The 144179-nt window shown below is 36.9% G+C and overlaps 6 protein-coding genes and 1 pseudogene across 9 annotated transcripts; 3 read left to right on the top strand and 4 right to left on the bottom strand.

The window, feature by feature from the left end:
* Positions 1-1874: 1874 nt before the first annotated feature.
* LOC149847988 (temperature-induced lipocalin-1-like) lies at positions 1875-3021 on the bottom strand. The gene is made up of 2 exons (XM_090012478.1): positions 2556-3021; positions 1875-2315 (listed from the first exon to the last, which is right to left on the bottom strand). Exons 1-2 carry the CDS (start codon positions 2925-2927, stop codon positions 2136-2138), a joined length of 552 nt encoding a protein of 183 aa, XP_089868604.1. The 5' UTR covers positions 2928-3021; the 3' UTR covers positions 1875-2135.
* Positions 3022-24702: 21681 nt separating this feature from the next.
* Positions 24703-32719, top strand: LOC149847987 (uncharacterized). Its single transcript, XM_090010018.1, has 3 exons — positions 24703-24952; positions 27696-27719; positions 32203-32719. Exons 1-3 carry the CDS (start codon positions 24754-24756, stop codon positions 32502-32504), a joined length of 525 nt encoding a protein of 174 aa, XP_089866144.1. The 5' UTR covers positions 24703-24753; the 3' UTR covers positions 32505-32719.
* A 4824-nt stretch (positions 32720-37543) lies between these two features.
* LOC149847986 (calmodulin-binding protein 60 F-like) lies at positions 37544-52838 on the top strand. Its single transcript, XM_090010007.1, has 7 exons — positions 37544-37658; positions 38381-38444; positions 46374-46444; positions 48658-49151; positions 49255-49415; positions 49553-49753; positions 51986-52838. Exons 1-7 carry the CDS (start codon positions 37573-37575, stop codon positions 52673-52675), a joined length of 1767 nt encoding a protein of 588 aa, XP_089866133.1. The 5' UTR covers positions 37544-37572; the 3' UTR covers positions 52676-52838.
* An 18625-nt stretch (positions 52839-71463) lies between these two features.
* Positions 71464-83624, top strand: LOC149847985 (uncharacterized). 2 transcript variants are annotated; one of them, XM_090012370.1, is made up of 5 exons: positions 71464-71701; positions 81382-81460; positions 82550-82882; positions 82984-83056; positions 83129-83624. In XM_090012370.1, exons 1-5 carry the CDS (start codon positions 71610-71612, stop codon positions 83593-83595), a joined length of 1044 nt encoding a protein of 347 aa, XP_089868496.1. In that variant the 5' UTR covers positions 71464-71609; the 3' UTR covers positions 83596-83624. The 2 variants fall into 2 exon arrangements, with proteins under 2 accessions (XP_089868496.1, XP_089868434.1); XM_090012308.1 differs by lacking the exon at positions 71464-71701 and adding an exon at positions 76451-77337.
* A 13163-nt stretch (positions 83625-96787) lies between these two features.
* Positions 96788-100761, bottom strand: LOC149847984 (brassinosteroid-related acyltransferase 1 pseudogene; annotated as a pseudogene).
* Positions 100762-108673: 7912 nt separating this feature from the next.
* Positions 108674-130660, bottom strand: LOC149847983 (uncharacterized). Of its 3 annotated transcripts, none has more exons than XM_090009982.1 (2): positions 129296-130660; positions 108674-108963 (listed from the first exon to the last, which is right to left on the bottom strand). In XM_090009982.1, the coding sequence occupies exons 1-2, from the start codon at positions 130607-130609 to the stop codon at positions 108880-108882; spliced, it is 1398 nt and encodes a 465-aa protein (XP_089866108.1). In that variant the 5' UTR covers positions 130610-130660; the 3' UTR covers positions 108674-108879. The 3 variants fall into 3 exon arrangements, with proteins under 3 accessions (XP_089866108.1, XP_089866116.1, XP_089866122.1); XM_090009990.1 differs by having other exon boundaries at positions 108674-108951; XM_090009996.1 differs by having other exon boundaries at positions 129317-130660.
* LOC149847982 (two-component response regulator ORR22-like) lies at positions 130632-133162 on the bottom strand. The gene is made up of 5 exons (XM_090002919.1): positions 132594-133162; positions 131981-132133; positions 131024-131437; positions 130783-130923; positions 130632-130663 (listed from the first exon to the last, which is right to left on the bottom strand). The coding sequence occupies exons 1-5, from the start codon at positions 132724-132726 to the stop codon at positions 130632-130634; spliced, it is 873 nt and encodes a 290-aa protein (XP_089859045.1). The 5' UTR covers positions 132727-133162.
* Positions 133163-144179: the final 11017 nt, after the last annotated feature.

Genomic DNA, 144179 nt, shown 5'->3' with positions numbered 1-144179 from the left:
GCTTCCTGCGGCTGTCCACTACGGCGGCAATATGAGGAGGAGAGGAGGGCAGCACTAGAGGTGGAAGTGCACGCAGGTGATGGTGGCTCCGATGCAGAGAGGGAAGAAGCTGCAGAGGTTCGGCGATGGTGGCTCCGAAGCAGTGAGGGACGACGCTGCAGAGGGTGACCCTAAGGTCGGGCGATGGCGGGGCGTAGCTGTAGAGGAGGTCGATGGATGGAGGCTCTGCTTTGGCGAGGGGATGAGTGAGACGATGATCGGGTGAGCTGGAGAGGTTTAGGGAAAGAGTCAGGGAGAGAGAAACGAGGCATCAGGGGGTTCAAAGGGAAACAGTGAGGTAGGAGTCGTCAGGGGAAAGCTAGGAGGTAAGGGGGCTCCGGCGTGCCTCGGCGAGGGAGGGTCGGGGCTCAGGTGAGCGTGCCGGGGCCGGTGTGTTTCAGGGAGACGCGGGGGCTCAGGGTCGGGGTCATCCTAACAGAGAGAGAGAGCAGAGCAAGGTAAGGGGGCTCCGGCGTGCCTCAGGCGAGGGAGGATCGGGGCTCAGGTGAGCGTGCCGGAGCCGGTGAGGATCAGGGAGACACTGGGGCTCAGAGCAAGGTAAGGGGGCTCCGGCGTGCCTCAGGCGAGGGAGGGTTGGGGCTCAGGTTAGCGTGCCGGGGCCGGTGAGGTTCAGGGAGACACGGGGGCTCAGGGTCGGGGTCATCCTAGCAGAGCAAGGTAAGGGGGCTCCGGCGTGCCTCAGGCGAGGGAGGGTCGGGGCTTAGGAGAGCGTGCCGGGGCCCTACCCCGGTGAGGTTCACGGGGGCTCAGGTGAGAGGGAGTCGCGGGGGCTCAGGTGAGAGAGAGCAATGGTAGTCTCGGAGAAATCAGGGAGTAATGCCACAGACGAGCCACTGGAGTTGGATGATCTTGCTCGCTTCCCAGAGAGAGAGAGAGAGAGAGAGAGATATGCTTATGCTTGGGTTCTCAAGTATGAAACTTTGGAGAGTGAAGGTTGGAAACTGCCCTTCTCATACTATGACTACTCGACAAGCAAGAGACCCTCTCTTTTTTTATTGGGTTATTGATGCAAATCAGTTTGCCCAATTCACGAAGAAACAACTAAGTTACACTACTACGAATCTGCACTATCAAAATACAAGAACAATGGGAATTGATAAATTATCTAATGCATAAAATTAAGAAAAAATAACGAGTCTCAATCCAATCAACCTCCCTAAACAACTCCTATAATGAGTATTTATAGGGAAAGAGAGAAATCCAAATACTATTTTGGATCCAAACCAAACTCTAAATTGAAACCTGGATCCGTCAAATCCAAACCCATTTCCATGCAAAATACACATTTTAAATTGGGATGAATAACTAATTTGGTCTGTGTTTGTCGAAATTTTACTTATCCATATCTAAACCTGACAGCAATACATTCTGCTACGCTTGACTTGCATCCATCACATTTACATCAGTTGGGCCTAGTGGCAGTAAGACCAGCATCATCGCAACATCTAAGGTTGCAAATCCATACGAGATCCGACCCGCTTCCAAACTTAATTTGATCCATCTCGTCGGATCTAAGAAATAAATATAGCCAGTCAAGTTGGATCGAAGCTGATATCGGGCAAAAGAGATATAATAAAAATGGGTCATCACTGGGACCAACTAAAATCTTCAGCTTATGTGTCCACAAGGGCTCCGCTCATCTGCTAGGAGCAACTTGTGAATGTCAGCAAGTTGACAAGACGTCACAAGTTCGAAACCCACGGGTGGCATCCATGGCCATTTAGCCAAACCATTTCAAGGCAGTTCGGTATGGGATTTTTGCATTTTCAGGCAAACCATTTGAGAATCTGAGCCCATGAACCTCATCACAAGAGTTTAAACACCAAAAGCTCTTTTTATTTTCACACGCTTCTGCAGTTTTTTGCATGCTTATTCTTAAAAGAAACTAGTACAATCACCACAACAGAAATTTCAAGCAACACAACCCACAAAATTCATAGAGTGCAAACTAAAGAGTTTTAGGGGTTTTAAGGACACACCACACAGGGAAACCACCCATATAAAGGGCTTATGAAAGATCTAGGAACCGGTTTTCAGGGTACCATTTACAAGAAGAGGAAAGGAGCTCACATCTATCATTTGCCCAAAATGGACTTGACCCACCAAAAGCCCTTGGTGTCTACTGGGCCTGATTCAGGAGGTGGATCAGATTGTGTTGTCTTGTGGATGTGCGACACGTCGTATCCCTGCTCTGTGGCCTTCTCAAGCAGCTGATTGTAGATTGTTTCATCAAGATGTGTTTGCCTGCACAATACCTGCAGATTGATGCACAGACTGGACATCAATTTCTTTGCTATGAAAAAAAACACTCCATTTAAAAAATATAAGAAATAGTCCATATTTTGGCCACTAATTCAAAATTAGAAAATTGGTCGTAATGAAAAATGAGCAGTAGATGAAAACCCCAAATGAAAATATGCATCTGGCTAGCACAACCAAACCTTTAAACAAGTGCAAGCAAGAGAGAGAGAGAGAGAGAGAGAGAGAGAGAGTACCCAAAGATATCGCCTCGAGGGCTGACCAATGAGAGCATACTGGTAGTCTTGATCGATGTAGAGAACCCAGTAGTCCCCAACCACAGGAATGATTGGAAGGAAGGGTGGCACATAGAACTTGACCTTCAACTTGGCCTCATCACTATTGGGATCTGCCTTGTATGCAGACCCTTCTATGTACCCTCTCTTCCCATCTGACCACGTCTCGTTCAGCACATGGATGGTGCCATCATCATTGAGGGTGTAGGTGGCCCTGGTGTTGATCCCATTCTTGGGCTGAAACCTTGAAGGAAAACTTGCAATCTCATACCAACGCCCCATGTACCTCTGAAGATCAAGCCCCTTCACAACTTCCATTTCCTTCTTAGCCATCCTCCACCAAAACCCAACTCAGATCTCTAACAAAATCTGTTTCTTGGTTGCCAAGATTATCTGAGGAAAACAGAGATATTCTAGAGAAATATCTAAGAGATATTTTAGAGAGAGAAAGTATGTGGGGAACGGTTGTGTGAAGATAAGAAATCGTGTGTGTCTTCATGAATGTTTGACACGTCTTTTGAGCATCAGCCCCACAGTGTCCTGTCGGAGGATCTAGATCTCTCTAGAGAGAGAGAACGTGGTATGTGGGGGCTGGGGCTTGTGAAATTACCCTTGGTTTTAGTTTCATCTATCAATGGGCCATTTGGGAGGTGCTCGGTTGGTTTTTGGCAAACCAGGTTCAGGATTGCCAAAAATCTGGTTTTTACAAATTTGGAGAGGGTATGAGCGCCTTGTTGTTAAGTGTTTAAGAAAAAAATCGGGTTTTTGGTCCAAACGGGGTTTGTTAAAAATCAGGTTTTGTTCAATGCCATTTCAATCAGGGTCTTGTTTTCTTCATTAAAAGGATAATATTTTCTTCCTTCGTGGGTAAGAAATCTCTTGAAATTCCTAATATTTGCTACCTTGATAGGTAAGAAATCTTATTTGAAATTTACAAGAGGCCGTTTTAACCAAATCTGATCCCATGGATGTGCCCAGCATGGTCAAACAGTAAAAATCTATCTTTAAATCATATTTTTCTGGTGTAAAAATTTGTTTTATTTGGAAGATTGAAAATTTAGTACACTGTAAACCGTAGATTTTTCAGCTCTTAAAAAATCCAATATACATGCTGAAAAACATGATTCAAGGGTTGTTTTCTACTATTTCAGACAGCTAGATTATAGCTAGAGGGTCAAATGTACAAAAAAAAAAAAAGAATTTTTTTAAATTAATGCTTTTGCTTTTACTAAGAAGGAATATCTCGCAAATTTTGCTTAATTTTAAAATGTTAATAAAAGCATTTTTATTAAATAAATATATTTTATTATTTAAATTGATTTAATATATATTTTATATGACGTGATATGGATCCTAATATTGGATCGTGGACTCTTTGGGTTGAGATTTAAGATCCATATGATGTTAGATGGATCCGGATGTGAATCTTGTATTGGTTCAAAATCCAAGATCCATTTATGGTTGGATAGATAAGCTTTAAAAAAAATTATTATAATATTAATAAGATAATATATGTAATATATATTTATTTAAGAGTTTTATCTTGAAAGGGTTTTTAATTCTTATAGAAATAAAAGACCTTGATAAGGACAGCCTTTCTAGCAGTCCTTTTCATACTATCAGACAAGAGAGCTCTCAACATCAATTTTGAGAAAGAGAGAGAGAGAGAGAGCTGATAACACAGAAAACAAATAGAGAGAAAGAGACAAAGCAGGTTATATGTTTTCCCCCGAACAGGGCATCTCATGCTCGGGGGTCCCAAAAAGCACCACGTATTTAAGCATGTGCATCTCGTATCTCCATGTTTGTCAGCATTAATTAGCATTGGAGTTTGATGCTATTGCAAAGACTTAATTACCCTCTCCTCCATTGGTGCCAAAAAAAATAATGATTGTAGAAAAGGAGTGATTGTAAAGACTTAAGTGCCCCGAAGATGATTTTTTAAGACCCAGTCTCTACACTGCATGATTATCCGAGAAAAAAATCACTCCTGGAGGAGGCCATGAACATCAACCCTCTCACACTCTCTCTCCTTTCTCTTTTTGCTTCCGTGCACATCTAGCAAAAGATCCTACATTGCTCCATCAAGCACCGACTGACCTGCACATTGACTGTTGTGGAGCCTGATTCAGAGTTTTTACCCTTACAGGAGGAAGGTTTGGGGGTTCCTCCCAGTGTGGGTAGCATCATTCAACTAAATGAGTTGTAGATCTTGATTCAGAGTTTTTACCCTTACAGGAGGAGGGTTTGGGGGCTCCTCCCAGCGTGAGTAGTATTATTCAACTAGATTCGTTGTGGAGCCTGATTCAGAGTTTTTGCCCTTACAGGAGAGGGGTTTGGGGGCTCCTCTCAACGTGGGTAGCATCAATTTTCAGCAATTTTTATGGTCATTTGTTTTCCCATTTTGATTAAAAGCCAGACCCCTATTATTCTGCATTATTTAAGTTGCACATATTTTTAGTTCATTTTGTAAGAGTCATATCTCCCCAATAAAATATCATTTTCCAAATCTGTAAAAAGGGTTTTCTTTTTTTAGGTATCTAGTTTATATCTGGAAATTTTTATAACTGTTTATACATATTTGATATTTTAAATTTGTTAAAATTCAAGACTGGTTACAAATTAATCTTATTTAACCATGATTAAACAAAATAATTTCAGTTTTTTATATATTTGAAATATCAAATAAATATATAAAGTTATAAAAATTTCTAGATATAAACTAGACAAATGAAGCAAAAAAACATTTTTTACAGATTTGAAAAATGATCTCTCGTTGAAGAGATATCACTCTTGCAAAATGAACTAAAAACATGAGTAACTCAAACGATATAAAGTGTGATAGAGTCTTAGTTTTTGACCAAAAATAGGTATGAAATGACCATAAAAATTGCTGAAAATTGACAGAAATAAACTAGACTCAATAAGAAAAACACCACTTTTTACGGATTTGAAATCTGATCTCTGGTTAGGGAGATACGCCCCGACAAGTTGGTCTTGATTGAAATAGCGATTTATGCGTGACAGCTATAGCGATTTGTAATCAGTCTCAGTTTTTAACAGGTTTGAAATATCAAATCAGCATAGAAAGTTATGAAATTTTCTATATATAAACTAGACACATAGAGGAATAAAACCCTTTTTACGGATTTAGAAAATGATCTTCCGTTAGGGAGATATGACTCTTACAAAATGAACTAAAAACTGTGTCATTCAAATAAGGCAAACTGATAGGGGTCTGGTTTTTTATCCAAATGAAGTACAAATGACCATATAAATCTCTAAAAATTTACAGGAATAAACTAGACTTTATAACAAAGACACCACTTTTTACGGATTTGAAATCCAATCTCTGGTAAGGGAGATATGGCCCTTACAAGTTGGTCCTAATTTTGGTAGCGATATACAGCGATTTGTATCGCAAATCGATACAAATCGCTGTAGTGTTTAGCGGAAAACACTACAAATCGCTATAGCGAGGTCCAACAACACAATAAATCACAGTGGGTCTCGTTAGACACCCGAAAACACTATAAATCGTAGTTAAAAGATCGGACAACACTATAAATCGTTGTAGGGGTCGTTGGAGACCCAAAAATACTATAAATCGTAGTTCATTTTCCAAATCCGTAAAAAGGGTTTTATTCCTCTATGTGTCTAGTTTATATCTGGAAAATTTCATAACTTTCTATGCTTATTTAATATTTCAAACCTGTTAAAAACTGAGACTGGTTACAAATCGCTATAGTCGTCACGCGTAAATCACTATTTGAATCAAGACCAACTTGTCGGGGGGCGTATCTCTCTAACCGAAGATCGGATTTCAAATCCGTAAAAAACGGTGTCTTTCTTATTGAGTCTAGTTTATTCCTGTCAATTTTAGGCAATTTTTATGGTCATTTTATACCTATTTTTGGTCAAAAACCAAGACCCTAGTTACAAATCGCTATAGTCGTCATGCGTAAATCGTTATTTGAATCAAGACCAACTTGTCGGGGGCGTATCTCCCTAACCGAAGATCGGATTTCAAATCCGTAAAAAGCAGTGTCTTTCTTATTGAGTCTAGTTTATTTCTGTCAATTTTCAGCAATTTTTATGGTCATTTCATACCTATTTTTGGTCAAAAACCAAAACTCCAGTTACAAATCGCTATAGTCGTCACGCGTAAATCGCTATTTGAATCAAGATCAACTTGTTGGGAGCGTATCTCCCTAACCGAAGATCGGATTTCAAATACGTAAAAAACAATGTCTTTCTTATTAAGTCTAGTTTATTACTGTCAATTTTCAGCAATTTTTATGGTCATGTAATACCTATTTTTGATAAAAAACCAAGACTCTATCACACTTTATATCGTTTGAGTTACTCATGTTTTTAGTTCATTTCTCAAGAGTCATATCTCCCCAACGAGAGATCATTTTTCAAATCTGTAAAAAGGGTTTTTTTGCTTCATTTGTCTAGTTTATATCTGAAAATTGTGTCAATCAAATAGTGATTTGTTAAAGGAGGGCTACAACAGTCATGATATGGGGGCAAAAATCAGAACATTTACAAAATCTGGATACAAGGTTCTAGTATTAAATTAAAATAAAATAGCAATTGATCATGAAAAATTCTGAAAAATTACAGAGATGAATTAAACACATAAACGAAGAGAACCCGTTTTACAAAATTGAAAAATGATGTCTCATTAGGGAAATAAAATTCTGACAAATTGGATCAAAATCTGAGTCATTAAAAAGATACAGGGTGACAGGGTTGTAGTCTGTGACCCAAAACTGGTATGAAAACACCATAAAAATCGCTGAAATTTGGTATGAACAAACTAGATTCATTTTAGAAAACAACTTTTTTACGGATCGAAAAGATCATCTCTGGTTAGGGAGAAATCACTCCCGCAAGTTGGTCCTGATTCTGCTAAAATCCTAACGGTGCAAAATAACAGGTTCTGAACCTCAATTTTTAAAGTGGGTCAAACAAACTCAGAATGATCTGATTTTTGGTGGAGAGTATGAAGACATATGAATGAATTTGCAGTAAAAAATTCAGATTGAAATGAGCTCTGATTACATACAAATAGATGGATTTAAAATACACCAGAATTGAAAGTACAATCTAAAAAACAACTGAAAATGATAAGAGTCAACTACACATTAAAAAAGAAATAACATGTTCCAATAAATCCGAGAAACATCTTTGTATTCTTCTATACATATCAACTCTTCAAGTTGAACGATGCTACAGTCAGTGTGCAGGTCAGTCGGTGTTTGATGGAGCAATGTAGGATCGTTTGTTGGATGTGCACAGAAGTAGAGAGGGAAGAGAGACAGAGTGTGAGGGTTGATGTTCATGGCCTTCTCCAGGGAGAACTCTTTGCCTCCCTTGATTTCTTCTCTAGAGAGAGAGGGGGGGTTTTACAGTGTTTTACGGAGAAAGAAGAAGAAGACTTTGAAGAGTCAACATCATCCTCGACTTTCTGGATGGAGGACATGTTTGTCCTTTTTTTGAACTATTTGTTTTTTTTTTTTGAATAAAGGGTATTTTTGTCATTTTCTCAAACCATCACTTTATGAGAAGAATAGCAAGAAAGGGTACTTAAGTCTTTGCAACAACACCAGAGTCCGATGCAAAGTTATGTCAACATACACGGGAATACGAGCTCCATGTGCTTGTATACGTGGTGCTCATTCAAAGCCCCGAACACAGACGTGGGATTTAGTGAATCATCGGGGGGGGAACATACACCACCCTCTCAGAAAGAGAGGTTGTAATGTGAAGAGAGAGAGAGAGAGAGCAACGAGTGAGGGCTGCCTCAAAAGGCGGCAGCGTGCTCTCCTCTTCAACGTCCTCTTCTTCGCTAACTTTTTTTTTGCAGCTACACGCAAGGTACAGGTACCTCTTGAGATCTCATCAGTGAGGGGTTAATTATGCATGGGTTGAATTACGCACAGGTTAAGCCAACCCAAAACAGTATAATCCCTGCTTTTTTTCTTTTTTTGGGGGGGTGGGGGGGGGGGGCTAATTGCATGAACAAATCTTTGTTCGACTGTATGAAAATTTGATATTGTTTATGACCTGATCTTATTTTTCCCCATTTTCAGAGTATAGTATTTGATAGTTTGTTCAATTTTTTTTTTGTTATTGAACACGATAGGTCTAACGAGCATGCCCTAGTCAATAAACATGTCATTATTCATAAGTGCGTTGGATTTGCTGATATTATTCTATCTGTAAATTCTAGGCTGAATAAAATAACACTTTCTTAAACTCTAAAATATGAGTATATGTCTCAGTTCAGATCAGATTTGGGTGGAGTTATGTACAAGATATTTATTGCTGCCATGTTTATTTTTTTTTACTGTTAAAGCATGCCAGTTCATCATGAATTTTTTTTTTGCAAAACTAGTCTTGGAAATCTGTGTTTTATGTGATTCACATTGAATATATATATATATATATATATATATATATATATATATATATATGGAATCGGTAGATCTTGTGTCTGTCGGGTATTCGTTTGGATTAACATCCGAACCAGTTTAAGAGCTTGGGTTGGACTGAACCTCAAAACAATTGAGAGGTTTCAGGTCAGCCTGAACAAAAAAATTGTTCGGATTGATTTCAAACAAGAAAAGTAGATTCTTGGATTGAAACCAAGAATTGATCTTGTGGATTAAGACAGATTCTTGGGCTGACAGGTTTAAGACAGTTTTTTGTATCATCCAATATATATTGATCAATGTATACATGTACACTGACTAATATATATTATTGCCAACTGATATATATAACGTCTTCTGAAGCTTTTGGTGTTCAGATTTCTTGACTAATGATATGATTATGCATACATTGTCTATATTCCTATAAATAAAATGATTTAGCCTTATGGTGTTAATTTGATTTCAGTGTATTGATTATCTTGCTTTAGAAATCTGATTATAGTTATGTATAGAATTTGTTTTTTCCAACCTGAGTAAATTGTTTTGTTAAATAATTTAGAAATCAAATTGCTTTTTTGAAAGAGGTTTTGAAAATACTGATAATCTGATTTAATTAAATATGATTCTAGAAGCAAGTTTGACATGTTATAAAAATCTGATTTTCGGTATGCCATAAAATCTGATTTCTGGTATTTAAAAAAATCTAGTTGGAAATCAAATTGGAATATGAATTTTTAGTTGCATGTAACTCTGATTCACATTAAAAAGTATTGATCTGCCTTGGATAGTTAGTCAAATTTAAGGATGATAAATATTGGATTAGAATGATTATAAAAATTTTGGATTTCAGGTTGGCATGGTAAAACATATATGTTTGATTCAATGTGCATTCATTTATTTATTGTGAATATTCATTGATCTTGTATTGTGAACACAAATTTGAACACCTATGTGTGATTTATGTTTATTGTAATTTGCAATGTCATTAAATTATATAGTAGTTATATGTGAACCACTCATGGGTCTTTGGAGGCCAAAAGCCTATGTTGTTCATGAGGTAGTAAACTACAAAAGCATTGCAAAATTATTTTAGTATTATTTTTTATTTAATTTTAGATTGAATTGTTAGGGCAAGAGCTCGAATATGTTATTGCATGATGATTTGCATAATTGTTCTTGTAAAAAAATAAATTTAATTGATTAAATATGGTAAAAGAGATGCAAGAGTATAATAAGTTTCTTTTTTAGTGGCCCTTTGAAAGGGTGAGAATCTTAGATGACAGTCATGGAGGACCGTGAGGATACTAAACAGCGTGTGCATTTGGTTTTTCTTAATAACTTGATATGTGATTTGTATTCCTGACTACGATTGTATAAAACTTTCATCACTTTGCCTAGAGGTGATATTATTAGTCTAAGCTGCCGTTATTGGTATACTAAGAAAGTAATGTCAATAAAATATGATTTCCTTACCGTCTTGACATTAGGTGATGATTCTTAATGTTTTAATTGATGATGATGATTCCTAACATCGATCAAGAAATAAGTGTAAAATCCAGTAATAAAATGTAAATTGTATGTTAAGCTACTACTGAAAAATGCCTTAAACATCAAGAATTTGGCCCATTTTTTAGTACCGTCATGTTTTAAGAAAATGAGAATTAAATTGTGTACATTAAGTAGGGATATGCATGTAAAAAAAATACTAATAATTGTTTAAAAATTTATTCATGCATATTGCATTGATTCATGCATTCTTAAATGTTTAATTTAGCATGAAATTGTTGGTTATTTAAATTGAACTACTTACATTGCAAACATTTTCTAAATGTGTGATGTTTGTTGAACCCTTTTAAACTTATGTTTGATTTAATTTAAGCTAATTTTCTTACTGTTGGATTTTAAGAAGGTGTTGTACGAAAACTTCAGTTCTTATCTGTTTTTAAAAATCTTTTTCAAGTACTAAGGCACAATGATGGAGAGACTGATTTACTAGAAGGAGCGAAGGTTATGATGTGGTAGCCCGGGTTGTGACATGTTCGATAGTTTTTATTTTTAGAAACTATGTGAACTTTTAATTGAGAGTATTGAATTAAATTAAATTCAATTTTAGTTCATGGTTTAATTTTTTCTATGTTTGAAATTATTGTTTGGTAGTGTATGTTAAATCTCTAATGTGCCCCTAGTCCCTGAGATATTTTTTCGCAATGTTTAAAAAAAAAATAACATATTTTTTTAAGGCCAATTTAGGGTCATTGTAGGCTCCTTATTCAGCTATTCATGAAGGTAGCAATTATTATTCCCTCGTTAAAATGCAAATTTGCAGCTTAAAAGAAATAAAGCAATAAACAAGTCATTTAAAATCTTTAGAAAATTAGACTTAGTTCAAGCTACCAAACAACCATCTTAGGACGTTGTTCAAATAAACATCAAATGCAACTTAATAGATGGTGTGATGTAAATCTGTTGCTTGATTGGTGGGGGCCAAGAGTGGCTTCCATCAACAAGGTGGGAATAGGCATGGCAGTGGACCAGGGTGGGGGCAGGAGACAAGGTCTTCACCTCTGCACTGTCTCAAAATTTTGCCCTCCATACTCACACAGGTTTTGATTTTAACTTTCATCCCCGACCCATTCTTTGTTTCATATTCTCAATCCCTGATCCTTCCACCGTTATTGGAGGGAGAGGAATGAGAGTAGAGAAATGGTTCCTCGCATGACTTATTAGGGGAAGGAGAGAAGAGAGATTCAATAAAGTATTATATTAGGGTTAGGAACACACACACACACACACACACACACACACACACATATATATATATATATGATTTTATAATACACATGAGTGTATAATAGTAATTTCTTTGACAGGGATCTAAGACGGGGCGGTGTGGGGAAGGAGGAAGGGTAAGTCCATCCCCACCTCTATCTCTGCACCAGTTTTGATTTTAACCTCTATCCCTAATCCAAACATGCGAGGCGGGGCAGGGCCTCGTTCCCCCCGGTCCACTACCATCCCTAGGTGAGGACCTACCTACTAGCGTCATCTGTCCCCCCGCTGATTGCTAGGCCGTCAGTTGGTGGCTTCGATCTGCAGGGAGAGGTCATGCCAATCAGCATTGGCCGACTATGAATCTTCATGAAAGCCTCTACTAGTGGCAGGCTTCTAGTTAGGTTGGTTGTACTATACAACACGAGAGAAAGGGTGGGCAGCCACAATCAGAGGTCAGGCGACATGTTGTGGCTTAGCTGTGTCAAACAACCAGGAGGCTAACGAGTAGGCTGACTACAAATCTAAATGGGCAACAAATACATAAAAGCCTTGAACTTAATCATGGTGCTCTACTGCAACATACAATGGCCCACATGTTGAGAAAAACAGTCTTTCTCCCAAGTAAAAATCAATGGAAGCAATATATATCAACAGAAGTTAAAGAAACATACAAGATTTATGTGGTTCCCTCGAACTGAGGTACGTACACGGTGATCGATAGATCAGTTTCTTCCACTATCTTCAAACAAAGTTTACAAAGTAGCGAAAAAACATAAGCCTTACAAACACACAAAGGTGTAGAGAAATAACAAGAGGAAAGACCTCACCGAAAAATGAACAAATGTTCTGAAGAACCAGCCACAAAAAGAAGTGAAAAAACCTCCTCTCGCTAGCGCAACCGCCCCTTCCTAAATAGAGAACGAAATTCACATTTAATGTGAAAGTCGAAACGCCATCCACAAATCGCTATGAAGCTGAAGCGCTATCTACAAATCTGGGTGATGGTCACTACATATTAACGTCGTGACAAATCTTGCGACCAAGCATTGTCACTCTTTGGTGGTCATGGTCACCATTGAACCAGTTAGACTTAAGACATAAGAGTTAATGTTGCTTCTCGGATTGCAACTTAAGAAACCAAAAGAACAATCCCTTGAATGGAAGCAAGAGGGTGATCTCTTCTCTTATACCAACTGATGTAAATAGGTTTGGATTTATAAAGAAAGCTATTACACTTTCACTATCTCTATCAAATATTTAAGAAAAGCTAAAAATAAATAAAAAATAAAAAAAATTAAAAATTAAAAGATTAACATAAATTTATCTCTTCTCAAAACTGTATAACCTTCTAGATTTTTTATCCTTTTATAGATGAGAGTTTCCTAATTACAATCAAACTAATTGCCTATCCTGATAACTTTCAAAAAAGACAAAACTTATCCTAAATATATGGATCAGATGTAATAATCTAATATTTAAATATCTAAAGACAATAATCCAAACACAAATATCAAAAAACTAAGATGGATATGAGTGTGAGTGGACCCTTGTGATCCCGGTTCTTCTCCACTCCTGCATCATGGTGCATGCAAACCAACAATGAAAATTTAATCAGGTCATTTGAAATGTTGACAAAGATGTGTTATTATGTTACCTAATACATAAATTTTGCCAAAAAAGGTTTCTAATAGAGTGGTTGTATTCTTCCCCTGCTCAACAATACGCATATAATCAGTTTCCATGGCATTAAAATAATAGTAATGGTATTTTTTTTATAAGATTAAACTCCAATTTTGCATGTGGCAGATCACAAATCGCAGTAATTGGTGCTTTCATTTATAAATCGATCAATCTTCTTTCAGAGCTCATCAAGTCAGAAGGATACCATTCATCTATGTGATGAACAGAATCGAAAACACCATCAAATTAGTTTTTGTTTCAAGTGTTCACTTTTTGCACTATAGATGATGCAAATCTAAAACTTGAATGACTCTTATGCAGTCTTGGTACTCGAGATCTCTAGTGATTGCGAAGAAAATCTAACAAACTAAGAACTAGCCGAAAATAACAGAAAATTCAAGAAAATTGCAGAAAAAAATGCGGATGATATACAGAAGCACAAAGTTGTTGTTCACTTGGCTAAATGACCGTGGATAATCCAACGTCAAATCCGCGGGTAAAGTGTGGTGTTTATCTTGTGCATATTGAATTCTGCTAGATGGATTTGCACTTTCGAGCGTGGGAGACTCAATTGAACTTGTATATATATTTTTCTGTGTGTTCGCGAAGGATAATAAGAAAAGCAAGAAATAATTAAAAATATCTAAAAAATAATAATTTCTAATTTCATCTTAATTCTGCCTAAACTTTTATATCACATATCTATTTATAGACATAAGATGCTAAAGAAAGTTCAATCCTGATTACTTTCTAAATAGGTCAAACTTATCCTAAATGCACAGATCAAACATAATGATCTAATATCCAAATGCAGAAGACCCAATAACAAAGAGTCCAAAATCTAAAATGAATCTGAATAGACCATTGTTAAACCCGGCTCTTCTCCTCCGCTCCTGCATCAAGCTCTTGAAAATTTTTGTGAGACACATCTAAGAAATAACTGATTCAGCCATGGTGTTTTGTCTGTCGTTCATCATTGAATGAACAATCCAAGGCAGCTCCATCATAGCTGAAAATCTGACCTTACGCGCTCTTTTTTTTTCTTTCAGAGCGGTCTCTAAGCAGATGTGCTCTCTTTTTTTACCAACAGGGCTCCGCCTCGATGGGTTTCTGTAAAAAAGCCCCAGTTTTCGTGACACGCAAACGCCTGCCTGGGAACATATTCCCTTCTCCCTTTTCTCTATATGAATCATGGATCAGACCATTGATCATTACCTTTTAAGTTCCAAATGTTTAATCACATGCATCCCATGAAATACCCCAAGTTGTTTAGGCAATCCGATGGTCATGAGTCATGGGTATTTTGATAATTAACCGTTGATGCATATCGATATTAATATTTAGATTATGTGTAATAAATATTGATATGTAACTCTCCATTGATGGGAGCAGTTAGTGCAGGTCACCTTGTGTTGGGTTGGGATGTTGCAAGTTCGAATCCCAATGGTATGGTTGTATAACTGGTAGGAGTCTGCCTAACCCCAGCTTTCTCTGTCTAAAAAAAAAATTTGCATGAGTTTATTGGAGCCCAAATTGCAAAATACAGGCCGAGCCCAATGGCTCATAGCAGACCGGGTATCCGACAGTCCATTTGGGTATCGGGCCAGCTGACCACCTCTAGTTGTGGATGCATGACAGGCATTTATGGACCCACTGCATACGTCACATGCACCCACAATGAATCACGAATTATTTTCACATGCACACCCACATTGAATAATGAATGATGAAAATGAAATGTTGGGGGCACATATTTATTTTGTAGATAGCGTCGATCAGATCCAACAGATTTGAGCAAAAAACTGTTGGATGCCGTCTATTATCAAGATGAATGGCACCCAAAAGTTGTTAAAAAAGACGGTCTCCATCTAGATGGGTTTCACAAAAAAACGTGGATGCCAAATGAATAAACGGCTGAGATTCGTTCGTTCAAAACAAAAAGCTTTTGATGGTTCTTTGATGGCTTTCATTTTGATGATGGGTGGTATCCAAGGAAACTTGGACAGTTTCCTATACAAGGTCCCTTGGACCTTTATGCTCTCAAGAAACATAATAAAAAATACGTCTTGAAGAAGAAAACACGAAACAGGATTTTTTTTAGGCCTGTGAAATGAAAAACACACACACACACACACACATATATATATATATATATATATATATATATATATATATATATATATATATATATATATTTATATATATATATATATAGGTAACATCGAAAAGCAAATGGTGATCGAACGATTGAATGTGCCATCGTACGCTGAGTGTAAGAAAAAACACACTTTAGCGCCGCTAAAGAGTGTCTTTTGTGCACCGTTGATCACATGTGCGATCAGCGGCCCAAAAACGTTTGGCTCACATCAAACTTTTTGGATGTTGGATGATACTCTCTCTCCCTCTCTCTCTCTCTCTTTATATATATCTATCTATATATATATATATATATATATATATATATATATATATATATATATATATATATATATATATATATGAAAAAGCAAAAAGAGAAAATAAAGTTTAGGCTGTCTTCTTCTTCGTCCCATTTTCCCAATAATACATTGCCACCACAATCCTCCGATTTGTCAAACCTCTATGAGAGAGAGAGGTAAACGGCGATGGAGGAGGAAGTCTTTGGACGGTAAGTGTAATAACCGCACTTTTTGTACTTTTTATGATAAAATAAATAAAAAAATCTTCTTAGTTACATTTTATATAAAAATATGTTTAATATGATTTTTATGAAAACCATGTTCTAAGGGCAAAATTCTAAATTGAAAAACCTATTTTATAACTATTAAATATGTGATCGTATTCGTATGGAAAAATCGAGAGAGATTTTTATTTCATTAAAAACAAAGTTGAAACTGATTCAAAACACGCCCAGTAAAATTTAGAGGTAAAATGATAATTTTAAAAAAATCGAGGGCCATTTTCAACCTGAGGGTCTTAACAATCCTAAAGAGGGTTGACCAACTGCGAGTCATACCTATCATTACAATTTGGTTACTTTGGTTAGAAATTAACTAAATCCCAAGTACTAATTGAGACTTAGTTACCTTAATTATATTAGAATCTAGTTAAAATAACTAAATAACATAACTAAATCAAATATTAATTGGATCTGAACTAGGTTACATAGAACTCAGCCTAGACCCAAGACCCATAATAAATAAGATATAACAGGTATGTTTGATCTCACCAAGTGTTGACTTTATTAAATACTTTTTTTTTTTTAAATTCAGGCAAACCCCTACTAAGTATCTTTTAAGCCCCATGTGGCATAGGGATTCAAACCTGGGCCTTCAGCTTGGCACAGGACCTTGGTTACCACATGGGATACCACCTTAGTGGTGACTTTATTAAATACTTGGTGAGTACAAGTCACAAGTGTTGAATGTGTTGAAAGAGACTAACACTTGCACCTCACTTCCTCTACTTCCCCATTAATAAATATCACCCAACCCCATACGAAGACCCTCTTCTCCATCTCCCTCTTTGACTCCCCTTCTCCCTCGTCTACCCTGCCTAACTTCACCACCACCCATCACCAACCCACCACTAAACACCCTGTCCATCCACCTTGCACAAACCCGAGTTTTAGCATGAGCCTCGAGGAAACCGCTCGTTTATGCTTATTTAAGGTATATTTTTATACCGAATGCTTGTAAATTGCATGTTATTTCATTAATTATGTTTTAAATGTATATTTTTGCTAATATATTAAGCTTTGTCTTGCTCAAAGGGTCAACTCATGCCATGCTATGAGTTCGATTCTCTATTTACTGCAAAGATCGACCCTTGTAGACAGGGGTCGACCCATGTTCTTAGTTGTGCTTAGTCTGGTAGGGTCGACCCCTACAGCTAGGGGTGGCAATCGGATCGGGTTGGCGGGTCGGGTTGGCGGGTCAGCATACCTCAACCCGAACCCGACCCGTTTATTAAACGGGTCGGCTGTGGCAAACACGAACCCGACCCGTTTAATAAACGGGTAAACCGACACGACCCGCCAACCCATTTAATAAATGGGTTGGGTCGGGTAAACGGGTTTTCAGGTTCGCGGGTTGACAGATCGGGTTGGCGGGTCGTGTCAGAAATTGCCACCCCTACCTACAGCCCTTACAGAGAAAGTCGACCCCCAGCCTTTGTTAGCTTTTACAAGTGTCGACTCCTGCTATGCAAATGTCGACTCATGATTTGCAGGTATTGACTTCTGCTCTACAGGTATTGACTACTGCTTTGCAGGTGTTGGCCCCTAATCTGCAGGTGTTAACCCTTGCACTTTCTCTACCTTCTCGAAGGTCAACCCCCAACCTATACTTGTTACAACAATGGTTGACCCTTTAAGAAAGGGTCAACCCATGTATATTGAGTTAACTCTTTCATTTATGAATCAACCCCAAAAACTTGATGAGTCAACTCTTGAGTTAGGTGTGTCAACTCTTAAGTTGTTATAGCAACTCTTGTGATGGGTTTATGATGGCTTGAGCCAAGTAAAGGTTAATTAACTTGTAATAAAAAACTCGATGCATTCTCTAGGCTTCAACCTTCGGATCATCGATGAACATACTTTGCAGATCTCAAGATAGGAATTTTTATACACCATTTGCTTGTGATTACATGATGTTAAAAAATATAATTATATTCATAGTTTCGGTTTCAACATCAGTTTAGAGATGGATACACAAATTGTTAATTTGGAGTAGGAGTCGACCCTTATTTCTTAAAGGTCGACCCATGCAGCTTGTTGTATGGTATTGGTTGTGGAGACCCAAGTGGGTTGACCCTTTTTAAGATTGACTCTTCCGAGATTTTGTTTTGATCTTTATAATGGTTTGAGCTGACTCCTCTTAAAAAGAGTGAACTCTTTTGATTAAGAGACAACCCTTCTTCATGATGAGTGAACTTTTCTGACTATGAGTTGACCCTTGTGCTTTAAAAATCAACCTTTCTGCACCTGACTCTGAAATTTGGTGAGTCGAATTGGAGAGTTAACTCCTAAGTTGGAATTGCATCTCCTTTAACTCTAGCTACATGTTTATGATGTTTTGAGCTCAAATAAAAGATAATTATAATAGTACGTGCAGAATATATATATATATATATATATATATATATATATATATATGAGTCTGGACATGTATAATATATAATTCAAATTACGTAAAAATTATGTATGCTTGAGATTTAATCATTGCGTATTATGAGATACACTTGTTCATGTATGCATGCATGGAACTCCATAGTTCAAGGTTTAATTTACAAACATAATGATGTTTATGCAATGTGACATATGGCTATGATTTGATGATATGATTCTATCTTAATATGTCACATGATATGATATATGATATGATATATGTTTTGATATTGTGTGGTTCCTTGCAATTTGGTGTATATTCCTGTTAGGCTTTCATAAGTCTGACCCTATTTTATGAGAAACAAATTTTTTATAGTGGTACATCAGAGTGGATGTAGGATGCTATAGCGTTGTCGATAAGTCAATCATTTTTCTTTCTCGAGCATTGAACTGCCAATATTGTTATCCGCTTTAAATTCAATATAATCGTTGTTGAGTATATTGTAACTTGCTTGAAGTTTCAAACTCGAATTAAAAGATGCTTTTGCTAACGATTTCAAATGATAAAAAAAACTTTTAATTTTTATATATTTTTAACAATTGTTAAAATTTTGGGGTGTTACGGTAGGGGCATGCAAGGAGTGCAGCGACGGGTGTCCAACAAAGAGTGAGTGACAAGTGTTTGACAATGGCGAGGGTAGGGGCACACAAGGAGTGCAGTGGCAGAGGGTGTCCAGTGAGCGAACAAACTCTTATGGAGAGGGCTTCAGATAGTTGCCATATGAAGGTGGGGCAGAAGGACGAAGAGGAGGAGGAAGCAGAAGAGAAACACATCCTTCTTTTGGGATGTGGTCTATATGGCGAAGGAAAAGGGTTTTTAGAAGAGAACAAAAAGAAAAAGTGAGGGAGCACTCCCCCGAAAAGATTAGGGATAATTGTAACATCAATGGCGATATTTATCATGAGTTATTTATTATGGGCGACGATAATTATCGTCGATGATAATTATCATCGTATTAGATTCATATTGATGACGATAATTATCATTGGTTTTATATTTATATTCACGATGATAATTATCATCAATTTTAGATATATTAACGATGATAACCGACGATAATTATCATCATTACTATATTGATCATTTGTAATCTATTGACAGTTTTTTTTTTAATCTAATCCTGTAGATGCATTCACCATGATCTATTTGCTTGAAATCAACTATTGAATCATCATAATTGAATCAAGAAATGTGACTTTTTATGCTTGCATATTTACAAAAATTCTAAGATGTTGAATTTCAAGCCTTAAAAGATCATTTTTATACATCATAATTAGATGACCTAATAGTTTGTTTCTATAAAAGCATGTATCTAGATCACATTCATACAATAAAATTTTAGAAAAAAAAAACTATGAAAGTATTGTTGCATATACCAGTTTACATGTTTGATTGGTTTAAATATTTTAGTTACCTTGGATCAAGAAAAACTTTAACATGTAAACTGGTATGATTCGAGATTTTTGTAGTTTTATTACAAATCTAATCCTATAAATGTATTTGGCATGGTCCATTTGCTTGGAATCAACTATTGGATCATTGTAATTAGATCAAGAAATGTGATTTTTGTGCTTGTATATATATTTACAAAAATTTTGTCATTGATTTTCATGCCTTAAAAGATCCTTCTTATACATCGTAATTGGATGATCCAAGAGTCTGTTTTTATAAAACCATGCATATAGATTGCATTCGTACAGTGAAATTTTAGGAAAAAATAAAAAAAGAAAACTATAAAAATTTCAATTCATACAAGCATATTAACGACGATGATATCATCATCAGTAGATTATAAATAATCAGCATATTGATGATGATGATGATTATTATCGTCAATATGCTAATCATTGAAATCTATTGTCAGCATATTGACGATGATAATTATCATCGTCAACATAATATAAATAATCAACATATTGATGATAATCATTATTGTCGTCAATATGTTGATCATTTGTAATCTATTGACAACATATTGACAATGATAATTATCATCAATTTTAGATTAAACAAGTACACAAATAATTAGCATGTTGAGGATGATAAGTGATCAATTTTATATTAAACTAGTACACAAATAATTAATATATTGATGAGGATTATTATTGTCAATTTTAGATTAAACTCGTACACAAATAATCAACATATTAACAACGATAAATATCATCATAAATATGATCTTGACGATGATAATTATTGTCATATTTAGATTATATTGATGATGATAAATATCATCGGTTTTAAATTAAACTATTACATAAATAATCAGCATATTGACGCTGATAAATATCATCAGAGATATACTATTGACGATGATAATTATCATCGACAATCAACATATTGACGAGGACACATGTTGTCAGAGATATATTTAAATCCGATGATAATTATCATCAGTTTTAGATTAAACAAGTCCACAAATAATCATCATATTGACAACAACGATAAATATTGTCGATGATATAATTTTGATGACGATAATTATTGGTCGATAATTAATTATCATCGTATATTAAAGTCGATGATAATATCATTATTAATATATAGTCACTACCATCTTTTGCGTCTTCCTATTTATATTACTGACAGATAAGAGCAATGATATTTTATCGTCGACTATATATAATTTTACTACGATATTGTATATCATCAGGATTAATTTATTATTAACCATAATAATTTATCATTGCGATCGGTAATGACGTGTTTTCTTGCAGTGAATGGGTTTATCTTTGGTACAAATGGAGGTATAGACTATTGAGCTAAACATCATATGTGCAAGTTGCATCGGCTAAATTTGACCGCATAAATTTGTTCAGCATTTTTAATTTACTATATAAGGTTCACGCGTTGGATTCAACCTTGGTGCCCTTCCATTTAGCCAAAATGGCACAATTACATGGGAAACCTTAATGCGCAATTACAGGGCCAAGAAAATTGGACTGTTTTTAATCAAGCTTGAGGGAGAACCCATGCCTGCTGTTCAACTGATGCAAGTGTAAAATAATAAATTTAAAATATGTGTTGGTACTAAATTTCCCCTTTTCCTACCATGTTAGAACCATATCAAAACCCTTTATGTGTTTACACCTAAGACTTGTCATTTTTCAATTCCTGCTAGGAGTTTCATATGCTACAGTACGAGCTGTGGTTTACACACTACACTGGCCTGGTCACTTAGGTTTTTGTACTCCCTTGGACAAATTATTGAATTGCAATTCTTGCGAACTCTACCCATTTTCTCAGTAATTAAGAGTGTGATCATACCAGCACTAACCGTCAAAACTAAGGCTATGTTTGGGAGCCTTGCATTGGGATGGAAACACTGTTTCAGTGTGTTGCTTGACATTGAGAGTTGGAGTTGCCAAAAGCATCCTCCTGAGAATGGTGTTGAAATGTGGTGTTGGAGCTGCCACCACCATTCCCAATGCATTGTTTCCGTTGCTCCCAAACAATCAAAGAGAATGAGAACAAGGCGGAAACCACAACACAACCTCCAATTCAACGCTCCCAAACATAGCCTAAGGTTTTAGCATGCTTGAGTCAGGGCAGTACTAGGATAAATAACACAATTAGATGGATCAATTGCTTTGGCTCATTTGATATAACTACAAACATGGCCCTAACTTGGATGGAGCACTCATCCAAACTCATGAGGGGACCTAGGTCCACAACAGTATCAACAAGCCCAACCTTAATCTTTAGGGTTTTCAATAAAATGACCAACTTCATGACTTCGAAACTCTTCTTCGTCACATGTCAGACCGGGCCTGACTGAACTCAAAAGTCAAAAAACACACGCCACCCTAATTATACAAGCTAGTAGAGCACTGGATCGAACTTCATGCACCCCTTTCTCTAACATGCCTATTGCCTAACACCACTAACCCACCTACACTTTTACAAACCCAGTGGACCACGCTAGGCCTAAAGTCTGATTCGTTGTATACTTTATGTGACCAACCATATGGGTTGGCGATAGTGAGGTCGACTTGGCAGGAACAAAATAAATAAATAAACAGAACAAACTAGTTTTAGCTACACTTATAACATGTGTAATAAAATAAGACGATAATGGGGATTGTGCTGCCTCCTATTTTTTGTTTAGATACTTACACCCTTTAAAAATCACAGCTTTAGGTGTTTTATACTAGATCTTAACCATTAGATGCATTTATCATTGTTTATTCAATAAAAAACATTGGTTGGGCTCAGATGTGTATTTTAAAGATGTACAAAAATCAATAATTGAAATTATACTAAAATTTAAGGATAAAGTATTCACATTTTTACATCAAATCAATTTGAAACAATGTTTGCTTATTAACAGAGACTGAGCCACATTTGGGCCAGGGTGGGTACATGCCCACCCAGACCCAAAATTCTCCAATAGGGGGTTGGGATCAGGGTGGGTAGCACCCTGACCCGTTCGGGTGGGTAGCTGGTGCTCGCCCTAACTCTTATGTAAGGTTGGGTCAAGGTGGCCATCCTTGGACCCAACCCATGCCCCTCCCCCTCCACATCCCCCACCCAACTCCACTCTCTCTCTCGATTCTCCCCGATGACAAATGTATGCCACTCCGCTTTCAATTCGTTGTCTGATGACACCAGCAACAGTGTGCACACCATCCCGAGGCCCTTTCTCTCTCAACTTTTCCAGATTGGGTCTGGTCGTCCGTCGACCTTTCTGACGCACGGCCCTATCCTAGTGGTTGAGATGTTGAGTCTTCTTTTTCTTATTTTCGAGTTTTTTTTTTCAAAAGGCTTGATAGAGTTTTAATTTCAGTTTTTTTTTTAATTAGCATAATGTTGTTAGGGTTCAGGTTTTTGATGCCTTTTTTATTGGAAATACCATGAATGCTCAGTTAGTGTCTTAGGGTTTTTGTGTGTGTTTGATTTTAGTTAGAATATCAGTTTTTTTTTTTTTTTCAATTAGCTTAAATCTATGATTTTTTTTAGGACTTTGAGTATTGATTTGGGCTTTTCTAAATGACATAAATATGTATGTAACTAGGGGTTTAAGGTCTTTTTATGCAATTTTCTTTTTAATTATCATTAAATATGATTCCTTTAATGAATGCTTAGTTTTGGTTATCAAACCCCTAAATCTTCGATTTTGTTAGAATTTAAGTTTTTTTATTTTGGTTTGTCAGATGACATAAATATTTAATTTAGAGTTTTCCTTTTCTTAATTAGTATATTTATAAGATTCTGGCTCCGGCTTGCTTCTTAATAAATAAGCAATGATAAATGGATATAACGGTTCTTTTTGGAAGGTCTTAACGTGACCTAACTAAAAAATGGGCAGCACAATCCCCATTCTCAAATAAGAGAATAGATAGGATATATATTTGCTACCATCTATGCATAATCCAGAATGATTTGTTTGCTTTGCACTTTGCAAATCTTTTTTACAATGTAGCATATGTTTTTCTGTGTTATAAAATCTTAGTACACAGTGAGTTGTTAATTTTTGAAGCCCTTACAAAACTGAACGTGCTTTATCTTAAAAAGAAATTATGCATATCACATCCATAAAGTTAGTTCTAAAAAAAAAAATCTACTAAAATTGAGTGTACAAACTACAGCAGCAAAATTATATCCCAATAGATATCGCTACATCCGCGCTACTTGAAATAGTAAATTGTCCATATTATTTAGTACAGGTACCGCAGCAAATATACCAATCCCTGAAACTCTTCCGACTTGATGTAATAGAATATAAATATGGTGGTAAACATTATTAATATATGAAAAAATGACACAAAGCACATGTGAATGAAAAATCAACCTTTTGACCACTAATTTAAAGACAAAATATACAACTTTGAAACCGTGTGAAGAAAGTGTGGTACCCACAATCCCACTTGTTTTTCTAGCAAGTCTTTTAGACCAGCTCAATGCAAATCTGAAATGGGATTTGGTAGTGGAATGTTAGGCTGTAATTTTCTCATGGGTTTTGGAGGTCATGCCTAAAAGTCCAATACATGAATGAGAACAGACTTGAGTGCTGCCTTAATTTTCTGGGTTTGATGGAGACATAAATCGTGAGTAAAAAAGGTTTAGGAGGCTGTTGCTGTGATGAAATAAGAGATCAGATCTGAGAGTGAGAGAGAGATGTCTTCGTTGCGGAGGTCAGAGGGGTGGTTGAGGTGCTGCCTGCTGGTGGTGGTTGGAGTGTTGGTGCTCTCAGTGTCTGGGCCTGCCCTCTTCTGGAGGCTTAAGAAGGGCTTAAACCTGGCGAAGCGTGCTGGGGGTTGCCCACCCTGTGCCTGCGACTGCCCACCTCCTCAATCACTTCTCAAGATTGCGCCAGGTTCTCACTCTGCCCTATGCCCTCTCCCCCACCTCTCTCTCTCTCTCTCTCTCTCGTTGGGGTACTTCTTCTTCTTCTTGTTTTTTTTTTATGTGGTTTCTACATTAGGCATTTGATTTTGGAGGGTTCGGTGGTAGAGTATTCGCCACTACGTAGCTTCTTTTTTTTCCTTAACATTTTGTGAATCAATTGTTTCTCTTTTCAAAAAACGAAGTTAGTTTTTAGCTTTATCTGGTGGATAAAAGTTTTCTGATGTGGTGAAGGGTTTTATTGCAATTTGAACTTGGAACTGAACAATGTCAAGTTACGTAACCATTAAAATCATCTAGTTGCTACGTGTTGCAAATTTCCTTCCAAGAGACTGGCTAGTGATGGATCTGTAAATTATGGTATTTAGATGTCGCTTTGGCTAATTTGTTGCTACTGTGTTAGGATTTTCATAGATGAGACTTGCTTTCTTCTTCTTTATTATGTCTTGTTTTGTTCTTATTTAGATTGAATAGAAAAATCGTGATATCTGGCTCTGACTCAGGAGAGGAATTAAGCCTTGAATCTTGAGTTACTTCTTTTATTTACTTCGATTTTTTCTTTATGTAGATGCTGCATTTGGTAAAATTGCAAGAAGGAAACCACCTCCTTCTTCAAATTGATTTAATCTTGATTTTCCTGTGTGAATGCTAGTATGAAATTTCAGATATAGGTTATTTTCTCTATTTTTTTTATTATTCACCCACCTTTTATTTCTTTCCCACAAACTCATGATCTTTTGGAGCTTATCATCAATCATCAACCAGATCACGTTTCCAATTTTCTATATACTCCATTGGCTGAAAGCATGCTCATGAAATGCAACAAACATTTGAAATCCTGATTAGTGTTTCTTTAGTCTGTATAATCAATACCCTTTATACCTTTTGGCACATGCAATGAACTTCTACAGCCCTATCAGAAGATAGCTTATGCCTAAGTTATATGATGCAAAGTCCTAAGGTGAGGTCTTGTAGTCAATATGCTATCTGAATATAGTAAAATATGAAGATTTTGTGGAAAATATTTTAGATGGATATTGATTACACATGCACTGCAGCATGAAAGTATTTGGCAATTCGTGGTGAGCCTCACTCACTTGTAGGGAATATAAAGAACTTTCTATTGTACGTTACTTATTCCTTTTTTAGAACAATATTTTGTTTTAAGATATAAACACGACTTTTAAAAACTTCTAAAGTTCATTGGGAGGGGAACACGTAGTTCTACTATTACTTGATGTATATCGTTTAGTCGCTAATTGATTCAAGCAAGGTCATTTAACTAAAAATCTAACTGAATACTTTTGACTTAATTCAGTTATGTCTGCTAAAATCATTCATGTGCAACATGAAGCAATAAAAAATAGAAGTTAAGACTCTTGGAGATAGCCCATGGACAATTTCAAATGGAAACTAAGTAGTTCTGTTATTGAAAGTAAATGATTGTTCGCAGTTTTCACATTTTTGAGAACTTGATGAATAAATTTGTTATTTTGACTCAATTTGATGGAAAAGAGGGCAACCAACCCATTACAAAAAATGGCAGGCGGAAAAAGATGAGGCTATTGCCACAAATTCAATTGGCTTACTCAATTCTTTGGCTTTAGGAAAATGGGTCAATGATTTCTATTATAGCAGCATCTACTTGGGGCCTTTAATGGTGTACAATTTTTTCACCCCTTTTCTTTGATGCAATCCATACCAGCCAACCATGCAATTGGGAGTAATGTAATAAAGAAAGGACACTTTTTTTTCTCTCAGAAAAGAAAGAAAGAAAAAGAAAAGGGACTTGCACAATGCATGTTGAATTGTCCCACTGTACAACCACATGGAATGTGCATGCTGGCCAACTTACTTTGCCTTTGAAGGTCACTGTGAATTAAAGTCCATGCTATAGTATAGGTAACATTGATCTAAAGCACATTGTGCTAGGTGGCCAATGCACATGTAGCACTTTAGAGTTCAAGTGTTGGCTCAGTAAGTAAAAAATTGTGCGATTTGATGGAGCAGTCTGCTTCTTTGCAGAGAATTACATTTAAAAGCATACATTAGACTTGACATTCTCACAATGGATATCAATTTAACCCCTGTAATGATAATTTATATCCAATGATAGGTTGGAAAAAGGAAATGTATGCAGTGATATTAGTTTTATGAAAAAAATTGGACTGCTCAAATTTTTTTTATCACGTCAACAAAGTGAGGCATGGTGCTTTTCTATTCGGTTATCACAAGCCAATCTTTTAAAGGATTCAGTCGAGTGTTCAAAGTAAGACCACTTGATAAGCTAAATGTTGTTTGCTTATTTGATTTAATGGTGTCATCTTACCTTGGAAATATCATGTATATTAATGTCAATAACATGTATGTAAATTCAAGCCATTGTACTTTTGCTGCTCACTCTCTTGTGGTTTTAAGTGGGTTTGCTACTGTTGATTCTGTTGTGATTTGAAAGAACAATCTACTATTTTCATCTGAATATTTTACTTGATGATCTGATGCAAGATAGCAAAAAAAAAAAACCTAAAAGCAATAAAACTTTCTTCCTGTTTACTTCCAATATGTGCACTCGTTTTCTTTTTCACTTTTCTATTTTCTTTTTGAACTTTTTCAGCCATCTGGAAATTGTCATAAGTTAACTTTGATATGTTCTTGAAACTATCTTTTTTTTGGGACACCTTTTTCTCATGCTTTCTATTTTTAAATTTTTGCAGGGCTGGTCAACCTTTCAATTACAGGTTTGTGATGATCTCATGAAAGCCTTTCTTTTATTGCAAATTGTAATAGAAATTTTGATAGGTTTGCAAATTTATCAAGTTCATAAACAACTCAGTTGCAAGATATGTGAATCCGTGCTAGTTTATTCCTTTCTGGAAATTTAATTGCTTTATTATCAGTCCTTTTCTGCTTCTCATGCTACAATTTATGTTGCCAGTACACTCCATGTTGGAATAACACACTAGCATTAATATTTGCTCAATGCACGTAGGACATAGTGAAAGGTGTGACAATCCCATGCTACAATTCATGTTGCCAGTACACTCCATTTTGGGTTACACACTTGTATTGATACATCATAAGGCATGATTTTCTCCATATACATAGGACATTTTGAAGGTGTGAGTCCAATTTTTGGACACTGCTATCTCCTTTGACAAAATTTAATGCATAAAGTTCAAGACTCTATATGACTGCAGTAGTTTCCTTTTCTTGTTTCACAGGGCTAAACCAAAGAAATTGATTTGATGCTGATGCTGATGATGTTGATACGTTATATTAGATTTATGTTGATAATTGATGATCAGTAAATTGTTTTCTTTTTTACACTATAGTAATATAAATGAATAATAAACAACTGCAGTATTGAGGCACATGTTGCATTTTATCGTGCACATGCATCGAATTTAGGCAGATCCCATTATCATAAAAATCTAGCCATTAGGATTATCAAACACAATTTATTTGCCATGCTCTAAGTCGAGGCAAATACATGGTTAGGGGATGTTTTGTAGGGATGGCATTATTTTTGCAATTCAATCATTGAATTGTTCATTTTAAAAGTTTAGATCTTATAACTAATATGGCTTCGATTAATCCTGCCAATCTAACATATTTAGAAGGGTTGATCTGGCTTTTGATGAGAGAATCTACCTAAACCCAAGGTATGTTGCATGATAAGTTGTGTGTATATATATATATATATATATATATGAGAAGGTGGTAGCTGCTAACCACTTTTCTAGATAACCACCATGCTAACTGGTTTTTCAAAAGGTTTTTCCGTGTTTTCCTTAAATCTGACCGTACAGATGCCTTCTACATGCTTGATTTTATAGGAATCAACTCTTGGATCATCCGATTCCGATATGCAGGTAGGTTTTTATAAGGTTTAAAAAATCAATGGTATAAGATTTTTCTAAATATTGAATGCTTAAAAAATCATGTTTTTCATCGAAAAAACATAATCCAACTGTCATTTCTTAGTAAATTGACTGTGCTGAACACATCTGTATGGTCAGATTTAAGTAATACATGGGGAAAACCCTTTGAAAGCCCGGTTAGCACCGCGGTCAGCTAGAAAAGTGGTTAGCAGCTACCACCTTCTCATATATTATATATATATATATATATATATGAAATTTAAAAAAAAACACCTAAGTTATTAGTGTTAATGAAAAACACACCTAAATTTATGTTATGTTAAACATATCTCTGTTTCTGTTCGTTTAACTTGGGTTAACATTAACCCAAGTTGAGTTTTGGAGATAAATTTACTAATTTAACCCCCACCTGCTCTCTCTCTCTCTCTCTCTGCCACCACTACAGCTGACTAAATCTTCTCCTTTCTACAGTCTCTACCATCACCACCACCTCTGCTCCTCTTTTCCACTACCAACACCACCACTAACCACCCTTTTTTATTTTTCGTTGCTGCCCACCACCACCACCTTATTTTTGTCACCTTTTTTTATCACCAACCATCCCCAATTTCTTCTCCTTCTACAACCATCACCGTTTCTCCCTTCTCTCACGAATTGCTATCCATCCACCACCATGTTTTCATTTCTTCCACCATGCCTCTTTTCTTTCCCTGCTATTGCCTACCACATCTATCTTCTTTCACCCCCATCCACAGTGGACTGCTTTTCCGTATTTTTTTTTTTTGAGTGAATGAAGGAACAAATAGTTGAAGAAAGAAAGGTCCTCATGAAGAGGTAAAGCAATACTGAACAAATTAAATGGTTAAATGGCAAAGTTTACTTCCAAAAATTGGATGGAGATTAACTAAAGCGCCCACTTGGTTATTGAAGGTCAAAATGGTAATTACAGCATACAGTCTAATGGCAACTTTGACAAAAGTAAAGTTTGGGCTTTTTTAATTAACCATAAAAAAGTTTAGGTGTGTTTTTGAAAACTTTTCCACACACACACACACACACACACATATATATATATATATATATATATATATATATATATATATATATATATATATATATATGTGATCTGTGATAAACATGGCACAGTGCTAATTGAAACATTTTATTGGATTTCTGGTGTTTTTTATAAATTCTAACCATACAGATGTGTTCAGCATGATTGATTTACTAGAAATTGACATTTGGATCATGCATTTTGGATGGAAAAGATGATATTTGGGGCCTCAAAAGTTTATGAAAATTGTAGGATGTTGATTTTTGAAACCTTATAAAAATGTATCCATACATCGGAATCAAATCCTCCAAGAACTGATTCCTATAAAAACAAAGATATAGATTACATCTGTACTGTCAGAATTTCAAAAAAAACACTGGAAATCCGATAAAATGTTTCATTTAGCACTTATCCTGAATTATATATATATGAGAAGGGGGATGGCCCACCCCCTTTCCTCCATTTCAAAATTTGTATGTTAGATATGTTTTTGGCAAATCTGACCATATGGATGTGTTCTCTATGATTGAAAACATATGAATAGACTTTTTTTTTATATTTACACAGAGAAACCACCACCATGATCTGAGACCTAGCCGTGTTGGCTTTGCCTGCTGTACTTACGATCATTACTGTGGCAGCGTAAAACTCCGGGGGCTTACCCCTTGCCTCCAGGGAGTCGCCACGCTTTGGCTTGCGCAAGGGTGACGCCCATGGGATTTGAACCTAGACCACCTGCCTAGTGGCCTAGGTCCCCCTTTGGGGCATATTAAGACTCTTAAATCAAGCTTTTTTGATATTAAGATTTTACAAGGATCCAAAAATCAATGGTTTTGAAATTTGGTATGTTATAAAATTTTACTTATCAAAAAACTACAATTCAAGAGTCTAATCATATGTTTTGAACCATGGAGATCACATCATTACTATACAGTCAGATTTGCCAAAAAACATATCTAAGATACAGATTTTGAAGGGGAGGACAAGGGGTGGACCATCCCCCCCCCCCTCTCTCTCTCTCTCTCTCTCTCTCTCTCTCTCTCTCAGCTTTCTACTCCGATACGTGCCTACTGCCAGCCTACCGGGCTTTTGAAGTTTTTTTTTCTCATTTTTTTCTCAAATCTGGCCTTACAGATGTTTTCTACATGCTTGATTTTATTGGAATGGACTCTTGGATCATCCTATTTCGACACGGTTAGGTTTTTATAAGGTTTGAAAATCGATGGTCTACAAATTTTATAAATATTTAAGCTGAAAAATTCACATTTTTTCATATAAAAAACACTATGCAAGTTTCGTTCTCTACCAAATCGTCCATGTTGAATGCGTCTGCGGGTTTAGATTTGTGAAAAACACCCCGAAAACCCATGTTCACGTGCAGTAGGCAGTAGGCTCCTAACTTTGGTAGTATATATATGTGTGTGTGTGACTTCCAATTTTGCATGGATACGAGACACAACTAACAAATAATGAATTTGCAGAAAATAGTTGTAAAGTGTCATCTGCTAGTAAATTCTTGATATCTATCAATCTTAACCCACACACTTGTTGCTTTCAAGTGGAACTAGTCCTGCCTCAGTTCCGAGTCCTGAAGACCATTGGATATTGTTGGTAGAGAACTTACTACTTTTGTACAAGCATGTTCAGTAGAATACTTGTGGCATCTAGAGAGAGATCGCGAACAAAAACTTTTTAATAGGAGCCAGGGATTCAAATGTGTTAGGGCTGTCTGATCTATCCTTGCCCACCTAAGCACATTCATGTTTGGGATGTGTCATCTCCAACTCCGAGATGGAATTTGGCACCGTGCAGCTCTACTGTGTTGATTTTAAATGGATCACTTTTGTCTAGTGGTTTACTTCTGTAACTAAAGGGCTCCATTTTGTCAGCTTTATTTGGTATTCCTGTATAAGTTTGGAAAGTTTTTCTCTAATAAATTGTAGTAGGGAGAGGTCAATGGCTACTTAAGTGGTGTACATTGTACTCACTCTTGTTTGAGATGGAGACTCCATATTACTTCATCTATGGGGTGCCCAACCACAATTTTAGGAGTTGACTGACACTTGATTTTTGAAATACTTCTTGTATGTGCAGCTGCTTTAATCTCTCTGAACACAATTCTTGGTACTGTTTTTTGCTGGTGGCTTTAAGCATGACATTCATCTTTTTTTCTTTACAGAAAATGACTTTTTTTCTTGAAAAAAACTTTTTTTATTAGAGATAAATTCCGTTGACTTCAAACATTAAGGTATGCTTATCAATCACGATACCCACTAACTTCCACAGATTGTGGGAAGCATGATTCGGAGCTGAAAAAGGAGATGGAGAAGCAATTTGTAGATCTCGTGTCAGAGGAATTGAAGCTTCACGCAGCTGTTTCTGAAGAGCATAGGCATCACATGAACCTCGCACTCGTAGGGGCAAAAAGGGTAGCCACTGGATACCAAAGAGAAGCAGAAAAATGCAATGCCGCAACAGAAATCTGTGAGGAAGCCAGAGAACGAGCCGAGAAGTCCTTGATAAACGAAAAGAAGGTAACAGTTTCGTGGGAGAAAAGAGCTCGCCAACTAGGCTGGGAAGGAGAGTAACTAGAAATGTGGTGTTCCTGCAAATTTTCCTTTTCTTTAGAGTTTCCTCCATAAAGGTGGGGGAGGGAATCGAATCTTCATATTGATGTATGATTTAGATGTTGTAAGCCTTCTTGTCTGATGGGTGTGATTAATGCCCCTTCCCATGTTTTGGCATTCCATTTTTTATGCAAAGAATGAAAAAAAAAGGGAGAAGAAGAATTGATGCTGGTAAACTAGGGGATGTTGAGCGTATGTCCTACATAATATGGTGAAAGAAGGATATCACCATAGGCTTTCATTGAAGTTGATGAAGAGACAGACAGCCTTGAGATATTGTTTACTGATTGTCTACTGCTGTTTTCATTCCCTTAAGCTTGTTCTCTGCACAATTCTAGATTAAGAATTTTAATGAGCTTTTGTTATTTAAAAGGTTATAATCAACTAAAACATGATGAAGAATTTTAATGAGCTTATGTTATTTAAAGGGTTAAAATCAACTAAAACATGAATGCTGTTCAACTGGTTCTGCATTTGCGTAGATGTGACCATTCGATTGCCTAGTTGCTTGTGCTCAACCATATCGAATTGAAGAACCCAAAAAGGAGAGTGATGTCTAAGAGTTTAGCTTAAGGTGCCGAGTAAGTGAAATGTCATTGTTTTTACAAGACACGAATACACAGTTTTTTTGAAAACTAAACATGATGACGCATTTTTTCTACTGTTTAATTGATAGAAAATTATATTTTGTCACTTTAAAATGTATAAAACCTATTTCATGTAAAATATTGTTTAAAATTATTTCAAGTCTAAAATATTTTAAATTTATGGAAAACTATTTTAACGTGTCATAGGGTGCCATGTGGCATGCTCAAATGTTTTGTTGTGTCCTCTGAGTAGACAACTCTTACAATACTGCTATTTAGCGATGTAACAATCATCAGTACTAGGATTTTTCGGTTTCGGTAAATCTTGAGAAGAAAAAAAAAATAACAATATTTTGAACATATCAGGATTTTATTATTTTACTTGTTGCCCATCGGGCCCAAGGTAGGCCCTTCTCCATGGTTCAATTTGGATCACATCAAATTAGACCTAATCCATTATGATCAACATGTTAGTAACTTGGATATTCCAGGCACCTGTGAATCATCCATCAAATAGTATAACGCCCATTGGCAAAGGTGATGCTGCACACCCTAGTTCTCAAAAAATACACAGACCAATAAATGGGTTTTGAATATCTAATCTGATCTTTCAGACCAAAACTGAATATCTTATCTGATCTATTTTTGTATGATCCACCTAGTCCAATCAGCCTCTGTTTGGGAGCTGGTGTAGGAAGGGAGATGGAAAGGGCGATGAGAGGTGATAGGTAGGAGACGATAGCGGCTCAATTTTTAATATTTTAAGTATTATTTCAATAAATTTTTTAATATTAAAATATCAAAATTTTGTTTTCTATTGATTAAAAAATTCTGTGTCCCCATGTCTTATTTTTCAAAAAAAAAAATTGAATTTAGTCAAATCCGTGTCATGTGTCCTCATGTCTTTTTGACATAGGTATGAAATACTGTTTGGGGCAGTTTTTTTTTTGTTTTTTGTTTTTTTTTTTTTTTTGGGGGGGGGGGGGGGGGGAGGGTGTTCTTTCTTAATAAAATAACTATTTTTTAGAAGATAAATATTGAAGAAATTTTAATAAATTTGTTTTAGTAAACAGTCCTCAACAGAGTGATTTTATGACTAAGTGTGTAGGGATGGATACCAATGGGTTGGTTGGGTACTGAAACCTGAATGCCCGGATGGGTTTGGGTGCAACCTAATGAATCGGTTATCCAACCCGTTGACAGAATGAGAGCCCTTTAGGTGTTCCAACCTCTGTGACAAATATCATGATATTTATAAAATTATCGCCGATATATAGCGAGAAATTGCCTAAAAGTTTAAAATGATAATTTCTCGTGAGATTTTCAAACCATGACAAATATCGTGATATTTATATTTTTAAAAGATATTTATCGTGAAACCCTCCCAAGATTTTTATTTTTAAATATGATTTATTTATATTTTCTTATAAAATTTATTTTTTATAATTTAAAATTTATTTTTTATTCTCAAGAATTTGCTGAAAAAACATGAGATTTATGAAAAAATTTAAAATCTCCTCAGTTTTTTGCTTGCTGAGATTTTGCCGTTTTTAACTTTTGTCACTATGGGACGAAGGAAAAAGTAGCCAAATGTAATAACTAAAAAAACTGGGTATATTTTGTGATTTGTTGATGAGTTGACGAGGGACTTTGCAACGCACTCGAACAAATAAGAAGGGAAGTCAGATTACTTTTTGTGACATTAAAAATGGAACGTTTCATTTAAGGGCCTATCTTTTATTCATAATTTTGGAAAACTCATTGGGGAGTGGAGAGTGTTATAGAAATCTAAGTAAGTGTCGTGATAATGAGAATTTGGATAAGTATATGATATCAAAGAAGGAAGCTAAAAAAATAGTTTGAAACGCGAGGAATAAAGTATATAAGGAGGTTTATGACAAGTTGGATACCAAAGAGGGCAAAAAGGATATTTATAGCCTTGCAAAGATGAGAGATAGGAAATCGAGGGATCTAGGTATGGTTAGATGTATCAAAGATGAAACGCAAATGGTTTTAGTCAAAGATGAGAAGATTAAGAAGAGATGAAAAGATTATTTTGATAAGCTATTTAATAGAAGTCATGCTCAGGATCTTGGAGACTTCTCCTTTCCTTTTAATGAGATGAATCGTGACTTCATGCGCAAGATTCAAAAGAAAGAAATTGTAGAGGCTTTGAAGAAAATGAAATCAAGAAGGGCAGTTGGCCTAGATGGTATACCTATCGAGGCTTGAAAATGCTTGGATGAGAAAGGTTTAGAATGGTTGACAAATCTTTTTAACAAGATTTGGCGGACAAATAAGATGCCTAATGAGTGGAGGAAGAGTACTTTGGTGCCTCTATATAAGAATAAGGGTGATATACAAGATTGCACAAACTATCGTGGTATAAAACTCATGAGTTATACTATGAAACTTTGAGAGAAGGTCATTGAGTATAAGTTGAGGAAGGTTGTCATGATTACGGATAATCAATTTGGTTTTATGCCTGAAAGATCAACTATGAAAGCTATACATCTTCTTAGACAACTTATTGAGAGATATAGAGAGATGAATAAAGATTTGCATATGGTTTTTCTTGATTTGTAGAAGGCATACAATAGAGTACCTAGGGATGTTCTCTGGTGGACAATGATGAAGAAAAGTATTTCTCTCAAGTACATTAGTATAATTAAAGATATGTACGAAAGAGTAGTAACCAATGTCCGCACTTGTGGAAAGGTGACAACCAATTTTCCTATAACGGTTGAGTTACATCAATGATATGCATTAGGCCCTTTCCTATTTGCTATAGTGATGGATGAGCTTACGAGATCAATTCAAGAAAATGTGTCGTGGTGTATGTTGTTTACTGATGATATTGTTTTGATTGATGAGTCTAGAGCTGGGGTTAATGCTAGGTTAGAATTATGGAGACAGACATTGAAAGCAAGAGGTTTTAAGTTGAGTAAGAGTAAGACAGAATACATGGAATGTCGGTTTAGTAAGCAACGAAGTAGTGATGGGAGTGTATTGAAGCTTGGTGAGCAAAAAATATCGGTGGATGACTGTTTCAAATATTTGAGATCTATCATTCAAAAGTATGGAGAAATTGATGGAGATGTAAATCATAGGATAAAGGTTGGGTGAATGAAATGAAAAAGTGCAACTGGAGTGTTATGCGATCGTAGAATGCCATTGCGGTTGAAGGGAAAGTTTTATAGGACGACAATTAGGCCCGCTTTACTATATGGTATATAATGTTGGACTGCCAAGAGACATCATAATAAAAAAATGAGTGTAGCTGAGATGCATATGCTTAGATGAATGTGTGAAAATACAATAAAAGATAAGATTCGAAATGAGGAGATACATAAGAAGGTAGACATTGCATCCATTGAAAATAAGATGAGAGAGAATAATTTACGGTGGTTTGGACATATTCGGCGAAGGCCTAATGATGCTCCAGTTAGAAGGATTAAGAAATGGGAAAATATATTAGTTAAAAGAAGTCGGGGTAGGCCTAAGAAAACTTGGATGGAAATGATAGGAAATGATATGAATGATTTGAACCTCACTGAGGGACATGGCATTGGATAGAAATAATTGGAGAAGAAAGATTCATGTGGAAGACCAAGAATGATTTTCTTTTTTGGTTCATATCGCCGACCCCAATTGTTTTGGGATGAAGGGGTAGTTGTTGTTGTTGTTTGTTGTTCACTGGGTAGCTGAGACCGAACTTTTTTCTGGTAATTGAAAAGGGTTTAGCATCACGTGAGAATTCAGTTAAATGTTGTTTTGTATTGAGGCTAAATATCCAGTTCCTAAAGAAAGAAAATGCTTATGATTTCAAAAGGAGAAGCTATTTTTTTTTTCAAATAAGCAGAATCACGTTTATTAGATTCAATTCCCCATTTGCTTATGTGCACCCTCGTGTGGCAAAGTACGGACGCCCAGCGAGCTTCCAAATGTGTTTTAGTATGCTTAAAAATAACCAAAGTTTAACCAGAGATTCTTGGGCAATTATCAAGAATGGTCAAGCTTTTAAAAATAATTTTGCAAAACCGAAGTCTGTTATTGGAATAATAAGTAAACACTAAAAATTGATTTCTCAAAAACTTAAATAATTTTCTAAAATCCGCCAAATTTCTAAAATGACAAATGTAATACTTAAAAAAACTATTTTAACCTTTGCATGCATAGTGAACCTCTCGGGCTCGCGATATATCGATCCGCTCGTCGGCTATCGCAAACACTCATGAATATTCACAGCGGCTACAAACGGTCACATGGACGGCTGAGATTCCAACCTGAAGGATGGATCATGAGTCGCCTTCATCCATGCTCCTTTTCTCTGAAGTTTCTGCTTCTGCTTCTGTGCAGCATACAGCATAGAAATAGGACGTTTCTTCTCCATCCTGTAACCCTTTTTCTTCCTCTTCCGTTGTGCGAGAGTCTCGGCGACGATGACGGCAGAGAAGCGTCCGGCCGCAGATGCGGAATACGAGGATCGATCACCACCCAAAAAACGGGGGAATCCGGATCCCGATAGGTATGTCTCCTCTCACTGTTCTGATTTCCGTAAAATCGTTTCGGAATTTTTACTCTTCAAGTGATTGATCTGAAGAGAGCTTGGGGTTCAACGTTGTTTCGTCGTATTTCTTTTCCTTTGGGTCGATTTTCTTTCCAAACACCGATTGCGGCTTCAGAAATTTAGCTGCAAACAAGCAATAAAATAGGGAATTGCGATGTTTTTCTTTAAAGATGCGGTAGAGAAGTTTAGTTTTCCAAGGGCTTAGGGGAAGCCTTTCTCGGAGGCTTGATCATGTCTAGTTCTGTTTTTTTTTTCGGCTCTTATTCAAAGGACAGAAGAATATTGCTTTGGATTTCAAGTTTAATTAAAGAGATACAGGTGAAATTCTAATCGAGATATTAGAAGATGAGTAAATCGGCTGGCTTTTAGGATGCCAGATTTTGTTTCCTTGATGTGATGTAATTACTAGGAACTTATAGTTTGCTTTGTTGTTATTGTTTCTTTTGATGATATACTTCATTGTTATGTTTATATGCCTTAAATGAATTTAAAACTTAGAGTGTATATATATATATATATATATATATATATATATATATATATATATATATATATATATATATATATATATATATATATATATCCTTTTGATTTTCAAATGCCCGGTTACATGTTTCTGTTATTAATATCAATTTGATTAATCTATATATGATTTAACTTTCATCTGTAATAATTTGTAGTGTTCTTATGCAAGATGTACTGGTGGAATTTTGTCGTACTCTGGATCCTATCCTCCGTAACATTGTAAGTTTACTTTTATCTAATAGGTATTATTATATTCAGTTATGGACGATTCGGACTGACATGTTTTTATAGCATGAGATCTTCACCATGAACAAAAAGTTGATTTTATTATCATACATTAATACCATACTTATCCATCCATTAGGCCACAAGGGGTTGATGAAAAAAATAAACTTGCAATGAAAATAAACAATCATATTTTATGCTGCCGGAAGGTCTTGATTATTACCTTAATTTCGGTTTTAAATAAGGAAAATGGGTTTTTAACTTTCAAGTGAATTATATAGTAGGATTTTTTTGTAATATCTACAGTATAAACAAAGATCTATCATGAATGGGTTGATGTGGCTTGATCTGATGGGTTTCTAATTCTATTGCTTCTAAGGTTCAAATCCTCCCAAATTTTACTAAGAGCATGCCTGGTGTTAAGAATGAAGAAAGCTTTTTCTATATGGAGTTTAAGAAGATAGTGTTGTTAAGATTTGGTCATCCCTGGTTGAGGATTTCCATTGAGACAGAAAAGGAAAAGATGTATGGATATAACATCGATGATGAATATGTATGCGATTTCACTCATGGAAAAAAAAATCATACCTATTTCTTGTTTTATTTTTGTTCTCATTTTTCAGTTCATAATCTTACCCAGCATACCAAGGTCCTTGGGCGTTCGTGATCCAGATCTCATGGATCTGGCAACTGTGCTTGAAGTTGATGTTTTTTGTTCTCATTTTTCAGTTCATAATCTTACCCAGCATAATTTTGAAGACCTATTTTATGAGTTTTGAACCTGTGATTGCATTGGTATCGAAAATCCAAGAAAAAACGGTTTTGATTTTGTCAAAATCGGAGTTGTAATGCATTCAGAACATGCCTGACAAGTTCAAAGGCAAATTGGTAATTTCAGTAGTTTTCGAGGTTTGCAGTGACCTGCCGGTCATGGTCGTCCATACCCTGGTTGACCAAGCCCAATCAAATACATATAAACATTTACGACTTGTACAAAATATCATTTTTATAAATAAAATTATTGTTTTGAATTTAATTAGAAATTAACTATGTCACATGGGTGCGGGTGCGGGGATGCAGCACTTCCAAAAAATCCGGGTGCGGGGGTGCGGCAAATATATATATATATATATATATATATATATATATATATATATATATATATATATATATATATATATATATATATATAGTCCAAAAGTTGGACATAAATGACCTTTGGTGCATTGACTGCACCCACGGTCAGGTTGACCGCATCGGGTGCGGGTGCGGGTGCAGCACCTAGTTGGAGAATCCCTGTTACATATATTAAAAAAAAATCTTGGAATTTTTTTTTTAAGTCCGAAAAATTGGAACAAAATGACCCTGGGTGCGTTGACCGCACCCAGGGTCGGGTTGACCGCACCCGGTGCTGCACCCGCACCCGCGTCACGTCGACGCGGGTGGGGCACCCTGCTAGCCGAATCCCTATGACATAGGAAATTAACTAAAATATAAGGACATAGTTTGTAATAACTAGATCCCAACTAGGAGTTGGAATCCAACCAAACCAGAACTAGGTCTGGTTGGATCCCTATATTGGATCAGCCTGGGTCTCACCCCAAGCCCAAATCCCCTTTCCTTGCAACACATGCTTTCTACCCATGGTTTTGTAAAGAATTAACAAGTGTTAAACAATTTAACACTTGTTTGGCTTGGTGTTGCCACTTGGCAACACCAAAGCTCCTCTCCTTCCCTATAAATAGAGGGCATTCACCCTCCCCCCTCCCCTCATTCCATCTTTCTTCCCTCTTTTCCCTCTCTCCTAGCTGCACCACCATTTTGGTTGTTGTCATCCCCTTTAGCCTAACCCGGTTCGGTCCCCTCTAGCCTAATTCAACCTAACCCAGTTCGGTCCCCTCTAGCCTAGCCCGGTTTAGCCCTCTAGTTGACCCATTTAGCTCCGCCTCGGTTCACATAGATTGACTCCACCACCGTCAATGTACTTACGCATATGTAAGGATCGCCAACTATTCACATTTGAAGGAAAATTCTCGTGGGATATTTTGAAATTTTTTCGTATCTTGTCGATACACTCTACAGTGTAGGTTCCTATACCAAATGCCCGTAATTTGACGTTAAATTCATATTCTTGTTGCACTTGTACTCACATATGATTTGTTTATGTTTTGATAACCTCACATGTGTTCGATATGCAATATAAAATAATATATATTTTTGCATGTAAAATACATAGCTTTGGGAGAGGGTGATTGAGTATAGGTTAAGGAAGGTTGTCATGATATGAAATCAGAGAATCAATTTAGTTTTATGCCTGAAAGATCAACTATGGAAGCTATACATCTTCTTAGACAACTTATTGAGAGATATAGAGAGAGGAACAAAGATTTGCATATGGTTTTTATTGATTTGGAGAAGGCATACGATCTATGTCACATGGGTGCGGGTGCGGCACAATTTTAAAAATTTTGGACACGAGGACTCGGCTATATATATATTTTAAAAAATATATATAATAATATATCCAGTGTGTGCATATATGTGGATATTGGTCCTCTAAAGTTTGGCACCAGCATGAGTGTTTTTACAAACTTTGCAAATTGTACTTTTGCCCTTGCAGAAAGGGGGGTCCGGGGGCTCCCCCCCGGCGCGGGTCCCGTTCCGCGGTCAGCGGGTGGGGGTCCAGGGGGGCAGCGCCCCCCAGACCAAATTTTTTCTTGGGCTTATGTTTGAGACTCATGCTATATATATATATATATATATATATATATATCATTTTTTTGCCCTAAAAATGGACGTTTTTGGACTCAATCAACATTGACCGAGTCCAAAACAAGGACGGACTCGGCCTCGACTCGTTAATCGAGTCTGAGCTGAGTCCGTGTCCGCACTCGTGTCGGTGCGTGTCGACTCGGGTGCGGCGCCTCCCTAGCCGAGTTCGTGTGACATAGCATACGATAGAGTACCTAGGGATGTTCTCTGGTGGACAATGATGAAGAAAGGTGTTTCTCTCAAGTACATTAGTATAATTAAAGATATGTACGAAGGAGTAGTAACCAATGTCTGCACTTGTGGAGAGGTGACAACCAATTTTCCTATAACGGTTGGGTTACATCAAGGATCTGCATTAAGCCCTGCTATAGTGATGGATGAGCTTACGAGATCAATTCAAGAAAATGTGTTGTGGTGTATGTTGTTTGCTGATGATATTGTTTTGATTGATGAGTCTAGAGCTGGGGTTAATGCTAAGTTAGAATTATGGAGACAGACATTGGAAGCAAGAGGTTTTAAGTTGAGTAAGAGTAAGACAGAATATATGGAATGTCGGTTTAGTAAGCAACAAAGTAGTGATGAGAGTATAGTGAAGCTTGGTGAGCAAGAAATACCGGTGGATGATTGTTTCAAATATTTGGGATCTATCATTTAAAAGTATGGAGAAATTGATGGAGATGTAAATCATAGGATAAAGGTTGGGTGGATGAAATGGAAAAGTGCAATTGGAGTGTTGTGAGATCGTAAAATGCCATTGCGGTTGAAGAAAAAGGTTTATAGGACGACAATTAGGCCCGCTTTACTATATGGTACGGAATGTTGTGCTGCCAAGAGACATCATATTCAAAAAATGAGTTTAGCTAAGATGCGTATGCTTAGATGGATGTGTGAAAATACAATAAAAGATAAGATTCAGAACGAGGAGATACATAAGAAGGTAGGCGTTGCATCCATTGAAAATAAGATGAGAGAGAATCGATTACGGTTTGGACATATTCGGCGAAGGCCTAATGATGCTCCAGTTAGAAGGATGGAGAAATGAGAAATTATATTAGTTAAAAGAGGTCGAGGTAGGCCTAAGAAGACTTGGATGGAGATGATAGAAAAGGATATGAATGCTTTGAACCTCACCGAGGACATGGCATTGGATAGAAAGGATTGGAGGAGAATGATTCATGTGGAAGACCCAGAATGATTTTCTTTTTTGGTTCATATCGCCGACCCCAATTGTTTTGGGATGAAGGCGTAGTTGTTGTTGTTTGCATGTAAAATACATAATATATATATATATAAGGAAAATATATGTGTATATATATATTTATGGATATATATATATATATTTATGGATATATATATTTATGGATACATATATATATATATGAATTTTATTAGAAAATACCTCGTATGTTCGTATTTCTCAAGAAAATATGCTATCATTCGTTTCTAGAGAAATACGATATAGCTGCGGCGCGGATGCAGGATGTTGCGAGGATGTCGACGAGCATATCATTTTTCTTTCCTAGACACTAAATTCAGACACATGACATTGTATTAGTTTTGTAATATTTTAAATGATACATCGTTCTTTTGAATGAAAGTATTTTATTTGTGTCATGTTATCCCCTTTTGAATTCAGTATACTCGTTTTTTAGTGTAACGTAATCTGCATGAGGTTTCGTACCCTTTTTTAAAATGTTCTGATGATTTTAATAAAGAATGAAAAGTTTTTAATTTTCACGTATTTTTTCAAGGGTTGAAAATCTTGGGGCGTTACACATCTAAATCTTTTTTGGTTTTTACCATATCCAAAAACACACAAGGTATTTCTCTATGTGATAGCTTATCTTTTTTGTTTGTAAGAACAAAACATTTATATCTAAAAGTCTTTAATCTAGAACAATCGGGAATAATCCAGAAAAAAATTATAATTTTTTTCAAAATAAGCGATATTTTGAAGTTTAGTATAAGGGAAGCTTCCGCCCAAAAATTTTTGGAACATGTTTTGAAATAAGTAGGGTTCTAGTGGTTTCTATTATATGTCTATGTTTTCTCTTGGTCAATCCATTTTGTTGAGGGGTATTGGTGCAAGATCTTTAGTGCAAAATACCATTGGTTTCTAAATATTTTTTGAAATTATTTGACGTAAATTTTCTCATTGAATTAGAGCAAAAAATAGATGTATTTGTTTTGAATAAGTTCTTAACGAGGTTGTGAAAAGTTTTGAAAATTTCAAAGACCAAGTATTTGTGCCGAAGAAAGTAAATCCAAGTATATCAGGAGTAATCATCAACGAAAATCACATAATAAACATAGCTACCTTTTGAGACAATAGGTGTCTGACCCCACACATCTGAGTGTACTAATTTAAGTGGTTTAGTAGCAAAAAGGTCATCTCTTTGAAAGAAATAACTTTCATATTTCCAAGAATGCAATCAATGCAAGAAAACTTTCATTACAATTTTTTTTCAAATAAGGTACATTGGACAATTTAGATGTGCTAGGATGTCCTAGCCTTTGATGCCATAAAAATATATCCATATTTTGTATATTATAAAAAAATCTTTTGAAATAATCAACTAATCCATGTAATAGAGATCTCTTTTCCTATAACCTTCCCTAATCTGCTTCCTATATTGGAGATCCTGCACTAAACATTGGTCTGATGAGAAGAAAATACTACAACCATGGTCGACTATTTGTAAAATGGAAAATAGGTTAGATTAAGTTTTGGAACAAATCTAACTTTAAGAATGAAAAAGTTTGAGTTTTTTTTTTAAATTTTCAATTCCATTTATATCAAGTGAGGAACCATTGATGGTAAAAACATTAGTTCCACAATCAGAAAGTAATGAATCATTATGATTCATATGAAAGTGACACTTGAATCCAAGAGCCAAACAATCTAACCAGGAGGTGAGGAATAAGAAACCGCGATGCCCGTGATGGAAGAACACGAGCCTTTGAGAAGCGGTTATAGGGCTTTCACCAATTGGGACAACGTTATGGTTCCAATAGATTTGGAATTTCCATCGGTTCCATTTTTGTCCTCTATAAGTATATACCGTCGCCATCCTCTTCTCATCCCTTCCTTTGAATTTTGGCCAATAGGACTTGATGTGCCTCGATTCCCCACAATTATGACAAACAATCTTTTTTTCCCATCATTATTGTGTGGCCTCTCGAAATTAGGTTTGGTGAAATGATGAGGCTTGTATGTATTTGTACCGAGTCTAGAGACAACCAACACATTATCGTTGGTCGCCTTGGATTTGGACATAGTTTTCATTCTTATTTCCTCCATACATACTTTGGCTAATACTTCATGTAGAGGTGGAATTTTCTTACAATGGATGATTGTGACCAGTAGTTGTTCATACTTAGGTCTAAGACCCTTCATGAATTGAAAATATTGTTTTTCAAGGATTTCATTTTCGTTTCAAGAGTATCGTTGGGTGTCTCCCATATAGGCTCCATTTTGGTCATTTGATATCAAAGTCTTGTGAGAGTACCATAATACTCTCTCACGGTCTTATCCCTTTGTTTACAATTGTGGATGTGGTCACACAAGTCTCGTTTGTATGCGACATCCTTTTGTGTGTATATTTGTTTAGTGAACCCATGCTTGATGTTGGCACATGGTTCTTTGCACATGCTTATCATGAAGAGAGAGAACCTTGGCATGCCAACCTTCCATTCTTTGTAAGCCTTCTTGTAGTCCAAGAGAGCTTTTTCTCTCTCACTCCCTTTAAGAGTTTCTTCCTTTGTCAAATTGTCTTCTTCCACAATGGGTTTGGTGGGAATTGACTGAGGTTCCAGTGTGGAACCATCAACATAATGCCACGAGTCTTTTTCAACCAAAATTCTCTTCACCGCAGTTTCCCACATGTTGTAATTGGTCCAATCAAGCTTGATATTACAACTTTTTCAGCCATGCAGAGAAAAAGAAGAAAGAAGAAAGAAGAAGAAGATGAAGGATAACAATGTTGGTGGTGAGCTTTCCGAAGCAACAAACCCTTGATCTCTCAAACCACCACCATGCGATCCTTGTCTACAAGATCTGCAAACTCAAGAGCTCCAAGGCTCTTATACCATTTAATGAAATACAAGAGTGCACAAATAGATGCCACCAAGGGCTTACACAATTACAAATATGTGCACAAATACAACAAGTCTCTTATGAGCCAATACAAACAAGAATACAAGCCTCTTATGGTCTAATACAATCAAGAACACAAACCACTTATGGGCAAGAACACTTAAGAAAAGCATGAGGATATGTGGGTTCACCGCACATATATATACATGAGAGTGAGTGTGAGAGAGCTTGGACTAGCCCAATGGCTAGTTGGGGCTAGCTCCAACGGCTATAACTCTTTTATATTAGTGCCCCTAAGGGGCACTACGTATTACAAAGTTAGAATAATAAAAATAAAAAATAAACAAAAGGAAAATTATTCCAATACCACTAATATATATACATTACATGTATATACATATTAACATATATATTTACAATGAATACTTCAATTTAACAAAGAAAATGACACTGAGGAAAATCTTATTTACATAATGTGATAGCTATTTGTTATATGCCACCTCAAGAAAGTGAAAGGTTTTCGTCATCATCTTCTCCAATCTTGCCTTGGCTTTCTTGAATCTAAGTGTTCTATAGTCTTGACTGACCCTAGTTGCAGCATAGAAAAAAGACAAAAAAAGAGAAGATGAAGAAAGCTTCTATCATGACCCTTAATGTTTCAAGATAATCAGTGGCAGCACTATCAGATTCCCTGACATACATACATATCTATATCTATACACATCTATATATTTATTTATATATGTTACAATCAACTGTACATACCATCTAGTTAGAAAATCATAGGTTCAAGCTGTATTGACTCAATCTAACCCTATAGATATGTTCAGAATGGTCAACTTGCTAGGGATCTTGTTTTTTCCTACATAATAAAACATGATTTAATTATTGTTGGCATTGTATTAAGGATGTGAGGATGCATGTCGCGGTCATTTTCCTGTATCACATTTGAATTACTTTCAATTATATGCTAATGAATTTATTAGTCTATAAGATTGTGATGAACATGACTCATTGTTTACATATCTTCTTATTACATTTCAATGAATAAACAGGTAAGAGAAGAAGTGAATAAACAGATAAGGGAAGAGGTGCCACAAGTTCTCATGAACCTGCATGATGGCAGGTATTGTTGTGTGCATTAGCAGTTATGTTGCTATTTCACTCTTTCAGTTGTGTAGTTTATGTGTTCTCCAAACTGCTTGGGCATTATACCTACACTTTCTGCCACCATTCTTTTTGAAAAGGAGAAAAAAATAAAAGCAGAAAATCTAAATGTCGAGTTAATGATAAATCATATTTAGCAGTTGTCCAATCATCTCATGAAGTGCATATAGCTACTGTCCAGGAGTCACAGCCATTGTGGTACCGTTCCAAGAACAGGAAACACAATAAACATTAATGTCTTTGAAATCTTGTATACCTTAATGGCCTATCACAGGCTGTGCTTCACAGAAAAATACTGGTGGCTTGACTTGTAACATTCCCCATCTTTAGTGCCAGATCTAGTGAAAAAATTAAGCAATTTGATTTAATAATTCTAGCTTGTCTATACACTTTAAAGTAAAACCACTGTCACAGATATCGGCGATATCTTCAAAATATCGTGATATTATCGGTGTACTTTCAGTGAACGCTAATATAGGTAAAACATCACAATGTTTTGAAAATATCACCGAATTGATAATATTGCGATATTATCATGATAGTCTTGTGATATTACCACAATATTATCAATTATTTTTACTGTTTTTATTTATTTTTTAAATCTTAAATATGTTTTTCTTCTTTATTTTACATTTTTTATTTATTCCTTTTATTATATATGTTTTTTTTGTATAAACATGATATTTCTTTTACTTATTTTGTTACTTTTTATATTTTTAAGCTCCGAGCTTTTTTCGAGATTTATCATCAAACCTATAATATTGCAAGAAATAGCCTTGCCAAGATATAGCTGATACCGATATTTGTGATTATGAGTAAAAACATTGAAAATACTATCTTGAATTGACTAATGCTATATACATAAGGTACACATGCATTATAATGAAACATCTAAATTTTGTAAAGGAGCAGAAGCAAGGTGTAGAATGCAACTTACAGAAGAAATTGATCTTCACCGCAATCTAGGAACATAAGGCAGAGAAATAGTGCCAACCAAGTAGCTGCAATATGCATGACATCCTCATTTCGAAATATTGTTGACTTTAAGAATAACAAAAGCCATATCAAGTGAGAGCTAGCAAAGCCAAGCTATCTGAACGTTTTGATCATTACTTTCCCTCCACCTTGTTAACATGCCAAGAAATCTATAAGAAAAAATTACAAAATTCTGCAGTGGATCTTCGCTAGCCATTGGGCTAATCAAGAACTCGAGTTGCCATATGCTTAAAGATCCAATTGAGAAGCGAATGAGAAAAACAATGAATAGTTCACAATACTAGGAACATAACATATTGTTCAAGTAGCAGTCATTTGCATCGATTTAGAGGCATTTTATGTTGACTAATAACATGAACTAAAAGTATGATATCCACTCTAGAGATGGTCAACACGTCAATCTACCGACTACAAGTGTGATATCCACTCTAGAGATGGTCAACACATGTCAATCTACCGACTAGCTTCTAATATACTGTAGGATACAATGATGCTTAGAAGTATGCATTTCATATTAAGCTCAGTATGTTTATCAAGCTTTCTATAGCAGATACTAGTTATCCCATGAGACAATTTGTTTCATACCCATATAATATCCCATGAGACCATCTGTTTCACACCCATACAAGAGATGCACTGTGAGCATGGGTAATCTATCAAGTCCTGGAAAAGATTAAAAAGTTTTCAGTCTTTCATCTCAAACAACTAGTTCAGTCTTTCTTGGTTCAAATTATAGTCGTGAACCATCCGTTTTGACAGTGTTATCAGTATCGTAATGTATCATACAATAAGATATGGCATATCGCAGTATCGCTGGTCCATGTGATACGATATACCCTCCTGAATCTTTAATGCGATACAATATGATATTCAGTTATTTTAAATTTTATTTTATTTTTGTATCATGCAATTCCTATAATTTGTTTAGTAAAACCCTTTTTCTTTTGTTTGTTATCTAATGTGACTCTTTAATAGTAAATCTCTTGTTTCACATGTTATAGTAGTAGATGTGTATAATTGTTCATAATGCTTAAATTTGATTTCTTTTTTTCTATTTTATTCTATGATTTTTGGATTTTTTATTTTTTGTAATTTTTTAAATTTTTTTTTTGTATCTTTCTATATGGTACAATATTGTACAATACATCCGAACTTTCCATTGCTAAATTTCCACAGGTTATCTGCAAAGCAGCTTCAGGCATCGGATGGAAGAAAGCTACAACTTCATTTCACGACATGTTTACCAGAAAAATTTTTCACATGGAGGAAACTAAAAGGGAAGCAGGGTGAACCTATTCAAATCAAGTTAGTGGATGCAAATAGTGACAATGAGATCTCATCTGGGCCTGAGTCATGTCTTCAGTTAGATATTGTTATTTTAGATGGAGATTTCAATGATTTACCGGATGCTGATTGGACACTAGAACATTTTGAAAGATATCTTGTAAAGGCGCGGGAGGGAAAAGGGCCACTTTTGTTAGGCGAGCTGAAGGTGTCCCTGAAGCATGGAGTGGGCACCCTTGGCGAGCTACACTTTACTGACAACTCTAGATGGACAAGGAGCAATAAATTTAGGCTTGGGGTACGAGTTGCTGCTGGATATTCTGAACATATTCGTGTTCGAGAGGCTAAGTCAGAGACTTTCTTTGTCAGAGAAAATAGAGGAGAACGTATGCCCCTCTCTCTCTTAAAAGCAGACTTATTATAGCACTGCTGTCATTAGATACCTGATACCATCAAAAGCATCAGTATATTAGTTTCATAATTTTGCAGCTTATAAGAAGCATGATCCACCTGATTCAAATGACAAGGTATGGAGATTGAAGGAAATAGCAATGGATGGTCCATATCATAGAGCCCTTGATGAACAGAAAATTGTTACTGTTGAAGATTTCCTACGGTGTCTGGTTATGGATCCACAAAGATTACGCGATGTAAGGATTTACACTATTCCACTTCTTGTTTAAGGATATTTTCATTTCTTTTCCCCCAAATTTAAAGCTTCCTGATGATTGTGTAAGAAATTGTTTATATGTTCATTGATGATATTCTTCTGGTGGTGATTGTATAGATATTTGGAAGCAAGTTGTCAGACGGGAAATGGGATAGCATGACGAAGCATGCCGAGAGATGCAAACCTAGTACGAAGATATATAAATACTATGATGGTGAAGCCATGAAAACTATCATTTTCAACAATATCTACGAAGTCAGAGGCCTTATTATAGATGATCATTACATCCCTGTGGAGTCACTTTCCGATCATGAGAAGGTGCATGTTTCACCCTCCCATATGCTGTCTGCACACCCACCAGGCACGTGCACACACAAGTGGATGAAATTACCAGCACATCTCTTCTTTCCTATTCATTGCCATGAGAATACCACATAGCAGCAAGCAGTACATAGAAGCATTTAAGTAGCTTTGCATGGATAGCTTCTGCCTTGCTTGACTGATCATGACAAAGATTCTTACAGTGGATCTGTAGTCCTGCATGTGCACGTCTTGCAATCTCCCAAGAATAACCATCATCATACTACTCTGCTGAATGGACCAAGAACATTGGTTGCAATGTTCATGAGTGCTTAAGTATGTGTTTAGATTCAGCGGCTTATCCACAAAAGTGAGAAGAGTGGGGATCATTTATCGTGGAGCAAAGGTGCATATCCCACTTATCACACTTTTCTGGGGAAGTGAAGGCATTCAAACAAGTCATTTCTGCATTTCATGATTTTTGGTAGCAATTGTGTGAAGTGTTGAAGGGATTTCTCCAATACTAGTTAGATTATTAGCTATGTAACAGGGATTCAGCTAGCAGGGTGCCGTACCCGCGTCGACGCGACTCGACGTGGGTGCGGCACCGAGTGCGGTCAACCCGACCCTGGGTGCGTTGACCGCTCCCAGGGTCATTTCGGTCTATTTTTTTGGTTTTTTTAAAAAAAATTGCCTGGAATTTAAAAAAAAATTGCCCTATGAAATGGGTTCAGACAAAGAAAGCCCGTACTCGTTCGGTTTCTACTTCAAACGCTCCTCCTATCACCTAAAGAACGACAAAATACAACAACACGCTTCATTTTCTCAAATTTCCGATGCAAATGTCACGAAAAACTCGGGTCCAGACAAAAAAGCCCGCAAACTCGTTCGGTTTCTACTCAAAAAGCTCCTCCCATCACCTAAAGAAAAAAAGAAATACAGCAAAAAAGTTTCATCTCCTCAATTTTCCAAGACAAATGTCACGAAAAACTCGGCTTTTGAAAACTGAAATCCAGAAGCCCAAGTGTTGACTCATAAAAGACGATTTCCACTCAAAAAAATGCACTCGATCACCTCAAGATCCCGCGATTTCCTCCAATTCTTGAAGCTAACCGGCATAAACCACTGAGAAACACAGATTGGGAGCGAAACCTCGGAAAATCGAGCGTGCGATTGGGGAGATTTCCACTGACCTGAAGAAGAGCGAGTGGCGAACACGCGCATCCCAATCCTTCTACGGCAAAAGGGAGGGAGTGTAGGAAGAGGTAGAGAGAGCGAGTTCCTCTCCTTGGTGGAGTGAAGAGAGACGCTTCACTGGTCACTGCTTTCAGATTTGTGTTTTTGGCTTCCGAACCCTCTTTCCCTCTCTCTCTCTCTCTTTGCTTTTCCTTTTTCTTGTTTTTTTTCACAAATTTTCGTGTCAACGATTGACCCACATAGAATAAGAGACTTTGACGCCCTTGCGATGCCCCACGCGTCAGCTTAGCGATGGTTATTTGCATTTCCAAAAATTGTTAAATGCCCCATTCTATCTTTTAATTACGCTAGTGCCATATCTATGACTATCACTGACCACAAACTTAAAAAACGGGGGTTAAATTTACAAAAATTGTTAAAACCCGCGTCGGGGGAACCCCTGGACCCCCCTTATATATATTGACATTTTTGCCCCTGCTGCACCCCCGCACCCGGGGTTTTTGGAAGTGCCGAATCTCCCGCACCCATGTGACATAGATTATTAGTAATATTACTTTTTTGGGAAGCAACCATCCAATAAAGGTGATTTGAATCCGCATTTGTTGATAGAGTCATACTGAGGATTGCCGCCAATGTGACCATTCTGTTTCTATAGAATTGATGTATATTACTTATGGATTATGCTATCAAATTTTACCTTTAGTGGTGAACTTTATGTTGGACCTATCCAATTTTCGAACCAAGATAACATAAACAGCTTATCTGGATCCTTCAAAGGAAAATAAGGAGGCACTTGAATCCAGATATACGATCTCAGATCTGGGTGCATTCAAACACACCCTAAATGAACCGAAGTAAATGTGAAGTATCACCCAGTTGAATGGTTAACTGGGTCAACTTGAAACCAATTTGAATTTAACGGGAAAAGGTAGTCAATTCATGCATTGAACACTGTCTTGAGTGCATTATGCCTGGATAGAATACTTTGTTTGGACTTATTGTTAGCTTGTCCGTTGTAACATTAACTCACTTTAAACTGGTTCACATAAATAGGTTCATCTGAATCTGCATTCTATGAAGAGAAAAGCATACAGAGACTGTAGCAGCTTTAAGGAATTTGATGAGGAAGAGCTGAATCTGGTCCATCAGGGGAGAAACGTTGAAGTTAATCCTGTTTCCATGGAACCATACCTGCCTGTTGTTCATCATGAGAGGCAGGGTGCTGAAGTGCTCTCCAGCCCCATCATGCTCATGAAACAGACTGAAGGAGCCACTGCTCTCGTCCCTCAACAAGAATATTACATGCCTCCAGAGCACACAATGCAAGGCACTCCACCAGGAAAATCACCAGTTGCAACTTCCATCAACCACCCAACCGTATCCATTGCCCATTGTGATCCACATGTTTTTATCGAGTCTGGTTCATGTTCATCATTTCCTGGAGAGGTTCAGCTTGGGAACTCAGGGTCATGGGATAGCATACTGCGATGTTCATTTAGTACGTGCAGTATGGATGAAATATTTGACCTGTTGAATGACAGTCCTCATGAAGCCAATGTGGGTATTGGAGTTTGGCAACCTTTAAACTGGAATTCCAAGAAGGCTAGTACTGGTTGGCTTGAACTTAAACTGGCATTGCGATCAGTCATTTCCATGAGAATCGCAACCAGAAACAGGGTTCGACTTATGGAGCAGTGTTGGGGAACCACTTCATTGGAAAATTACCAAGTACATGCTGTTTAATCACCCATAAGGTCTCGTGTAAATTTTCATCTCTCAATGTTGGTGTTTCACAGTATGTGTGACAAGTTCATTCGTGTGTATATATGTATATGTGTGTATGATAGGTTTAAATCGTTTGAAATATAATTTGACAACACTGCTATATTATAGTATTTGCTTCCAATTGACCCATTCTTGTTTCATAAACTGATCTGATGGTCTTTGAGCTTAATTATGTCAATATTTATGCTTTCTTCAGGAAAAAGGACATATTATGCAAGAGGATGGAATAGGAATTGAAGCTTTCTTTGATTTCTAATCACCCGCATAAGGAATTTGTTGAGGTTGCAAATTCCTGTGTTCGGGTTGTAAAAATGTTTTGAAAGAGGCAATTGTGCACAAAGGCACCAAGTCTTCAATATATAATGTGTGCACAAGGCACAAAATGAGAACGTGAAACAAGTGTGCACAAAGGCACACCACATAAATGAGAACACAAATGCTCAAAGGTATACAAAATAAAAAGAATTTTTATTGAAATTAATAGGAGCTTTTGCTAAAAGCTTAAGGAATACAAAGGAGGGTCACCCCTATATATAATACACAAGGAACAAAAGAGGGGTTTCAAAATAGTCGTTAGAGCCCCTTCAACGGTCAGATTTTTTACCGTTGGAAGGGTCCCAACATCTATTTGTGGAGCCCCTCAAAAATAAAAAAGAAGCAAATAAAAAAAGAAACAAAAAAAAGCAAAAAAATTAAATTACAAACATATTCAAAAAGATAGAATATGCGCAAAAGATAAAATTACCCTTATCGAGTATTACAAAAATAGTATACTTCTTATATATATATATATATATATATATATATATATATATATATATATATATATATATATATATATATATATATATATACTCCCCTTAAGCTTATGGTGCAATGATCGAAAGTTTGCCAAGGAGAAAATGGAAGCGCGATGAACACAACGCTTTAGTAAAAAACTCAGCTAGTTGATATTCTAATGTCATGTAAGGCAGATCAATGACATTCTTTAGATATTCTTCTCTAACATAGTGACAGTTCATCTCGATATGCTTCGTGCTCATAAAAAGTGTGATTCTTTACAATATATATAGCACTCTTGTTGTCGCAGCATAACTTTATAGGCCCTTGAACACTAACCCCCATATTTTTTAGTAACTGTCGAATCCAAACAATTTTCACTGTGGTGGTTGCTATGGCTTGATACTCAGTCTTCGTGAAAGATAAAAACACTTTTTGTTGTTTCTTGCATCTTCACGAAACCAAAGATTTTCCTAAAAAGACACAAAAATCAATTGTCATGTGACGGTTATTTGGGTCACCTCCCCAATCAGAGTCAGTGTAATCTATTAAATTTAACTCAGAGGACGAGGATAAAAATACTCCCTTATTTATGGATCCCTTCACATATCTGATGATCTGAAGCGCTCACATAAACTGTTGTAGGTGCATTGCAACATGCACTGCATGGGAGATATTTAGTATGGTAATACTAAGATACATTAATAAACCAACAAGTTGTCGGTAAGGAATAGGATTTTCTAGAGGAATCTCATTATCAATCTTCATTTTTGTTCCTACTACTTCAGGAATATCACAAGTTTTGTCATTTGAAATGCTTGACCTGTCAATGATTTCACAAGCAAGTTTAGTTTGAGACAAAAAATACCCTCTGTGATAATAGAAAACTTCAATGCCCAAAAAATATGTCAGAAATCCTAAGTCTGACATTTCAAAATTTTTGGTTAGAGTGGATTGATACTTTTGATCCTTATTGCATAATCCTCTGTGATTAACATATCATCAACATATAATAACAAAATTACAATACCTGCATCAGAGTTCTTGACAAATAGAGCAATGTACCATTACACTGGTAAATCGATCATACCAAGCCTTAGGGGCTTGCTTCAATCCATAGAGAGCTTTTTGAAGACAAAAAACTTTACCTTTAGGCACATTCATACCTGAAGGGACATCCATATAAACTTCTTCATGTAAATCTCTATTTAAAAAAACATTTTTAACGTCCATTTGATATATGTTTCATTTTTTAATAAATGCAATTGTGATTAGGTACCTAACAGTAACCATTCGTGCAACTGGGGCAAATGTTTCATCGTAATCAATACCATATTCTTGACTATACCCCTTGGCAACAAGACAGACTTTATATCTCTCATGAGACCCGTCACTTTTGGTTTTAACTTTGAAAACCCATCTATATCCTATGATTTTCTTTTCTTTAAGCAAATCTTGAAATTTCCAAGTTTTGGATTTCCTAAGTGCTCTAAGTTCATTATCCATTGCCTCCCTCCACTCTATCATTTTATTGGATTCTTCAAAAATTTTAGGTTGTATATAAGAATGAATAGCACTAAGGCATGCTCGATATTTAGGCGAGAAGGATTCATAGAAAATAAATTTAGAAATATTTTTTCTAATTCTCTCAGTTCTACGAGAGTTATTTAAAGATGAAGATTCATTAGATTCACTGTATTTTTCAATTGCACTTTTAAAGTTATTTTTACCTCTCTCTATATATAAGTAATTGGCTCACTAGATTTTCTTTCCTCTATGGGAGGATTAGTAGGTTGATAAGAAGGATGATTATTTTTATCTATATTTTCTTTTTCACTAAACTCATTGAGTTCATCATCACTAGAAATATCATCATCTCTAGATAGTAACTCAAACAAGAAAGAGTAGTCCATATTCTCTTTATGGGATTCATCCTTCTCAAAACCACTAACGTTTTCTAATATAGTCACATTCCTAGAAAAACATAATTTGTCGTTCTTAACATCATAGCATCTAAATTCTTTTTGAGTTTCGAAATATCCAAAAAAAGCATAAGGAATGACTTTTGGTGAGACTTTGTCATTTTTGTCGGTAAGGACAAAATATTTACATCCAAATATTCTTAACCTATTGTAGTCCGGTTCCATTTGATATAAAATTTCAAAAGGTGAAGTTTTATTTAGATTTTTTTAAGGAAGACGATTTATAAGATAAACAGATATAAGAGTCACCTCAGCCCAAAATTTTTTTTGGAATGTTTTGAGAAATGAGTAAAGTTTTAGTTGTTTCAATAATATGCCTATGTTTTCTTTCGGCTGGACAATTTTGTTGCGGTATTTTGGGGCAAGATCTTTGATGAACTATTCTATGGTTTTCAAGATAGTTTTTAAAATCATTTGAAATATACTCTCATCCAGAATCGATTCTAAAGTTTTTAAATTTTCATTAAATTGATTTTTGATCATCATATGATATATCTTAAACGGTGCAAAGACTTCATGCTTATGTTTAAAGAAGTATATCTAACAAAATCTTGAATAATCATCAACAAAAATAACATAGTAAGCAAATCCTTTCTTAGATACCACAGGTGCCAGTCCCCATACATCCGAGTGCACAGGTTCAAAAGGTTTGTAAACATAGATCTTTGTTCAAAAGGCAAGCTTCTTATTTTTTCAAGAATGCAATCATTACAATTAAAATTACTTTTACAGAGATCCTTAACAAAATGCAAATAAGAAAGCTTGACGACATTGGGATGTCCAAGTCTTTTATGCCAAACATTTATATCTTTATGTTGGGCAATATTACAAAAAAATTATTTTAAAATTTGTAGAAACTCCATATAGTAGAGATCTTATTTTCTAGAGTCTTCCCCAATCAACTTTTTGGACCGACGATCCTGTACCCAACATTTACTTGATAAAAACTTAAAATCACAGCCATGGTCTAAGAGTTGAGAAACCGAAAGTAAGTTTAAATTCAATTGTGGTATAAATCTAACTTTTGGAATAAAGAAATCTTGTTTTTCAAAATTTTCAACTCCTTTGATTTCAAGAGAAGCACCATTAGTGGTTGAAACAAATGATGAAAAAATATTTTTTGAATATTCAAAAAGTGCACAAAAATTTGGAGTCATATGAAAAGAGGCACTCGAATCTAAGAGCCAAGAGATCTTACCAGAAAGAGAAGACATAGCGGCACCAGAGATGGATCATTTAAGGAAGGGTTGAAGAGCCTCCATGATTTGACTTAAGGACAATGGCCCATTATTGGAAGTAGATGGATTCTCTTCTCTTTGTGGTTGAAATATAGTAGACATAGCTACCTTCTTCTTTCACTTAGGACAAACTGACTTAATGTGTCCCGGTTCTTTACAAAAATGACAAATAATTTTTTCATACTCTCTTCCTTGATTCCATCTTTTACTTTGTCATCCTTCTCTTTGATTTTGATCTTTGTTGAAATGAGGAGGCTTATATGACTTTAAATTGCTCCCGAGTCTAGAGACGACATAAGCACCTTCATTTTCATTTTTGTTTGAAGGTATGACAAGAATACTTGGGTTTGATTTACTCATTCCCAAACGAGTCTCCTCTCCACTTAATTTGGTAAGAACATCTTCGAGAGGAGGAGAAGTAAAAGAGGATAGGAGAGAAGACCTTATTTGTTCGAATTCAAACCTAAGCCCATTCAAAAAGTTAAAGAATCGGTCTTCTTCTAATTGTTTGTGGCGAAGCTCAATGGCTTTTCCACTCCACTTGGGTTCAAGTATAGCAAGCTCATCCCAAATGAAAGATAATTTAGCAAAATATTCTCTAATGGTCATTTTGCCTTGTTGGAGAGTCAAAGCTCTCTTTTGGAGATAATACTTGTGAGATAAATCTCTTGAGGTATACATCCTCTAAAGATATTCCCACACTTGAGATAGTTTTTTGAAATTTAAAATATTTGCATTGATCCTTGTCTCAACAGAAAAAAAGATCCATGATAGGATTTTGTAGTTTTTCATGTTTCACTCTTTATGTTTTTTGCTATATTTCTAAAGTGCTTTTGTTTTTTCTTCTCCATCAAGAATTTTTATTTTTCCTTTTTCAACCATCGCAATCTTTGGTTTCGGTTCTGGTATTGAACCTTAGATATACCCCCAAAGTCCCTTACCTTTGATGTGTGCTTCCATATTTCTGACCCAAACATAATAGTTTGACCCATTGAGCTTAAAGCCAAGAGAAAAGTTAGAATCTTTTTCTGCCATAAAGAAGTTTAAGAGAGAGAAATAAAACTTCAATAATAGAGGCTCTTACCACAAAGGGTCTTTTAAGCTCACTTGAAGAGATGTATTGCACTTAGAAGCGAATTCCAAGAGCTATCCGCGCCAAGAAGAAAAGATTGAGAAAGTGCATGCTTTTCGAGGCAACCACCAAAGTATGGCAAAACACGAGCTATTCTTTTATTGACCTTGTTCTGATACCATATAAAAATGTCTTGAAAGAGGAATTGTGCACAAAGGCACTAAGTCTTCAATATATAATGTGTGCACAAAGGAACAAAATGAGAACTTAAAACAAGTGTGCACAAAGGCACAACACATAAATGAGAACACAAATGCTCAAAGGCATACAAAATAAAAGAAATCTTTATTGAAATGAATAGGAGCTTTTGCTAAAAGCTTAAAGAATACAAAGGGGTGTCACCCCTATATATAATACACAATGAGCAAAGGAGGGGCTCCAAAATAGTCGTTGGAGCCCCTCCAACGGTCAAAAATCTGACTGTTTGAGGAGTCCTAATGCATCTTTTTCAATAGAGTATTTTTGAGATATATTTTTAGTAAAAATGTTTGTGCAAACCGTGCATCAAATCATAAAATTCGGTTCATACTAGTGGTGAAGTCCGGGTCAAACTCAGGGAATAAGATAAGTACTTTTGTACCCCATACAAAACTACTTTTGTTGCCTTGAAAAGAAAAATTAATTAACTAAATAAAAGAATGAGTGTTGCCCTCTGTAGAGGACTTACAAAGAATAATTAAATAGTTTTATTACAGACCCAATGAATTAAATAAATAAAATAAATGATAATCTAAAAATAAATGAAAAGGTTTTCAATGCTTTGAGCTTCTAGTCCCTTCTTTGCATTTGGTTTTTAGTCTTTTGGGGTTGTTTGAGGGGCTCTTTAAGAGCCTGCGGAGACTTTTTTGGGGCCTTAGAGGGCTCTTTGAATGTGCTTTCGAGGGCTCACCGCACGTCCAACTGCTTCCCTACAAAACAAAAACATAAAACGAAAACAAAACACAACAAAATTAAACAAAAATCTAAGGCTAGTTTAAGCAAAAATCATAAAAAATACGAATGCAACTACTAAGCACAAACTAACATGTAACAACTACTACACTAAAAGACAAACAAGCAAAACTAACTATGTAACAAATTTCTAAAAAGAACAACTATGACAATTAAACTAACTAGTGAAATTAACACCCTAAAGAAAACGTGAATCAAGTAAACAATAAAAATTTGAAAGTCTAACTTACTTTTAACTAATTGAGCAGTGAACAAAAGAAAGAATTTATAATCTAATACGAGCACAACATGAACTACGAAAACTAACTAGTTAAATCATATTTAAAGCATACTGAACATGAATCTAGACTAGACTTAGTTTAACAATATGATTGAATCTAACTATTATGCACGAAGCTAAACTAATTTTTACTAAAGAAACTTATGCTAAAAAAAATTAATCTAAAGACAAACCTAAAGCTAAAACGTGCAACTGCTTGATAAGAAATTAATCAACCTAAATCGATCGTGCAGCCACCATGAAATCATGCAACCCTAATTAACGTCTATAAAAAAATATCATGTGATGCAATGGAAATATAAACCAGTCAGGACTGCACTTAAACAAAAACTACCCAAAACTCAGTGTCAATCACGCTGCTTGTGTGCTTGACGTTGAGTGCCCGACGTGAACAACATTTCACGCTGCTCTAATCAATGCGCAAATTGAAAAAGCTATTAAGCTCGATTAACACGGTGTTCAACAACCCGTGATAAACTAAGCTTGATCTGGATGCGTTGGATCTGCACCGAAATGCTTGCGCAAAGACGTAAATTATTGATGTGCTTCACCCAAACTGTGTGATCTGATAAATCACGTTATTTTGTGTCTTTGGCTGCAAACGCGCTATCACAATCATACTGGATCGTGCTAGTGCGTTTTGTGGTTTCCGTTCTGCTGGGATTCCAGCCACAAAATATGTAATACACGATCACGACAGTAGCGTGATCAAAGAAGTCACACAGATTATCTTTGATTGCGGGCAACAAACAATAGCACGCAGCAACTATTCTAACGCTACGACTATTTCTAAAAGAAAACTAAAATCAACTAAACTATCTACGAAGCAATATGTACCTAATCTAGTATGCTGAAAATAAAACAGGTAAACAAAATAAAATCAAGTCATGCGAAGAGAATGACAAAAATAAATTAAATATTAACTACGATGTATGCAATGATCCTAAATACCACAGAGAAGGGGGAGAAGAGGTTTACCTTCGTGGCTTACCTCCGACGGAAGGGTTGAGAAAAAAATGGCTTTTACATTGTGATCCAATGAATCTTCGCTCTCTCTCCGATGATGGGAGAAGAACCAGCGACAACTAGGTTTAGAGGAAAGAATGAATAAGAAAAAGAAGGAAAAATAGGATAGACAACTAGTTGAGAAGAGAACAAGGGAAAGAAGAGGTAGAGAGGAGAGAGGAGAGAGAGGGGGGCGTAGATTACAAGAGGAAAAAATGTCCCTCTCTTCTCAAACCTAACTATTTATAATCTCTAATTAGGTTTTTAGAAATTCTTTAAAAAAAGTTTATAAAATTTTTAATATTTCAAAAGATCTCTCTTTCTAAAAATATTTTTTAAAAACTTAATTAGTTTTTCCAAAATACTTCAGAGGCTCAATTTGCTCAAGTTACACTTTAATGAAAAACTATGAAAACCTTCGCAAACAAACATTTTTAAGCATTTATCGCACATGATCATGCATGAAAATGTATGAAATTATGCATGATCAAGTCCCAACGTCTATTTGTGGGGCCCCTCAAAAATGAAAAAGAAGGAAATAAAAAAGAAAAAAAAATAAATTACAAACATATTCAAAAAAATGAATATGCGCAAAAGAAAGTGAAAAAACAAAATTACCCTTGTCGGGTATTACAAAAGGAATACACTTCTTTTATATATATATATATATATATATATATATATATATATATATATATATATATATATATACATATTTTAACACGGGCTGCAATGGTTCTTGTTAAGATGTGCCTTGAATTCCATGTTATAACCCTAACACGTCACTTGAGGAAAACCATATTGAGGAATTTTTTGGAAGTCTGGGTGGTAGCGGAGGGACGAGTGCCCCCGCGATATGGACTCAATCCGTTTGTAACAAGGACGTATAAATACTCTTTTAGGGTTTTCTTGCTTAGGTAACTTTTGTGAGTTCGAGTGTTTTGTGCGGCTTTAGGTTTTTTGTGACAGAGATCTACATTTGTAATCCTCTTTTTTTTTACGTTGAAAATCTCTGCTCCTCCGCACATAGGCCATTGGCAGAACTATGTAAAATCGTGTCATTGTGTGCTCTCTCTCTCTCTCTCTCTCTCGTGTTTATATCGATGTGCAACTTTCTAACAGTTCTGGATCAGCATTCTCCATGCTGGGAAAACCTGCTGCATCATAGGCTATTCCAAGCATAAGATTTCTTTACCATAATATAAACAACTTCATTTCAGAGTTGATGGTTAAGCATCCGACTAGCCCTGATAATTGGCTTGCCTGCTGACAGCAGATTCTGAAATTGTTAAGTGAACAAAACAGTTTCTGGTAACGGCACGGTAATTAATGGTTCACTTATACATTGGATTATTTCAGAAAATTTAATATTAAGATCATCTAATTGTTTGTGCTGATGGTGACTAATTCGATTCAATCATGTGCTTAATCTACATTGCCTAATGGTAAGGCTGAATGAGAACAAAAGAAAATAATAATGGTCATTGTGATTTATTGTCAATGATAAACTAACAATAGCTGATCAGTTTGGAAAATTTTCCAAGTTAACGTATAGCTGCTATTAACGATAATAATGATTATTTTTCTGCTGCTGCTGTTGTTGTCGACAAGTATAATGTTTTTTCTTTGTTTATGTAGTACAGACAGCTTTGCAGGCTCGTTGGTAGGGATGGTAGTGGATCGGGAGAAAACTGGTCCATTCCGCCTCGCCCCTATTTGGATCGGAAGCAGATCAGGTCATGCTGAACATGAGCGTTTTTTTTCTCATGCTGACATCGTGGCCATCCGATTTGCATTTTAAAAAGCTCAAAAGTCAACAAAACCACGTGGCATTCATCCAAAATGCAAACAGACGGCCACAATGTCCGCATGAGCAAAAACGCTCATGTTCAGCATGACCTGATCTGCTTCCATTTGGATCGGGGATGGAGGACATGAAACGAGGATGGAGGAGGGGATGAAGTTTAAAATTAAAACTCGTGAGGCAGAGATGGACTTACACTTTTTCCCGCCCCGCTCCATCCACGATCCCCGTTAGTAAAATAACTAAAATATCTTTATAGGGATGACAGTGAACCAAGGAGAAACGGGGCCCACCCCACCTCACCTCGTTTGGATTGGGAATGGAGGACATGAAACGGGGATGGAGGCAAGGATGAAGGTTAAAATTAAAACTTGTGCGGGGATGAAGGCGGAGATGGAGGGTAGAATTTTTAGATGGGGTGGGGGTGGAGACCTTGTCCCCCGCCTTCACCCCGGTCCACTGCCATCCCTACCCGTTAGTTGAGTTTGAAGTTTCTTGGCTGACTGGGGTCTTTTTAACTAGTTAAATTCTATCGACTAAATTGGTTTTTACTCATAAAAATCCTATTCATGGATTAACTAAAATGTGCAAAAGCTCTATTGACCTTTGCCATTCTACGAGGCTCTTCCTTTTTGCGTATAGCATCATGGATACAGATGTGCGAGTGGGATGAAATGCTGATACACTTGGTATAATACGATAATTTTAAAAATTAAAGCCATGGAGACAGCCATAAACACATAGATGTATGTATGTGTTATAAAACAACAATTTTGAATCATTGTAATTAGGAACATTAAATAATAAAATTAAGTTGAAATTGAAATCTAATGAAATTGATAACAAAACTTAAGTAAATTATCGTAAATAAATGAGATCATAAATAAAAATAGATAAAGTTAATGAGACAATGTTGATTGTGTATGAAACTGGTTTGACTATATCCATGAAGTGTCATGTCTTATCGACATGGGATATGCATGCTATATAAATGCCCATGTGGCAGGTTGCAAGCAGCCTTACGGGAAATGAACTCTCTCAAGCTATGCTGCAAAACATATAAAGAGCCTTCTCACATGCAAAAGTAGGACGTTTTTTCCCTAGGTGATAAAGATTTTCCATGATTTTGGAAACATGTGATTCATTTTCTCATGGTAAAATGACTCAAAGAGGGCAATTTTTTTCACAAAAGAAAGCCCCTCTTTGGGCAGAAAATGCTTCTCGAACAAGGGTGTGATGTGGTTTTCCTTTGAAACTCGTTGATTTAGTTGAAAACAGGCAGGCCCCACTAGCTCTTTTTCTCGCATTCATTTCAACCCAAGCGGGAAAGTTCTCCACCTACTTTTATGAGAAAGGGACTTTTCACATGAAAGTGGGAGTGAGACAAATGCACCTTCAACACTTGACAAAATCCAACCTGATCAAGTGTAAATGTATATCCTATTAGAGCAATAATCAATCCATATTCTGTATAGGTTCCCTTTAAAGATCTAACCGGATTTTGAATCAAATTAACCTATATCCAACCTATCCTCCAAAAAAAAAAAAAAACTATATCCAACCTAAGTCTGACGCTTTTCCATCCTACTCCCCGCCTGTCGCTGATATTCACTTCTTTTCCTATTCTTAGGCATATCTTTTAGGGTTAATGTTTGGTGCTATTGAGTATAAGTCATCTTTTTTTAATCAGTTTTTAGATTTTTTTTATAGATCAGACTGTAAGGATGTGATCTACAGGATTTGTTTAGTATAAAATGAGTTTCGAATCATGTGATTGTAACATGTATGTAGGTTTTTAAGGGCTTAAAAAATCAACGGCTCACAATGCACTAAAATTTCATGAACCAAAAAACTCATATTTTTAGATTGAAATAATACAATACAAGGTTTGATCATTAGCATACAAACCATGCTGAACGCATTTTATATGGTCAAATTGAGTCGATCAAGCTTGAACCTGTGATTTTCAGCTCAATAGGTCCGTGCCTTCAATAGTAGCAAACGTTAACCTATCTTTTAATATGTAATCTTATTGTCCGAAGTGTTATTCACCTAAACTTGTTCTTGGGATTCTTATTAATCAAATTTGGTTTAAATATGACATCCTCCCTCCTTACTAATCTAGCCATGAAAATTTTTAATCTCTACGTTGGTCATCATCATCTACATGCCAACAACAAAACTGGTTGAACTTGGAGAAGATAGGAAGTCAAACTTTGAAGGAGAGGAGAGAAAAATTAATATTTTTTTTTATAATATATTAGAAACCTTGCTATGAATTTAATGGCAAAGTTGAATGCATCTGTCCATGGTTATTTGATTTACCTGTGCAAATATTAGAGCATTTTTGGAAATGTTCAAAAGGTAGGAATGTAATGCAATTATGCTGAAAATCTTAGGTGGCAATTTGAAATTTATCTTTTCTAAAAATTGCAAAAATATTTTCATTATTTTGAAGAAGAAAAATTTCTAAAATTTTACAGCATATATTCCTTGTTGAAAAACTGTTGAAAAAATTTTACAGCATGAGGTTTGGAACTATATTTTGAATCAGAGCCACAAATCTCAATCTCGGGATTTTCTTGGCAAGGAAAAATCGAATAAAAGATTTGTGTGATTTTCTTGGGAAAAATCTTAGGTATTTAAAATTTAAATATTTGGAAACATTTAAAACACGTAAAAATACTAAAAATAAGAAACTACAAACTGCAATATATTTATGGCACTGTTTGAATGCACTTTTCTGGAATCAAATTTTCTTGGTCTGGGCCAGGACCCAGACTTGGATGGAGAAAAGACTGATCCGAGCCGACCCAAATCCAAACCAAAGTTTGATGAGAGGGAGCACTCACGCATTCCCGAAAAAGGCACAAAATTTCCTATCCTTCTGTTTGAGGATTTGAGTCGGTTCAATTTCGAATTTGGAAGATCAGGAAAAAAAATCCTTTCTCCTAGGGAAAACCCTATTTGTGACACGCCCAAAACACAACCTAGTTCATGATAATAAATATAGCTAGAATATGACATGGGACTAGGGGTGGGCATCGGGCCAGCTGAGCCCATTTAGAGTTCGAACCACTGAACTTTAAGTGCGGCCCAGTTCTTAACGGGCTCAGGTTTGAAGTGCATCCCATGGCCTGACCCATTGGCCCAACGGGCTAATGTGAAGTGGGTCGGGTTCAGTCTAACCAGACCCAAATCCATTTATAAATAGTAATAATTAACAAATTCTCAACTGCCCATATACCCAACTAATTATCTTTTTAGTTTTCATAAAATTAATGCAACTAATTAGGTAAATAGTACTATACAATATTTAAATATAAAAAAATTATATTAATAAATAACTCAGACCCATCATGCCAAACCGGTAGCCCGTGGGCCGGCCACATATATAACGGGCTGGGTTTTGGCCCGATACCTAACAGGCTCGGGTCTAAAATCATGGCCCAAACCCGGCCCATGACGGGCTGGGTCGGCTTGGCCAATCAGGCCGCCCAGCTCGTTGCTCAACCCTACATGGGACAATAACCCGTTTGGGATACTATATGTGTATTTCTTATTATTTTTATATTTGGTTTGTTTTTATTGTTGATGTTTCTGTGTTTCATAATAGTTTTAATTTAATCCTTAATACTTATACGTAGATCCCTAAAAAATGAACATTTTTTATTTATCAAGAAGAAAATCATGTGATCTATTTCATGCCTCAATATAGTTTTATTATACTTCATGTTTTTTCTGGGACCACTGGAATATGAGAACTGAAAATAAAAAGAACAACAATGTGAATCGAGATTTTCTTGATTTTTTCTTATTCTTTTACCATAAATTTGACTGCATAAATGTAACCTATATGCTTGGTTTTACAAGAACCAGCTATTGAATAATCTGATTATGATGTACAAGTGAATTTTTTTAAGACTTAACAATTAACAACTCAGAATTTTTATAAATATTCAAGTATTTATAAATCATATTTTTTCGACCAAAATACAGGATCCATCAATCGATGCATTCCTTTTTTTTTAAATCTTTGCCCTCATGTCCTAATTTTTCATAAAAAAATTATGCGAGTATGTATGGTTACAACTTACAACAGCGAGTATCTGGATCATGTGACAAAGTTCTCATTTTTGTTACAAATATCGTGTTTTTTTTATTTGTAAGCTGGGGTTAACCATAAAGCCGTAGATTGAAAACTCAAGGAATCCAGTCAGATGGTTTATCCTTCTAGATATAATTAATGCATTTTGAAAATATAGCATTTTTGTTGCAAAATTAATGTGATAAAAGTGTGAAATTTGACACAAAGGGAGGAGAAGATAGGGGAAAAACTTTCATATATTCCATACAGCATATATGGGTATTTATACATGTGAAAAACGTAAAACACGTACAAGAAAATAAGATAACTATACACGGTTATCTTGAACTCTTTGATATCTTGAACTCTTTGATATTGCTGACAATTCCATACTCTTTCTATTCAGAACTCTATTCTGACGAGAGTTCTGATAATCTAATATTCTTAACAATGAGAGTTATGATAATTCGATATAATGAGAGTTCTAATAATTCGATATTCTTAACACTCCCCCTCAAACAAGTGCATGGAGATTGCACATACCTAGTTTGTCGAGAAGATGAAGAAAGGCTTCCTTTCCCAATGCCTTGGTGAAGAGGACTGCTACTTGATCTTGACTGCGAAGATAACAGGTCTGAATAATACCTTGCACCAATTTTTCACGCACAGCATGACAATCAATGTCTATGTGTTTGGTGCGCTCATGAAACACCAGATTTGCGGCAATGTGCAAAGCCGCTTGATTATCACCAAATACATTGACCGGCTATATGTGCTCAACACATAAGTCAGCCAATAATAATTTAAGCCATACAACCTCACACACAGTATTTGCCATAGCAGGGTACTCCAACTCCGATGACGAACGAGAAATCATGGCTTATTTCTTTGTTTTTCAAGAGATAGGAGTATGACCCAAAAATATGCAATACCTGGTTACAGAGCATCGCGTTTGGGGACAGACTGCCCAATCTGAGTCACAGAACGCAGTAAGGTGAAGAGGATTGTTGCTTTGCAGCAATATACCTTATCCGGGTTGTAACTTCAAATATCAAACTACTCAAAGGGCAGCTTGAAAATGTGAGAGTCTTAGTTGTTGCATGAATCGACTCAGGACATGTATTGCAAATTAGATGTTCGGTTGTGTGATACTTAAATATATCAATCATCCAACTAGACGATGGTAGTGAAGAGGATTATGTATAAGGTCCCCCTGTTCTGGACTCAGTTCATGTTTTTTGCTCCATGAGAAAAGAGACGGGTTTGGCACCAAGAAGGCCCATCTCGATTATGATATCCAAGACATACTTCTGTTGAGATAAATAGATTCCTTTATTTGAGTGAGCAACCTTAATACCCAAAAAATACTTAAGAAGTCCTAAATTTTTTATGTGAAATAGCCATGAGAGATGTAACCTCAACTTATCAATTTCTCCTGAATTGTTGCCAGCAATGGCTAGATCATCCACGTAGATTAAAATTGTCACAAAGACATGGTGTTTAACATAAGTAAAAAGTGAATGATCTGCATGATACTATTTAAACCTGAAACTTTCAAGAGCATTAGAGAGTTTATAGAACCAATTCCACAATGAATGTTTCAAACCATATAAGGATTTCTGTAGTTTACATACACAGTTCTCTTCCTGTTGGGCATAGCCTGAAGGAATCTCCATATATACATCCTCATGTAAATCTCCATGTAGAAACACATTTTGAACATCCATTTGACAAAGTACTTGATTGCGAGCAGCCGCAACTGCGAGTAAAGTTCTTACCATGACCATCTTTGCAACCTGGGCGAAAGTCTCATTATAGTCAAGGCCCTCTTGTTATGAGTATCCTTTGGTGACCAACTGCGCCTTATATTGTTCAATCGATTCGTCTGATTTATGTTTCACTTTATATACCTACTTACAACCGATGGGTTTTACGTTGTCAGGTAAGGTGGCGATGGTCCAAGTATTATTCTTTTGCAAAGCACATATTTCTGAGTGTATAGCATCCTGTCAAACTTTGTACTGAACCGCTTCTTCAAAAGTGTTGTATTCATGAGTAGAAGTAATAGAGGCTAGAAAGGAATAATGTTTACTTGGAAAAATTTTGAAGGCGACAAACATTGATAATGGAAAACAAGTACTTAGCTTGAACTCTTGTGTTGAAGACGTGTTTGGGCTTGGTGAAGAAATCAATGAGCAGTAGAATTCATTTAACCACGTATTGGGTTTTCTTAGTCGAGATGATCTTCTAAGGCCACTCTCGAAAGAAGATATAGAAGATGCGGGTTCAATGCTATTAAGGTTTTCGTTCACGATTTTTGGTTGAAGCTCAATAGAAGAATATGAAGTTTCATGAGTAGGCACTTTAGGTACTAGATCCTGTAACAGGTGTGATATGGTAACGGTTCCTTGATGTTCGGCATGATCTATAGGCTTAGGCAACACAATTTTATCCTTCTTTTCTTCAATAGATTTATAAGAGAATATGTTTTCATGAAAAATCACATATCTACTACTAAAACTTTGATGGTTTTCTAAATCGTACACCTTATATGCCTTTTGCACTTCTTAATATCCAAGAAATACACAACGTCGGGCTCTCGAGTTAAATTTGCTTTTATTTTGGCCTGTGTCGATTGCATAATATAATGAACCAAAAATGCGAAGATGTTTGTAATTTGGTCTTTTATGAAATATTTTTTCAAAATATATTTTTTCCTCAAGTTTAGGTGTTGGTGTTTGATTGATTAGATAAGTTGTGGCTATAACACACTCACCCAAAAACCGTATAGGTAAGTTTGATTGAAATCGAAGAGCCCGAGCCACTTCAAGAAGATGTCGATGTTTATATTCAACTACCCAATTTTGTTGGGGAGTATAAACACAACTATGTTGATGTACCACACCATTGTTTTTGAAAAAATCTTGAATCTCATGAGAAAAAAAATTCAGACCCATTATCTGAACGAAGAATCTTGATTTGTTTAAGAAATTGGGTCTTGACAAGATTAAAAAAATCTTTTATAAGAGCAAAATTTTTATACTTGTGTCTCATAAGTAAAACCCAGGTTGTTCTTGTAAAATCGTCTACTATGCTTAAAAAAAAGTGTGCACCAGACAAAGTGGACTTCGAATAGGGTCTTCATATATCACAATGAATCATATCAAAAACACTTTTTGTATTAATTTCACTCAAAAAAATTTCAATCTGGTTTGGTTGGCTTTATGACAGGTATCACAATAATGAGATTCATCAAATTCAAAAGCTAAATCCAAATGTGATTTTACTAATTTCATTCTTAAAGATGAGAGATGTCTAAATCATCTATGCCATAGTTTACGATTGGTTCCGGTGGTAAGACAAGCTTGGATATTATTGTTTGGTTGTAGGAAATACAACATGTTTCTTTCTTCACCTTGTCCAATTATCATTTTTCGATTTCATGTCTTGAATAATGCAAGAATTATGATAGAAAGTTATTGAACAATTTAGAGATTTAGTCAATTGACTCACTGGTAGTAAATTCATTTAGAATGAAGTAATACAAAGAACATGATCCATGCTAAACTGAGAAAGAGAAATTGAACCTTGATGTGACACAAGAATATGTTTATGAAACAGGTATATTGCATGGAGCAAGATTATGAAAATAAAAAAAGTTTGGTTCTCATATGTTGACCAGAGTCAATTACCCAAACATGATTAGAAGAAACCGTGAGTGGAAAAGCATTCCAGCAAAGTTAAGCGACATAGGCTGATTTTTTACAAGTGACAAGATTTTATGATATTCGTCCATAGTGAATACAGGAGCAATATTACTTAACCCATCACGCTTACCAGTAACACTATGTGTATCCGTTGAAGTGGCCTGGAGGTCATTGCAAAAAGATGCTGCAGCAATGCTAGGTTTAAAATTTGGGTCATATAGCCGATGACCTAGAGGATAGCCTATTAGCTTGAAACATTTTTCTTTGAAGTGACAGACTCCGTTGCAATAACTACACACGGGTCAGTTTTGCCGGCTATTTTTGAATTTCTAAAATCGGGTTGTCAGTTCTCGTCAGACCCCATTTGATGGTTCATAGCTGGGGGTATTACCATAGGGTACAACTAAGGCTTCACATTGTTTTTCTTCTTGGAGCACCAATGCATATACCTTAGTCACATTGGACAAGGGTTCGAGTAAGAGAATGTGTCATCTTATTGTATTATAGGAATCATTTAACCCCATCAAGAATTGAATAATCCTTTTCCTTTGTATTTGATCAGAAAATATTTTCATTGAGCCACATTTGTACATTGGTACTTAAGAGTACGAACTAAGTTCATCCCATAAAGACTTTATTTTGGTGAAATAAGTATCAACTGACATTGTTTCTTGTTGCAAGCGATAAATAGAACTTTGGATATGATAGATCCGTGATGCAAGACTTTGAGTGTACCTTTTATGTAGATCTCTCAACACCTCATGGGCAGTAGTGAAGTAAATTATACTGTCGGCAATATCCTTACTGAATTCAGAATCCAGGATAATATCATGTTATTACAGCGAACCCAGGACAGGTGATCGATCGTTCCTTTTTCAGGTTCGGTAATAGAGTCGTCAATAAGTTTATTTTTTGCACTAAGAGTCATCATCATGGCTTTACTCCAAGTGTCATAGTTATCTCAGGTCAATTGTTGATAAACCAAAATGTTGTCGGGATTATCAGAGTGATGAATGAAGAAGGGACTAGAAGTATCCTGACCTAATTCTGTCTTGAACGACATATCATTTGAAATTCCTCCTTCTTGCACCATTGACATGATGTGATTAACAAAATCTCAGCCTTTGGGATGTTGCTCTGATACCATGTAAAATTCGACATACAAAAGAAAGAGAAGATAGAGGAAAAACTTTCATATATTCCATACAACATACATGGCTATTTATATATACATGTAAAAAACGTAAAAAACACGTACAAGTAAAACATGCACAAGAAGATAAGATAACTATACATGATTATCTTGAACTCTTTGATATTGCCGACAATTTCATACTCTTTCTATTCAGAACTCTATTTTGACGAGAATTCTGAAAATCTGATATTCTTAACAATGAGAGTTCTGATAATTCGATATAATGAGAGTTCAGATAATTCAATATTCTTAACAAAAAGTAATTTTATATTTTATAATGTTTTTTATACTTTTATACATATTATTATTATATATTTTTCATTTTTCATATACTCCGATTTTTCGCAAGAATTTGTTTGAGAAAGCCGAGAACTTTCGAGATATGGTGAGACTTTTCCAGTAGCCAAGTTTTCCCCTGTGCATATCGGTTCTCGTGAGATGAAAAAGACAAAAATGCCCTCAACCGTGGTGGAATTCGTGGGCGGCATTTGGAGGTTCGCCAGAACATGACCAAATTTATGTTTCATGTGTGGGCCTGCGGAATCCGTGCAAAGCGTGATCTTGGTCACGTTTTCGGGCACGTCCACAACGCGCCCCCCAATCACAATGCTAAAAGGGTTAAAGACGACGACGACCGGTAAGGTCGCCGGAATACGCCGCTGGTAAACGCAGAGATTGCCGGAAACCTCCCCATCTTCTCTCTCTCTCTCTGAGCCGTTGGATCTGCGAGGATGGTAGGCGACAAGCGTCCGATGGACGACGACGACGACGACGACGACGGGCCTCAGGAGACTAAGAGGCAGAGGAGGCCTGGTTCTGGGAGGTCTTCTTCTTCTTCAGTTTTCTTTCTGTGCTTTCCTCCTCTTTTCTTCCTTCAAAATCTGATTTTTAAACCATTTGGCTCTGTTGGGGTTCTACGCTTTTTTTTCTTTCGGATTTTGGTCTCCTTGGGATTTTTAGTTTTCAGGGATGTGTGGTTTTCTTCTGTTCATTTCTTCGTCTTTCGAGGTTTTGGGGAATGTGGCTGGTTTTAGGCTTATATCCAAACTGTAATCAACTGAAACTTAGAGTTCTTTCTTTTTTCTTCCCTGAATTTTGCTTATTCCTTTACCAATTGTGCTCCTAAAAGCTTGTTATATGATAATTGAGGGGAACTACCTAGGCCGTTTGATCCATTTTGCCGTCGTATCCGGCCGCAATCACCTCTTCAGTAATTCTCCTTTTTGTTTTCTTCTTATTGCTCATGTTGGTTTAAGTCATGTTGCTTCGATTCGCATCTCCATGATACCTGTAGATGGAAAATTGCAAACTGAAACTTTGCATTTTCATAACTTGTTCTTAGTTCTGGGGAATCATATAGTCGATGAATTCATCAGGCTGGAGGTAGCCCCAGCTTGTGAGCAATGAGGCCAACTTTTTAGCTAGTGGGGTATGGGTGATTGGGTGTTGGGATAGCTTGAGTGAGCTCCCATGCTGCTAGAGTTGTCTGTTGTTGTCGTTGGTGACGTAGACAAATCACATCGGCCCCTTCGAAGGACCATTTCCTGTTGGAAACTGCTACCTGGTTGTGTGTCGGTTCTTGTTGAGTACTCAATGAAGGAGTTGTCCCTGCTTCTTAATTCCACTATCATTAGTTGTAGTTCCTTTCAGTTCTGCCTGGATTGTACCATAGTTGGTCGAGTGGCCGGTAAAACGGCCTCATAAGTCATAATGTGTAATCTGTTTGGAAATGGAAAGTGATTATGTGCCTGTGTTGTGGGAACTATTTTGTGCAATGCTTGGGTTGGCAAATAGTCTCCAAATTTCTATTAACTACCTGCAATTATCTATGCCTGCAAAACAGTATAATCATGAATAAGAAGTGCAACCTGTAAACTGATTGCTTAGGGAGTTTCAATTTCCTTCTTAACCTCATGTAAACAAATCAAAGGGCAGTGATCTCTGTATTATTTCAATCATCTCTGCCACTTTATCCTTCGTCTCTTGATTATTTTGCATCTTGCTGCTGCAAGGTCATATTCTTGTCTCTAGTGCACTGCCACGTGGAATTTGTGTTCAGAATTTCTGAAACCAGGCTTGCTTGTGCCATCGACCCACTTGTAATTTGATTATCAGAAATATCAGTACTTCTTGCTTTTCGGTTGGCATGCCTATCAAAAATCAAGTTGCTATTCCTTGAAAATTCCTTTTTTGGCATAATCTATCCTAACTTCTATTAGAATCTTCAAATCATGTTGGCTGAACCTACTAGCATACAGAGCCTTTCTAAGTTATTATACATATAGATGGAACTATCAATTGATGCCCTTTGCTGGTTTCTTCTTCTGGAAGAAAAGGAGTCTATTATCACCTTCAGATCTCAGGGCATTTGTTGCTTGTTAAGAAAATCATCCTATTCCATTCCAAAGCTGCAGTTATTGCATGAAAATGGGAAATTTAGAGTTCTTGTTTGGATGGCCTCATGTTTTGGATCCTTCAATTTTTTGTTCACTCATTCTTTCCCCAAAGAAAGGAATCATGATACTCCTCGCTTCCAAAACTTGATGGGAATCTCGATTCTCCCACACTTCTCCTATGCTTTCCACATGCTTCATCTATTCTTCTTATATGTTTTCTTAATGTACTTCTCATGTTTTTTGTGTTTTCTCTCATAATTTTCACTCACTTCCATGTGCTTTCTATAAATTGGCAGTCATCATTTTTAGATTTTGTTGAAAATTTAATTTTTACACTAAAAAATCATAAAATTTAAGAAGTCACTTTTATTTTAGTTTTTATTTGTGTTCCATTTTTATTCTCATCCAATTCTTATAATGCTTTTTTTATTCATCTTTTCCTGCTTCCTATACACTTTAAAATGCATCGCTTCTTGCTTCCTATACATTTTAAAATGCATCGCTTCTTGCTTCCGCTTCCCATATCGTTTTCCGCTTCCACTTCCTTGTCTGGAAACCTTGATCATGGCCACATAGAACATGATGTCTGCATACATCCAAATGCACATGCGCTATCTCATATTCCCATGCACTTTGATAGCTATGTCACATGGGTGCGGGTGCGGGGATGCGGCAAAAAGAAAAATTATATATATATATATATATATATATATATATATGGAAAAGTGCTACTGGAGTGCTGTGCGATCGTAGAATGCCATTGCGGTTGAAGGGAAAGTTTTATAGGACGACTATTAGACCCGCTTTACTATATGGTACGGAATGTTGGGCTGCCAAGAGACATCATATTCAAAAAATGAGTGTAGCTGAGATGCGGATGCTTAGATGGATGTGTGGAAATACAATAAAAGATAAGATTCGGAACGAAGAGATACGTAAGAAGGTAGGTGTTGCACCCATTGAAAATAAGATGCGAGAGAATCGTTTACGGTGGTTTGGACATATTCGGCGAAGGCCTAATGATGCTCCAGTTAGAAGGTTGGAGAAATGGGAAAATATATTAGTTAAAAGAGGTCGGGGTAGGCCTAGGAAGACTTGGATGGAGATGATAGGAAAGGATATGAATGCTTTGAACCTCACCGAGGACATGGCGTTGGATAGAAATGATTGGAGGAAAAGGATTCATGTGGAAGACCCAAAATGAATTTCTTTTTTGGTTCATATCGCTGACCCCTATTGTTTTGGGATGAAGGCGTAGTTGTTGTTGTTGTTGTTGTATATATATATATATATATATATATATATATATATAGATATATCTATATATATATATATAGATATAGATATATATATATATAGAGAGAGAGAGAGAGACTTATAACCAGTTTTTTTTTTGCTGGTGTGTTTGTTTGAAGACTTGTTACCCACGTTCTGCTTGTTGTGTACTTTGGCGCAACGGGACAAAATTGATGAACCGAAAGGATTGACAATCTGATCGACTCAGCCTGTTGCGTTCTGCTGACTGTCATGATTCAATCATGTCTGAAACTCCCTGGTCTTCACGAAAAAAAATATAAGCGAAAGGTTTGATGTGGTTTGTTGGAGAGAGAGTCTTCACGAGGCCTACGGCTCCACCGCCACTGCCACGCCACTGCCTAGGGTTCTTCAAATTTCATTTTATATACAGTTGCACACAGATCTCCGGTCTGGACACTGGATGACAGCTAAAAGAAATTTATTGGATTTGACATGTGGAAAAGAGAGGTCTACACCAGGCTACGGCTAGAGCACCCATCTTGTCAGGAGAAAAGTGAATACTAATAGCCACCAAGGCTACCACCACCATTATCATTTGTTATGGAGAGAGAAAATCCTTGACGAAGAAAGATCTGGATGGTTGAAGGATAAAGACTTCAAAAGGCTCTTGAATTTTGGTTTTAATTTTTGAGGAAGATGGATCATCATTTCCAAGTTTACAGTATGTTTTCCAACGCTGCGAATTCATTGTTTGGAGGCAGGAATAGCATGGGATGCCAACAAAGCTCGTCAGATGTTGTGGACACAAGTGCCCCCTTTATAAAACAAGAGGGGCAGTAGCAAGCATTCGGTCCTTTCATTCTCTCATCACTACCTGCAGGGATCCAGCAAGGGGTGGGGAGAGGTGAAGAATCTGAAAGTCCTCGTCAGGGAACAGGCAACTCTAAAGAGACCGAAGCTATCAAGGCCAAAATCAAAATCAAAATCCAGCAAGGGGTGGGTCCCCCTGCGTGGTCAGCTGTCAGCAGATTTTTTTTTTTAAATTCCGCAGCCCATTTCACAGGGCAAAATTAAAAAAAAAAACAAAAAACAAAAAATTGGACCAAAATGACCCTGGGTGCGGTCAACGCACCCAGGGTCAGGTTGACCGCACGCACACCCACATCGCGTCGACTCGGCTGCGGCACCTGTCTGGCCGAATCTCTGTGACATAGCTTGATAATGACCTCCCCATCTTCCTAGACTAATTTCCCCTTTTCTCAATCTCAACAACCTCAATTAATGTATCAAAGATCCTAAAATCATTTTCTAGACACAGTATCCAGTTGAACATTGTACCACTTAAAGTTCCTAAATTACTAATTTGATCGATCGTACATGTAACCATGGTCAACCAGAAGAATGAAGCTTGAGAGTTTTTCATTTTTATGAAAATTATTAGTGTGCTTGAATATGATCATGGTAACTCTCAGAATTTTCTTCATGTTCAAATAAATTAATTTCCCATTTTAATGTTCCATTGTAAATGGAAAATGGGGATTGATCGCCACGGAAGTGGGAAAATTCAAAAATTCACCAGTGCTATGGTAAACAAAGAAGATCGACATCGGGCACTGAAGGAGCAGAAAATTCCAGATCCTATAAGGTACTATTATCTAAGTGCAGATACATATATGTGTTTACGCATTTTCAAATAATGTTGGATATTCAATAATTTTAGGTACTACATCTTGGTCCTACTCTTTCTTCAGATGCTCATGCCTTCCTTTTACATTTAAGAGCAATCATTGCCCATATATTTTTTCTGGAACTTTGTCAATGTGTTCATCCCAGCTTGAGCTTCTTCAACTATCCACAACTAAATGATTATTTTGTTTTTCTTTTGGGTGGGCAGGATGGGGTTTGGGATAGAATGTCTAAGTACCTTGAATATGGTGTAGTATTTTATTGACTCAGAATTTCTATTATTATGTACTTTTTGTGTTATGTAGAAGTTAGTTATTCTTCCTGTTCAGTTAAAGAATCCTCTTGTTCTTTTCTCTGGAAAAGAGATGGTGACTGTAAGTGTGGGCTAGTCAACTAGTCGACACAAATACAAGTGCTGACATAGGTATGGTGGGCATTTTTAAGTATTTTGTTTATGTGTTTGTGCATGCATGTGTGTGCGTCTTTCTTTTTTGATTGGCAATTATCTTAAACTGTTTTAGGCTTTTAGCCCTTGTTGCTTGTATAATTCTGTCAGGTCATCCTTCTGGGAATTTCCCCCCTTCTTTCCCATATACATTTATTTAGTTCTTGTTTCGTGTTTGTACACTTCTTCATTTTGTTCTCTGGTATTTTAGTTCAGTTTAACTTATTTCTTGCAATTGGGATGTTTGATTGAGTTAATTTCACAGTATCTGAGATAGATTTCCATTTGTGCCACTGTTCTTATTTCTGTATATGTCATAATCTTTGGGAACTGTTAGTATTATTTAGTGAGGGTATGCTGTCTGAGGGAAACTGTTGCAAGGAGAGTCAACCCTGTCGATCGAACGTGATCAACGCTGGAGGAAGGCAGCGACAAGGGGTTCTTCATTGATTGCTCCTCCTCTAGTTTGTCCATTGAGCTGAAAACCCCCTTCCCATTTATTTGAGGATCGTCGGAGGGAACACTAGCCACGCGCGTTGCCATGAGTTTGGGATCTCCGGCCCCACGCCTTTGTCGAACGATCAAACCCTACGGCCTTGCTGCAATGTCAAGGGAGCGGAGGGATCTTAGATTAGTTGTACCATGTGGCCTGTCAAACCGGCATGCCTCTTATTTGTACGTGGTCTTTTGCTATTCTCCAGCACTGTGTTGTGTTTCTGTCATTACATCTTTTCTCTGCCTCTCTTGTAAACCTTTGAACTTTTTGTGCTTTCTTAGTGTAGCAATGTAGCTTACTTTGTAGGTTACTATTTCTGCTGTTGTTTATCTTGGTTCTTTTCTACCGTCCAACCCACTTATAATCATTCTTCTGGGAGGTAACACCCACTAGATGTTTGCCATATTTGTTATGCTTCTGACAGAAAAAAAGGGCTGGTCTTTTTCGTTAAGATCACATTTGGAAGAAAGTGGTGATGGTGACAGAATACACATGATGCCCAATATTCATCATGCTACAAAGACAGGAATCCTTAATAGTGTCTGCTTATAATATTATAATTATCTGGAGAAATATAGGAGTTTTACTTTCAATAAACTAATCTTCATAGCTTCAACTGAAAGAGAAAGGGGTTAAGCCTCATGTCTTTTAAATAAAAAACCTTTTGAAGTTTAATTTTTGAAGAATTATAGTGAATTACAATTTGTTTCCACAAACAAGCTAACATGCATTTCTTTTAGTGCATTGGACTTTTTCTTTTTGATAGGCAAGCTGGGGGATAATCCCCATGGGATTCAAACCTGTGACCCCTTGGTTGTGGTAGTGCAACCTAACCATCCATCTATCTCATTCAACCCAACATTACACTAATTTAGCAACCTCAAGAACTAGTACCTGGAAAACATGAACATTTGGTAGGTGTACAACCAATAAAACTAATGATGACATAATATTATTTATAATCACAGTAGTTCAGATAGCTTCCTTCAAATTCTCTTGAGTAAGATGACAGATTCTTCAGCAGCAGAAGGGCAAAAACAAGGTTATAATGTTAGTAGTGGCACTAACTGTGTCCCACCCCTGGCCACTCGGGGGAGGAGGGGAGAAGTAGCCTCAGAAAGAGGGTTTACAAGCTCAGGACATGGGATTGGCAATTATTCCTCTCTTAGGATGACCCAAGTATCCAATCAAATATACCTCTTACTATAACTTCTGAACAGGTGATTGATCAGGCAGTCATAGCAGTTGGATTGCTTCTTTTACAAAACCTATATACTATTCAATGAGTTAATTCCTTCTAGTTTCAAACTATGATTGATGCCATTGCCAATATAACGTATGGTTATAAGATGCCTTCTTATTGCACATTGAGAAGAAGGATTCTGAATCAAGTTGTTGCTGAAGTAAAGCAGTAGTATGGTGAGTATACAAAGTCTTGAAAGATTACAAGCTGCACTATTATGACAGATGGATAGACAAATAATAATAGGTAAAATCTGGTAAACATTTTTTGGTCTCTTGTCCTAAGAGAGATGTATTTTAAGGTTTATTGATATGTCAAACAAACATAGGATGAGTTGGTCTATATGTTTATAGAGGTGATAGAGGAGGTTGGGTCTTTCAATTTTTTGCAGTTCATTACTAATAATGGAACAAACTTCAAAATTGCTAGGAGGATGGTCCAAAGGCATTAAATGAGTTTTATTTGGCACCTTTGTGTAATACACTGTATTAATCTCATACTTTAAGACACTTAAGAGATGGACAAAATTTTATATGTGATTGAGACCTGCAAAAAGATCACAAGATTTGTGGTGGAATCAATAATTTCAAATGCCATCTCACTCTCCTGACCTTCCAAAGAGTGTTCGGGATGAAAATGAAGGAGAGCTTATGGTTATGTAAACCAATAGTTCAGGTTGCATCACCATTGCAAGAGGCACAACCTACAATGTCATTGCTAGAGGTCATTTCGGATTACAAGGATGAAAATGAAATTATGTCAGTAGCACAACCTGCAGAACCACTACCAAAGATCAGTTTGGATTCCAAGGATGAAAATGAAATGATTGATGAAGGTCCTTTGTCACTCGTTGCAAGAGGATATTCTGCATTCCATAAAGGAATTGATATAGATCTACATTCAAACATTGAAAACGAAGAAGCATTTTAGACTTAAGTTTAGGGTGTTTAGGGTTAAATTGGAAAAACTAAAATATTAGGAATTTAGGATATTAGATGAAATGTTTTTTGTGCCATAAACTATGAAATAAGATTGAAGTAGTTTAATTTTAGAGTTAGGGTGACTAATTATATTGCTTTCTTTGTTTGATATATTAGATGATTTACATTTTTCTTATTAGTCATGAATGCCATATACTGCTTATTATCTTGGTTCTTAGGTGTTTTGATGTTTTATGTGATTGATTGTTATTTGTGATGTGATATCTTGGCCTGGTTTTGTGGTTAAAAGCATTGTTCCTTGCATTTTTTTTTTGAAATTTCCTTTTTCTTTTAATTTTTTAAGAAAATCTTTGCGGCTTGTATGAAACATGTCCTATTTTGGGCTTGACCGATATGGGCATCAGTATGCTTTTTACAACCTTGCTTGGTGGTGCAAATAATATGGCATTCTTGCAATTACAACTTGAACTGATTTAAAATTATAGCCTTTTATTTTAATTTAGTCTAAAAAGTTTTCACTGGGGAACTTATTTCAAGATTTTTTTCAATAGGCATAGAGAAAAATGGTGAAATGCTGGAAGAACATGGAGGTTCATATTAAATTCAATTTTATATATGCCTTGTGAACCCTTTGATAGATCAAATTAGAGCTTGCAGCAAAATTAGAGACCTGCTGAGGACTCTTTCAAACTTGAAAGCTTTCACTCAATAAAATGAAAAAAGAAGTCAAAGTATCTAGAGAAAGGGTCCTTTCCCATTGTTTTTGTCTTGGCATTATTACACCTACTGCATGTACAATGTATTCAAATATTATGAATGAAGGGACATTACCAACTCCGATTCATTCTTTAGCACTGTTTTCTTATTGCGTGCAAACTTTGATCCATAAGGTAAGTGCTTTCATTGTCTAGTGATCACCCTTAAGGCTCTGTTTGGGAGAAGGCACTTGGAGGGATTTGCAAGGAGTTGGGAAAAGTGCAAATACAGGATTTCAATGGAAATGGTTTTCAAGGGAGTTTTGAACTCCTATTGTTTGGAAACATTAGTAAATCCATGAAGGATTCAGGCTTTTAACTCCTAATTCCTTACCATATTTGGAGAGCATTTTAATGTAAAATAGAATTTGATTGGAGTCCCATCAGATCAAATGCATAAAAAAATTTGTATTTGGTTAAAATCTATCAGGTTTTATTGAAGCATTCACCTTCAATAAAAAATAAAATGGCCAAAAAATTAGTACTAAATGCATCAGTGCAATTAAAATTTGAGTTAAAATTTTAATTAAATCCATTGAAATATCAATATCAAGCATCCTAAAATAGTCATCCAAAAAATAAGAATATAATAGAAGTTAACAAAGGACTACCAATGGTGCATTTGGCCACCTATTTAAACAAGAGATAAAACTCATCAACTTGTTGGAAAAAAAGGACATCAAAATATCATGATAAAACACAATGTTTTTGGTTGTTCAAAAAATGGTGATATTTTAAAAAATATTGCTACATTTCACATGTAATACCTTTTTCCACCACTCCACTTGCACAATCACATTTGGTTAGATAAGGTTAATATCGATATTAAAAAAAGCAAAGCACCAAACTTGACAAGCAGTTATTTGGTTTTACACAAACCACCTCAAAACAAAGTCAGGCACCTGCTGGAATGCACCCATCAGATTCCACCTTATTCAGGGAGTTGTAAATACCCCCTCCCCGTAGAGGGAGCCGAAATTGAGGTTTTATGGAATTTGGGTTTGGCGGATTCTTAGCCGAACTTCACGCTTCCATTTGCTTCTCCCAAACATCCTCCAAATTTTCTTGGAGTGGTCTACCTCAGATAACTGTCTCTGACACCATTTCATCTTCTCCAACACCTTCCTCCCAAACACAACCTAATATCTATCTAGGCAGTAATATCTTTCAATAATAATATCATTTAATTTGCTTGATTACTAGGATGATGAGACATTTGTGTTCATGGTAGAGTTTGGTTGCACTTTTTGATCTTTATCTTGTCTTTTCTCTTCTTTCTTCCAGTGGTGCATCTAGAGGAACTTTAACGACCGGTTTCGTGCAAAGGCTTATCTCAGCAATGGAGCCTCTTCTTCATGAAAATGTATGTTTTTTCAATGTCCCATTAGTATGCTTAATTACTAGTGTTCTGCACTGAAATATTTTCAGCTGAGATATTCTTTCTTACATTAGGTTCACTTTCAATCATTATTACACTTTAAAGAAACAGTGTCATGAAAAGCAGACAGAAAAGTATGAAGTTTTCCTATAGTTTACTTGGCAAAGCACACAAGTATACTAGATATTTTGAAGAGCAGCAATGTCCGTTGTTGCCTGCATAACTGTTAACTTTTGTGTCAATGTCCTTACTTATATGGATGCTGTTAGATATGTTCTTTTTATTTGTATATTTTTTGCTAGGCCAAGGGAGAACACCTCCCCTGCCCCCTGCCCCCTCCCCCCTTCCTTTGACTGCACATTGGTAGGCCTCCGGTTGGTAAAACCCTTGAGGTCCCTCCTGCCCACAAGGGAGTACACCCAGCTTCAACCTTGCAGCAAGGGACACACCTCATAGTTTTTGAACTGTGGCCATCCCATATCAAGTGATAAACCATGGTTGCCCCTATGCAAGAAGGCAGATCCCTTGTCGCCGAAACTAGGTCTAGTTGCAATTGCAAAGGTGAAACTAGTGGTGCATCCTAAGAGAAAATAGCATGCTGGAATTTCCAAATCACCCCCTTACATGGAAGAAAGAGAATCTAATGTTTAGCCTGTGTTGCTTCTACAAGTCCTTGCTGGCACAAGATGTACAAATAGGTGGTGAAACCCCAGAACTCAAAAAGAGAAGCTACTCAGGAATCTGTATTTCTCATCCCAACATGATATGCCCCTTTTTCTAACATGTAATCCTAGAGTTGACAAACCCTAGTGCCCTCATAACCCCCTTGGAACTATGCCACTGTTTCTGTAGGGATCTGAGTGCCCCTACACTCAATGCTGACCTGTAGTTCAGATGTTATCGACCAACTACTTTGGAATAGCTTTTTGTTAGAAAAACTGCTCTTAGTGTGTGCATGACAGTCTCAACTAACATACATAAACATGTTCATTATTTTGTCGTCCTTCATGGATACATTTATATATTGCATAGTTGGTATGCTAATGCTATTTATCCGTCGTCCATCAATGTAAGACATCCACAGTTGCGCCTGTTCCCCAAGATGGAGATAGAGCTGGTTGGACAACTAGTCGTGATCAGTTCTTTATTAATTTGTTGCTTGAACAAACTAGTAGAGGCAGAAGAACTAATTCGAGTTTTACAAAGGATGCCTGGAAGTCGATCTTTCTCGCCTTCAACAAAAAATTCAATTTGAATTATACCATTTCTCAATTAAAAAGTCGCTATAGAAGATTAAAAACCCAATATAGGATGATCAAAGTGCTTCGAAGTCTAAATGGATTTGGCTGGGATGACGAATTGAAGGTGGTTACTGCATCTGAGAATGTGTGGGAGCATTATATCTCTGTAAGTTTTTGTTGTTGGAGGTACTTTCTGTCACATGTAACTGACTTTGTCGTAAAAAACTATTTCATTAAAACATTTGTATCATGGTGTTGAATTCACAGGAACACCCAGATGCAAGGAATTACAAGAGCAAATACTTTCCTTTCTATGATCAATGTGCCATTTTGTTTGATGGTAAATACCATATATCTAAAAATCTTTTGCATTTAGTGAAAATATACAAATGAATAAATGAACCATACACAGGAAAAAGAGTTGGACGTGGAACAATGCCTATGGTACATAACGGGCTAATGCAAGAAGACACGTATGCAACAGTCAACACAGTCGCACCGTATTCTACTGATGAAGCAAGCTGTGGCGATGCAATGCCTTGTGAAGTTCCAGAACAGCAAAAGCATGGAGATACCACTTCATCCAGCAGCCATGAGACAAGAGTCTGGTCAAGCCCTCGGCATAGGATCGCTGCAGCATTAGAGAATATAGCATTTGAGTTTGCAGACAGTAGATCAGTTCTAAAGATGGTCTCAGAGGATGATATTTCTTTTCGACAGTGTGTGGTAGAGCTCCAAAACATTGATGGACTAGATCCTGAGGACTGTGTGAAGGCAGTGTCTATTCTCAAAGACCCTCTTAATCGAGTTGCATTTTCCACTTTGAATGACGATCTTCGTCGAATGTGGTTAATTAATGAACTTGATCAATTTAGGTAACCATATATTTCAGAAGTGTTGGGTTTCAACAATTGAGTGGTTTGGGATTGTTTTATTGGGCTAGCTTTAGACTTTTTTGTTAAGGTTTCATTAATTTGTTTTGATAATTGCATGCCTTATTAGTTGATAATTGCATGCCTTATTAAACACTAATTGTACATTATGGTTAAGGGTGTTCATTGGGCCGGGCATGGGTAGAGCCTGTAAAAGCCCGTTTTAGGCCTAGAAATTGGCCTGATCCTGCTATTGACCCGGACTTAGGTCTAGCCTAGTTGAGCTTGAACCTTTAAATTAAAGTGGACCTGGTTTCATAATGGGGTAGGGGCAGCTTGTCCAGTTGGGGGCCTATTATGAAAACTTTGTTATCTGAGCGTAGTGTAGTGGTTATAAGGTTGTATAAAATCTCATTATAACATTATCATTATAAATACAAGGATCGGCCAAGTTGTAGCTGAAAATGGCATCAATGTTCATTTGGTATTATTCTAAGCTTTCTATTGAAGTACAGTTTGTTATACTTTATAAATTTACAGTTCGTCTGATGTTGAAATGTTGATTATACGATGTGCCAGTCTGAGCCTGTCACAAAGACACGAACACAAACTGGGACCTGATACAAATACGAGACAAAAATTTTAAAAATGAGGACACAAGGACACAGATTTTATAATCATTTAATTGATTTTAAAAAATTATAAGATAATACTCGTATGTGTCATAACGTGTCACGTGTCCTCGTGTCTATCTGTGTCAGATCTAAATGGCACGTCCTTGTGACACGGGTATGAGCAAATAGTAGGCTAAACTTACAGTTCATTTTATTCAGACTGTTCCCATGCCGGTTTTTTGTTACATCAGTGTATTTTTATTTTTTCCTCAACTTGATCGTTTTTACTTATGAAAAATTTTAGCAAATAATTGCCTGACTGTACATTAATATTTCAAAACCCTGCTATTCAGCTGACCATGGGAAGGTATACTAATAATTCCATTATTTACATCGTAGAACCTTAACTTTGGTGTATCAGACGTGCCAATACCCAACATTGATTGGTACGAAACTAATTTTGAAAATGATGCTAAATATTTAAGAGCCCTTTTTTCGGTTAGGTCCGAATAAGACCTTATAAAAATCCTACTTTCAAGTATTTTTTGCTCGATATGAGTGGTTAGATATGTTTACCATTGCTTATTTACTAAGAAACAAGCCTTCTTTCAAATTGATTTGACGTGACAATATATGAATAATTTATCATCAAATTTTAATATAATATCAATTATAATCTTTTTACCTCTTTAAAATATACATCTGAGCATAAAAAGATCTTAATTCAAATACCTGTTACATCTATATTGAGTAAACAATGATAACCACATCTGACGGTTCAAATCAAACAAAAAATACTTCAAAGAACGATTTTTGGAGGGTCCCAAGGATACCGGATGAAAAAGGGGTAGGATCATCACCTTATAAAAAGATCAGGTGCAGTATGATTGCACAAATATTTGTGCATTAAGCACCTGATCACCCTCCATTTTGGGTTTAGGTGTGCGACCCAAGACCTGATGGAGGGCGATGAAGTGCTTAATGCACAAAGTTTTGTGCAATCATATTGCACCCAATCCGGACTCTCTTTATAATAAACCTCTGAGAATTTTTGTGCAATAAATTTCACCGGGCAGCCTTGCTAGGGCTATGGCCTACGGTTCTCTCACAAGAATGACCATGCCCGACGGCCAGCAAAAGCAGTGGAGGTTAATTGGCCAAACTCATAGCTAGGTGGAGCCATGTGAGGATCACGTTCTCAAATGAGATGAATGGAGGAAGGCAGGTCTTGGTGGTGCTTCTTCTTACCATGACTCATGAGTTAGGTGGGTGCTCACCAAGAGCCCAATACTTGGCCATCTCAAACAAGGATCCCATAATTTCCTCCCAATTTCTCCAAGTTGGGTTACAGTAGAAGCACACTTTGCCCAGAGAAGAGCTCTCTATTAATTCATGCAATTTCTGCAACGTATAACATCTGTAAGCAATTTCTATCATAAATCCACATTTCATGAATCCAACTTTTTTCTTTTTGCAGGAATTTTCATTTAGAGAACTACCTTTTGTCTGATACTCCAAAAAGATTTCATTTTCTTGAAAACATATTTGAAAACTTAATTTTTCATGAAACTGTCAAATAGGGACCTCAAGTTAATTCCACAAAAGTTGTTTTTAACCTTTGGTTTAAAAGGGTGTGGTTTGCCTATCTTCTATGCCACTTATAAAGGAAGAAATATTGGCATCAGGCTACCAAAATGCTTTACGTTTTTAACAATTTTAAAATGACAATTCTATTCCAGTTGGGTTGCACGTCATTTTTAAATGTGTTTTTAACTTTTTAGTTTTACGAAAAATTATCACGTCAGGAACCTTTTCTTTTTTAATTTTTTCAAGTTTTTGGTCACTTATGTCAAATGCCATTTATTGAGCTCTCTCTCTCTCTCTCTCTCTCTCTCTCTCTCTCTCTCTCTCTATATATATATATATATATATATATATATATATATATATATATATATATATATATATATATATATATATATATATATATATATGCCCGATGAGCCCAGCCGACCCTGCTATCCAAGGCCCGGGTTTGGGGTCAAGTTTTTAGGCCTTGGCTCATTAGCTACAGGGCCAATACCCATCCCGTTATATATATTGAGCGTGCCCGGGTCGACCCACGGGCTACCAGGCCAGCCTGACCAAGCCATTTATTTTTTTTAGTAATATAAAAATTAAAGAAATTAGGTAGTTGCATAGTAACTTGGTAACTATTGCTATTTACTTAATTAGTTACATTAATTTTATGGAAATAAGAAAGACAATTAGTTGGGTACATGGGAAGCTGTTAATTATCAGTATTTACCTAATTAGTTATACTAATTTTATGAAAAATAAAAAGATAATTTTATGAGAACACTGGTTTATTTAAAAATTAGGTTTTCTGACATCACCCCCCCCCCCCCCCACCCACCCACCCACCCCATCTTTTTATCACCTTGATCGTGCAAACTGCAACTCCATCATCAAGTTTGGTTATGGATTCATCAAAAGATTTGGATAATGATACTGATTCAGACTTTTAGTGAAAGATGGTAAATTTGTTGTGATTTGTAATTGTAATTAGAATATCTGTAATTAATTTTAAATATTTTTGCTTTGTTTTTTTTTAGGTTATGCTGCGTAATGGATAAAACCATATAAGTGGATTGAAGAAACCATGCTGTATTGCATTGGATGATTAGAATTCAAGATCATGCTTTATGTTATTTTGAAAATTTGATGTTATTTATTTGTTCGAAGATGAAATATTTAGCTATGAACTTTTCATTTGGATACTTTGAAGATTATTAGATGTGAAACTCTGAATTTTATGTTTTTTATTTAATTTATTTTTTTAGTATTCTAAGAATTAATTTATAAACTTTATTTGAAAATAACCTACAAATGGGTTTGGGCCGAACTAGACTGACCACCTAAACCTTGGCCCATTGGGCTGCACTTCAAACCCGAGCCTGTTAGGAACCGGACTAAAACCAGGTCTGTTAGGGGTAGCTCAAGAGAAGTTGACGCCCTAAATTTTTTTTCATTGTACATAAAAATTATATTATTTATTAAAGGGCTTGTACCTTTTTTTCTTAAATTCTTAATATTCTCCTTATTCACTAATTGTGTTTATATATATATATATTCATCAAAACCACTGCTAAAAGTCCTTTTTTTTAAAAAAAAAAGGCATGCTGTGTTACACCGCACATCCGAACGGTTTGAAGGAAAACCTGTTAGAAGATACGGGTGTATATATGATAGTCTTCTCCATTTTATTGAGAGGCCAGTGGGCACTGGACCGGGCAGCCCCGGGCCTAATGGGTGGGCCATGGGCTAGGTTTTCTTAATGGGCCCACCCCAACAGGGCCTTGGGCCCATCCTGTTAATTGACGTGCCGGGCTTTGACTGGTCCGGGCTGGGCTGGGCCCACCCCTAATTTTGTTCTCTACTTCTTAACGAGATAAAAGTTAATCGGTGGGAGCTGGCCTGGATCTAGTTGGATCCGGGTCCATGTTTTTTGCATCCAACCACGCATGATTTGAAGAGGTCCCAGGGTCCAGGTTTTACATAACAACAAGGCACAACGCTAACGAAAAAAAAAGGTTACATTTAAAATTGTCGAACTTTATTTGGATCTCAGGTCAATCCACACTATGCAAGAAATTTTTGAGTGGGTCATGGTTCGAATCCAATTATCAATTGGACCCTGTATGCACTAACCAACATGTTTATTTCAGCCTTTTTTGGTGGTTTAGATCTAATTAGTAATGGGTCAAAACCTGGTATCCACGTACAACTCGGCCCAAATAGGTGGACATTGCATGGATTCGGTTTGGATATAGGTAATACTGCATTCAATATAGTGGGATGTGACACGTGACACAATCGGGTTAAGGGTCTGCTTAGCTTAAAGTGGCACCTTGGATACACTTCCCACATGGTCGAATTCGGATGTTACCAGATCCGAATTCGAATGTAGAACTGTAAAACTGAAACCGACTTTTTTAACTTGCATTCAGCCGAGAAATAGCATAATAGGTGTCCATTAAATTAAATTTCATCAGATTAGAACCACCCGTGAGAAATTATCAGGAAACTAGCTAGACGAAAATGTCAGAAAATTAAACCTTTTATTGGAATTTTTATAAAATTGAATTCAAAAGAGACCTCTCAAGTCGAATTGCCTTCATCTATTTTTATCTCATCAACGTGTACGTGTACAAAATGTTTAACAAAATTACACTGCTACCCTCTGTGTAATGGGGGCTGTTATTATCATATAACAGAATCATTATGTCATTAAAAATTTGTTATAACTACGTTAAAATTTTATACCGGTTTAGAGGCCGTTCATCTTGAGATCAACGGCATCCAGGTGGGATCTGACGGCACACTCTGACCTGGTCCTATCTTGTTTTTGGGTGCAGTTCATTTTGATGATGAACAGAATCCATGGTTTAAATATTTGTGCATTAAGCACCTGACCACATTTTGTGAGTTACGAGCTCGCCAATCTGTGGCTCATTGAATTCTATTGTGAGCTCTTATAGCCCTCTATTCAATTATTAAGATTCAACATCTTTTATTTTGCCATATTATATGGCAATTGATGCATATGATATCGCAGCATTTCATAACAAAACATGCACCAAATAAACTATGTACAATAGTAAGAATTTTATCAATATCTAAATATGATATTTTTCTTATATGCTCTGAGTTATTTTTTTACATAGATAAGTTGATTTTTTATCATCCATTTTTAAGTATAAGGTTTTCACACATGCTATGAGTTATTTTTTACACACTTATATGAATTTTTTCATTATTTATATTCAAGTATGAGGTTTTTGCACATGTAATAAGTTATTTCTTATATAGCTATGTGTATTTTTTTTCATTTTTAAGCATGATGTTTTTAACACTTGTTATAAGTTATTTTTTTATCATCATATGAACCATGACTATTTTTACATATAGTATGAATTTAATCATAAAATCATTATTTCATGCACTCATTTTCTATAAGTATATAACTTTCTTATTATGTCAAGATTTAAATTATAACCCTTAACGTGTAATATCATATTCATATAAATACAATATTGTGGGTCTTATTTAGTCATGAAGTTCTTATGGTTCTTCCATGATCATACCATCGGACATCGTCATCTCTACATGTACACTAGTAGAGTACTATGAATTTTTATCAACTTATAAATTCAAGATAAAATATGATTTATCAAACATAACAAATACTTTCACTTTTAAAATTTTTACTATAGTCAATAATCCCACTATCCATGTACATCATCATCACATGCAATATGTTTTAACTTTCATCAGGTAAACCACTACTTGATATATTTAGATCCAAATAGACATAAATATAAATACCATTATGTTGTGTAATATGCATAAAACTTCTAAAGCATAAAAAATATTCATTCATGCATTCAAACAAACAAATCAATCATGATTATATATCATCATATAAAAATAAAATATATTCACCTGCATGTGTAAAATTATAATTCAGATTGTACTCTTCTAATGCATTACATTTAAGCAATATATGCATTAAGCTATTACAAACTAGAAGCAACATAAGTTCTCATATCCACATTCAATTTGGATATTTAATATATCCATATCCAATGTGAGTTGTTATTTTTAATCCAATAAACATTTGGATATACCAAACATGATAAAGTCATTCATAAGCAATAAAATCATGTCAATATATAAGTTCAGATCCACACTTATGGATCCATTCAAAAAATCAAAAACTAACTTGAGGTGTTATCATCAAGCCTAACATGATATATAGTAAAAATAGATCTACATGCAAGCTTAAGCAAAACCATAAATCACAAAGGATTTGTTCATAATCCAAATCCATATCCTTATATTCCAAATTTAAATGGATCAATCATACATTCAGTATTATACTTATCTGGACCTATCTGGGTTAAACTAAGATACATACACAATATATTATTAGGTTCAAATATCTAACTTGATACTATCCAGATCTAACATAAAACCTAGATAAAATCTAGACCCATACAATATATCAGTCAATATATTTAATAGATTCGTATATGGTTCAAATCTGGATCCATACAGAATAACTGCCATTATACTAAGTTGGAACCATAATAGATCCATATAATAAAACAAGAGCTATCCAAAAAGCATACTCAAAAAAATATTTTTGAATCTCATGGTGCCAATATGAATCCAACTCGTGTGTATCATGTACAAAATTTACACTATGAGTTTTGAATCATAAAACAATTCCAAAACATAATATATATACTTGATCCATGTTGAGTTATTTGCTCAATATTTAAATAACTTGAAAACTCATAAGATGACATATTCAAGTATAATAATTGGGTAAGCAGGTCCAATTGGTTCAATCGAATCCAATGGTGTCACTTGGATTCAAACTTATTAACTGAATCTATTTAAATCCATTCAAATTCAACCAAATCTAGTATGCATTATTGGATCCAACAAAGTCTATGTCACCTTATATGATCCAAAGATATGGTCCAATGGATTATGATCTAATACAACTTGATTCATTGTAAAAACTGAATCAATAAAAGGCCATATCAAATATATATAAATTAGAACCAAAATAAGATTCACACCACAAAAGCAAAGACTTATCCATAATTAAATTTAAAAATATTTAAGATACTACTATCGAGATCCATCATAAAATTGGCTAAAAAAATGATATTCATACAATTAAAAGATTCAAAGAGGTACTAATCAAAGCACACCTACACGTAATCAATTATACCAATAAATAAATTATAAATCACATCATACTAATCTGTATGTAAACTTACTCTTAATCAGTTTTTGTGTCAAAATAAAGTATAGGGAGGTTTTCAATAAATCAAATTATGTTTCTATAAAATTTAAAAAGTTAGAAGACTGTTATGGGAAAAAACAACAAACTAGAACCTTGAAGCAAAATTTTTAAAACTTGTTGAGTTAAACAATAAAGTTCAAGTTTTTTTTTCTGAAATTTCAGGAAGTTCAAGGGTCTATTTTTAGCATGTTTCTAGAATTTTTAAAAAACAAGGTCCCTACTTCAAAAAATAGAGAGGCATAGGCATAATTAACTAGAAAGAGCACAGGTAATAAAATATTTGTTTATTGAAAGGAAGTAACGAAAAGAGAAAAGGCAATACATAAAATTACTCAAAATAAAATGATTTTGAGGGTTTGCCGACCCTTCTAAAACCCTCTACTTTTTTTTTAACCTTTTTTTTTAACTTTCTACTCATTCTTGCAAAAAGGAGAGCCTTTAGGGTTTTCTTTATGAAAGGGGAAAACGTGAGAGAGAAGAAAGGGAGCGGCTGGCGGCGGGGTCTCCCACCACTTCCTGTCTCTGATGGCGACCATCGCCACTGCCCCTTTCACCGGAGGTTCAGCCGACCGGCGACAGTAGCCGCTCTTCTCAAACAGAGCCACTGGCTACAACCGACAGTTTCTAATTTTTTTGATGGTGCAACCTTTTTTCTCAGGTGGCACCACCAAACTCAGTGGACGATTTTTGGGTTCTTCGGCAGACACCGCCTCCCCCCGGTCTACAACCCCTTCCCTCCAGCATCGGGAACTGTCGTCTGGCGGGGATGGCCTTCCAACAGAGGCCCTCCCTCCTCTGCAGCTTCTTTCATCGCCCACCACCTGATACGACGGACTTATGGTGGCCATGACCCCCTGTGTCTCCGTCGCCCATGGACAGATCGGTGACCCTACGCCCTCTATCGACGCTGAGAGGTGCTAGCTGCGAACTCCAGGCGTCCACTCGTCGCCGTCTAGGATCTTCCGTCTAGAGATCAATTATGCATCAGAATCCGGTAGATTGTTAGTGAAGTTGATGCCTATGCCCATCGATCGATGATCTACAACGGGCAGCGATCTGGCTCGATCCAAATCGGTGATCTCTATACTGAGGAGGAGGGAAAGATCCTTGTGGAGCTAAAGATTCCAGCAGAAAATAACACTGGTCCCTTGAATCTCCTCTTCGTCTGCTGATGGAGTTCGAACATTGACTCTGCCTGTTAATAGTTTAGAAGGGCTGCTGGTGGGGAGGAAGAAGGCATAGAGAAGAAGAAGATCGATGTCTCCGGTGCCACCAATGAACCCACCGATGACCCAGTCTTAGGATAGGCCATCTCTCTCTCTCTCTCAGTTTATCTCCCCTCTGACTGTTTTTTTTTTCGTACCCTAAGAAGCTTGTTTCGATTAACCGGTTTGAGAGGCTGCTCGCGTTTTCCAGTGATCGATTTTTCATTTTACAGACTCTGCGCACACTGATAACCCTCTGATACCATAATTGTTTTTTGAGATCGAGGTGTGCATAGTGTGAGGGAGAGAAAAAGACAAGAGGGGATTCAGGTAAACAACCTGCTATTGCTTGGTCATTGCTTGCAGTGCTTAAGGGCCAGGGATTTATAGTCTTCACTTGGGTAGTTATTTTTTTGCCTTGAACAAGGATTTTAATCTCATCAAGTCTCACATTTTTTGAGTTACCAGCCCACCATTGTGTAGCTCCTTGAATTCCATTATGAGCCCCTATGACCCATTAGATTCAAACATCAAGATCCAACAGAAACCACGGCCTCCAGGATCGGAGACCTAACCACCTTGGCTCTTTCTGCCATACTTAGGATCAGTGTCATAGTAGCGTAAAACTCAGTTGGCATACCCCTTACCCCCATAAGGTGAGATGTTGGAAACTGTGATGCACATGGTGTGAATGTTGGTGAAGTAATAAGTCAGAGGTTGGTGAAATCCTTCACCACTGAAAGGCTAGTGGACCATGAGTGTCAAGTCCGGCAAGTGTACTAGTGGGAGTGACAATGGGCCAGAGGAGATCTAGTTGTGGACGCCAAGTTGGGACACTTAAACTGTGGATGTGCATGGGAAGGCCAGAATGTTGGAGAAGCAAGAGTATGGAGTTTGGGGACTATGGTTGTGATGTTGGAATGGCTCACGTGGGGATGACCAATGGACTGTTAAGTGTCAAATCAAACCCGGTTGTGGTCGGTCAATCTGGACCCCGGTGGACCTGGTTGTAGTTGGGACCTTAAGTCGAGCTACTCTTTAATTTTTTTTTTCTTGTGTGTGTGTGTGTGCTAGATCATAAACCTAAATTGTTTTGCTTTGCATACCCAATCCTTCCTTGGTTTTAGACCAGGATCGTTTATAGACCTGATTAATAAACGCATGAAGTGCCCAATCCACATATCTAAGATTTAGCATCCAATGCTTGCCTAATAAACAATAGTTTTTTTATTAAGATACATCTTACAAAAAGAAAGTGGTAGAGAAGTATTGTAAGATTTACAATGCTTGTTTATTCATTTGCATAGGAGTAAGGCTACTTGAATTATTCATGTTTTTGTTTTGATTTAGAGATTAATCTAATTTAGATTCTTCTCTTTATTAAATCTTTTATTTGAACCATTTGATTTACCACTGATATAGTCGAACTCTACTTATAAGAATAGTTTACGTGGTTCAGTTCTTATGAAACTAAGATGAATCCTCACGCTCTCTTAATCCTTTGAGAGGAGGTTGTGCCCTCTATTAATAATGTTAGTCAAGAGATTACTATCGTGCTTTTTAATCTTATGAGAATCAGTTGCATAATTTTGAAAACATCCTTTGACGGAGAACTTCATGTTTTCGGCTTCTCTTCCTTGATAAAATAAACTGTTGACCTCCTTCATTGGTTTCCTTGTGTTTGAAGTCCCTCATCATGTAAGAAGATTTTCCTTTGCTCTTTAGTTTCCAGATTTTCCTTCTCTTGTCTAATCTTTCCATGATTGCTATCTTGCTCATCAAGATATGAGATGGGAGGATGAGATTCACGCTGCAGGTGGATCCCACATTGTTCTCCAACAATATTTACATCAAAATGGTGTCAGAATAGATCATGATTGTTTGATACTTGCAGAATTTCATTAATGTGGACCTTCTACTTCAGAAAGCCATATGTTTGCACCCTGAATTTTAACTTCAGTGATTTTTAAGAATGTTGGTGTCAAGGCCAGAAAGCAGTGTTTTTCATTTTTAGAGTCTAATCTTCCAGTTAAAATTTTCACATAGAAGAGTTTTCAAGATTTTACAATAGCTAATGGTTTAAAATAGTCACAAATCTAGTTCTCAGGATATTCTCCGCAGAGGAAAATCTTGGGAGATTTCAAAAAATGAATATTTCTAAAAAAAAAAAGGAAAATCTCATATATATATATATATATATATATAGAGAGAGAGAGAGAGAGAGAGATTTGGCTCAAAGTTACCATAAGCTTCTTAGATAGGTGGGAAGAACACTTCGAAAGCATGATACTCTTCGCTTCTGAAACTTGATGGGAATCTTGACTCTCCCACACGTCTTCTATGCCTTCCATATATCTGGTCCATGCTTCTTCTATGTTCTTTTGCACTTCTTTTCATATTTTTATATGTTTTATCTCACACTTCTCACTCACTTTTCATGTGCTTTCTTTAAATTGGTAGTCATGTTTTTTATATTTTAACAAAAAATTAAATTTTAAACTAAAAAAGTCATGAAATTTGAGAATAGTTATTTTTATTTGTGTTCTATTTCGATTCTTCATTCAATTCTCTTATGACTTTCTTTTTTATTCCTCATTTCTCATTTCTTATCAATTTTAAAATCTCATGAGACCTCGTGACAAAGTGAATCTAATAAAAATGAGATTCACTTTCTAAATTTTACTTTTGGGATTATATCAATTCACTTTTTATGAGTTTGGTTTTGGGGTTATGTGATGTTTGATTGTTTTTTTTAGTACTGTTCAAATGAGATTCACTTTGTAAAATGTATTAGAAAGTGAATATGGTGTCATTGAAAGAGATGAGTTGGGATCAGACATGTGATAATTAATATCACCATCAGTGGTGATTTTTAATATCCACCGCACATCCTGTTTCGAAGTCATCTCCGTACCACCAAGATGTCCTACTGGCACGAAATGACTTTTTGAGAGCCCAAAGGAGCTCTCCATCAAGGTGCTATGTAGCACCAAGATGTGTGGTGAATATTGAAAAATCAATATCACCTGATGCTTGGGGTTCCAATGGGTCAGGTTTAAACAGACCCAACCCCTACCAAACCCTATAGGGCCAGGGTTTGGTGATAAATAAGAAGGCCCGATGAGAATCCGGGTCAAATCTGAAGTGTCCGATTAATATATGGAGCTGGGTATGGTTTGTAAAATTTCATACGAGACCCCCACCTGAGTTCTGATTAAGTTTCACAAATTTTCAATGTAAAAATGTTAAAAAAAATATTATTTACTAGGTATGATTTGGGTCTGGTTCATGTAATCCCTATAGGATGTGGGTATGGTTTTTCTTATGATGTGTCTGATTTGACCTGATTCTGGACCTGGTACTATCATCTTAAATGAGGTTAGGGTCTGGTTCTGCCTAGGTCTGAACCAAACCCGACCTTTTGACACCCCTACCTGTCATTCCGTGTTAAAGAGATCATTGGAGCCCCATTGCAAAATAGATTTAGTGTTCTGCCCAACCCACCCACTGGCACCATGGGGCCTCACACCCTCCATTAAAAGGGCCAAACACTTATAACGTATTCACCCCGTGGGGCTTACCTTATGTCTGTCAATCTCAGACCCGAACAGTATTGTCACACTGTCGCTGCATACAGCTACACAAAAGTCCATAGAGGAAAGCTTCCACCTCCACACAGACAGGCATGTTATGCAGTTAAAGATAAGGCACTGTTACTATCTATGCAGAAATGGAGGGCGCTTCCCATACCAAGCTCAGCATAGGTGGTTACTTTTAAAAAATAAGTGAGCTTTTGGGGGCTACTTAAAGTTGGAGAGAATAAGATGGAGCCCATGCATCTCTATTGTCTAAAGGCTTTAGCCAGCAACTGCTACATGCCATAACACAGCAAAGTTGATGTGATGCAACGTGCTGTCTACTGCACATTTGTGCCTCTGGTCCAGGGTCCAACTGAACTGCCTTAATTACCCCCATATAACAAGAATAAGATTGTTCTGCAGGATACCTTTGAAATAAACTGGCTCAACACATGCTTTGGGGCCTACAAGGGCTCCGCACACCTGGCTAGGTGGGTCAGCTTAAGGCAATCAAGTTAAGGATGTTACTAATTCGATACCTAAGATGCGTCTCTTGCCTTAAGGCTGAAACAGCAGGCTCTTTGTAGTAATAGTAGGCGAGGGGGGCGGCCGAGGAGTTCTTAACCGCTTGGTGGTGAACCATATGGCAGAGCATCAATCTTCTCGAGGCCCACCACCTGAACCGGGTTTCCCCATGATAAATATCAAAAAGTATGTTTTTGGAGATCACGCACCAACATATATGCTTTGAATAACAGAAAAGAGTTACAGCAATCATGTATATGTTTTGTTTGGTAATTTAGTACATAATTAAGGCCTTAAGGCTATTAAAACAGAGAAACTTTTAGAGAAGAGATGATCTATCACTGTACGCATGGAAATGACGAGAACCCTTATAAGTGATCAGCTTTCCCAACACTTAGAACAGTTGGCTATGAAAGTAGTAGGTGAAGGCATCCACATGTTGAGGGAGTAGGCCGATAATCACATTGATGCTTGCTTCCTCATTGGAGCCCTGAACAAGGTATGCAGCATGTGGAAGAGCAGAAGCTAGTGGGTATGCACGCATTGGATGCCCTTGACCAAAATCCAGCTTATGAAATGGGCACCTGGTCAAGTCAGAGACCATGGTGAGTTCCATCAATGGAGGAAGTGGCACTTGGGGAGCTTCAAGCGCTTGCAGATACATCCTCACATAGTCGTTAGTGACTGCTTCTTTGGCTGCCCTTATCTTGCTAATTGTCCCCTCCAAGCTCTCCTCTTCTAGGGCCCCTACTGTGCATGACACAGAAGCCAGGACAAATGCATTCCCACTGAACCCTTTTGAAAGGGGTGGCACCAATTTGTTTCTAATGTTCACAGCAAATTGCAAGCATACCATTTTGTCCTTGTGAAAGTTTAATGCCTTGTTTCTTGCCTGTATACACCATTATCACAGTTGAACATAAGCTGTTCAATCAAAAGAATGCATAGCTAGCAAAAAAAGAAAAAAAAAGAGAGTATAATACCATGTCAAAGGATATATTGTCTTTCAAAAAAAAAAAACACGGAAGGATATGTATATATATATCTGCCTATATTCTCGTAGACATATGCACAATGTACATTGATGTATGAATCTATGTTTCATACTCGAAACAATGAGGATGGCATGTAGTCGGCTAAATTATGACTCCATATTTTGCAGGGGCCATTCTAGCTCTTAGGGTATACTGTATTCAGTCATAAATATACATACACATGCACAATATAATGTCCATTAGCACAAGAGGGGAAGTGCTAATCCATGAATATGTATATTTAATGATGACTGATCACTAAGTGTTAAATCTTCCAAAAGATGCACCACATAAAGCTATGCATAACATACACACATGCATGCATGAATGAGCGTGTACACACACACACACGTGCGCATCTATGTCCTTATTCATGCATAATACATAGGTTAGAGCCTAAGAACTTTTTTCTATAACGAGGAAACTTTTCTAGGGGTGTGGGTTACTTCTTCCCGACAAAGTAAACCTCGGGTAGTCCTTGACACCATGCCTTAAGGGAACTGACCAGTGAAAGCCACGCCGGGTGCATCCCGGCCAGAGGCATCCTTCATCTTGAGTGTCTTCATGCACCCCCTGCTGATCACTATTTAGTTCTGCCTTGATAAGTTTTACTATTTGCACTAGCAGTAGGAGTGTCAATGGGTTGGATCTGGTGCAGACCCAGGTGAATCTGAACTCGGATCTGTTTTTAGGTGCTGATAATGGGTCCGTGTAGAGATGGAAGAGGGCAGATCATACCATACCCGGCTCCATGTTCTAATCGGACCCTTTGGGTCCGACTCGGTTTGTAATTGGACCTTCTTTTTCATCACAAAACCCTGACCCTGTAGGGTTTGGTCCGGTCGGGTCTAGGTCAAACCCGCCTCATTGACACACCGCAGATGAGGGCGTTGCTTTCCAGCTTGGGTTTTGATGCAACCCCTGCTGTCTTTGAGATGCTTTGTGCTATTGAGCCAGAGCCCTTAGCTGATCCGGGATAGCAGGTAAGACCTCCGGCCTGGGCTCCACCTGAAAGGCATTAGGTACCATGATAGAGATGCACCTCCAGGGTGTACAAGAAAACCGTTTGGATATTGAACACAATGGCATAAGGTTATTTGCCATAGCATGCAGAGGGCTACATAATTCCTGGACCCATTCCCCATGGAAGAAGACATCTGCATTGATAGTTGGCAAGCATTTATTGCTGGTAGAGTGGTCGTTACAGGAATTTATTTCTCTGAAAAAGGTGATCATTTTGAACGATTTGAAGTCCAAGAGATATATTGTGAATCATACCGATTAGAATGCCTCCTTTGCTTTCCACTCACAAATGCAGCAATTATGCTATATAAAACTTGACCCAAAAGACATTAAGCATCACGAGCTTTAAGTCCAAAGGCAGCGGAATTAGATGATAGTACTGTATGCTCAAATATACCACCACAAAAATTGTGTTCATTTTTTGAACTAATGAAACAAGTATCGTGTTCCATTCCTACATACATGAGCATACATGCATTCAAATGCTTATGTGTGTGCGTGTGAGAGAGAGAGGGAGAGTACCTTCCACAGGTGTGTTGCTACAACCTCAAACGTGGTACACTCACCGATATTCCTCTCATGATTTAATACTCTCTTAAAGCTGTCTATAAAATCTTTGCTGAGAGTATAAGATTTAAACACATAACCACTATAGAGTGTGCTCCCCATCTGGGAGTACTCGCAGCCTCCTGCTGCTGCATCTGACTGAGCCCATTCAGTAGAGGCCATTGCCTGCTGAATCAGTTGGAAAAGATGATAAAAGGGTACGACTAGGCTTTTCATGGGATCGCTGTCATCATTATTACCATCACCGCACTTGGTGGTGTTCTCACTGTTTGGTGTTACCAACAATCGACTTCTGTCGTGCACTGGCTCTACAAGTTCACAACTCACGTCTGATCTTCCTGCTGTTATCAGAGCCCATCCAGTTAAAAAATTGAAAGTTGCTGGGCCGTCAAACAAGGAATGACTTGTGCCCACGCCGACTGTGTACCCTCCGCACCCAAATCTTGTCACCTGCATGCATGACATATGGGGTCATGATTAGTTGCATCACCTTCCTATCAATGGAACCTGTATTTTCGTTTATAACCCGAAGAAACAACAATCAGGCAGGGAGACAATCGCCGTCCCAGCAGCATAAAACTCCGAGGGTAGGACCCTCGCCCACCGAGCCTATTCTGGGCAATGGAACCTATATTTGTTCGTTTCATATAATGGTCTACCGTCTGACCCACTCCCAACAAGTTAAAATCCATCGGCCGCCCCGCTTCCTCGTCAACCAGGAAGCCTGCTAACTCGACTGCGGCAAGGGACATGCATGCAGGTGACAAGATTTGGGTGTGTGGAGCCCTTGTGAGCTTATAGACTCTTGATATCCTTCGGTTTAATGCGTTAACTTGACCTGCCTAGCCAGGTGTGGAGCCGTTGTGAGCTTGGAAACTGTATTTGTTGAGATTCACTAAAATGGCGATGATTTTATGGGGCTAATTAGTTTTATAGGACTACCTCTTTCAAAAAAGAAAAAAAAAAAAGGATTATCATCTATACCAGAATGAATCATGTGCATGTGAAAAAGAAAGATGCTTGAACAGAATAGAATTACGATGAAAAGTTTCAAACAGAGAATAGATACATAAAACAAAATATTGGCTCTGTGAAAGATATCCCTAAAATTAAAAAAGAGAAGAAAAGAGGAAGTTCTTCTTGTCTTTTTCTGAAAACAATCAGAAGTTTTATATAATATGCTAAAGTCCTTAATTTGTTTTCATTGGCTTCTACTCCATTTACTAAGCTAGTACATGATAAAATTGCTTTAGAAGAAATGAAAGTGAGTATTTGTTTAGCAAGTTTTATATTTAAATTTTCTCACCTGAACAGCAACCAGAGGCATGTCAGAATAGGAGCCATTGAAGGGTGGCCTGTGAACAAGCTTCTCATAGAATGGGTTGTACTGTGATATATCTCCAAGTTGCGAGATTTCCACTGGTGTGGAAGCCTCTACTAGGACTGCACCCTTCATGTTGCAAATGAGGTCAAGCTTTCCATTTTCTCGGTTTATGGTGAGCCTTCCAGCTGCTGGGTACCAATAAGACAGTGTTTTCTCAAGACCCAACTTCATCTTCTGGACAACTGATTCAAACCCGTCAGTGGGGGCCTTGTAGAAGAAGATTGAGTACATGAGCGAGGGACACTTCCGGTCAAGATTGGAGAGAGGGAGGAGCTCCCCATTCTCTCCGTTTTGATGGACGTGTAGGGGGTCTGGATAGACAGAAGTGAAACTCTTGATTATCACACTCTCAGACTCCATGGATAATTTTGGAGGTGTGGTAGGCTCAAGAGAGGGAGGGCGAGGGTTGAAATAGGGAGGTGCAATCGTGCAGAGAGAGTGGCTTTATTAATAAACATGCTATGATCTAATGGGAAGTTGCATGTTTGTGCTTTGTGGGACACCACAATCTCTCTCTCTCTCTCTCTCTCTCTCTTATATATATATATATATATATATATATGTGTGTGTGTGTGTGTGTGTGTGTGTATAGCTTTTACATGTTAGATTTTCAAAAATGCTGCTTAGCAAGTGAAAAACAAAAACATTGTTACTGTGTGTGTGTGTGTGTGTGTGTGTGTGTGTGTTGGGGTGGATAACAACGTGAACATGTTGGTGTTGTTGCTCACATTTTGCCATCATGGAAGGTTCAAAAGGCACATCACGGGAGGACACAAACAATAAAGAGAAGGATAGAAGAGAACGGAAGACAAAAACAGAGGTGGGAGGAGAATTAACTGGGCCCAACCAAGAACCAGGTTTGTCTTTTGGGAGACTTCGTCAGCTCTGGAAGAATTTGAACTAATTGTGCCACAGTCTAGCGCCCGAGGGACCTTGGACACTTTTTCTGTAAAAGGCACCTTGGATGCCGTCTATCTAGGAAATGAACAGCACAAAAAACTCATCAAATAGGATGGTCCCCATCTAAGTGGGCCTCTAAAATTTTTTTGATGCCATCCACTTAGGGCTGCACCACAAGCCGAGCTAGCTCGGGCTCGACTCGTTTAAGCCTGGTTAGAACTCATCCTAGCAGGTAAATGAGCTGAGTTTGAACAAGAGCTCAAGCTCATTAGATATCAGAGACGTTGTATAGTTATATCAGCGCTTATTTATGAATATGTAGAATATTTGTTGGCTATGAATCACAAAAAGAAGTTTTACCTAAATGGGTAAGTCGTGTGTATTTAGCATACGAGGGGGAGGGTTTGAATCCCACCTTGCGCGCATCAAGTATCCCTACTTTCTTTAAATGAAATTAGCTGAAGCCCAGATGAGATGAGCTGAGCTGGGTTTGAGCTTGACCCGAGCAGAGTCTGTACAGAAAATGTTCAACCTCAGCTTGAGCTCGAGCTGAGCTTCAACATATATATATATATATATATATATATATATATATATATATATATATATATATATATATATATATATATATATATATATATATTTTTTCTGGACATGCCTTGCTTTTCCAGCTTAAGCTGGGCTCAAACCTGGCTCTTGTGCAACATCCACTTTCTAGATGAACGGCATCAATGGCCAAAAAACAAAAAAAAGATGGCTGAAATTTGTGCAAAACATGAAACCCTCAGTACATTTTTCGATAGGCAACTTTCAGTAAATTTTTGGTATGATCTTCTGTGGCTCGACCCAGCATGTTGGGTGAGCCAATTTACAAGATTGGTCAGTGTCAAATCAAGTTGTTTCAAATCAACATCAAGGTGGTCGTGGGGCCCCACTCGAGGTTTTCGTCACTTCGGCAAGGGTTCATCATCCTAAAAAAGAAAAAGAAAATCAACATCGAGGGACCAACCAACCTGAGGGTTTTGAAGGCCTGCAGAACATGCAGCTGTGCCCCAAACTGTGCTTTCGTGTCTCTTTGCTTGTGAAGAGTGACATGACCTTTTTGGATGCATGTAAGCTTCCAATCTTATTTTTGTGCACAATCTGTAGTTGAAACTTGAAAGGCATTCAGAAGGGCCCTTTCTTCCTTCATTGTAGGAAAAGAACCATAAAACTGACATTGCTATAAAAGACAGGCAGCAGTAAAAACCTTTGTAATCAGACAAGTTTCACATCAATGCATTGTACCAACACCAAAGAAGGTATTTATGGTCCCCTTTTTTCTGCTTCCCTCATCGACATTGATACTAAAATAAAGACTCTGATAAAGTGCAGAGCACATGACATGCCCGTGGGCTGAACGAATTGTCTAAATGATATTGGGGTTGGAGTTCTTACAAGTGGATCCGCATTATATACAGAAAACACACCAAAATGGCTCCTGGATTATCGTTTCCACCTTGGAGAGCTATACATCAGACCCAATTTCCCTTGACCAATTACATAGTCAAGTTGCAGTAGGGATCTATAAAACCTCGGTATGCTAGACCTCAGGAAAGTTGGACATAAGCTCGATCGATTAACAACACTAAGGGGGTGTTAGAGTGTCACAGAAAATCTGGGTTTTTCGCAGAAATCCAACGATGAGTGTGCATTTCCGCAGAACCTAAATGCCAAAACAAACATGGGATCACGGATTTGCATCAACCGGTGTGTCATTTTACACAACGAACCCCTTTTTCTGTGGAAACAGTTCCCGTGGGGAGGGTTTAATTCTGTTTCCACGGAAGGGGTGTTGTGGCACCCCGATTCCATGACAAGCAAACACCCACTAAGTCAAGAGGTTTCCATGATAAAATGTATATATATATAGTGTTTGCTACACATGATTCCAAACCCTCCAATGAAATGCTTTAATTTTTTTTTTCAGAGTACTTTGGTGCCTTTGTATAAAAATAAGGGTGATATACAAGATTGTACAAACTATCATGGTATAAAACTCATGAGTCATACTATGAAACTTTAAGAGAAGGTGATTGAGTCTAGGTTGAGGAATGTTGTCATAATATCGGAGAATCAATTTGGTTTTATGCTTAGAAGATCAGCTATAGAAGCTCTACATCTTTTAGACAACTTATTGAGAGAAATAGAGAGAGGAACAAAGATTTGCATATGTTTTTTATTAATTTGAAGAAGGCATACGATAAAGTACCTAGAGACGTTCTTTGATGGACAATGATGAAGAAAGGCGTTTCTCTCAAGTACATTAGTATAATTAAAGATATGTATGAAGGAGTAATAACCAATGTTCGCACTTGTGGAGGGGTGACAACCAATTTTCCTATAACGGTTGGGTTACATCAAGGATCTGCTTTAAGCCCTTTCCTATTTGCTATAATGATGGATGAGCTTACGAGATCAATTCAAGAAAATGTGACGTGGTGTATGTTGTTTGCTGATGATATTGTTTTGATTGATGAGTCTAGAGCTGGGGTTAATGCTAAGTTAGAATTATGGAGACAGACATTGGAAGCGAGAGGTTTTAAGTTGAGTAAAAGTATGATAAAATATATGGAATGTCGGTTTAGTAAGCAACAAAGTAGTGATGAGAGTGTAGTGAAGCTTGGTGAGCAAGAAATACCGGTGGATGATTGTTTCAAATATTTGGGATCTATCATTCAAAAGTATGGAGAAATTGATGAAGATGTAAATCATAGGATAAAGGTTGGGTGGATGAAATGGAAAAGTGCAACTGGAGTGTTGTGTGATCGAAGAATGTCATTGCGATTGAAGGAAAAGTTTTATAGGATGACTATTAGGCTCACTTTACTATATGGTACGGAATGTTGGGTTGCCAAGAGACATCATATTCAAAAAATGAGTGTAGCTGAGATATGTATGCTTAGATGGATGTATGAAAATATAATAAAAGATGAGATTCGAAACGAGGAGATACGTAAGAAGGTAGGCGTTGCACCCATTGAAAATAAGATGAGAGAGAATCGTTTAGGGTGGTTTGAACATATTTGGCGAAGGTCTAATGATGCTCCAGTTAAAAGGATGGAGAAATAGGAAAATATATTAGTTAAAAGAGGTCGGGGTAGGCCTAGGAAGACTTGGATGGAGATGATAGGAAAGGATATGAATGCTTTGAACCTCACCGAGGATATAGCATTATTGGATAGAAATGATTGAAGGAGACGGATTCATGTGGAAGACCCAGAATGATTTTCTTTTTTGGTTCATATCGTCGACCTCAATTGTTTTGGGATGAAGGTGTAGTTGTTGTTATTGTTGTATGCATCCAAACCTCTAGATATGATCTAGATACTTAATTGAATAAAAACTAACCCTTGGACATTGTTTTTTTTTTTGTGTCACACAATTTATGGGGGTTAAAAATCATTCTTTTACTTAAAAAATGATTCAATGGTCAATTTCCTACTATTTTGGCCATATTGAACACATCCATGAGGTCAGATTTGGTCAAAACATCCTCCTGTAGTTTTCAATCAAAGAATTTGGGACCCACAATATATATATATATATATATATATATATATATATATATATATATATATATATATATATATATATATATATATATATATATATAAAGAGAGAGAGAGAGCTAATTAATTAGCCAGACCCACAAAATGGGTGTCACTAGTATGGACAGGGGGCGGCCCACTGGTGCTTGTGGGTGGCTACCACTGAAAGAACATGGCCACCTGTTATATTTGTGATAGCATGCATGTCTGTGAGTCACAGCTTGTCCTTTTGTCCCCCTCATTCCCATCATCCTCAGCCTCTCGATTCTCTCCTTTGTGTTTTTTGTGCATACTCAAAATCTTGAGCAACCACTTTTCTTTTCCAAGAGCAATCTCCCCACCTCATTTTTCAAGAAGCTCGTTCACCCACCTATTTTACTCTTACATTAGAAAAGAGATTTATACTCTTAGACTATATATATATATATATATATATATATATAGAGAGAGAGAGAGAGAGAGTAATGTGCTCGTTCTATACCGTTAGGTCCCTTCAAAAAGCCTAGTTTTTGGTATTTTTCTCATATCTAACACCGCAGATGTCATCTATAGGTTTTGTTTAGTAGAAACCGGCTTTTGGATCACCGAAATATGACCTGTATACAGGTTTTTTGGTGATTCAAAATCAATGCCTATGAAGGCATCAAATTTTTATTGGCTCATAAAAATGCATTTTTTTTGTCGAAAAAACATGATTCAAGAGTTGATTTCCACTAAATTGAGCATGCTAAACACATCTAACGGTTCAGATCTATCATAAAACACTTCACACTATGGAGCAGAAGGAGAAAAGAAGGCCCTAATATGTTCAGTTCTCATATATATATATATTGTGTTTTTTTGAAAATTTGACCTTATAGATGTGAGCTATGTGTTTGTTTTAATAGAAATCACTTCTCGAAAAAACAAAAAAGAGTTCTTTGGATTATCATTCAAGCATTTGCCCATATTTCAGGCTTGAGAATGAATGGTGCGGTATTGAATGATCCGTCGGGGGAGATGCGAATGTTAGCAACCTCTATTTTTAAATGCAAGACGGGTTGATTACTCATGAAGTACCTAGACTTGCCTCTCCACTTTGATGTCTCTAGAGAGCTTCATTGGTCTCATTTAGAGGATACGGTCACCAAAAAAATTCAAAATTGTGCAAACCGTTTGCTATCAAAGGCCGGGGACATTTTTTTGGTAAAATTCAACATAACTCCCATGCTCTTAGACTATATGCAGATTTTTAAAGTCCCAAAGAAGGTAGACAAAAATGTTTATTAGACTTTCTCAAGTATTTATTTGGTCGGGCAAAGCGGAAGGCTCATATAATTCTTTGGTAAGTTAGCATTTCATCTCTAAACGACTCAGCCTTGGGGGTTTGAGAATTCACAACATACATAAAATCAACAAGGCTCTTTTGGGAAAGTGGCTATGGGTCATTTCTAAGAAAGATAGTAGAATTGCTTCCATCTTCACTAAAAAATATGCTTTACATGAATGGCCCTTTAATTGGTCCAAAAAGCATTTATAGAAGAGGGGTTTGAAAATTTGGAAGGGGTGGGTGGTAGCCCTTGATGAATTTTGCCTCTGGCATTGGCATTCGGGTTCGAAGTGGGGAATGACAACCCAACTCGCTTTTGGCAAGACACTTTGGATCCATGGCCGACTTAGAGACATCTTCCCTACCTTATACGCAGCCACAAAAAGAAAATATGCCAAAGTTGGCGATGTTTGATTACCACCATCACATGATTTTTGGGACTTAACTCTTCATAGGAACCCTTCTGAATTGGTCTTTCATCAATGGTCAGTCCTCAATTCTCAAGTTCTTCACCCGTTGCACATAACATTTGCTATGGATGATACCTTCAACACTAAGACCTTTTACTCGTTCTTGATCAGCCCGGGCATGCATTAATGGCTTCTAATGAAGGCGCTTTGGAGGGGTGGCCTACCACTTTGAGCATCTCTCTTAGCTTGGCAGATTCTACTTGGCCGGGTTAACATTGAATCGAGGATGCAATAGCACGGTGTTCACTTTACTAGTTGATGCATCCATTGCGGTAACTAAGAAAAAACACTCTCATTTATTTTGACCCTGCTCATTTTTCAGGGGCTTGGTGAACCTGGCATGGTGTGACCTTAATCTGCATTGGAATGATTTTAGTTTCGTGTAGTAATTACATCACAACTTGATAATAAATAAAAATTTGTTTGGAGGGTATGGGTATACTAAGCTTGGAAGTTCATCTGGAACGAGAGAAACCATCATCGATTCTGTAATGCAGTCTAGTTTTGCAGCACTCCACGATTAGCTGAGATGGGAGATCTCCTCCAAGGCCCATTATAAATGGCTTGGGACTGCCATTGACTGGATAGGGAGCAGACGCATTTTAGCATAGAGCGTTGGGCTTCTATATCTTCCAATAGACCTTGCTTCTCTATTTGTTTTTTTCTTTTTCTGATGTTCACGCTTCCCTGTTCTTGCTGTTAGTTGGGGATGTGAAACATGCCCTGTTTCTAATTACTGTTTGCGTGAACTGTGGGTGTGATACCTCAACACTTCTCACAATTGGTGCTGTACTTTTGCTAAATGAATTACTTTCTTTTAAAAAAAAGATATGAAATGAATTTAAATTTTAATCAATGAAAAATTGTGTTTTATGCTTTAATATATATAAAATATTTGACATTTAAATATAATAAAAAAAAATTTAAATAATATCCACACATGTCAGCATGTCATAACGTGTCTGTCTCAGGATCACCATTAATCAAAATATAAAAGATATTGCTGCTGCCAATTGTTTCATACGGGAATGGGCAGATTGTTTCATTATGGTTTTGAACTTTCTTCCAAGTTCTAACCCGACTGCACCTTTGGAAAAACATGTGAGAAGACATTTTGTATAATAAATTTACACTGGGAGGAATTAGTGATAGATTAGTAAAAAGTCAGCAACATATCAATAGTAAGGGCAAAAACACATGGAAAGCAAGCTCAAAAACCAAAAGATTCAACCGAAGTCAAGTATCTTCAACTATTGAAATGATGGCCGAGAAAAGTATGCCTCTGTTTGGAAATTAATGAGTCCGAGTGAGTTTCGGAATTTGGAAAAGTGATAGCTATCAAATCCACTCTTTAGTGCAAATATAAAGGGGAGACAAGTCTCACTTCCTCTCCCAAATGCATGAACTCGATCACACATCCCAGCTACCAGTTTCCAAACACGCACCACCAAGGTAATTTGACCATGTATCTACCAAATGCCTCCCATCCCAGCTGCCAGTTTCCAAACAGAGCCTAAATGAAATTGATTCAAGGTAATGGCAAAGGAAGAGTTCAGTACAGGACCTGGATCCATGTTATACACAAGTTACCCAGACTACTGTTGGTTGAAACTGTAGATTGCAGCCCTATAAAAAATACATGAAAATCTTGTGATTTCAGCACATCATCAAAACTTTTCTAGACGAGTTTCAGGCGAGGACCTTCTGTGTGTCGAAGTATCAATTGCCTGTCGGTTGAGCAAACCTGGCTAGCAGGGAGTGTGTGAAGATGCTCAAGATGAAGGATGCCAGATCAAACTCCTTTGATTCCAGGATGTACACCAGTGCTCTCTGGTCAGTCCCTGTAAAGCATGGGGGTCGGTGTACTACCCAGGGTTTACTTCATAGTGAAGCAAGCCCATTAAGTGATCTGTGTCCCTAGGATGGTTCCCCGTCATTAAAAAGAAAAACATCAAGGACATCTTTGTTTGAAGATCATTGTTAATTAAAACAGTGTCTTTGGTAACTTCACTGATAAGACAATTCAGATTATACACCCAGATATTGGGGAAAGCAAATCAAACATGTTAGGTGAAACCTATAAATAAAAAGATGGGGAGTATAAACCAAGGATTGACACAAACATATAGTTACAGAAGCCATTACATGATACAAATGACCTTCAAGCATCACTTGATGAGTGGTGAGATACAAGTAAATGAATCACGTTTCAGTTACACGTTCCAAGAGCATATGCATCATATCCGACTTCTCCGTTGATGAATCCAACTTCCTCCTGGTCCTGCACCGACAACTATGAAATGCAGACACTTGGCACATTATCAAACATAAAAGAGTATCGAAAAGAAAGAAGAATGCTAAGGAAGAACTCATAGACAATAACTAAGATCTGGAAATTCTTAAAATCAATAACTATAGAATGTCTTGCACCAACAAAAATGAGCTAGAGATTAACCTACGACTGCTTTTGAAACAAAAAATAATGGTTCCAGTATGGTATATTGTACTGTGAAGATGACGTAGAGACATAGATGCACAATAAAAGAAATATTGAACACCTAATCTCTCTCTCTCTCTTTCTCTCTCTCTCTCTCTCTCTCTCTCTCTCTCTCTCTCTCTCTCTCTCTAGCACAATCAACACTGTTGCAACATGAGTAACAGCCAACATCAATGCATCCTAGACATTATCCAAACAAATTCCTGAATGGCATCTGATTTTGGAATCAAACATAAAGGAAAATCAAGCAGTAAGTGGCTAGCGATAATAAAACATCAGATTTTTGCCAATATTTCAATTATACAGCCACTTTTCTCCATATTTAAGAGACATAAGTACCTGTTTCTATGGCTATCCAAACTAGTAGTGCTCATGGTGAATATGTCTAAATGATGACAAAAGTTGGGTAGTGTTTTTAGATATGCTGAAAAGTAGACCTTGAACTTGATTATTGAAAAAATATGTTTCTTTCTGTAAATTACCCTTTCAGAGAGACAAAGTGATGTGGAGAACAGGCATATCTTCAACAAACAAAACAGGGCTATTCCACAAAGTTAGTGATATGGAGAACAGGCATATCTTCAACAAAGAAAACAGGGGTATTCCAGCATTCAGCATTTCAAAAGACAATTACCATTTGTATACATTTAAAGAATATCATGTAAGCCCATGTATGGTGGTCAGCCCGACACACGAGAGACAAGCACTCACAGACGAAACTCAGAGAGGCCATCGCTTCGCTAGATCACTCCGAGGTATGAAATTATTTCCTTTCCTTTCCTTTTCTTTTCAGGTGGTGTGGAGACCTTACACCATTGAGGAGGAGCAGTCTTTCGGCATGGCTCTAATGCTGGATTATGCCCTATGCATGCTTCTGTTTGACCGGATTTGTGAGCCATATTACCCGGGTCGAGTGATGTGGTAGCTCTGTTTGCGACAGGGAATTCCAGCGACACCAGAGGGACACAAGCTTTTTACTTGTCCTTGGACTGAGGGGGTGCCAAGAAGATGGTGGAGGCAGACAACATTTGGAGACATCGGGGACCCCGAGTGATCCAGGCAGCACCTTGGGAGCATCCCCAGGGTGACTAAGAGTAGTCGAGCTGGTATTCTACAGTTTACTTGGGTCCACTCCGTTGTCAATTGGGTCAAGATGGAGTAGAGGCGTCGGAGCAGGACAGAGCGGCTGCCAGCAGGATCCCACCAGAGGAGGAGCTGGGGGCGGATGCTGAGCCAACCATTTTCACCTATTCTGAGCTAATGGGTGATTTTTCGAGGCCTTAGCGTACCTGTGTTGAGGATGAACAGGAGAACGAACCATCCCAACACCGTTTGCGCATTGAGTCTACCTCAGATCTACAGCCTAGCCGAGGGCTTGAGGTACTTTACTTTGCTTTCCTTGTTTTGTCACTGTTCACAGGAGGAGGAGAGAGAGATGTATGAGGCCCGGATCTAGAGACTGGAGGATGTGGTGACCGAGTTACAGTCCACCTTGTAGGAGTCCCAAACGACTTGGGATGCTGATGAAGCTTGTGCGGCTTTGGGCCGAGGTTGCATTTGAGCTGTCACATGGGTGGGGGTGAGGCACTTTCAAAAACCTTGGGTGAGGGGGTGGGGCAGGATATATATATATATATATATATATATATATATATATATATATATATATATATATATATATATATATATATATATATATATAATTTTGAAGTGTTAACAGTTAACATTGTCATAATATCATTCATCATGCATGCAATATATCAACCTAAATATCAATCAAATAAGTAAAGCAATTACATAAATCAACCTAAATATCAATCAAATAAGTAAAACAGAAAAAAACTAAATTACATAACAAAAGTATATTCTACAATGTATATGACGATGAAGTAATGGATCTCAATAATTTTCTTCTTCATCATCAAATGCATAATTAGAAGGAATACTGGGCTCAGCTAAATCCATGTTTGTTATGTTAAAATCATGCTCTCCCTCGAAGTCGCACTCTTCTGGGTTTACATCCCAAAATTTGGATGTTCTTTGTCTGCGTTACAAACCCAATTTAAAAATGTTAAATACAATACAAGTATATTTAAATGAAAAACTAAGAAATAATCAAATAACTAAGAAAGCAAATTAGTACCTGTATTCATCATTGGTTCGCGAAAGTAATCGAAGATTTGAATGAACATATACTAAATCCTTTGCACGCTTGATGGTGAGTTTGTTTCTCTTCATGTTGTGGATTTGAGAATATATACTCTAATTTCTTTCACAACAAGATGAACTAACAGGCTGTGATAGCAATCTTAATGCAAGACGTTGGAGAAGAAGTGTTTCTGATCAAAATGTTGACCATCATGTGATAGGATCTATATTATCCTCCTCTCTCGCGAATAATGTTGGTCTATATAATTTCAATAATGAAAAATTTTCAAACTCTTGTGTGACTTGATGTAGAAGATATGCTTCTGAAAAAGTCTTGTCATACACATATTTCTATGTCTTGATAGCTCTGGGTCTAAATTTGGAGGGACACGACCAATACCACCTGCCCGCCACTTATTTGCATAATATTTTGGATTAAGAGAATGTGTCATGCAATGCAAAGAAGTGTTGCTCTTATCTCATCTTCTGACTAAAATTGAATGAATATGGTTAAAAAATTCTAAATCATCCAATGCAGGATTTTTTTCTTCATGCTTGAAAACTATAGCTTATCAATCATATTATCCCACATTTCATAAACTCTGTGAAGCTTGAGCTCATCCTTGTCAATTTCTCTTAACATTTCCCAAATAGGTTGCGTAAATTGAAGGAAGTATACCACTCTGTCCCAAAACTCATCATCAAGAATGATTTTTTTAATTTCTTGAGCCTTGATATTATCATCAACACGATAGAATGTCCAATTTTCATCCAAAGCATTCTTCACTTTTTTAATCATCTTCACCATCACAATGATGGACGCAAAACATGTTTCAACAACCTTAAACAATTTCATGTCAGAATGCCTATTAAATATAGCATTAGCACGATGGTGGTTAATAACAAAATTCCTAATGCTTTTGACATTTCTTTCTAAATCTTCAATCCATGAACATAAAACATATTCTTGTGAATTTTCTTCTTTTTGGGGGTTGCAGATGCACTTTAAAGCCAAATTTAAGTTGTGTGCTACAAGGGAGTCCAAAAAATATGAGGGTACTCACTCTCCAAACTCAACGCTGCACTTTTATAAATTGGAGCATTGTCTGTAATGATTTGTATCACTTTCTGATCACCCACTTCTTTTATAACTTCTATAAACAACCCCTTCAAATACTCTGCATTTTTATATTCCCCAGATGCATCAACTGCTTTCAAGAATATTGGGCCACTAAGTGAACAAGCAATGAAATTGATCAGTGGACGCCTTTGAATATCTGTCCATCCATTAGAAACAAATAGAAACTCCATTTTGCTCCTATGAATATTTTTTAATCTCCAGTAACCTCTCCACATTTGCCCTCTCTTCTGCAAGAAGTGTGGTTCGGATTTTTTCTAAGCTTGGAAGCACATAGCCACTCAGATTACAATTTGCCAAAGATGTTACTAAATCCTTCCAATAAGGATTTCTAATCGCATTAAATAAGAGCGAACTAGAATAAAAATATCTCCCTACTTTTCTATCCATATCCTCCCTTCCATATGTATTGAATGATGCATGTATCATTCCTCTACCTCCAACGTTGACTTTTTTTTTCAGCATCTTCTTGGTGGCTTCCAAATGACACACTAATTGCACAAGAATCACTTATTGTCTTTCTCTTCTCATATTCTTCTTGTATTTTCTTGTATTGTCTTCGCATTGCCTCATCAACTTTTCTGCACCCTGAAATGTTGTGTCCTAGTATCTTCAACAAATGAACCTTCACTCTTGTGTAAGACCCAACAAAATCTCTTTCACAGATCTTGCATCGAAATCTCTTGTTTCCACCACCTCCTTCTCCAGTTTTTGCAAGTTTATCTACATGTACCCATAGTGGCCTTGTTAAATTATGTAATCAACCATGTAATCTAATATATATATATATATATATTTGATATATATAAGGTAATACATATACATATATTAACATATATGTATCTACTTATTATATATATATATATCAAATATATATATTTTTGTATTGTTTAGCTATAGGGGTAGTTTAGTCTTTTTACACATTCTTTTTGAAATATGTTTTGTAATTATTGTTTTTTTTTTATTTATTCTTTTATTTCTTTTTTTAAAAGATAGGATGTACCTTGGAGGGGCCCACTATCTAGTCATTGGGCCCCTTCCAACAGTCACATTTATGACCATTGGAGGGGCTCCAACAACTAGAAGTGGAGCCCCTCCAAGGCCTCCACCTACTCTATTTAAAGGGGATCTCCCCTTGTGTATTCTCAAGGCTTTGGGATTATTGCCCAAGCTTATTTTCTTAATGCTTATGATTCTTGTGCATGCATTTGCGCATTTGTGAGTTAGTATTGTGCTTTTGTGCTCAAGTGTCTCAAGAGTTCTTGTTGTGCTTATGTGCACGTATTTATTTTCAAGAATATTGTAATCTTGATCCTCGTATATTGTTGGAGATACTTTTACATGGTATCAGAGCCTCGTTGAAGGAGGATCGTGTGTATCCTTATTTTCGAGTGCCTTGAAAATCGTGCCCTCAAGATTTTGAAGATTGAAGTAAGTCAGCCTTCTCGGGCAATATTTTAAAAGCCTGTCTTGTCAAGAAAGACGTGAAAAACTTTTGAGGTACGTGTTTTTCCTCATCTTCTATCATCTCTAATGGGCGAAAAAGACTCTCACTTCTCCCTTGGTTTTAAACTTAGTGGGTCGAACTATCATGTTTAGGCCAGTAATATGAAAGCCCATATAAAAGGAAAGGGCCTTTAGGGGTATGTTCAAGGTTCAATACCGGAACCCGAACTCAAACTTACCATCATTGAAAAGGGAGATATTAAGATTCTTGAAGGGGAAGATAGACAAAAAGCCCTAGTAGATTATTCAAAAAAGCATGATGAGTGGGAGACGAAGAACTTCAAGATCTTGTCTTGGATTTTTTCATCCGTAGAAACCAAGATCAACGCCAACATCATTAAGTTCAAAAAGGCCTCCGAAGCTTGGTTGTACCTTAAAAAAATGTATACTTTAAGGGATTTATCACACAAGTATTACCTCCAAAAGAGGGCATTGACCCTTCAACAAAATGATGTCTATTCGGAAATATTTTGCCGAACTATCTTGTATTTGGGATGAGCTAGCTATGCTCGAACCAAAATAGAGCGGAGAAACAATCGAAAGACACAAACAACTAGAGGAATATCGATTCTTCAATTTTTTAAATGGACTTAGACCCGAATTTGAACAAATTTGATCCTCTCCTCTATCCGCCTTCACATCTCCCTCCATTGAAGATGTAATCACTAAGCTAAGTGGTGAGGAAACCCGTATGGGGATTAGTAAGAATAATCCTAGCATTCTTGCTACCTCTTCATCTCAAGATGATTGTGAAAGGGTAAATGTCGTGAATAGACCCGGGAATAATATGAAGGCCGACAAACCTCCTCATTTCAAAAATCAAGGTCAAGGAGAAAATGATCGATATGGCAAAAGAGACTATAGCAAATTAACTTGCCATTTTTGTAAAGAACTCGGGCATATCAAACCCATTTGCCCCAAATAGAAGAAAATACTTGTTGCAGCTATGGCATCCCAACCAGAGGAACGACCATCTTCATCAAATGGGCAGCTATGTCATCCTCTTCACCTCCCAGTAAGACATCTTGGCTCCTAGATTCCGGTGCATCTTTTCACATGACTGTGCTTGTTCTCTTTCCGATTTTTTTAAAAATTCTCTTCCATCTTTTGTCTCAACGGCGAATAGAACACCTCTTGAAATTAAAGGAACATGCAATTTTGAAAAACAAGATTTCTTTGTTCCAAAAATTCATCTTATACCAAAACTAAACTTAAATTTACTTTAGGTCTCTCAACTCTCGGACTATGGTTGCGATATAAAATTCTCTTCTAATAAATGTTGGATACAGAATCGTCAGCCCGAGAAGTTGATTGGGGAAGGTTCTAGGAGAGGAGACCTCTATTATGTTGATTTTCTCTAAATTCCCAAGAACCAGTTTTGTAATGTTGCTCAAAACAAAGATATTCATATATGACATAAGAGACTGGGACATCCCAACATTGTTAAAATCTCGTATTTGCCTTTTATTAAGCATCTTTGTAATGAGAATTTTGTATGTAATGAATGCATTCTTGGGAAAATAAAAAGTCTACCATTTACTCAAAGATACATGTTTACAACAAAGTCTTTTGAAATTGTTCACTCTGATGTATGGGCTCCGGCTCCTGTGATATCTAAAGGAGAATTCTCATACTATTTTATTTTTGTAGACGATTACACTAGATTTTGTTGGATATATTTTTTTAAACATAAACATGAAGCTTTTTCAATTTTTAAAACATTTCATATGATGGTTTTAAATCAATTCAATGGAAGTTTAAAAATTCTTAGAACCGACTCCGATGGCGAATATCTTTCAAATGAATTCAAAAGTTATCTTGAAAGTCATGGTATTCCATCAAAAATCTTGTCCAAAAACCCTATAACAAAATGGGTTGGCTCAGCGAAAGCATAGGCATATCATTGAAACAACTAGAACCTTGCTCATTTCACATAATATTCTAAAAAGATTCTAGACTGAGGCGGCCCTTACATTGGTCTTATCTCATAAATAGACTCCCATCAAAAAATTTGAACAAAATTTTCCCATTTGAACGATTGTATGAGAAAGAACCTGATTATAGCAGGTTAAGGGTTTTTGGGTGTAAATGTTTTGTCCTTACTGATAAAAATGACAAACTCTCCCCAAAGGCCATTCCTTGTGCCTTTCTTGGTTATTTCGAAACTCAAAAGGGTTTTCGATGTTATGATATTAAAAATGATAAACTATATATTTCCAGGAATGTAAGTTTTTTGGAAAATCTCAGTGGTTTTAAAAATCTTGAATCTAATAACGAGAATGTAGACTATTCTTTTCTATTTGATCTTTTAACTGAAGGCGATGATATTAGTGATGATGAGTCAAATCAGAATGACTCAAGTGATAATGAAATCAGGGAAACCAGTCATGTGTCCTCTCCATTTCATCAACATGTCGATGAGGAACCTCCTAGAGATCCCATCACTTATACTCATAGAGATAGAAACACCTTCAGAAGTGCTCTTGAAAGATATGATGATACTAGTAAAATTGCTCCTCAAAGTGAGGAAAACCTTCGTAGGATCGAAAGACATAGAAAAACTCCTTCTAGGTTCATCTCATATGAATCTTTTTTACCTAAACATAGAGCCTGTCTAAGTGTCATTCATTCTTACATAGAACCTAGAAACTTTGAGGAAGCACAAAAATGTCCTGAATGGATAGCCGCAATAGATAATGAACTTGGAGCTCTGAGAAGAGCCAATACATGGGAAATTCAAGACCTTCCTAAAGGTAAGAAAACAATAGGGTGTAGATGGGTATTTAAGGTTAAGACTAAGAGTGATGGGTCCCTCGAGAGATATAAGGCCCGTCTGGTTGCAAATGGGTATAGTCAAGAATATGGGATTGATTATGAAGAGACCTTTGCTCCGGTGGCTCGAATGGTCACTGTCTGATGTCTTATAAATGTTGCTTCAATCAACAAGTGGAACATCTATCAAATGGATGTTAATAATGCATTTCTAAACGGAGATCTAAATGAAGAAGTGTATATGGATGCTCCTCCTAGAATGGACTCCTAAAGGAAAGGTGCTTCGCCTTCGAAAAACACTTTATGGTTTGAAACAAGCCTCCAAGGTTTGGTATGATAGGTTCAATTCCGTAATGATAGAAAATGTTTTTTCATCATGTTTTACTGATATTGCTTTGTTTGTTAGAAAATCCAATGCATGAATTGTCATCTTACTGTTGCATATGGATGATATGCTCATAACGGGTAGTGACTCTAAAGGGGTTAAGAGCATAAAATCAATTTTAAATGATAAGTTTGAAATGTCTGATTTGGGTTTTCTGACTTGTTTTTTGGGTATTGAAGTTGCATACTCTCATAGAGGGTATTTTTTATCTCAAACTAAGCTTGCTTCTGAGATCATTGTCAGGTCAGGTATTACAGATGAAAAGGTTTGTGAAACTCCTGCTATAGTATGAGCTAAAATGAAGATTAATGATGGTATTCCCCTTTCAGACCCCACTCCCTACAAACAGCTTGTCGGATCATTAATGTATCCGAGTATCACCAGACCCGATATCTCTCATGCAGCCCATACTGCAAGCTAATTTCAGCATGCACCAACATCAGTCCACATGAGTGCCATCTTGCGAGTCGTAAGATACATAAAGGGTACTCTAAATAAGGAAGTTTTTCTATCATCTTCTTCTGATTTAAAATTAATTGCTTATACTGATTCTGATTGGGAAGGTGATCCAAATAACCGTCACTCCACCACTGGTTTTTGTGTGTTCTTAGCAGACTTACTGATTTCTATGGTAGTATCGTGCCATGACGACTACTACCATAGAAATTATATGGATTCCTCAGTTGCTAGAAGACATGGGGATCACAATAAAAGGGCCCACTAAGTTGTGTTGTGACAACAAAAGTGTAATTTATATTGCAAAAACCCACACTTTTCATGAGCGTACTAAGCACATCGAAATGGACTGTCACTATGTTTGTGAGGCGTATCTCAAAGGAGTCATTGACCTTTCATATGTCACGTCAGAGTATCAGTTGGTAGATTTCTTCACTAAAGCTTTGTGTGCTCCATGCTTCAACTTCCTCCTTAGCAAACTCTCGGTCATCCTGCCCTAAGTTTGAGGGGGGGGGGTGTTAAATTATGTAATCAACCATGAAGGGAATGGATAAAGTTAATCACACAATATTAACTGTGTCTGACACTAGTTTGACTGTGTCCAAGAAGTTCCCTGATGTTTCTGACTATCTCGTAGTGTTAACATGGGATATGCATGCTAAGTGAAGTGTCCTTGTGACAGGGTGAGATGGCACTATAATAGAGAAAAATATGATATATCTCAAGCACCAAGCAGTTTGAAGAAGATTTAGCAGTGCTTTGATGAAGAATTAAGAGATAGCAGCCATCCAAATGATCAACAATCTAAAACTTTGGAATTACAGTAGGGGCAACAAGGTACTTAGGAAGGTATGCAAGAATAAGCGCCCATTATGCACACAAGATCTAAACAGCAAGCTGGAAGTTTGATTTTCGATCAATATTACACAAGTTCAAGATAACATGGCAGCAAATAATTAGTTGTCAGATATCCAGCAGAAAATTAAAGAAAGTCCACCATGATACATTGTTCCATTGAGATACTCATGTTATATGAAAGTTTTACAACAGATTTTCAGATGTATATAAGTGAAGTGTTCAAGATTAAGAACCAGTTATGTATGCAGATGCCGCAAAAGGTAGAAGATGGGTACATGCCATTAGGAAAGAAATAGAAGCCATGTATCATAACAATACATGAACCAGTATGAAAAGGTTGAGAGATAAAAACATAGTTAAAAATGGGTTACAAAGTGAAACATAGATAATATGAAAACATAGAGAGGTTTAAAGCTCGAATGATTGCAAAGGGATTCAATTAGAAACACGGACTGGCTTATAAAGTCTTTTAGCTTGGTTGTCGACATTGTAAGTGTGAGAATAATTCTTTCACCTGCATTATTCATTTAACTAGCCCTTGTTTTAGCTTGATGTAAAGAATGTAGTTTTGCATTGAGAACTACAAGATGAAGTTTACATGGAGCAGCATGTTAGATTTACAATCTCCATGTCGTTCCACGCGATAGAGCTGAGAAACAGAGAGAGATAGAGAAAGGGAGAGAGAAGTTGGGAAAAAACCGATAGCCTGTTGTGTTAGGGTCGGCTGCAGTGTATACTCCTTTATATTAACCTGCTATTACAAAATTAGGGTACCAAAATACCCTCATTACAATAAAATATATTACACAATGCCACTAATGAGAAGTGAATGTCACGGGTCTGGATCTCCAGATCCATGACCCGTAACCAGAGAAAACACTTCTTTTCACCCTCCCTCAAGTTGTGCATGATCTTGAACCATGAACAACTTGCCTTTTAACATCCAAAATCTGTCTTTTGTCAATCCTTTTGTAAATATATCCGCCACTTGATCTGTAGTTCGAACAAATTCAGGCTCAATCTCTTTCTCTTCTACCTTTTGTCTCACAAAATGCTGGTCTATTTCAATATGTTTGGCACGACTGTGATGGATTGGATTAAAGGACATACTAATGGCACTCTGGTTGTCACACAAAAGAAGTGATCGAGAGATCGATTCTCCGACTTCTGTCAGTAGATGTCTAATCCAAGTAGCCTCAGCAGTGGCGGCTGCCATTGACCTGTATTCAGCCTCTGTACTGGATCTGGCAACAGCCTTTTGTTTCTTACTACTCCAAGAAACCAAATTCATCCCAACAAATACACAATAGCCGAATACTGATCTGCGTTTATCTGGATCTCCCGCCCAATCCGCATCAGAATAAATAGTGATCTCATGTGCATTTTGCCCATTTGTCTTTCGCTTATATATGAGACCATCCCCAACCGTTTCCCTTCAGATATCGTAGTATCTGTTTAACTGCTTCCATATGTCCTTCACATGGTGCATGCATAAACTTTGTTTCTTACTACTCTAAGAAACCAAATTCATCCCAACAAATACACAATAGCCGAATACTGATCTGTGTTCATCTGGATCTCCCGCCCAATCCGCATAAGAATAAATAGTGATCTCATGTGCATTTTGCCCATTTGTCTTTCGCTTATGTATGAGACCATCCCCAACCGTTTCCCTTCAGATATCGTAGTATCCGTTTAACTGCTTCCATATGTCCTTCACATGGTGCATGCATAAACTGAGAATCTTGATTCACCGAGTAGACTATATCAGGGCGAGTAAAAGTGAGGTATTGTAACATACCCACTATGCTACGGTACCGTGTGGGATTATCAAATGGATCTCCGTCTTGAGAGCTAAGCCTTTGATGAAGAACGCTAGGAGTGCTCAAGGGCTTGCAGTCTTTCATACTCGCTTTATTGAGAACATCAATGGTATACTTATGTTGAGTGAGAGTCATCTCTTCAGAAGTATTGTCGACTTCAACTCCAAGAAAGTATCATAGTTTACCAAGGTCCTTCATTTTGAACCTCTGATTTAAGAGATGTTTGACTTCTTCAATGTGCTCATTGGAATTACCAGTGATGATGATATCATCCACATATATCAACAACAGAGTAATTGTGTCTTGGTTCTTAAATATAAATAAGGAGTGGTCAAGAAGAGATTTCTTAAAACCATATTTTTGTATTTCGAGATGCCTACTTCAATCCATATATCGCCCTTTTTAGTCTGCAGACATATTTTGTAGGATTACCTTCTGCGTAACCAGTGGGTTGTTCCATGTATACTTCTTCTCTCAAATCTCCATGAAGAAAAGCATTCTTCACATCAAGTTGGCTAATAGTCCATTGGTGTTCGTTCAATAGCTAAAGAAAGTATGACTCTGATTGTCCCCATCCTCACCACTAGACTAAAAGTTTCATCATAATCCTGTCCTTGCTCCTATGTAAATCCTTTGGCTACAAGTCTCGCCTTGTATCGCTCTATAGTCCCATCTGGTTTATACTTTATTTTGTACACCCATTTCGAACCAACAACGTTTCTGTCAGGTGGTCTTGGCACGACATCCCACGTACCACATTCATGTAGAGCTTTCATCTCCTCATTCATTGCTTCAATCCATCTTCTGGAATTTGACGCTTGAGAGAACGTTGTGGGTTCATCTTCTTTATTCAAGGCTGTTAGAAAAAGTTGAAAATCTAATGAGAAATTTTCATAACTGACCCACCTTTCAATTGGATGGCGAGAACGTGTGGATCTTCTAGTATCAACGATGTTGGATGTAGAGGATGCGTCCGCATCCGAATTAACTATGGTGGGCGACTCTCTTTCTCGTCGAGTGTAGACGAGGCCTTTATACCTTTCTGGATTCAAAGTTGGGTCTGTATTTTCATGGGCAATCATTTCATCAGTAGACACAGATCTCTTATCCTTTTGAGTGCAGTTTGAGCAAACATCACTAGCTCCTGAGAGAAGTTCATAATTCAACCAAGGATAATAAGCCTCAACTTTAGATTTTGATTCTGAAGAACTAGTACATCGACAATCAAAATTCAATTCATCGAAGACGACATTTCTTGATATTTTGATGCGCTTGCTCACCGGATCATAACACCTGTACCCTTTATAGTCATCAGCATAACCCACAAACCTGCACTTCAGGGCCTTATCCTGAAACTTATGCCTCATTGAACTGTCAACATAAACATAGCATAAACAATCAAACACATGCAAATCATAATAGTTGGGATGTACACCAAAAAGAGACAAGGAGACTTGTTTTCCAAAACAGTCATGGGCAATCGATTTATCACATGAACTGCAGAATGAAAAGCTTATGTCCATAAAGTGATCGGAAGACTACTGTCATGCATCATGCTCATCGCACTCTCAACAATATGGCGATGCTTCATTTCAGCAATCCCATTCTGCTGAGGTGTGTGTGGGTAAGACTCATTTTTCCTTATCCCGTTACTTTGAAGAAAGTTAGTAAAGTCAGTGGAGGAGAATTCACCTCCTCCGTCACATTGGAAACTTAGGATGTTTTCAGAAAATTGGTTTTTGACAAAGGAATGGAAGTTACGGAACAACTTGAAAGTCTCAGATTTATGTTTCATGAAAAATATCCAAGAATAGCGAGAATAACTGTCAACAAATAAAAGATAATATCTAGTTCCAGATATGGAAGCAACTGGAGCAGGCCCCCAAACATCAAAACAAATAGTCTCAAAAGGTCTTGAAGTTCTTTTATTGATAGAATGAAATAGTAAAACATGACTCTTACATAAGAGACAACTAGAACATTTGTTGTCATTGACATTTATTCCTAAACTTGACTTGGGAATGAGGTTATTTGAAACAAGCTTTTCAATGAAACTACTACTGCAGTGACCTAGACGACCATGCCAAAGGTTTGACTTATTGATTTCAGAGACACTGAAAACACAGGTGGGATTTTCAGAAGGCAACGATGATTGGAGCTTCAAGTTTGGGTCTGCAAAGCGAATATGTGCTGAAGGATCTTCTTGAAAAACATACATATTGCCTTGCCGTTTTCCTCTAGCGAACGTCTCCTTCGTGCAGAGATCCTTGACAAGAACAGAAGAGGGAGTAAATTCAACAGAGGCTTTGATATCATCAACAAGTTTAGAAAGTGAAACGATGTTTTTCTTGATATTAGGAGCATAAAGAACCTTTGAAAGGTTGATGGAAGATTCGGGCAAGGGTATAATGGAGTTTCCAATATGCGAGACAGAGTGGTGTGATCCATCTCCAGTAACTATACTGCTTCTACCAATGTAAGGAACAAGTTTTAGGAGCTTACCTGCATCACCAGTAACGTGAGTCGCTGCGCTAGAGTCCACATACCAAGTACCTTGCTCATTTTGTTTCAGATTCAATTCTGCTAATGCTGACAACAATAACTCCTTTATTTCTCCGTTGATCCTTATACTGTCTGTGCCTCTTTTTGCTTCAGTTTGTGTTGATTTTCCTTTATTTAGGGGATTGAACCAGCAGTTAGCTTTGATATGCCCCTTTTTATTACTCAGAAAGCAGGTAGAAATTGGCCTCTGTCTTTGTGGATTGGTATATGTGTTGGGTGTAGGCAATAATCCACGACCTCCTTGACCACTTCTCCCTTGTGCTCCCTTTCCCTTGATATCATAGCTTCCTCGTCCTCGTGCATAAGTAACCCCTGTAGCAAGAACTTCTTGTGCCCCCGTATGCATAGATGATTCTTCAGAAAATCCCTTTAAATTCATCTCATATTACAACAATTTTGCACGCAGATCTTCAAAGTAGGGCAGCTCAGGTAAACATAACAGGGAAGTGACGATCATATGATAGTCGTGTCCCAATCCACTGAGGGCTTGTTGTACCAAATCTTTATCAGTAACTGTACTTCCAACAACTGCTAGTTGAACCTTCATTTTGTTCAAATATTCCATGATGGTCATGGAATCCTTTCTTAACATTTGAAATTCTCTTTTAAGAAACATAATCCTGGCCTGAGAAACCTGTGAGTATGTCTGAACAAGTCTGTTCCAAAGTTGCATGGCAATGCAATCATCTGGAATGGCTACAAGTACCTCTTGTGACAGTGTAGATGTAATATAAGCAACTAGCGCTTGGTCTCTTTTCATCCAAGCCACAAATTCAGGATTTCTAACATATACTGTAGTAGATTCCCCTTTGTTGTCCCTTTCTTCTCGTGATATGAACTCAGGAGGAACTGGAATAGATCCATCCAGATGTCCAGAAAGATCCTGACTCCTAATGAAAGGTATGATTTGCCTCTTCCAAGTCAAGAAGTTACCATTATTTAATTTTTCAAACACAAGTTGGCTGAGGAAACTTGAAGAAAGAACCGACTGGCTAGGAAGTGAATCCATGAAAAGAAGTGGGTTCAGCACAATCTGCCTACAGTTTCTGTAACCCTTTTTTTTTTGCAGAAACTAAATCAGATCAATGGCTATCAGATTGCTGATTTGAAACAAAAATTGAATATCTATCAGATTTCTGATTTGTATAGGAATGGAATATTGGGTATGAAAATAACACAAAAAAAAATTGTGAATATGAATTCCCACTTGATATTGACGCAATGCTTTTAAGCTAAAGGAGATAAAATAGAAGAAATGAGAGTGGATTGGCTTGATCAGATCTGATCAAGGATGCAACTGAATCAAAATAGGGCCTGATTGCGTGATTAGATCACGCGGTGATCAAGAATGATAAACAGGGTATATTAATGACAGAAAAAGGTATTTTCAACAAAGGATTTGAGTCAAAAATCTGGAATGAGTCACTCAGTCCTTTCTGAGTTGACTCAGATTAGATTGGGAGATAGTTTGATTAGATCTGATTAACGTCAGATCTGATCAAGTTCAGGAAACAGAAATGAAACTGTAGGGAGAAGAAGGAAGGCAAATCTGAATGATGTCAGGTCTGGTTGAGAAGAAAAGAATGGGATTGGGTCAGTCGTGAACAAGGACTGGGTCAGTCGTGAACCAAAAAAAAAAATAGATGAGATGGGGGGGACAGACCAAAAAAAATATTTTCTTGACTTAGAAGAGGAAATCGAGAAGGGATAGATCTTTCAGACGTACCTTTGAGATCGATTCCAGTTTCAACTGAAGCGTGGCTCTGATACCATGTTAGATTTACAATCTCCAGGTCGTTCCACGCGTGAGAGCTGAGAAACAGAGAGAGATAGAGAAAGGGAGAGAGAAGTTGGGAAAAAACCGATACCTTGTTGTGTTAGGGTCGGTTGCTGTGTATACTCCTTTATATTAACCTGCTATTACAAAATTAGGGTACTAAAATACCCTCATTACAATAAAATATATTACACAATGCCATTAATGAGAAGTGAATGTCACGGGTCTGGATCTCCAGATCCATGACCCGTAACCAGAGAAAACGCTTCTTTTCACAGCATATGGGATTTTCTGAAGCAAATCCCAAGAGATATACATGCAAAGTCAAATCAGACAATTTATGGATTGAAGTAAAACTCAAAAACTTAGTTGAAGAGCTTTTATACTGCCACTAGATAGTGTAGTTCCACAAAATTTTAGTTGATAACTCTCTATTTTTTATGTAAAAAATCAAATTATTCTTATCTATGTTGATGATATTATAATCACACAAAGATCAAGAGAATTAATTCAAAAAGACAGGACGTTTTCATGAAGGGTTCAAGATGGAGGACTCGAGAATATGAGATTCTTCCTTGGAATGGAAGTGGATAAAAGTGGATAATTATATAGTCATCCAAAGAGAAGCACGGTCATGATATACTGCATGTGTAATATGCACAATTGCAAACCTAACGATACACCAGCAGCCATGAACAAGAATCTCTCGATTAATGAAGAACCATATAGTGAGACGGAAAGGGTTTGAAGTATGGTAGGAGCACTTCAATATCTGACCATAATGAAGCCAAACATAATATCTGCAGTTAATTAAATTTGTCAGTTCATACATCCACACAAGGATATACACATGGATGCATTGTGGGTTATGTAAAATGGACCTTAAATCATGGTTTGATTTAAGATAAAAATCTAGATCTTTGATAATGGGATTAGGTACTCTAATGCAGATTGGGCCAGCAACTATGTCACATGGACTCGGCAAACCGGGTGCCGCACCGGCGTCGACGCGACGCGGGTGTGCATGCGGGTGCGGCACCCGGTGCGGTCAACCCGACCCTGGGTGCGTTGAGCGCACCCAGGGTCATCTGTGTCCAATTTTTATATTACAAAAAATTTTCTTCTGCCCCCCCCCCCCCCCCGACCCCCGCCCGCTGAACGCGCAGAGGAACCCGCACCGGGGGGAGCCCCCAGACTCCCCTTTCTGCAAGTGGGGTCCACAACTCATCAGCTCGACCCCTCCCCTGCACAAAGAGACCACAGGGAGGGGGCTCAACCCCTCCCCTGCAGAATATATATTTGCCGCACCCCCGCACCCGCACCCATGTGACATAGGCGAGCAATCATATAAAAGAAAATCAGCTTCCAAGTATTATGTGTACCTTAGAAAGAATTTAATGTCATGAAAAACTAAAAGCAGAAGACCATTATCAGGTCAAGCTCAAATGCAAAGTACAAGTCTCTAGCTAGAGTCGTAGTTGAGGTATCATAGATTAGAAGTTTTGTGGGCATGTTAAATCTAAAGATACAAAGGTGACAACAAGGAGCGCTATTTCTCTTGCTCCCAATCCAGCTCTACATGATCACTTAAAGCATTTTTTTATTACCACTTTGTGCACAAAAAGATAAATCAGGAAAAGTGGAAACAAGGTTTGTTGTTTCACATCATCAAGTGGCTGATATACTTACAAAAGGTTTAAAAATGGATTGGCATAATTTATTGAATGGCAAGTTGTACATGTTCAAACATGATGTAAAACTTGAGGGAGTGTTAGTGGCATCACACGACCAACAAGAGGGCATTTTCAGTAATCAAATTATAACTCTTTCACGTAGTGGCATCAATATAATTTGTTTTGCATTTTGGCATGCCACCATAATGACATTGCCTTGTTATACTAATTAATCATAAAATTGTTTGTTCTTCACCCTAACTAGGGCACCATATATTAATGAAAGAGATGCTGCCTCCAGTCTCAAAGAATCATTAGAGGCCAACTGCAACCGCTCCCTTCTTTTCTCACCATTGTTGTTGAAATTCCACAGCACAGATACCAGATTTTCACAAGCTTGACAATGCCCAGCCAGTCCAAAAATCAGGTCGGCCACCCTGTTGCCCTAACCTAGTAATCTTGCATCTACGAGTCCCAATCCATGAGTAGAGATTTTAGGGTGATTACCATGCAATTGTGACCAACATTAAAGTAATTTTTCTATTAAGAGCATTTCAAGCAAAGCACACAAGAATAAGCTCCATTTCTGATTAAATTTCTATAAGTAGATGGAGCTTTGTATATTTTCTAGGGATGAATATTGTGGATCTGTTGAATAAGGTACTTAGTTCTGCACTTTATATGCACACTCATATGTGTTTGCATGCAAGAGTGTGTGTGTGGTTAAAGGGTAAATATGAGCTAACAAATGGAACACGAACAAATATTTTCTTTTGTAGTTTAAACAAGAGGATGCTAACCCTTGCTAGAGTCTTAATTATCTTCAACAATGTGTAGGGTTGTTCGATGCATGATGCTTCATCGTGGTTATCTGCATGTCTAAACTCAAGCATAGATTATTGACGTGTCAACTTGCATATGGATATATACAAAAGAAATCTGTGAACGTACGTCGTACGGTATAGCAGACAAAGACTAGACTTGGGGTCTAGGGAGCCATGGCTTGATGTCCCTGTTCATAATGGAACATGTATGAGTTTGAGATCTTAGACAGGGAAACCCATTAGTGCTGGCTAGGAAATACCCCATACAACTGAATTACAATATGGTGATATATACAGTGCCTCATGCATGTTAAAGACTTAATCTGCATGAAAATAGATTCCCATGTGAGTCCTCAAGTACGTTGCATACCTCTGATGAATGAAATTGGATTTCAGCCCACTTTAGTGTGCAAAGTTGGTTGGTTAAGTTGTACCTGGTATATTCTTGGATGAATACAGAGATTGGTTGATCAAAATGAAGCAAATTGATCTACTAGGCCTAGGTCAAGATGTTGAAGCATAAATTAGGATAAGTAAACCTAGCTTGCCATGGACATAACTAAGAAAAACAGGTACTCATATTGGGATTCTGCAAGTGCACTCAGTTTCAAACCCAGATATAGTTAAGTTCATCCTTTGAAACGAACTTCCATATATTCAGATAAGTTCAAGCAGTAAATAGTGGATTTAGAATATTGTCTACATAAGAATGAAATAACATGTCCATGTCTGGGGATTAGTTGAACCTCACGGATACTTGGGCTAGACCATGAAGCGGACTTAATGATCGCCCAAGTACCTGACAAACACTATAGGCCACAGGTTAAGTTATGAGGGTGTCATATGTCTTAGCAAGTGACAATTGGCTAGCATTATGAATGCCAAAAGTAAGATCGATTTACTTTTTCTATTGTTTTACATGTTTGAAATTTTGTTGAAGTATTTTAAGAACAGATCCTTCTGTGGTTTCATTTTTATAATTAAATTCTAATATACCCATGTTTTGTTTTCAGGAACATCAACTAAAATATGGAAAATATCCGACAGTAATAAGTGCCCCCCTAAATGCAAGGTCCATTATGGACTGAAAAAAATGCAAGTTTTGAGCATGAAATGGCCTTGTCCATAACAATGCTTTTTAGTGTAATGCTGCAGAGTCAGAGATATGAACAAGCTTCAGTCTACATATTTTTCAGGAAGATCATGGAATATATTTACGCCATCTCATTGCTGGGTGTCTGGAATGCCTGTCACTGTTGGGAGAGTCAGAACAAGTCAAAATAGTAATCTGTCTTCCTTATCATTGAAACTTATAGAAGACATCAGACCCTAGGTTGAAACTGGCAATGAATAGATACAAACTTGATACATGATATAAACAATAGCCATTGTGTTTTATACAAAAAATAGGGAACAGTGACGAATTCCAGCTTCAAGCATGAATCAAAGTAAAACCTATGTCACATAAGTGTGGGTGACACAGAAGTTTCAAAAAACATGCATGTATATATGTATGTATGTATCGTGAGTGTGTGTCTGTGTGTGCATATATGTATTTATGTATATACTATAGATAAAACTAGACTTTGTTAGGGTCAATTAAGTCCATTTTTTGACAGAAATGGACCCCAGTGTGATTGACTGCACCTGACACTGCAGAAGCAGTGTCCAAGTGTTGCAACCACATGGAAACGGGTGCAACATGGGCGCATTGACCTTTTATAAGTGTCTGTGTTACATAGAGTAAAACCATAATGGATAGGAATCAAGTTACAACAAAATTATTCCAGCTTCAACTTTATGTGTATTTGACTCCTTTTCTAGTTTTCTTCAGATTGGTCATACAGGTGAGATCTAACATTTGAACAAAATGCAGAGGTCTTAGTTGAATGTCAAGAGCCAACTGCTGCATGTAATTATTATTTTTTTTATATTTGCATGTAATTATTTATAATGCATATTATAGAATCTTCCAGAAGATATGTGGTTGATCTTGCAATTTACAAGCTTTTATTTTCTGTAACAGAATATAATGATTCTAGAAAGCTCAGACAATTTTCCATATGCACATCATAATCACTAATTATTAGCATGCAAAAACATTTTTTTTATTACCATCACCGAAAGCCTGTAATAAAGATGCAAAGAAGAAGGGTATACAATAATACACAAATGCAATTATTCAAGCAAGGAGGAATCATGTTACCCGTTTTATAACTGCATTTACCATGTCATCCAAACAATTATGACCATCAGTCTCAGACATGTCTGGGAACTTCGTGTTCCTCAAATGATTGCCCAACTTGACTAGACCATCTGTTGACTGTGCAGTCTCATATGGCTTCACAGAGAATGGGTTACCCAAAGTTCCTTGACCTCTCCAGTCAAAGGTAGCCTTTCCATCCAAAGTAGCATTGGTTTGCCCTGGATATTGGTCAACATGATCTATAAGATGGTGATTTTGAAAAGTAGGGCATACAGAAGAACACAAAGGAGTATTGGAGGAATTGGCATAGTCAGGCTTTTGTATATCCCAGTCTTGCTTCACTGCAGGGCTAATGTTCTGTGTGCTGCTACCACCAGCTGACCTTAACAAGGAGAACTTTGTAGAATCATTATTGCCAACTGATAAGTGTCTCATGTTTACATCACTTGCAATGGCATGTGGCAAAAGTGGCTGTCTTCCAACCGTTGAATTATGTGATATTGCTGCCAATGAACTGCAGGCAGACAAATCAAGTGTACTGGCATCCACAGATGAGGGTTTCAACAAAATATTGCTTCTCAAGCCAGTTGTAGAATTATCATCACTGTTCAGAGGATGAGCCATAGGCAAAGCAGTTGAATATCCCGTTAACTGCATAGCATTCTGCCAATTTTGGTTACATCTATCAAGATCAGGCATAGAAGAGGTCCCAGAATTGACATCAAAATTTTCCCGATTTACTTCAGATTGACCATCCAATCCCCTATATTGTTCACCTTGATGTTGTTGCTTCTGTTGTACAAACTGTAGCATTAGGGGATCATCTGGAACATTAAGGAACGGGTTATTAAAAGTTCTATTACCTATGCCAGTGCTATTGAAACTGGAAATATCTGTTGGTTGATACTGGGAAGCTGAAAAGGATAAGGGATCATCAATCAGTGTAGAGGAGCAACCAAATCCAGGAAGGGGTGATTTATTCTGCAGGCGATCAAGTTCCAACAATGTTGGCAATCCCTGAAGCAAATTTGCATGCTGATTTCCTGGCAGAGGGATGTGGTTTGCTTTCCCCAAATCATCAAACGAATTTTTTAAGCTGCACATATGGCCCAATTGAATCATTCCAGAAGCATTAGGTGCATTCATTGCCAATTCCATGGTAGAGTTTAAACTGCCTAGAGCTCTGACTCCTTGAAAAGCAAGCCTGGTATTAGAAAGCTGCCCAGTCACACCCAGGGAATGAAAATCTCTGAAAGCACCCATGGAACCCATAGGTACAAAAGAAGAATCTCTAACTCCTAAAGCAGGAGTCATATTTCCTTGTTGGTTTGCCACACTACTGATCCTTTTCAGGTACAACCTGTATTTCTGCAATGATAACCATTGCCATAAGACATAGAAACTATGCAGCTAGTACATAGAAAATAAGATAGAAGCAATAGACACCATGCATCTAGTACATAGAAAATAAGACAGAAGCAATATACCACGACTACATTTAAATTCATTTAACAATATAGATAGATAGGGGAAAACAAGAAGGTGTCTTTCCTGAAGATGGCTTGCAACATTTTCCCTTGTAAGCTTTTCAACATTCATAATATCAAGTACCCTCTTTGGGAAAGCCTCTGTTTTCACAAACAACAAATATAAGAATGGGAACCTGAAAATATGAATATTCTATGCCTTAAGATTACTATAGTAAGCATATTTTATAAAAGTACTCACTATCTATGCCTAGTTGATTCACGGCAGCAACAAATTTCTGATGCAGCTCCACAGACCAAACCACCCTTGGCTTTTTCTGGGTTGTCTGGTCTTCATTTTCATTGTCATTTTCCTCTTCATCATCATATTCCTCCTCATTGCATCGATCTCTCCTTTTCTTGGCTAATTTGCAGTTATTATCAGTCTGCCCAACTGTGTTGCATCCTTGTACACCATCAGTACCACAGACAAGCTTCCTATGATCATCTTCATTGCTCTTCTGTTTGTGATGGTTTGAACCCACTTTCTTTCTTCGGACCACATGTTGCCAAATGTTTTTAAGCTCCTCAATTCGGATTGGTTTTAGTAAATAATCACAAGCTCCATGAGTTATGCCCTTCATCACAGTGCTAGTTTCACTATTCACGGACATCACTGTACACAGAACATCCCATCCAATAGAAGTTGTCAGAAGCAGAACACACAAAAAAATAGGATATTCTAAAGAAAGGAAACACTGATTGGAAATTCCACTAAACTTGAGAATTAAATAAAAAAATCCTTTCTCTTCATTTTACTTGAAGTGGAGAACAAGGTTATGTCAACTGGTGTTGCATAGAACAGTGAACAAGGTGGTGGGGATTTATAACATAATAATGGGTAAACAAGCAATAGGATCATGTTGGCTACGCAGTTGGCCACCTGGAATGAGGACACACTAGAGATAGTTCGAAATGCAAAAGAGTCCTTCTGGTTACTGTCATATGAAACTGAAGGTGCCATGTATTAAAAGATGGAGGTATTAGTCCAATTTTCTGAGACGAGATGAAACATGATGCTGAAATATAATTTTGCTAAGTGCCCAGATATTAGAGTGGTCAGATACAAACATCTAACTAGAAGTGAACGAAATTCACAGAAATGAAAGCTTATTTCCAGAAGAATTAATAAGGAAGCAAGGAACAACCAATCACATACTTATGACAGGCAGGTCCATTTCTAGTCCTATGAGTTCCAAAAGTTTGAAACCATCCATATCTGGCATGTGCACGTCGCTTAAGACAAGATCAAAACTGTCTCTGTTCTCCCTCAACAACCTCAAAGCAGTTATCGCCTGCGAAGTAGTAGTAACTGCAAAAGAGCCACGGATCATAATCTAATCAGACGTCCAACATAGTATCCAGAAACCCACAAAAGAAACAACTCAATTTCTGAAAGCAAAACAACAGCATCAAACGCACCAAAAAATTTCATAGGAAAGTAAGCACTAGAAGAAAAAGTGTCTGAACTCTTACATACTATCATACAACTATTCACTAAAAAGGATCAATGGGTGCGTACTATCACACAGTTATTCATTAAAAAGGATCAATGGGTCATGACAAAATAACAAATAGCGCAGCAAAAGGAAGTCATATATCAGACGGGTGGTTTGTAATATACATGAAACAAAGAAAAACTAAATCCAGAGCACTAAGTCTTGTTTTGAGAGAGAGAGAGAGAGAGCGAGGCCAAATTTAAAGTACTAAGCATCAAAAGAAAAAAAGTTAACTTCAACAAGCAAAGAGAAGCAAGAAAAAAGAAGACCAACCATGATACTGGCAGAGTTGCAGTAGACTCTCCAGCAGTTTCAGGCATGTTGGGTCATCATCAACGGCAAGAACCCGCATACCAACCGGAAAATCATCGTCCCTGGAACCCACTTGGCTCTCCTCGGCTGTCATGCTGCTATGCTTGCACAAACCCAAACCTTTCCTGCAAACCACACAATCTCTCTATCTCTACAAGGAACAGAAAGGTCCCTCCTTTGCTTCCCCAAAATCCCAGATACCCACCACCCAATAAACAGATACAGAGGATTTAATTGATGCAAGCAAACAAACAATCCCAACAAAAGAGGAGCACAACCCACAAAAGAAAACGCAGCAGAAGAGAAATGAGGCTCTCTGCCAAGGAAAGCTAGCTAAAAGCACAAAAAGAAAGGCTGAGCCTAGCCTATGACCAACAGTCTCTCTCTCTCTTTCTAGAACTGAACCACACCACCAGAAATGAAAAAATCCATTCTTATCAATTCAATTACTTTCCAGTGTGGAAAAGAACAGAGAAACGTATGAAAAGTGGAAAGCTGGGATCTAGGAGGTAGCTACGAGAGAGAGAGGTTTTCTTTTGGGGTAATACTTTATGCGGGGAATCAATTATTGACGTTTATATAAGAGATTTGGTTCTCAAACGAAAAGGAAACAAATTTACAGCCAATAAATGTCACAAATGCACCAGCCTTTTATGAATTTGCCATGCGTTTTGTTGCATGGAACTTAGACTCGGTCCGAGTCCAACCGAGTCGTCTTTGGACAGACTGCTAACTCAACTTACAAGCTTATAATCTTGGTTTTGTTGTGGCTTTGGTACATTATAAACAATTTGAGTATGGACCGGCATAGACCGCTTCAAAAAGTCATAGCTACAGTTATTTTATGCTTAAACCTGTTTTTTTTTAAATGTATTTGTTATTGTTTGTCTACTGAAAGCATGTTTTGGATCGAACTGATTTGTTAAAAAGCTCTTTTCTTTGCAAAATTTTGTTCAATACATGTTAATTCTTGCATTCTTTCAATCTTTCAATCTTTCAAAACTATCTAAATATAAGAAACTCCAAATCTAATACATGCTTTCTACTGAATAAATTATAAAGATAATTCTTGTAAGATTTAATATGCAAAACATGCAATGAAGCATCACGACACTAATAATATGTTACATGACAATCCATGCTCAAATTGGTTTTGAGCAGACCCATCACTGAGAGAGAGAGAGAGAGAGAGAGAGAGAGAGGCGAGTCACAAGTGAGACCAAGCTGCTGAGTTGTCCAAGAAACTAGACGGTTTGAGAGAATGCCAAAAAGGAAAGAGTGAGGGGGCATCAATAGGGACAGCCTGTCCCGTGATGTCACGTGTCAACATGTAACTCACTTGCACCGTCCCCAACGAAGATTTTTGATGAGGAGAGTTTGGTAAGTGAGGGAGGAGGTGAGGCCAAAAAACATGGAACGTTGACAGGTCCATGCCCAGCCAAAAACCAAAACCGAAAAAAAAAAAAAAAGAGGAACAAAATAGATAGAGAGGCCGTACAAATACCTCTTCTCACACGAGCCAGGCTGTTGTCTGACACGTGCAGAGGGGATATTCTGTGGGACCCACTTGGGAACCTTTTTCTACACGGTGGATTTCTCCACGGCTGCACCAGGCGCGCGTGCGCCGTGACCAGGCACAAATTTTTTTCCTTGAATAAAATAATGTTGCAAGCCTCTCTTTCAGTCTTTATTTCTTTTTTTCTTTTTTCAATTGTTTAAAGGCTGTAATATTCTTTAGTTTAGGATGGATAAAGATATTTAAAATTATGCTTTTTTGTACTAATTTGACTGCTTTTCTTTGTTAACTATAGTGTCACATGTGCTTTGGTTTCTCCTCCTCTTTTCTTTATTAGTATTTTATCCTTCTTGTATTTTGATGGGATGCATTGAGAAACCCCTCGAACCATACATTCACTTGGCACAAGTACAACCTTCTTTTGTTGAAAAATATGTTATGACAAATGGTGTTCTTGAGCATCATAGTTGTAAAAAATCACGTGTTTTGCAATGGAAAAGAATGATGTTTCAATGAGTTTTAAGACTAATTGGTTTGTCAAAGTTTGTTATAGAAGCCATTCTTATGTTTTTTTCCTTCTAACTTTTACAAGCCCTTTTATTAAGATAGATCGAGAGTCCAAGATAAGGTCAAAGTGAGATGAGCTGCTTATCATCATGATAGGTGTCAACCGGAAGTACAGTTATGTATAAAATTTCAGGCACCCTAAGGTGGTGTTTGGATGCAACCACGTATCCAGATGAACAGGAGGAGGTGGGATCTTCTATTATAGATGATAATGTGATTTTCCAGCTTATCCTGTTTATTTGGATAAGTGGGTGCACCCAAACACCCCTAATAGGTGGAGAGATTTGTGCAAATAAATTAAACAAGACCCAATTTCTCTTTTTCAGATTTTCTTTTGGTAGCATTCAGTTCTAGCCTTAGATGTTACTAAAATGGCCAAAATATGTAGGTTTTCTAGGTTCCTCCAAATAGTAAGAAATTCAAAGACCCAAAAATTTATAGATCTTCAATGGAATGAAAAAACGTATCAATAGTAATATCTATGACAATAATGTTAGCATCATAGCTGGATGATACGATTCAATTGATTATAAAGGATAACCCATTCAAAAGGACAGCTGCCTCATGTACCAACATTTCATTCTCATGTCTCTTTGCTGCACTCCAAGGAAGTTGCGTTCCAAAAGCTGTGAGCAATGACTTGTCTTTTATACTTCATGACAACAATGGGGAGTTGTAACATGCAGTAAAGAATATCCCCCAAGGGGGGCCTCTAATGATTCTTGAGTATTTGTCTCCATTTGAAATGGCCTTTTTGTAAGACCAGAGGACCACAAAGTATCACAATGATAGTACTTCTCTTCAAATAATGTGGGCCCACAATACAAACCATAAAGATTAAACTGTGACCACTCTGCAATCCCTGTTCCACACTGCTCTCTCTCTCTCATCTGGTTACCCCATTTCATATCTTATTGATATCCGTTTATAAACCATAAGGTTTCTTCAATATTGCATACATAAAAACTGACTTTCTTTTAAAAGCAGAAATGATAGAGAAGTGGTAAGGATTATTTATGGAGTTATTCCAATTGAGAGTGGTCTAAGACGGCCAGGTTTAGGCCTCTATGTGTGTAACATGTGGTTCTTTCCTTGTAGAGGGTTTGGTAAGTTAAAATAAAATATTGCTATTTACAAGTATAACCGACGTACATGGTTGAGTAGGAGAATATAGCATGCAAGTTTTGGCTTTTCTTCCTTCTTTTTCCGTTTTCATGATGTAGGAAATCAGTTTCTCTATTAAAAAAGTTCAAACTAAAAGTGGATATGATGTCCCCATTAGGCCAAAGTTTTTCTTGTCTTTCTAACGAAGTGACTAATCTTTCCCTCCCCCCGGTTGTAGAGGGGAAATTGTCAATCCAGACTGGATAAGACATGACCTTGGAAAAGATCGATTAAAACAAGAAAAGTACGAAGGAAATGGAAAGGTACACCACACATATATATATATATATATATATATATATATATATATATATATATATATAGAGAGAGAGAGAGAGAGAGAGAGAGAGAGAGAGAGAGAGAGAGAGAGAGAGCCATTGGACAGCCCTAGGGTGGCCGAGATAGGCTAGCATAGTACACAGTTAGGGGCTATGCTTGGACCAAATGTTAACAAGCTATTAATTCGTGTCAGCCTTGTGGTTAGGGATGGCAGTGGACCGGGGGAAAATGGAGCCTCGTCCGCCCCGTTTGGACTAGGGATGGAGAACATGAAATGAGGAATAAACTGGGGATGGAAATTAAAAATCAAAACTTGTGCTGAGATGAAGGTGGGATGAACTCTCTTGCCCTGCCCTGTTCGGCCCGTCTCCAATCTTTGTTAATTAAGAAAATTGTTATTATATTCTTATACATATTATAAAATTATATATATAGTAATGATAAAGCAGAATACCTATTGAGATTCACATGCATGTACTTAAATTGTAGCTGCATGCCCACCAAATTCCCATTAAACCCATTAAAAAGGAAACTGAAAATTTAATATTGGGTTTACTTTCTTAAATGGCTCTCTCTCTCTTCACACATGCTAACATGGATATCTCTCCTCTCTCCACATGCATACGTGGATCTTTCTCATCACCTCTCTCTCACACATGATATGGATGTGATTTAGAAAATGACCAATAGTGTTTTGCAGGTGAAGAGGAGAGAGTGCAAGAGAGAAGAGGACCAGTTGGGTTGCCTTCTGAAGGCCTCGAGGAGCCTCATTCCTGGTGGCAACCAGGTGGGGATGGATGAGCTTTTATGTAAAGTAGGGAGTTATGTGGCATGCCTCAAAGTGCAAGTGAACATTCTTGGGTGCCGGGTTAGTGCTCTATCATGATGCATACGTCAAACATGTGGTTGCATCAATTGGGCTCATGTGTTCTCCTGATTGTGTGCTTTGTATGTGTCTTGTGTTTTGTTGAATATGGTGCTGGAAACACTACTATTGTGCTTAAACCAAATTGGTTTAGTTGGATGCACTGTCAATGCATGTAAAGAAAAAAAAACATTTTAAAGTATTCATAGAATTGCGTGTCTAAAAAAGTGTTCACAGAATTGGGTTTTTCTATCTTCTTTTAGAGTTTTTTTTCTTTTCTACGCATATCTCTTAGTGATAGTTTTTTGGTTGTTGCATGCATGTGCCTAACTGGGTAGGCCCTACACCAGTTCACAAAAGTTCATAAAAAATAAAAAAAATTTGTTGGACAAACAAATTTGAAAAAAATAGAAATAGCTTTACACGTTATATGACATTGTGTTCAGAGGAACGCTGCCAAACAAGCCGTGGTCAAAATGAAATAAAATGAACCATCTGTTGCTTTGAATTCTACCTGTTGTAGTGCGCGTTATGTTCCTCAAACCAAAGACTAGTTGTTTCATACAAGCATCATCCTTCTACATTGCTGATGAGCATATATGATCACATGATCTGCCAATTGATTATCCTTCTACAATGATCTAGTAATTACCTATTTCATATCAAGTATGGTTTACTGGCAAAGGATATAACTATCTATTCAGTTATATGACCTTGTACAGTAAAAAACTAATAAAATCTCGGTGACACTCTGCTCTAGTTGAGAAAGTGACACGAAAACAGGTATTGGTTACTAACTAAATGTCTTGGAAAGTCATAAGAAAAGATGGGCAGTACATATAAAATGAAATCTTAAGATCGACAAGAGAGAGAGAGATAGAGAGAGAGAGAGAGTTTAGAAAACTAAGAGGGAGACTTTACAAAAGAAAGAGTTTTTTAGAAGACCAAAGATCGTTGGACATGGATGCATGTGCTCACATGCCATCATCCATGTCATGCCAGAGGTGAAAGAGATCCATGTATGTATGTGTGAAGAGAGAGAGAGTCAATTAAGAAAGTAAACCCAATATTAAATGCTATGTTTCCCTTTTAATGGGAATTTGGTGGGCATGCAGCTACATTTAAAGTGCAACACAACTATATTTCTGCATGCATCACAGCCGTTGGATCTCAAAAGATCCCATGACTAATAAAAGGAAGTAGGTGCTCCGAGAGCACCGTGTGTATATATATATATATATATATTCTTAACCCTAACATAAAACTTTTTCTTGAATCTCTCCTAATTTCTTCCTCTAACGAGTTGCACGAGCTCTCTCCTTCCTCTAATGGTGGAAAGCGGCAGTAGAGAAAGGTGACAGTGGTGCGAAGACCGAGGAAAGAGGACCCCGTCCTGCCTCGCCCCATTTGGACCGGGGATGAAGAACATAAAATGGGGAATGAACTGGGGATGGAGGTTAAAATCAAAACCCGTTTGGGGATGGAGGGTAAAATTTTGAAACAAGGCGGGGGTGAAGACCTTATCCCCTGCCTTCGCCCCGGTATACTGCCATCCCTACTTGTGGTCTCCTCTTTTTGTTGTTTTCATTAGTTGATATATATATATATATATATATATATATATATATATATATATATATATATATATAAAAAGTTGCTTAATGCTCACAATTATATTTTGGAAAAACATTTGTGTTCTAGAAGTAAAAAAGAATATATTATTGAAAATCTAAAAGGCCAGTCTACCGTGCCATGCTTGCCATGTGTAAAAAAAAAAGACTACTTTTGACATAAAAAGTGAAGGAAATTCCTAGAAAAATGCAGACATTTCATGTTTTTCATCATAAAAGGTAGTAAAAGATGACTCTAAGGGTGTGTTTGACTCATGGGATGCACCTGGGCGGAGACGGACCGGTCCCCCTTGCCTGAACGTTGTCCCGCTTTTGCTAAGCAGGGCTCGCAACCTCAGGAACAGGATGCATCATGTTAAGTGCGACACTTTACAAAACGTTAACACAGGTCACACCAATCATACCCCTGCATGTGTGGCATTTGTCTGGTGTATCAAACACGATTTAAAGGTATATTTGCATGCCACAAACGATGTTTTATGGCAATGCCTGCCACATAACTATCATTTGCGAAAATGAAATCGAACCCTCCATCTGATTGTTGAAACATTGGTCACTTTGTTGAAGAACAAGAGTCCACATGTGGTCAAGGTCCACGCGTGGTTTGGACATCAAATGCTAAACAAGAAAAGTGTCAAAAGAATCAAACGAAGGATATCAAGAAGTCTCCCTAACGAGAAGACGTGGGACTCTAAGTCTACTATTATAAAAGGGTCTTTAAATCATAATGAAAAGCCATTATTGTATCAAGCTAATTACATGTACCAATATCCTCTATATAATGGAACCTCTCATAAGAAATCGGTGAGAGAGAGAGAGAGAGAGAAATATTAGTGTCGTAGACATATGTTCAAAGTCTAAACTAAACCATGTAAAATCCAGTGTGTTTGTGTAGACATGGGTGCATAATTTGTCGCATAAATCTTTACATGGTATCAAAGCCACAAAAGCACATTTTTTGTGGTCAGAGAAGATCTCACATGTTCAGTGCAACAATCATGGCAACTTCTTCGAGTCGATCTTCATCTACTTCAGGTCCTATTTCTCTTCTTCCTAATGTTGTTATTCAATGGAATGCATTTTCAAGTTTAGTTTCGATAAAATTAGATCAGAATAATTATTTGTTGTGAAGGTCACAAATTGAGTTTGTTATGTTTAGTCAAGACATCATTAAGTTTGCTGATGGGATGTACCTCATCTTAATCACTTTATTAGGTACAAAAGGAGAGCTTGTGCCTAATCCTCAGTACCATGTGTAGAAGAGGTCGGATCAACTCATTTTGAGTTGGATCAGGGCCACTGTGTTTGAACTTGTGCATCCTTGTATCAATAGCTAGGGAAGCTTGAATAGTTTTAAAAAAGTCCTATACGTCTCATTTGACTCTTAGGATTTTACAATTGAAAAAATATCTACAGGAAGTCAGAAAGAATGATAAGAATATGACTGGTTATTTAAATTATGTCAAATTCATTGGTGTTATAGGAGAAATTATAAAAAAAAAAAATTGATCTAGTTCAATATACCTTGAATGGTCTTTCAAACGAATATGAAAGTTTTGTCAATATGGTCACCACTATGAAGAGTTTACCCTCCTTTTATGATATATATGACATGTTACTAAATTAGGAGAAGAGGCTTCAAATGATACAACACAGGGCAACTCAAGAGACTTTTACTATAATATTTTTTTTACCCAAAGAGGTAGGGGCATGGAAATAAACAATTTAGTAGTCGTGGTTAAAGTAGAGGTAGAGGAAGTTTCAATGCTAACCATAAAAATCAGAGTGATAACCAGAATCAAAGGGGAGGTATTAACAATTGGTACCATGATAATAGTACTCAACCATTATTTGTTAGTTTTGTGGATGTAGAAATCACACCGCTCGACAGTGCTATGATATCTCAAAGGCTTTCACAGTCATGTGTATCTGAGTGCCCGACTGGGCATGGATTTAAAGAAGAAGAAAAATATTATATACATATTATTTTCGGTGTGCTTTGGTAGTGGACAGACCCAGCCGACTGGGTTCAACCGGGCCAGTTGCCTGTAACTGGATGTAAGTTCAACAAAGGAAAAGGATTTTTTTTTTGAAGTATGAAATATAAATTTTTGAAACAAGGGTTTACAGATTTAAAGAAAGACTTGTTTGACAGGTGGGTGTCTATTGGGTTTCGGTTGGAGCGAGGCTGAACCCTAGTCAATTAGGTCGGCTAAGCTTGAATAGCCAATTTTAAGAAAAATCTTATATAACACTTGATGTTATTTTAAATCTGGAATTTGACTCATAGTATGTGTTCTAAATTTCCAGACCCTAGTTGTGGGCAAGTAAGTTGTCTTTTAATACATGTTACGAATGAAAAGTCTCATGTTTTGACTATGTATACCTCTACTTGTGTTAGGTATGTTCCACATGCGTATTGGTTATGTTATGCTTATTCAGGGTGTTATTTCAAAAGATATAGCATGTGCTCACCAAGAATTTGTGTGCACCTCACAGGGGCATTTTTTCATGAATATTCATATGTTTCAAACGGAGATGATGTATGTTTTGCAGATATATGCATGGTCACATTCTTTAAAAATTTAACGTTGATGAATGGAAGCCTAACTGTGAACGACTACACATAAGCACATGCATATGACAAGAAAAAATTGCATATGTTTATGAACTTATTGTTTCATGCATGTCTCAAAGTTTGCATACATGAATGTGCATTGAAAAGGCATGTAGAAAATAATGCATAGAGGCATATGATTGATGATTTTTGCTTATGAGTGCATCGATGGTCAATTGGATCATCAGGGGTTGGTCGAGCTGCATCCTCGAGGGTTCACTCTTACCTTATGATCTTGGTATTCATGATCTTTTCGTTTTAAGTACTTGATCATGTAGAGACTGAAGTATTCTTTTCATACTCTGATTTGAAATGAAATTAAAACTCTTCATATTTCAGTCTTATATTGTACGTAATTTGAAATGTGTATATCCCGTACATTTTGATTTGATTGTTATCTTTAGTGTAACCGCGCCCAAAGTCTTAACCATTTTTAAAAATAGTTTTCGTATTATAAGATATGATTTATTTATACTTATAAAAAAAAATTAGTCTCAAAATTTTAATATTTGAACTATAATTAAGGTTAAAATTTTTAGGGCGTTGCAATGCTCATTCTGGTGATGCTTGGTACCCGAACACAGAAGCCACACACCACATGATGTCAAATGATATAGCTCTGGGAACAAAGCTGAATATCATGGACTTGAATCAATCATGATTGGCAATAGGGCAAGCATACCAATATCAAATATGGGTAAAATATTAATCTTTCTTCTTCCATAAGATTTTTTTTCGTTTAAATGGACTTCTTCATGTTCCTCAAATCAAGAAAAAATTATTCTCAATAGTCAGGTTCACAAATGATAATAACTATGTTTTTTAGTTTAACAATGATAAAAGGATCAGAAGAATAGGAAGGTCCTCTACATCAGGAGCACCGAAAGAGATTTCTATGCTTGGTGTGTTGGGAGAATTGGAACACAAGCGAACATGGCTTGAGTAGTTTCTAAAGAAAGGTGGCATTGTCCGTTGGGTCATCCTAACCAAGACATTTTAGATTTTTTACATAAGAATAAGCATTTAAATTTAGACAATACAAAGATTTGATTTTTGATCTAGTTGTGTTGTTGTTAAAATGCATAAGTTGTCATTTAAGTCATCTAATTTTTTTGCTAGTAACCCTCTTGAAGTCTTAAACCAAAACTTTACCTAACCACCAAATATCCTTTTGACGATGCTCTTCTAGTTTGAATCGACATGAGACCAAGAATCTAAAATGTTTGTTGAAGCAAGTAAAGATCAGAGATGGCAAGATGCCATGAATGATGAGTATGAAGCTCTTTTGAGAAATAAGACTTGGAAGTTAGTTCCTCCTCAATCAGCTAGTAATCTTGTTGGTTGCAAATAAATTTATAAAATCAAGAGAAAAGTTGATGGCACCATAGCTCGCTATATGGATCGCCTGGTTTTCAAAAGGTACAATCAACAACACCTTCTTGTTAAATCGACTACAGTTTGCATTGTTTTGTCTATAACAGTGAGTTAGGGATGGCTCATACATAAGTTGGATCCCAACAATGTTTTTTTTTTCATGGGTACTTAAAAGAGGAAGTTTATATGATACAACCTCTCGAGTTTGCATATAAGGCACATCTTGACTATGTGTATAAGTTTGAGCATACACTATATGGGCTTAAGCAAGCCTCGAGAACTTGGTTTGAACAACTACATGCATATCTTGTTTCAATTGGTTTTGTCGAATCACAAATTGATTTTTCTATGTTTGTTCAAATGATGAATGGTAACACTATGTTCATATTGATATATGTTGATGATATTATAGTTATTAATAGCTCCATTGTAGAAATACACAATGTGATTCAAGGGTTTTGTGATGAATTTTCTATCAAGGACTTCAAAAATTTGTATATTTCTTAGGAATAGAAGTTATTCCTACATCAGATAGAATCATCCTTTCACATAAGAAATACATATATGATGTCTTGGAAAGAGCTAATATGGCTTGGCAAAACCAATCTCAACTCTTGCAGCTGTGAATGTCACATTCAAAATTTATAGGTGAGCTGTTTGATAATCCCACTCTTTACAGAAGCATTATTGGTGCTCTATAATATGTTATGTTCACAAGACCAAATATTGTGTACTTAGTAAATAAAGCATGTCAGTTTATTCATGAGCCTACACAAGAACATTGAGCCTACATTAAAAGGATTATTTGTTATTTAAAGCAAACAATTACATATAGACTAAAAATTAAAAAGCTCAACTCGTTTCAGTTGTCTGGATATTATGATGTATACTGGGTTGGGTGCCCAGATGATCGCAAGACAACCAATGGGGTAGACTTATCTTGGACCAAATTTGCTTTTCTAATGCTCAACTAAGCATAAAATTGTGGTTAGATCAAGTACAAAGGCAGAGTACAAGAGCCTAGCTGGAGTTAGATCTAAGCTCACATAGATATCTTATTTGTAAAGGAATTAGGTGTCTCTCAAACTGGACCTGCTGTGCTTTGGTGTGATAATTTAGGTGTCACATATCTTGCAACTAACCCGATGTTTCATGCGATAACAAAATATATCAAGATCAATTTTGACTTCTTTCATGAAAGGGTGTGGAAGAATCAGTTAATAATAAGATTTGTCTCTTCCAAGGATCAACTGGAAAATATCTTAACCAAGCCACCTACATCTCCAAGAAACAATAATTTGAGATCCAAACTCAATCTTATAGACAACAAGACGAGCTTGAGGGAGGGGGGCGTGTTGAAGACCAGTAGTCCACATGTGAACAAGAGTCCACACGTGGTTTGGACGTCCAATGCTAAACAAGGAAAGTGTCAAAAGAATCTGACTCCTGCTCAAAGAAGGATATCATGAAGCCTCCTTAATGAGAAGACATGAGACTCTTAAGTCTCCTATTGTAAAAGGTTCTTTGAATCCTA

Source organism: Nuphar pumila, chromosome 1 (assembly GCF_984573655.1).
Source record: "Nuphar pumila chromosome 1, dmNupPumi1.hap1.1, whole genome shotgun sequence".
Classification (NCBI taxonomy): Eukaryota; Viridiplantae; Streptophyta; class Magnoliopsida; order Nymphaeales; family Nymphaeaceae; genus Nuphar; species Nuphar pumila.
Note: the sequence above shows the minus strand (reverse complement) of the source record. Positions and strands in the feature narration are given on the sequence as shown.

What these genes read in the sequence shown, in the direction of transcription:
- LOC149847988 (XM_090012478.1), bottom strand. Translation starts at nt 2,927, where the DNA reads ATGGCTAAGAAGGAAATGGAAGTTGTGAAGGGGCTTGATCTTCAGAGG. An exon ending in CCTCGAGGCGATATCTTTGG is followed by an intron (nt 2,316 to 2,555) that starts GTACTCTCTCTC and finishes ATCAATCTGCAG; the next exon opens with GTATTGTGCAGGCAAACACA.
- LOC149847987 (XM_090010018.1), top strand. Translation starts at nt 24,754, where the DNA reads ATGTCTTCGTTGCGGAGGTCAGAGGGGTGGTTGAGGTGCTGCCTGCTG. An exon ending in ACTTCTCAAGATTGCGCCAG is followed by an intron (nt 24,953 to 27,695) that starts GTTCTCACTCTG and finishes AAATTTTTGCAG; the next exon opens with GGCTGGTCAACCTTTCAATT. An exon ending in GGTCAACCTTTCAATTACAG is followed by an intron (nt 27,720 to 32,202) that starts GTTTGTGATGAT and finishes TAACTTCCACAG; the next exon opens with ATTGTGGGAAGCATGATTCG.
- LOC149847986 (XM_090010007.1), top strand. Translation starts at nt 37,573, where the DNA reads ATGACGGCAGAGAAGCGTCCGGCCGCAGATGCGGAATACGAGGATCGA. An exon ending in ATGAACCTGCATGATGGCAG is followed by an intron (nt 46,445 to 48,657) that starts GTATTGTTGTGT and finishes AAATTTCCACAG; the next exon opens with GTTATCTGCAAAGCAGCTTC. An exon ending in ATCCACAAAGATTACGCGAT is followed by an intron (nt 49,416 to 49,552) that starts GTAAGGATTTAC and finishes GTGATTGTATAG; the next exon opens with ATATTTGGAAGCAAGTTGTC.
- LOC149847985 (XM_090012308.1), top strand. Translation starts at nt 77,204, where the DNA reads ATGAGTTTGGGATCTCCGGCCCCACGCCTTTGTCGAACGATCAAACCC. An exon ending in AGCCTCTTCTTCATGAAAAT is followed by an intron (nt 81,461 to 82,549) that starts GTATGTTTTTTC and finishes CATCAATGTAAG; the next exon opens with ACATCCACAGTTGCGCCTGT. An exon ending in ATGTGCCATTTTGTTTGATG is followed by an intron (nt 83,057 to 83,128) that starts GTAAATACCATA and finishes AACCATACACAG; the next exon opens with GAAAAAGAGTTGGACGTGGA.
- LOC149847983 (XM_090009982.1), bottom strand. Translation starts at nt 130,609, where the DNA reads ATGACTCCTGCTTTAGGAGTTAGAGATTCTTCTTTTGTACCTATGGGT. An exon ending in TAAATGCAGTTATAAAACGG is followed by an intron (nt 108,964 to 129,295) that starts GTAACATGATTC and finishes TGCATTTCATAG; the next exon opens with TTGTCGGTGCAGGACCAGGA.
- LOC149847982 (XM_090002919.1), bottom strand. Translation starts at nt 132,726, where the DNA reads ATGACAGCCGAGGAGAGCCAAGTGGGTTCCAGGGACGATGATTTTCCG. An exon ending in GCAACTCTGCCAGTATCATG is followed by an intron (nt 132,134 to 132,593) that starts GTTGGTCTTCTT and finishes GCTCTTTTGCAG; the next exon opens with TTACTACTACTTCGCAGGCG. An exon ending in GAATCAACTAGGCATAGATA is followed by an intron (nt 130,924 to 131,023) that starts GTGAGTACTTTT and finishes TTGTGAAAACAG; the next exon opens with AGGCTTTCCCAAAGAGGGTA.